Below are 144,179 nucleotides of genomic sequence, written 5' to 3' on the forward strand. Positions count from 1 at the left end.
CTGGGTATTTGTTCTGTTGTGTTTATGTTGTGTTACGGTGCGGTGTGTTCTCCCAAAATGTGTTTGTTTGGTGTGGGTTCACAGTGTGGCGCATATTTGTAACAGTGTTAAAGTTGTTTATACGGCCACCTTCAGTGTGACCTGTATGGCTGTTGATCAAGTATGCCTTGCAATCACTTATGTGTGTGTAGAAGCCGCATATATTATGTGACTGGGCCGGCACGCTATAGGCAGTGCCTTTAAGGCACGCCTAGGGATGATGTTTGATAAGAAATTATTGAGTTCGAGCCCATTATCGAATCCGCTTATCGAACCGATTCCTAATCGATTTTCTTATCGAATCCAGATAGGTTGTTGTATATGGAAAAAAACACAATATTTGGTTTAACAAAAGCTCACTTTTATTTGATTAGAAAAAAATAAAATAAATAAATAAATATTGACTCTTACCCCCCTAAAAAAAAATTGAAAAAATAAATATTGACTGTTGTTACCCAAAGTGTATTAAGTGGGATTTTTCAGAAAAACAAATATATACAGTAACACAAAAACTTAACCACTTTCCACCTTAATATTGAGTTACATAAACAAGTTAAACAGTTTACTTACAGACTTGTCTTTTCCAAGGCTTGTAAGAGCTAACACAACTTGTCTACTTCTCAATTGTCTCAACCCGGAAGTGCCCAAACTAATGACGCGTAGTATTTTCATATCGCCACAAGGTGTCAGCAAGAGTCTACAATCAAATAGTCATAACATTGCACGTCCCACAGGGCATTTTCTGTACGTGGGAAGGGATTCGAATAAAGAACCAACTCTTTTTCTCTACTATAGTGGTCTCGATAACGGGAACCGGTTCTCAAAAAGGGATTTGAGTCCATGGAATCGGTTCTTTTCTTATCGAACAACCGGGAGAACCGATTTCGAACATCATCCCTAAGCACGCCCCCTATATTGTTGTCCGGGTGGAAATCGGGAGAAATTCGGGAGAATGGTTGCCCCGGGAGATTCTCGGGAGGGGGCACTGAAATTCGGGAGTCTCCCGGGAAAATCGGGTGGGTTGGCAAGTATGGTGAGGACCAGGACAATAAAATAGATTGTGTGTTCACGCAGTGTGAGGATTCATACTTGCCAACCTTGAGACCTCCGAATTCGGGAGATGGGGCAGGGTTTGGTGTTAGCGGGGGTGTATATCGTAGCGTATTGTAGAGTTAGTGCTGGAAGGGATTCTGGGTATTTGTTCTGTTGTGTTTATGTTGTGTTACGATGCGGTGTGTTCTCCCGAAATGTGTTTGTTTGGTGTGGGTTCACAGTGTGGCGCATATCTGAACAGTGTTTAAGTTGTTTATACGGCCACCCTCAGTGTGACCTGTATGGCTGTTGATCAAGTATGCCTTGCAATCACTTATGTGTGTGTAGAAGCCGCATATATTATGTGACTGGGCCGGCACGCTATAGGCAGTGCCTTTAAGGCACGCCTAGGGATGATGTTTGATAAGAAATTATCGAGTTCAAGGCCATTAGGGGGCACTGAAATTCGTGAATCTCCCGGGAAAATCGGGAAGGTTGGCAAGTATGGTGAGGACCAGGACAATAAAATAGATTGCAGGTTCTTTCCTTTGGTCAACAAGCCCGTGATGGTGAATTGATGTCATTCTTGTGTAGCCACCCTATGACACCTTGACCAAAGTCTGTATTTGCCACCAAGGACTAAAGCTACTTGTTATTGCCAGTGGGTCTCACCCTCCTTTCCTCTCTCCCTTCCAACACACGCAGGGCTGCCGGAGGACCTGAGGTTGCCATGGGAACCGGCCCCTGGCCCCAACCCCCAACTGAAGCGGAGCAGCTCCAAGCCCTGATGGCCGCGGCAAACGGTGAGTCCGGACACCTCGCTGTGGTCATCGATAAACACGCACAGTGTTGTGTCACAAACAGGACGTTACATGTTCCTGTTCCTGCACACGCATGTGACTCATTTCTGGAATGACTTGGAAAAAAGAAGTATAATGCGAAGCACAGGAGTTTCAAATTAAAATACCAGTGCCTTCCTTCCACGTATGTTGGAGACACACTCCTCCACGTCAGCAGGGAGGAAAGGACAGTGATGGAAAATGAAGCGCGTCTCTAAAGGCCAGACACGGGAAGGAGGAGTGATGGTGTGCAAAAGTGTTTGTTTTTTTTAAACCGTGAAAGCGAGCGAGCTTCTTTGCATGTTCACACAGAGTGACATGGAGGAGCTGCTGAGGGGCGGGGGGTGAGGAGGGTGAGGGGGGGGGGGGGGGGGGGGTTGTTCTCTGCATTGCAGAGGCTGAGGAAGAATTCTCAGCAAAGCAGCGATGCACTCGAAGCAAGAGGACAAAGCAGCACGTATTTGTTTGGATACATAAACAAATGCCGATAAATGCTTTACAAATGTAATATCGAAAATGATCGGTATCGGTTTCTTAAAGTAAAATGTATGACGTTTTAAAACGCCGCTGTGCACACGGACGTAGGGAGTAGTACAAAGCGCCAATAAACCTTAAAGCCATTTCCTCTGCGTGCGTGCCGTCCGAGTAACATAATATCTGCAAGGCATACTTGGTCACCAGCCATACAGGTCACACTGAGGGTGGCCGTATAAACAACTCTAACACTGTTGCAAATATGCGCCACACTGTGAACCCACAACAAACAAGAATGACAAACACATTTCGGGAGAACATCCGCACCGTAGCACAACATAAACACAACAGAACAAATACCCAGAATCCCTTGCAGTACTAACTCTTCCGGGACGCTACAATATAAGCCCCCCCGCTACCGCTATAGTCTCTCTCAGGGAGAGCATGTCCCAAATTCCAAGCTTCTGTTTGGATAGATAGATAGATAGTACTTTATTGATTCCTTCCTACATTGAATGAGTTTAAAGTTTCTGTGAAAGGACTGCAGTCTACCTTGTCTGTATGCACATGTGTCATGTGAGCAAGTTTTAATGTTGTAAATGTGATGTTTTATGTGTTGTTTACTGTTTTTTTAATGTAACCTTGCTGTTGCCCTCTTGGCCAGGTCTCCCTTGGAAAAGAGATCCTTGATCTCAATGGGATTTTTACCTGGTTAAATAAAGGCTAAATAAAAAAATAAAATTCAGGAGAGTTCCCTCAGGAAAATTACAATTCCAGCAGCAGTGTACAGAATTGAGATGGAATTTAAAAAGCAAAAAGTAAATAATAAAAAATATTACAATAAGAATAAAAATAAAGAGCAATGAGAATAAAAATATAACAGTAAAATAAGAATATAACGAGAGAAACTAGGCAGTAGTGAGCGTGTTATGAAAAAGTATTGCACTGTTATTGTTTTGAGGCATGTTAAAAAAAATAATGCACTTTGTGACTTCAATAATAAATATGGCAGTGCCATGTTGGCATTTTTTTTCCATAACTTGAGTTGATTTATTTTGGAAAACCTTGTTACATTGTTTAATGCATCCAGCGGGGCATCACAACATAATTAGGCATAATAATGTGTTAATTCCATGACTGTATATATCGGTATCGGTTGATATAGGTATCGGTAATTAAGAGTTGGACAATATCGGAATATCGGATATCGGTAAAAAAGCCATTATCGGACATCTCTAGTAATTAGACATGTGTATCACGTGGTTTTAGTTGTTTGTGTAAGCTAACGGCTGCACACACGCACAAGGGTGACAATTTGTCAAAAACATGCACCTCCTGTCTCGCCTGTGCTATCATTTTTCTGACAAATGCTGTTAATAAACCCCCAAAGTTTGGCCTCATAATTGGATTTCAATATTGAAAATTCTCACACACCTCAGTGCTCTCTACTGTGACTTTAGGGCAGGGCTCCGTGTACCAATTCCGGCCCAGGAATGACATCATATTGGCCCCCCGAGTTCAGTTCCAAACTCATTGGGGTGTCAAACTAATTTTAGCTCAGGGGCCGCATGGGGGGAAATCTGTGCACACGCGGGCCGGACTATTAAAATCATGGCATTAAAACAAAAAAAAATAAAGACAACTTCAGATTGTTTTCTTAGTCTTACTTTGGCCAAAAATAGAACAAACACATTCTGAAAATATTACAATAAAAGTATAGAACAAAACTACCGGCAGTGGTAAAGTTTAGATCCATGAAAGGGAATAAATGTTTATAACTGAATAAATGTACATATGCATAAACATTTGTTTTCTTTTGTATTATTATTTTAATGAATTAAGTAACGTTTATGACAACCTTTTTCCAAAACACAATATACCGTATTTTTCGGAGTATAAGTCGCACCGGCCGAAAATGCATAATAAAGAAGGAAAAAAAACATATATAAGTCGCACTGGAGTATAAGTCGCATTTTTGGGGGGAAATGTATTTGATAAAACCAACACCGAGCGGTAACAGCCAATCAGCAGTGCGTATTCAGAGCGCATTGTGTCAGTGCTCAACCGTCAATGAGCAGGTAGGTGTTCAGCAGGTAATCATCAGGCTGCGGACTCTCTCCAAATTATAATAAACACCTCCCAGTCAACTACTAGTAACATCACAGCAGCACAGCTCACTTGCAGTCCTGGCTTGAGGTGAAGGCTAATTAGCTTTTAACATAACGTTAGCTCATTATGCATTGTGTGTGTGTGTGTGTGTTACGGACAGCAAAGCCCTGTCTGTCTGTTATTTCACTTTACCTTTTTCTGTGTAGATTGAGCTGTGTTGAAGCAGCAAAAAAGGACTTTATGTTAAATGAAGAGTTTCTGTCTCTGATAGTTGATATAATAATGTAACTGCATCATTAAGCCTACATGAACTCCATGGTGTTCAGGGATGAATAGTCTCTCCTATTGCTATTGTACTATTTTTTCAGCTATAGTTACATTAATCATTAGTAATGGAGCAGCCTAGTTTTGAATGGCAGGGTCCCTGCTATCACATGTTGATAAAAATATAACATTTACATAATAAAAATCAACTACAGGCTTCCCAAATGCTGTAATAAACTAAGCATGATGAGTTGACTTGAAACTGTTTAATGTTGCACTTTTTTGTCATTTTATTTAATCTGAGCAACAACTTGAGGCAGTTTAATGTTGATTAACGTGGGCAGAATTATTATAGTGTTCCCTGTGTTAAAAGGATAAAGCCATTGTTTACAAATTTGGTAAATAAATAACCAAAAAATGTATATTTTGTTGTTTTCTTACTGTACCAAAAATGAACCGAACCGTGACCTCTAAACCGAATTTTTGTGTACCGTTACACCCCTACATAATACAGAAAAACATGTGCCGTGTTTTTTTTTTTTCTAATAAGATTTCTTCTTCTCATCCAAAAGTGGGCGAGGCGACCGGCACCCTGGGACCGGGCACCATGGGCCTGACCACCCGCTACAGCCCCCAGTTCACCCTGCAGCACGTGCCCGACTACCGGCAGAACGTCTACATCCCGGGCAGCACGGCCACCCTCACCTCCAACCCCCAGCAGCAGCAGCAGCAGCAGCAGCAGCAGCAGCAGCAGGCCATGGCCCAGCAGGCCGGCCAGCAGGCGCTGCCCCCGCCCCAGTCCGGCCAGCCCGAGCCCCCCAAGGCCGCCCAGACCCCGGCCTCCAAGAAGAAGTCCACCAAGAAGGAGAAGAAGTAGGCGGAGGAATGCTTAAGGCGACCCCCCCACACCCCGCCATGAAGTATCTTATCTCGCTGAGGTCCGGGTGGACCACATGGACGGTTCTGAGGGTTCTTTTGGAAGTGTCTGGAGGGTCTTTGAGGAGTGGCAACACACTTGTAATCAATAGATCTAGTTTGGCTGGGTATGGGGGGTTATTGTGATTATTTGTCGCTTTGGCTCGGACAAGAAACCTTGCAAGTGATGTATCCTGAGAAATGTTAGTCCGATTTATTGTGCTCTTTCCCCCTGCCCCAAACTGGGAAGTTGTAAGTACGCTTCGTCGCCATCTTATTTCCACGTAGGCTCCGCACGAGCAGGATCTCCCACTCTGTGGTGATAAGTTTGTTTTTACCGCTCTTACAAACTCGTCTGCATGCTCTTTAAAAGGTTCAAACATACTAGTTTAGAGTTGAACTATGCATTGCAAAAGAGGAGGACGTCCCCCCCCGCCCCCAAACCTTCCCCCGGGCGCCCCTTCGACACCCCCCCTGCCAAATCAACAGAATGCACATGGAGCATTTACCCCAAAAAATGAAATTTGTAACCATGGTTTTGAGTAGGGCTGCAACAACTATTCGATTAAATCGATTAAAATCGATTATAAAAATAGTTGGCGATTAATTTAGTCATCGATTCGTTAGATCTATTCGCAGAGGCTATTTTCTATTTTTATTTTTTTTTAATCTTTTTTTTTTTTTATAAACCTTTATTTATAAACTGCAACATTTACAAACTACTGAGCCCCTAAAGGGACATGGGGGGAAACAACATTTTTTTTTTTTTTTTTTTTTTTTTAGACATGTATCTTTGCGCATGAAAAACTTTTTATAAAATTATAAAAAAAAAAATTAAAAAAAATAGAATTTTAATTTTTTTAATTTTATTTAGACATGTATCTCGTGCGCACGAGAAACTATCTTGTGTGCATGAGATACATGTCTAAAAAAATAAATAAATAAATACAATTTAAATAAAAAAATTGTATAATTTTATAAAACAAAACTATCTCATGCGCACGAGAAAGTTTCTCGTGCGCACAAGATACATGTCTAAAAAAATAAAATTAAAATTAAAATATTATACTTTTTTTTTCTTCTTTTTTTTTACAATTTTATAAAAAGTTTCTTGTGCGCACAAAATACATGTCTAAAAAATAAAAATTAAAAATTAAAAATTATAAAAAATGTTTTCCCCCCATGTCCCTTTAGGGGCTCCGTAACAAACAGCTGAGAAACAATAATCAAAATAAGTATGGTGCCAGTACGCTGTTTTTTTTTCAATAAAATACTGGAAAGGATAGAAATGCAGTTAGTCTCTTTTATCCGATTATTAATCGATTAATCAAAGTATTAATCGACAGATTAATCGATTACCAAATTAGTTGTTTTTTTGTTTTTTTATAAACCTTTATTTATAAACTGCAACATTTACAAACTACAAAGCCCCTAAAGGGACATGGGGAAAAACATTTTTTCAAATTTTTTTTTTTTTTTTTTTAGACATGTATCTTTTTTATAAAATTATAAAAAAAATATTTTTAAAAAAATTATAATTTTCATTTTTTGTAATTTTTTTTAGACATGTATCTTGTGCGCGCGAGAAACTATCTCGTGCGCACGAGATACATGTCTAAAAAAATAAAATAAAATTAAAAAAAAAAAATTTTTTTTAATTTTTTTTTTTATAATTTTATAAAAAGAAACTATCGTGCGCACAAGATACATGTCTAAAAAAAAAAAATTTAAAAATATAAACAATTTTTTTTTTTATAATTTTATAAAAAGTTGCTCGTGCGCACGAGATACATGTCTAAAAAAAAAAATTATTAAAAAAATTATTTAAAAAAACCAAAAAAAATTCCCCCATGTCCCTTTAGGGGCTCCGTAACAAACAGTTGAGAAACAATAATCAAAATAAGTATGGTGCCAGTATGCTGGGTTTTTTTCAGTAAAATACTGGAAAGGATTGAAATGCAGTTTGTCTCTTTTATCCGATTATTAATCGATTAATCGAAGTAATAATCGACAGATTAATCGATTATCAAATTAGTTGTGAGTTGCAGCCCTAGTTTTCAGCATGCGTCCACTTGGAGCTGCCCCCTGAACCCGAGCCCCCGCATTGAGAGCCAGACCTGAAGAAACGCACTGATGTCGGGGTGGAAGTATTTGCCATGGTTATTTTTTCTAGCGGGGAGCGGACGGGTGGGGTGGCGCCTGGCAAGGGGGTGGGGACCCAACCCTGGCTCCACCCACTGAATGTACAGAGCGACCACCACTCGTTTTAAACCCGCACTGACCCAGGTCGGGGGTCACTCCACCTCCCCCGCCCCCGTGTGTAAATAAACCCGAGTCCCGTCGACGGTATGAGCCAGGGGTTTTTGTGTCGTAGGGACCTGCCGTCCAGCCCTTTCAAAATAAAAGTCCCTCTCCACAAAGCGTGGCTCACTACTGGAATGTGTTGCATTTTTTGTTTTACAAGAAAAATGAAGGAGTAAAAAAGATTTGAAAAAAAATACAGTTATGACTTAAAAAATGTGTTTGTGTTGCAATGTAGTAACTAAGCACCATGGAAGCCAACTAACTCGTCAAGGTGTAAATAAAAAAAAAAAAGATAACTTTAGATAAGGTGACACATGTAGACTAGTTAACTCGTGGTTTGTGTTGCGCATATTTTTGTGTTCATTTTCTCTCTCTCTCTCTATCTTTTATCACCCTCTGAAGAAACAAACAAAAAAAAAAAAGATTTCTATCCTTCCGTAACCTCTTAATGTTCTTTTTTGCGGTGGTTTGATCTCGTGCATTTGTGAACGAATGCCTTTCATTCTCTTTCTGTCCATATGAACAAATGACTATAAATATTATATATGTGTGTCCGTCCGCTGCTGAATTAATATTCTATCCTGCTGTATTATCTTTCTTATCAGACGCTTAAACCCCCCACGCTTTATCCCTGTGTTACTATTATTTTCATGCTAATATTTATATTGCTGTTTTATTTTCTTCTTGAACACTGACATTTCAAATAAAAAGATTCTGAATTTAATCCTCTTTCTGTATCATTTTTGTTTCTCCCTGTAACAAACAGAGTGTCAACTTTTGAGTTTGTTAATGTTTTATTCCTGCAGCTAATAAAGGCATTAATTATTAATAACATCCCAAGAAGCCTCGCTGTGACCCCAGTCTGATCAATTTGCTCTAACTGCTTCTTTGAAATAAAGGGACAATATAAAAGGCTACTAAATTGGACTAAAAACTAAATTATTGTTTTCATTAATGTGAGTAAAGATTAAAAAATAGCACTATTAATACTAACAATAGTAACTAAAAAATGTTTAATTGGGCCTTTGGCGACATCGGGGTGTCTCTTGCTTCACTAGACAGTTGCTAAAGTGCTAAATGTGAATTTATTATTATTATTATTTTGCTTTAATAGATCGTGCTAAAGTGATAACTGTGAACTTGTTTTGCTTTAAAAACAGACAGTTGTTAAGTGCTAGATGTGATTTTATGTTTGCTTTAATAGATAGTGCTAAAGTGATAAGTGTAAAATTGTTTTGCTTTTAAAACAGACAGTTGTTAAGTGCTAAATGTGAATTTATTTTGCTTTAATAGATAGTGCTAAAGTGATAACTGTGAACTTGTTTTGCTTTTAAAACAGACAGTTGTTAAGTGCTAAATGTGAATTTATTTTGCTTTAATAGATAGTGCTAAAGTGATAACTGTGAACTTGTTTTGCTTTTAAAACAGACAGTTGTTAAGTGCTAAATGTGAATTTATTTTTGCTTTAATAGATAGTGCTAAAGTGATAACTGTGAACTTCTTTTGCTTTTAAAACAGAGTTGTTAAGTGCTAAATGTGAATTTATTTTGCCTTAATAGATAGTGCTAAAGTGATGACTGTGAACTTCTTTTGCTTTTAAAATAGACAGTTGTTAAGTACTAAATGTGAATTTATTTTGCTTTATTCGATAGTGCTAAAGTGATAACTGTAAACTTGTTTTGCTTTTAAAACAGACAGTTTTTAAGTGCTAAATGTGAATTTATTTTTGCTTTATTCGATAGTGCTAAAGTGATAACTGTAAACTTGTTTTGCTTTTAAAACAGACAGTTGTTAAGTGCTAAATGTGAATTTATTTTGCTTCAATAGATCGTGCTAAAGTGATAACTGTAAACTTGTTTTGTTTTTAAAATAGACAGTTTTTAAGTGCTAAATGTGAATTTATTTTTGCTTTATTCGATAGTGCTAAAGTGATAACTGTGAACTTGTTTTGCTTTAAAAACAGACAGTTGTTAAGTGCTAAATGTGAATTTATTTTGCTTTAATAGATAGTGCTAAAGTGATAACTGTAAACTTGTTTTGCTTTTAAAACAGAGTTGTTAGGTGCTAAATGTGAATTTATTTTCGCTTTAATAGATCGTGCTAAAGTGATAACAGTGAACTTGTTTTGCTTTTAAAACAGACAGTTGTTAAGTGCTAAATGTGAATTTATTTTGCTTTAATAAATCGTGCTAAAGTGATAACTGTGAACTTGTTTTGCTTTTAAAACAGACAGTTTTTAAGTGCTAAATGTGAATTTATTTTGCTTTAATAGATCGTGCTAAAGTGATAACTGTGAACTTGTTTTGCTTTTAAAATAGACAGGTGTTAAGTGCTAAATGTGAATTTATTTTGCTTTAATAGATAGTTCTAAAGTGATAACTGTGAACTTGTTTTGCTTTTAAAATAGACAGTTTTTAAGTGCTAAATGTGAATTTATTTTGCTTTAATAGATCGTGCTAAAGTGATAACTGTAAACTTGTTTTGCTTTTAAAACAGACAGTTGTTAAGTACTAAATGTGAATTTATTTTGCTTTATTCGATAGTGCTAAAGTGATAACTGTGAACTTGTTTTGCTTTAAAAACACACAGTTAAGTTCTAAATGTGAATTTATTTTGCTTTGAGTGATAGTGCTAAAGTGATAACTGTAAACTTGTTTTGCTTTTAAAATAGACAGTTTTTAAGTGCTAAATGTGAATTTATTTTGCTTTAATAGATCGTGCTAAAGTGATAACTGTGAACTTGTTTTGCTTTTAAAACAGACAGTTGTTAAGTGCTAAATGTTAGCTTGTTTTGCTTTTTAAAATAGACAGTTGCTTAAGTGCTAAATGTGAATTTATTTTGCTTTATTCGATAGTGCTAAAGTGATAACTGTGAACTTGTTTTGCTTTTAAAACAGACAGTTGTTAAGTGCTAAATGTGAATTTATTTTGCTTTAATAGATAGTGCTAAAGTGATAACTGTGAACTTGTTTTGCTTTTAAAACAGACAGTTGTTAAGTGCTAAATGTGAATTTATTTTGGTTTAATAGATAGTGCTAAAGAGATAACTGTGAACTTGTTTTGCTTTTAAAACAGACAGTTAAGTGCTAAATGTGAATTTATTTTGCTGTAAGCAATAGTGCTAAAGTGATAATTGTAGACTTGTTTTGCTTTAAAAAGAGACAGTTGTTAAGTGCTAAATGTGAATTTATTTTTGCTTTATTCGATAGTGCTAAAGTGATAACTGTAAACTTGTTTTGCTTTTAAAACAGACAGTTGTTAAGTGCTAAATGTGAATTTATTTTGCTTTAATAGATAGTGTAAAGAGATAACTGTGAACTTTTTTGCTTTTAAAATAGACAGTTGTTAAGTGCTAAATGTGAGCTTATTTAGACTTGCTAAAGTGCTAAATGAAACCTTTTTTCTCTTTAATAGGTGAGCTTCTTTTGCTCTAAAAGACAGTTGCTAAAGTGCTAAATGAAACTGTATCTTGCTTTAATAGGTGAGCTTCTTTTGCTTTAAAGGTGCTAAATGACAATTTATTTTGCTTTAAAAGACAGTTGCTTAAGTGCTAAATGAGAACATTTGTTGCTTTAATAGACAGTATCTTGAGTGATCAATGTAAGCTTCTTTAGACAGTTGCTAAAGTGCTAAATGCGAACATATGTTGCGTTATTAGACAGTTGCTTGAGTGCTAAATGTGAGGTTCTTTAGACAATTGCCAATGTGCCTAATGAGAACTTATTTTGCTTTAAAAAGAAAGTGCTCAATGTGAGCTTCTCTAGACAGTTGCTAAAGTGCTAAATGTGAACACATGTTGAATTAATAGACCGTTGCTTAAGTGCTCAAAGTGGGCTTCTTGAGACAATTGCTTATGTGTTAATTCAATGCTTTATTAGAGTTGCTAAAGTGCTAAATGTGACCATATCTTCATTGAATAGTTGCTAAAGAGCTGCAATGTGATACTATTTTCATTTTGGTATAGTCGCAACAAAATGTAAGCGCTAACAATGCTAATAGCTAGCCACTTTTGCCTTTTACGTCACCATGGTTACACAGTGAACTGTACTGACCTTTCCTAAAGTGATGTACAATCATTTTTAGTACATGCGGGGTGTACTTGCACACTTACCAAAAATAACGCTGGCGGAATAAGATATTAATATGACATAATAGGTTTGTGCAGTTAGCAGCCCTCGTTGCTCACATACTTACATCATTACTAAGGATGGAAAGGATAAGGATGGAAAGGATAATGCACACAAGGGCACAAAAAGAGGGTGGAAACAAAAGGTACAAAGTAGACTTAAAATGTACCATAGTAGCAATATAAAATATAACATACAGTATATGTAATATTTACATATTATATATACAGTATATAATATATACTGATATATTATCTTACTATATTATATTTTTATATAATATATACAATATATAACAAATCCCAATTACCATGTACAATATTACGGTATATGTAAGAGCTGTATACAACGGAATATCATAATAATGCAACTTAACAATAACATTAAAACATAATATAAAATAATTATTGAAACGGATCTTGATCAAATTAGCCTCCATGAGGGAGAAACAGCTACAACATGATTCATGTTATTGTCCACATGTTAAAAACAATGCCCTTAAATGTCCAAATACTGCATTGCCTATACAGTAAGTGAATAAAGTACACACACTTATTCTTTTTTGAAGAAATTGGTGTATCTCCGTGTGTTCAGGGGCCACTGCAGGGTCACATAAATGCCTTCCAGACGCCATCTTAAACACAATAACATAGTGCGGCTATAAATAGCCTCCTGAGGTGGTGCCGAGCAGAAGGAAATGGTGCGGAACTTTGACTTACTGCCTGCTAGATGGATATGTAAAGGATGACATCATTAGTTAGTTAGTTAGTTAGTTAGATAGATAGATAGTGTCATGACTTGGTCCGGGGTGTTTGCTTTTCCAGGATGCAACGGAAAGTTGGCACGGGCGAGACGGGAATTAAGGTACATGGCGGGTTTTAATATATCAATTTAATATATCAAAAAAGGGATAAATGAAAGCGCGCACAGTGGCGGATAATAAACTATGAAAAAACAAAAAGACTATAAACATGGAACCAAAACTTACTGTGACAAGGGACATGAAGCAGGATCATAGAGGAATGGGCATGAACAGAGCATAAATGTGTTGTGTAGAAGCATACATGGGGTGAGGTCGTCAGGCCGAACAACAGAAAATGAATTAACTTAAATACTATGGACATGATTAGTGAAAGCAGGTGCGTGACTCAAAACGTGAAACAGGTGCGTGACGTGACAGGTGAAAACTAATGGTTGCTATGGTGACCAGACAAGGGAGTGAAAAGACAGAAACTAAACAGAACATGACTTAAAACAAAACATGATAATACAGACATGACAGAGCCCCTCCCTTAAGGACAGATACCAGATGTCCAAGAAAAAAAACTTAACAAAAGTCATGGGAGGGCGGGAGGGGGACATGGCGGTGGGTCGCCAGACCACGTGTCCCCGTATCCACCGGGGCAGAGTTAGGTGGCGGCGGCGAGTGGAACGCCGCTGCAGCAGGCGAAGCAGGCGCCCAGGGAATGGCCACATTTGTGGCCGACTGGGAGGTGGGCGCACTTGGCGTGGCGGGCGACCAGGTAGCGGCCATATCCGTGGTCGACGAGGAGGCAGGCGCGTCGTCATCGTGGCAGGCGTGGCTTGGCGTGGTGAGTCAGGCGGCGAAGCTCGGCGTGGCGCGTCAGGCGGCGAAGCTCGGCGTGTCAGGCGGTGAAGCTCGGCGTGGGTCTTGGTCTTGGCGTGGGTCTTGGTCTTGGCATGGCGGGTCTTGGTCTTGGCATGGCGGGTCTTGGTCTTGGCATGGCGGGTCTTGGTCTTGGTCTTGGCATGGCGGGTCTTGGTCTTGGTCTAGGTCTTGGCATGGCGGGTCTTGGTCTTGGTCTTGGCATGGCGGATCTTGGTCTTGGTCTTGGCATGGCGGGTCTTGGTCTTGGTCTTGGCATGGCGGGTCTTGGTCTTGGTCTTGGCATGGCGGGTCTTGGTCTTGGTCTTGGCATGGCGGGTCTTGGTCTTGGTCTTGGCATCGCGGGTCTTGGTCTTGGCATGGCGGGTCTTGGCGTCGTGAAGCTGCGACTGGTGGCACTTGGCGTCGTGAAGCTGCGACTGGCGGCACTTGGCGTCGTGAAGCTGCGACTGGCGGCACTTGGCGTCGTGGAGCTGCGACTGGCGGCACTTGGCGTCGTGGAGCTGCGACTGGCGGCACTTGGCGTCGTGGAGCTGCGACTGGCGGCACTTGGCGTCGTGGAGCTGCGACTGGCGGCACTTGGCGTCGTGGAGCTGCGACTGGCGGCACTTGGCGTCGTGGAGCTGCGACTGGCGGCACTTGGCGTGGAGGGTCTTGGTCTTGGACTTGGCGTGGAGGGTCTTGGTCTTGGACTTGGCGTGGAGGGTCTTGGTCTTGGCTAGGCAGTGCTTGGCGGCGTGGAGCTGGTACCGGAGCTTGGCATGATGCGGCTAGGCGTGGTGCGGGTACTGGAGTCTGCCGTGGAACTTGGTGTGGTGGAGCTGGTGCTAGCCTTGGTGCGGCAACAGGTGCAGCGACTGGTGCTAGCTGAGGAGCTAGCCTTGGAGCAGGTGGAGGTGGCCTAGCTGGGGGTTGCGGCTTGGCAGGTCGGAAGACTCGTGAGGGCGGTCGTGCTGGAGGCTGTGGCTTGACGGGTCGGTAGACTGGTGAGGGCGGTCGTGCTGGAGGCTGTGGCTTGACAGGTCGGTAGACTGGTGGTGGCGGCCGTGAGGGAGGCTGTGGCTTGGCATGGTGATGCCGAGCCACCCCACCAACACAGCTCCCGACCCCATCCCCCCCCTCAAGGGGCGGATACCAGACGCGCTCCCTGCGGTCTGGAACTCTCTGTAGGGGTGGGCGGAGGAGGGCAGAAACTTCCCCATTAAATTGTCCAAATTGTCTTTCTTGTATCTGGGATTGAGTGGGTGAAAAAAAATTGTTTTGTGTCTTGGGTGTGGCTTGAGTCCTGGGGAGCGGGGAATCAAAAGAAAAAGAATTTAGAAAAAAAAAATCCTGGTCTTTGACGTCATCCGGGCGAAGCCGGGCTGGCTGCTGCTTGCTTCCGCCCGGAGGGGGAGGGGCATGTGGGAGCGGCGTGTCCTGCAGGCTCGCGGAAGTTCTACCTGACGTCCTTCGTCGGGAGCGGCGCTTCCGCGGCTGAGGTGACGCTGTGTCGTCCTGGGACCAAATGAAGTCTCTATACTCCATGGAGGAGTAGCGCCGCGTTTCCTCCTCCATCGCGCACAGGACCGCCCAAGAAGCCTCGTCGAACATGTCCAACTCAGGTGCGGAAAAGCGGGTCTGCTGACGACCTACTGTCATAACTTGGACTATGGTGTGGTTTGTTCTCCCGAGGTGCAAGTGAATTGGACTGGTCACGGCATGAAGGTAAATACATAATTTAATAATAACACTCAAACGAACAAAAGGCGCGCTCAAGGCGGATGTACAAACTTGTCTAATGAAAACAAAAGACTTGCACGGGGGCAAAAAACTATGAACAATTAAACAAAACACTAACTGTGGCATGAATCGAAACAAAACTTACTTGGCATGGACATGAAGTACGCAGCGGAGGATCATAGAGGAATGGGCATGAACAGAGCATAAATGTGTTGTGTAGAAGCATACATGGGGTGAGGTCGTCAGGCCGAACAACAGAAAATGAATTAACATAAATACTATGGACATGATTAGTGAAAGCAGGTGCGTGACTCAAAACGTGAAACAGGTGCGTGACGTGACAGGTGAAAACTAATGGTTGCTATGGTGACCAGACAAGGGAGTGAAAAGACAGAAACTAAACAAAACATGACTTAAAACAAAACATGATAATACAGACATGACAGACATGACAGATAGATAGATAGATAGATAGATAGATAGATAGATAGATAGATAGACAGATAGATAGATAGATAGATAGATAGATAGATAGATAGATAGATAGATAGATAGATAGATAGATAGATAGATAGATAGATAGATAGATAGATGGATGGATGGATAAAAAGATAGATGGATGGATGGATGGATGGATGGATGGATGGATGGATGGATAAAAAGATAGATGGATGGATGGTTGGATGGATGGATGGATAAAAAGATAGATGGATGGATGGATGGATAAAAAGATGGATGGACAGATGGACAGATGGACGGACGGATGGATGGATGGATGGACGGACGGACGGATGGACGGACGGACGGATGGATGGATAAAAAGATGGATAGATAGATAGATGGATGGATGGATGGATGGATGGATGGATGGATGGATGGATGGATGGATGGATGGATGGATGGATGGATGGATGGATGGATGGATGGATGGATGGATGGATGGATGGATGGATGGATGGATGGATGGATGGATGGATGGATAGATAGATAGATAGATAGATAGATAGATAGATAGATAGATAGATAGATAGATAGATAGATAGATAGATAGATAGATAGATAGATAGATAGATAGATAGATAGATATAGATAGATAGATAGATAGAATATACATCACAATACAGCAAGAGTAACTCCCCTTTTTAAAAAAGGAAGCAAATTAGAACCTGGCAACTACCGACCTGTTTCTATTCTCAGTTCCATTTCCAAAGTAATGGAAAAAATAGTTTATGAACAGGTCAATCAGATTTGACAAAACCTCATCATGCTGGTTGCAATCTTACTTGGAGGGGAGGGAACATGTGGTAGAGGTGAACGGTACCGTGTCCCCCCCTCTCAGTAAGCTGTGGAGCCCCCCAAGGCAGTATATTAGGACCTTTACTGTTCCTAATATACAAACCCTGTTTCCATATGAGTTGGGAAATTGTGTTAGATGTAAATATAAACGGAATACAATGATTTGCAAATCATTTTCAACCCATATTCAATTGAATGCACTACAAAGACAACATATTTGATGTTCAAACATTTTTTTTTTTTTTGCAAATAATCATTACTTTAGAATTTGATGCCAGCAACACGTGACAAAGATGTTGGGAAAGGTGGCAATAAATACTGATAAAGTTGAGGAATGCTCATCAAACACTTATTTGGAACATCCCACAGGTGTGCAGGCTAATTGGGAACAGGTGGGTGCCATGATTGGGTATAAAAGTAGATTCCATGAAATGCTCAGTCTTTCACAAGAAAGGATGGGGCGAGGTACACCCCTTTGTCCACAACTGCGTGAGCAAATAGTCAAACAGTTTAAGAACAACGTTTCTCAAAGTGCAATTGCAAGAAATTTAGGGATTTCAACATCTACGGTCCATAATATCATCAAAAGGTTCAGAGAATCTGGAGAAATCACTCCACGTAAGCAGCATGGCCGGAAACCAACATTGAATGGCCCTGACCTTCCATCCCTCAGACGGCACTGTATCAAAAACCGACATAAATCTCTAAAGGATATCACCACATGGGCTCAGGAACACTTCAGAAAACCACTGTCACTAAATACAGTTCGTTGCTACATCTGTAAGTGCAAGTTAAAACTCTACTATGCAAAGTGAAAGCCATTTATCAACAACATCCAGAAACGCCGGCGGCTTCTCTGGGCCCGAGATCATCTAAGATGTACTCATGCAAAGTGGAAAAGTGTTCTGTGGTTTGACGAGTCCACATTTCAAATTGTTTTTGGAAATATTCGACAAGGGGAAGCGAACCATCCAGACTGTTATCGACGCAAAGTTGAAAAGCCAGCATCTGTGATGGTATAGGGGTGCATTAGTGCCCAAGACATGGGTAACTTACACATCTGTGAAGGCACCATTAATGCTGAAAGGTACATACAGGTTTTGGAACAACATATGCTGCCATCTAAGCGCCGTCTTTTTCATAGACGCCCCTGCTTATTTCAGCAAGACAATGCCAAGCCACATTCAGCACGTGTTACAACAGCGTGGGTTCGTAAAAAAAAAGAGTGCGGGTACTTTCCTGGCCCGCCTGCAGTCCAGACCTGTCTCCCATCGAAAATGTGTGAAGCGTAAAATACGACAGCGGAGACCCCGGACTGTTGAACGACTGAAGCTCTACATAAAACAAGAATGGGAAAAAATTCCACTTTCAAAGCTTCAACAATTAGTTTCCTCAGTTCCCAATCGTTTATTGAGTGTTGTTAAAAGAAAAGGTGATGTAACACAGTGGTGAACATACCCTTTCCCAACTACTTTGGCACATGTTGCAGCCATAAAATTCTAAGTTAATTATTATTTGCACAAAAAAAAATAAAGTTTATGAGTTTGAACATCAAATATGTTGTCTTTGTAGCATATTCAATTGAATATGGGTTGAAAAGGATTTGCAAATCATTGTATTCCGTTTATATTTATTTACATTTAACACAATTTCCCAACTCATAAGGAAACGGGGTTTGCAATTTGCATAACCAAAATGGCTCTCTGTCATTGTATTACGTGGTTACCATGACAACTGTCAACCCCAGTGGGCTTGCACAAATCTCAGAGGCGGCCACGGTGGCACGGTCCTGGCTCCCGACTGAGCTGCGGGAAGACAAACACATTGAACCATTAGTCAGAATGGCAGGAAACATGCCAGTTTACACACACACACACACACACACACACACACACACACACACACACACACACACACACACACACACACATGAGTCAAACGTAGTGAAACACTTTGGCCCAGTTTGGTTCACTTGGGCTGGACAGTAGAACCTCTGAGGTAAAATACAATCCATTCTGGAATGCGTCAGAGTCTTTCCCACAGATAGACTATAATGGACTTGGGAATAATCTGTTCCAGGGTCAAACTGTCACCCCCATGGAGCATCTATTACATTTAAAGCAACATTTCACCAGGCTAACTTGTTACTGGGAGGCTTGATGTCGTCAAAGACAATCGAGCACTAATGAATCTCCACTTGAAGTCAATTGCGTACCACATGCAGTGACGAAAGGACCGTGAATCCAGGCCCACGAAAAAAATATGGAGAAAATCCAATGAGCTGGATGAATGAGAACATCCATACACACGGAGAAAATCCGTTCGTGTGAAAGGGTGAAACATTACGGACTGGCAAGATAAGGCGGGGTCGTCGAAACTAGTCAGCAAAATCATAACAGAATCATAACTGTCACATGACCAGGAGACAGAGGGACGCTTCAAGCTGACCACTCCAAAAAAAAAACATACTTGAAAATGTCAGAGGAATTCTCTCCTGCAGATTACAAAACCCCCAAAAGCAGTGAAGTTGTCACGTTGTGTAAATGGTAAATAAAAACAATACAATTATTTGCAAATCCTTTTCAACTTATATTCACTTGAAGGACAAGCTACTTAATGTTCCAACTGGAAAACATCGTTTTTGCAAATATTAGCTCATTTGGAATTTGATGCCTGCAACATGTTTCAAAAAAGCTGGCACAAGTGACAAAGTTGAGGAATGCTCATCAAACACTTATTTGGAACATCCCACAGGTGAACAGGCTAATTGGGAACAGGTGGGTGCCATGATTGGGTATAAAAGCAGCTTCCACGAAATGCTCAGTCATTCACAAGCAAGGATGGGGTCGAGGGTCACCGCTTTGTCAACAAATGCGTGAGCAAATTGTTTAAGAAAAACCTTTCTCAACCAGCTATTGCAAGGAATTTAGGGATTTCACCATCTAAGGTCCGTAATATCATCAAAAGGTTCAGAGAATCTGGAGAAATCACTGCACGTAAGCGATGATATTACGGACCTTTGATCCCTCAGGCGGTATTGCATCAAAAAGCGACATTAGTGTGTAAAGGATATCACCACATGGGCTCAGGAACACTTCAGGAAACCAGTCAGTAACAACAGTTGGTCGCTACATCTGTAAGTGCAAGTTAAAACTCTACTATGCAAAGAGAAAGTTTATCAACAACACCCAGAAGCGCCGCCGGCTTCGCTGGGCCCGAGCTCATCTAAGATGGACTGATGCAAAGTGGAAAAGTGTTCTGTGGCCTGACAAGTCCACATTTCAAATTGTTTTTGGAAACTGTGGACATGGTGTCTTTCGGACAAAAGAGGAAAAGAACCATCCGGATTGTTATAGGCGCAAAGTTGAAAAGCCAGTATTTGTGATGGTATGGGAGTGTATTAGTGCCCAAGACATGGGTAACTTACACATCTGTGAAGGCGCCATTAATGCTGAAAGGTACAAACCCTGTTTCCATATGAGTTGGGAAATTGTGTTAGATGTAAATATAAACGGAATACAATGATTTGCAAATCCTTTTCAACCCATATTCAGTTGAATATGCTACAAAGACAACATATTTCATGTTCAAACTGATAAACATTTTTTTTTTTTGCTAATAATCATTAACTTTAGAATTTGATGCCAGCAACACGTGACAAAGAAGTTGGGAAAGGTGGCAATAAATACTGATAAAGTTGAGGAATGCTCATCAAACACTTATTTGGAACATCCCACAGGTGTGCAGGCTAATTGGGAACAGGTGGGTGCCATGATTGGGTATAAAAGTAGATTCCATGAAATGCTCAGTCATTCACAAACAAGGATGGGGCGAGGGTCACCACTTTGTCAACAAATGCGTGAGCAAATTGTTGAACAGTTTAAGAAAAACCTTTCTCAACCAGCTATTGCAAGGAATTAAAGGATTTCACCATCTACGGTCCATAATATCATCAAAGGGTTCAGAGAATCTGGAGAAATCACTGCACGTAAGCAGCTAAGCCCGTGACCTTCGATCCCTCAGGCTGTACTGCATCAACAAGCGACATCAGTGTGTAAAGGATATCACCACATGGGCTCAGGATCACTTCAGAAAACCACTGTCAGTAACTACAGTTGGTTGCTACATCTGTAAGTGCAAGTTAAAACTCTCCTATGCAAGGCGAAAACCGTTTATCAACAACACCCAGAAACGCCGTCGGCTTCGCTGGGCCTGAGCTCATCTAAGATGGACTGATGCAAAGTGGAAAAGTGTTCTGTGGTCTGACGAGTCCACATTTCAAATTGTTTTTGGAAACTGTGGACGTCGTGTCCTCCGGACCAAAGAGGAAAAGAACCATCCGGATTGTTATAGGCGCAAAGTTGAAAAGCCAGCATCTGTGATGGTATGGCGGTGTATTAGTGCCCAAGACATGGGTAACTTACACATCTGTGAAGGCACCATTAATGCTGAAAGGTACATACAGGTTTTGGAGCAACATATGTTGCCATCATGGACGCCCCTGCTTATTTCAGCAAGACAATGCCAAGCCACGTGTTACATCAACGTGGCTTCATAGTAAAAGAGTGCGGGTACTAGACTGGCCTGCCTGTAGTCCAGACCTGTCTCCCATTGAAAATGTGTGGCGCATTATGAAGCCTAAAATAGCACAACGGAGACCCCCGGACTGTTGAACATCTTAAGCTGTACATCAAGCAAGAATGGGAAAGAATTCCACCTGAGAAGCTTCAAAAATGTGTCTCCTCAGTTCCCAAACGTTTACTGAGTGTTGTTAAAAGGAAAGGCCATGTAACACAGTAGTGAACATGCCCCTGCTGCCATTAAACTCTAAGTTAATGATTATTTACAAAAAAAAATAGGTTTCTCAGTGTGAACATTAAATATCTTGTCTTTGCAGTCCATTCAATTGAATATAAGTTGAAAAGGATTTGCAAATCATTGTATTGTTTTTATTTACCATTTACACAACGTGACAACTTCACTGGTTTTGGGGTTTGTAAATGTGGTCCCATGGATAGAAATGTCCTTTTATCACATTTTGATCACATGACCGCTGCAGGGTGAGGGGTGTTTGAGGGGAGTTAAGGGGGGAAAAAATAGGCTCTTTGTTGCGGCGCATCTTTAATGTATAGCTTTTAAGTTGGAGTCACTTCATCAGCTGACGACTCACAGGGACCGCCTGTGTCCTCCCCCGTCTCTGAATGTGTCCTCCCAGTAAGAATAGCAGGCTTGTTCCCTTGTGCACCCCCGCTCTATCTCCCCTAATTAGACACATTCCCACTCATTAGACACACTCGGACAATACCGGAACACATTTTCAGTCACACAGTGGGAAATAAACTTGTGATGTACATTAGAAAACATCCATGTCTTTGTGGGACGAGTGTATGAAGAAATATTATGTTGTTGTTTTTTTATGGACTGGACTCTCACACTATTATGTTAGATCCACTATGGACTGGACTCTCACACTATTATGTTAGATCCACTATGGACTGGACTCTCACAATATTATGTTAGATCCACTATGGACTGGACTCTCACTATTATGTTAGATCCACTATGGACTGGACTCTTACTATTATGTTAGATCCACTATGGACTAGACTCTCACACTATTATGTTAGATCCACTATGGACTGGACTCTCACACTATTATATTAGATCCACTATGGACTGGACTCTCACACTATTATGTTAGATCCACTATGGACTGGACTCTCACACTATTATGTTAGATCCACTATGGACTGGACTCTCACACTATTATATTAGATCCACTTTGGACTGGACTCTCACACTATTATGTTAGATCCACTATGGACTGGACTCTCACTATTATGTTAGATCCACTATGGACTGGACTCTCACACTATTATGTTAGATCCACTATGGACTGGACTCTCACTATTATGTTAGATCCACTATGGACTGGACTCTCACACTATTATGTTAGATCCACTATGGACTGGACTCTCACACTATTATGTTAGATCCACTATGGACTGGACTCTCACACTATTATGTTAGATCCACTATGGACTGGACTCTCACACTATTATGTTAGATCCACTATGGACTGGACTCTCACACTATTATGTTAGATCCACTATGGACTGGACTGTCACACTATTATGTTAGATCCACTATGGACCGGACTCTCACAATATTATGTTAGATCCACTATGGACTGGACTCTCACACTATTATGTTAGATCCACTATGGACCGGACTCTCACACTATTATGTTAGATCCACTATGGACCGGACTCTCACACTATTATGTTAGATCCACTATGGACTGGACTCTCACACTATTATGTTAGATCCACTATGGACCGGACTCTCACAATATTATGTTAGATCCACTATGGACTGGACTCTCACACTATTATGTTAGATCCACTATGGACCGGACTCTCACACTATTATGTTAGATCCACTATGGACCGGACTCTCACACTATTATGTTAGATCCACTATGGACTGGACTCTCACACTATTAACTAGATCCACTCGACGTCCATTTTCATGATGTCATGAAAACCCAACTTGTCTTTACAGTGGAACAAACCAGGGAGAAAAATGCATAAAAGGGGCATTTAAAAAACATTATTTTTTTCTTTCCTTGTGCATGCAGAATGTGAGGCAACACATGCACGGTAATAAAAGTAGTGAGCTAACAATGAGGTCTAAAAAAAAAAAAAAAAAAAAAGCTTCCTTCCCGCCACTGAAGGTCACATGTGATCCTTATTAGGACAGCAGGATGTGATGCCATGGCTGCTTGTGGCGGGACAGGAAGTGACTCTGCGCGCCTCTTTTACTCGCCCTCGCTCCCTCACATCCCCACCTACCCCCCGTCAAGTGAAAAGGAAGAACAGACAAACTTCCTCTGGTTCCCCCCCCCTCTCTGCAGATGTGTCAGCATGGCGGCTCCACACAGAGCTGCTGTGTGCAGGACAATGTGCCGCTTTGACCAACGCCACACCACAACGTCTTCTGGATTTATGACGTGTGTGAGCATATGTTTATGATTGATCGGCCACGCCGCCGTGGACTGAAGATGACACTTTGGGAGGAGATGGCGTGTGGAGCCTTCAAAGTGACTCAGTATAATTATTCTCCTGCATCCCACAGAAAGAAGGAAAAGTGCCACTTCTTTTTTTAATTTTTTTTTTTTAGTATGAATGTGCTCTATAAAAAATGAATAAAGCAAAGATGCAATTTTTTTTCATGACTCACTCTGCAGAAATAAACTACGTCGACCCTGCATGACCTCAACTTTAAGGTTTATGGACTGATACAATACTAGTTAGGCCGATAAGTTACTGATATTGTGCGGAAGTCTTTATATTTATTTTAGTGAATACACTACACTGTAAAAAAAAAAAAACAGTCATCTACTGGCAGCTACGGCTGCCAAACGAAAACCATAAAATTAAAGTAAAAAAAAATTGTAAACCAAATAATGATCAAAAAAATTATATTTACAGAAATTTTCATGAAACGTTTTGCGGAAAAATATCGTAATTTTACAGATTTTTACTAAATTATTAAGATCAACCACTTTTAATAAAGTGACGATGCAAACTCTGCAGAAAAATACCTTTATTCTACAGATTGTTAGTATGGACATAGACTTTTATACAACAAGCTACATATTTAATGAAATATAATTACTGTCATTTTACATAAATTTGAAAGTAATTTAAGAAAACAGAAAATGCTATGTATAATTAATTTGTTATTTTTCTGTAAAAAAAAAAAAAAGGAAATATACCGTATTTTTCGGAGTATAAGTCGCACCTGCCGAAAATGCATAATAAAGAAGGAAAAAAAACATATAAAAATCGCACTGGAGCCCGGCCAAACTATGAAAAAAAACTGCGACTTATAGTCCGAAAAATACGGTACATAATTTGTCATTACTGGCATATTACTTAAAATAACAGGCGGATTGTTTATTTACAGATAATGTCTTCAATTCTACAGTTTTATAAACTATTTTTAAAAAATGGAAAAATTACAGTAGAAATTTAGAGTAAATTAACCATAAAAATAGGATTTTTTTTTTTTTTACAGTGTATATTTTTTTATTGAACAAAAAATGTTGTTTTATTAGTAGCCATGACATTAGGTACACCTACAACAAGGTCCCTGTAACCACTAACAATATTGTTATTAAATAAATAAATCAATAATCCATTCACCTGAGATGGGTAGGTTGTGAGTTCAAAACCCCGGCCGAGTCATACCAAAGACTATAAAAATGGGAGCCATTACCTCCCTGCTTGGCACTCAGCATCAAGGGTTGGAATTGGGGGTTAAATCACCAAAAAATTATTCCCGGGCGCGGTCACCGCTGCTGCTCACGGCTCCCCTCATCTCCCGGGGGGTGATCAAGGGTGATGGGTCAAATGCAGAGAATAATTCCGCAATCATTGGCACTTTAACTTTAATAATAATAATAATAATAATAATAATAATAATAATAATTAATTCAATAATAATAATAATAATAATAAAATTCATATTTATATTTTAATTTTCCTGAGGGAACTCTCCTGAAGGAATCAATAAAGTACTATCTATCTATCTAATCATCCATCCATTCACAATCATAATAATAATAACAATAATAATAAAAAATAATAATAATAATAATAATTTGTAATGAATATAAGTAAGGCAAATATTGTATATATAATATAATATATTTAAAATATATTATGTAATAATATTGATCATGCCTAACCAAGATAAGCGAGGCAAATATTGATATTGCTTTTTCTTGATCAATATGTTTGATGTAAAAATATGTTATGTTTGTATAATAACAATAATAATACAAATTATAATGATAATAATTGATTAATTTTTTTTAAATTAAGCTATCATAATTACCTTTATTGTGAATCCACATAAAGCCTAATAATGAAACTATAATATTGTCAGTGGCTGTGTGTTGCAGCCGCCATCAAGATATGACGGTTTAATCGATAATTATTATTTTTAATATTGTATTTTAATTATATAATCAATTATATATATAACCTATGTCATAATATAGTGTTAAGTTCAAGTTCAAGTACCAATGATTGTCACACACACACGAGGTGTGGCGAAAATATTCTCTGCATTTGACCCATCACCCTTGATCACCCCCTGGGAGGTGAGGGGAGCAGTGAGCAGCAGTGGTGGCCACACCCAGGAATAATTTTTTTGGTGATTTAACCCCCAATTCCAACCCTTGATGCTGAGTGCCAAGCAGGGAGGTAATGAATCCCATTTTTACAGTCTTTGGTATGACTCGGCAGGGGTTTGAACTCCCGAAGGTGGGGATTGAACCAGGAACCCTCAGTGTTGCTGGCACGGCCACTCTCCCAACCGCACCATGCCGTCCCCTAATAGTAGAAGTGTTAAATAAATGATAACATAACAATAACAAACATTTAGGAAGTAATCATGATAGTGTCGAGGGGAGAAGGGGTTCCTAATGTTGTGGCCAGTGCATGTTAAAATGTAAAATTATGGCATTAATAAAACAAATATATATATATATATATATATATATATATATATACTGTGTATATATATATATATAAATATATATATATATATATATATATATATATATATATACTGTGTATATATATATATATACTGTATATATATATATATATATATATATATATATAAATATATATATATATATATATATATATATATATATATATATGTATATATATATATATACATATATATATATATACATATATATATATATATACAAACCTCGTTTCCATATGAGTTGGGAAAATGTGCTAGATGTAAATATAAACGGAATACAATGATTTGCAAATCCTTTTCAACCCATATTCAGTTGAATATGCTACAAAGACAACATATTTGATGTTCAAACTGATAAAAAAATGTTTTTTTTGCAAATAATCATTAACTTTAGAATTTGATGCCAGCAACACGTGACAAAGAAGTTGGGAAAGGTGGCAATAAATACTGATAAAGTTGAGGAATGCTCATCAAACACTTATTTGGAACATCCCACAGGTGAACAGGCTAATTGGGAACAGGTGGGTGCCATGATTGGGTATAAAAGTAGATTCCATGAAATGTCATTCACAAACAAGGATGGGGCGAGGGTCACCACTTTGTCAACAAATGCGTGAGCAAATTGTTGAACAGTTTAAGAAAAACCTTTCTCAACCAGCTATTGCAAAGCATTTCGGGATTTCACCATCTACGGTCCGTAATATCATCAAAGGGTTCAGAGAATCTGGAGAAATCACTGCACGTAAGCAGCTAAGCCCGTGACCTTCGATCCCTCAGGCTGTACTGCATCAACAAGCGACATCAGTGTGTAAAGGATATCACCACATGGGCTCAGGAACACTTCAGAAACCCACTGTCAGTAACTACAGTTGTTCGCTACATCTGTAAGTGCAAGTTAAAACTCTCCAATGCAAGGCGAAAACCGTTTATCAACAACACCCAGAAACGCAGTCGGCTTTGCTGGGCCTGAGCTCATCTAAGATGGACTGATACAAAGTGGAAAAGTGTTCTGTGGTCTGACGAGTCCACATTTCAAATTGTTTTTGGAAACTGTGGACGTCGTGTCCTCCGGACCAAAGAGGAAAAGAACCATCCGGATTGTTTTAGACGCAAAGTTGAAAAGCCAGCATCTGTGATGGTATGGGGGTGTATTAGTGCCCAAGACATGGGTAACTTACACATCTGTGAAGGCACCATTAATGCTGAAAGGTACATACAGGTTTTGGAGCAACATATGTTGCCATCCAAGCAACGTTACCATGGACGCCCCTGCTTATTTCAGCAAGACAATGCCAAGCCACGTGGCTTCATAGTAAAAGAGTGCGGGTACTAGACTGGCCTGCCTGTAGTCCAGACCTGTCTCCCATTGAAAATGTGTGGCGCATTATGAAGCCTAAAATAGCACAACGGAGACCCCCGGACTGTTGAACAACTTAAGCTGTACATCAAGCAAGAATGGGAAAGAATTCCACCTGAGAAACTTCAAAAATGTGTCTCCTCAGTTCCCAAACGTTTACTGAGTGTTGTTAAAAGGAAAGGCCATGTAACACAGTGGTGAACATGCCCTTTCCCAACTACTTTGGCACGTGTTGCAGCCATGAAATTCTAAGTTAATTATTCTTTGCCAAAAAAAAATTAAGTTTATGAGTTTGAACATCAAATATGTTGTCTTTGTAGCATATTCAATTGAAAATGATTTGCAAATCATTGTATTCCGTTTATATTTACATCTAACACAATTTCCCAACTCATATGGAAACGGGGTTTGTATATTTAAATGAGTCTAATAAATAATTTCCCTCAGTTTTGAGCTAATTAAGAGAACCAACATATTGGAAAGAGCTGCCCTTAGAATATATGCAATGCAGTTATTTTAGGATTTGAAGTTATTCCAGTCAAAAACAGCAAAGAATTGAGCAAGTTAGTCAGTCGGGTGTGTGTAGCTGGAAGAAAAGGAGCGATGGCTAACTCAGGGCTGATTTAGAGACACAGTAAGTGTGGCTGCAGACTGAATCATGGAGTTGAGGAACACAAAGCCGCCTTTCTAAGCTCCCTTTTTTTTTGTCTCTCCCCGTGAAAGGAATCCTCTCTAGTCTGCTCCTTCTTATCCTGCAGTCGTCTTCTCGCCGCTGCCAACAACTCTCGCCTCGCTTCTCTCAGCTGGGAGGATGGGGAACAGACGGGGGGAGGAGGGGCTGTGGGAGTGCACAGTGTCAAACGCTGGAGGGTGTGCGTCACATGACCAGGTGTGCACTGCACAGGTCACATGATCAGATCAGGTGTGCACTGCACAGGTCATTATAACACGTATATAAGACTTTTTAAGTCATTTTGATAGTAGGCTAATATAGACACTTACTGCACATCATATATTGCCTTCATTATAACACTTAAATAAGACTTTTAAAGTCATTTTGATAGTAGGCTAATATAGACACATCATGTGTTGCCTTCATTATAACACTTATATAAGACTTTTTAAGTCATTTTGATAGTAGGCTAATATAGCTAATATAGACACTTACATCATGTGTTGCCTTCATTATAACACTTATATAAGACTTTTTAAGTCATTTTGATAGTAGGCTAATATAGACACATCATGTGTTGCCTTCATTATAACATTTATATAAGACTTTTAAAGTCACTTTGATAGTAGGCTAATATAGCTAATATAGACACTTACATCATGTGCTGCCTTCATTATAACACTTATATAAGACGTTTTAAGTCATTTTGATAGTAGGCCAATATAGCGAATATAGCCACTTACATCATGTGTTGCCTTCATTATAACGCGTATACAAGACTTTTTAAGTCATTTTGATAGTAGGCTAATACAGCTAATATAGACACTTACATCATGTGTTGCCTTCATTATAATACTTATATAAGACTATTAAAGTCATTTTGATAGTAGGCTAATATAGACACTTACATCATGTGTTGCCTTCATTATAACACTTATATAAGACTTTTAAAGACATTTTGATAGTAGGCTAATGTAGCTAATATAGACACTTACATCATGTGTTGCCTTCATTATAACACTTATATAAGACTTTTAAAGTCATTTTGATAGTAGGCTAATATAGCTAATATAGACACTTACATCATGTGTTGCCTTCATTATAACACTTATACAAGACCTTTAAAGTCATTTTGATAGTAGGCTAATATAGACACTTACATCATGTGTTGCCTTCATTATAACACTTATATAAGACTTTTTAAGTAATTTTGATAGTAGGCTAATGTAGACACTTACATCATGTGTTGTCTTCATTATAACACTTATATAAGACTTTTTAAGTAAATTTGATAGTAGGCTAAAATAGAGACTTACATCATGTGTTGCCTTCATTATAACACTTATATAAGACTTTTTAAGTCATTTTGATTGTAGGCTAATATAGCTATTATAGACACTTACATCATGTGTTCCCTTCATTATAACACTTATGTAAGACTTTTAAAGTCATTTTGATAGTAGGCTAATATAGACTCTTACATCATGTGTTGCCTTCATTATAACACTTATATAAGACTTTTTAAGTCATTTTGATAGTAGGCTAAAGTAGACACTTACATCATGTGTTGCCTTCATTATAACACTTATATAAGACTTCTTAAGTCATTTTGATAGTAGGCTAATATAGACACTTACATCATGTGTTGCCTTCATTATAACGCGTATACAAGACTTTTTAAGTCATTTTGATAGTAGGCTAATACAGCTAATATAGACACTTACATCATGTGTTGCCTTCATTATAACACTTATATAAGACTTTTAAAGTCATTGTGATAGTAGGCTAATATAGACACTTACATCATATGTTGCCTTCATTATAACACTTATATAAGACTTTTAAAGTCATTTTGATAGAAGCCTAATATAGACACTTACATCATGTGTTTCCTTCATTATAACACTTTTTAAGTCATTTTGATAGTAGGCTAATATGGACACTTACATCATGTGTTGCCTTCATTATAACACTTATATAAGACTTTTTAAGTAAATTTGATAGTAGGCTAATATAGCTAATAGACACTTACATCATGTGTTGCCTTCATTATAACACTTATATAAGACTTTTAAAGTCATTTTGATAGAAGCCTAATATAGACACTTACATCATGTGTTGCCTTCATTATAACACTTATATAAGACTTTTTAAGTCATTTTGATAGTAGGCTAATATAGACACTTACATCATATGTTGCCTTCATTATAACACTTATATAAGACTTCTTAAGTCATTTTGATAGTAGGCTAATATAGCTAATATAAACACTTACATCATGTGTTGCCTTCATTAGAACACTTATATAAGACTTTTGAAGTCATTTTGATAGTAGGCTAATATAGACACTTACATCATGTGTTGCCTTCATTATAACACTTATATAAGACTTTTTAAGTCATTTTGATAGTAGGCTAATATAGACACTTACATCATATGTTGCCTTCATTATAACACTTATATAAGACTTTTGAAGTCATTTTGATAGTAGGCTAATATAGACACTTACATCATGTGTTGCCTTCATTATAACACTTATATAAGACTTTTTAAGTCATTTTGATAGTAGGCTAATATAGACACTTACATCATATGTTGCCTTCATTATAACACTTATATAAGACTTCTTAAGTCATTTTGATAGTAGGCTAATATAGATAATATAAACACTTACATCATGTGTTGCCTTCATTATAACACTTATATAAGACTTTTTAAGTCATTTTGATAGTAGGCTAATATAGACACATCATGTGTTGCCTTCATTATAACACTTATATAAGACTTTTGAAGTCATTTTGATAGTAGGCTAATATAGACACTTACATCATGTGTTGTCTTCATTATAACACTTATATAAGACTTTTAAAGTCATTTTGATAGTAGGCTAATATAGACACTTACATCATGTGTTGCCTTCATTATAACACTTATATAAGACTTTTAAAGTCATTTTGATAGTAGGCTAATATAGACACTTACATCATGTGTTGCCTTCATTATAACACTTATATAAGACTTTTTAAGTCATTTTGATAGTAGGCTAATATAGCTAATATAGACACTTACATCATGTGTTGCCTTCATTATAACACTTATATAAGACTTTTAAAGTCATTTTGATAGAAGCCTAATATAGACACTTACATCATGTGTTGCCTTCATTATAACACTTATATAAGACTTTTAAAGTCATTTTGATAGTAGGCTAATATAGACACTTACATCATGTGTTGTCTTCATTATAACACTTATATAAGACTTTTAAAGTCATTTTGATAGTAGGCTAATATAGACACTTACATCATGTGTTGCCTTCATTATAACACTTATATAAGACTTTTAAAGTCATTTTGATAGTAGGCTAATATAGACACTTACATCATGTGTTGCCTTCATTATAACACTTATATAAGACTTTTTAAGTCATTTTGATAGTAGGCTAATATAGCTAATATAGACACTTACATCATGTGTTGCCTTCATTATAACACTTATATAAGACTTTTAAAGTCATTTTGATAGAAGCCTAATATAGACACTTACATCATGTGTTGCCTTCATTATAACACTTATATAAGACTTTTAAAGTCATTTTGATAGTAGGCTAATATAGACACTTACATCATGTGTTGCCTTCATTATAACACTTATATAAGACTTTTAAAGTCATTTTGATAGAAGCCTAATATAGACACTTACATCATGTGTTGCCTTCATTATAACACTTATATAAGACTTTTAAAGTCATTTTGATAGAAGCCTAATATAGACACTTACATCATGTGTTGCCTTCATTATAACACTTATATAAGACTTTTAAAGTCATTTTGATAGTAGGCTAATATAGACACTTACATCATGTGTTGTCTTCATTATAACACTTATATAAGACTTTTAAAGTCATTTTGATAGTAGGCTAATATAGCATCATGTGTTGCCTTCATTATAACACTTATATAAGACTTTTAAAGTCATTTTGACAGTAGGCTAATATAGACACTTACATCACGTGTTGCCTTCATTATAACACTTATATAAGACTTTTTAAGTCATTTTGATAGTAGGCTAATATAGCTAATATAGACACTTACATCATGTGTTGCCTTCATTATAACACTTATATAAGACTTTTAAAGTCATTTTGATAGAAGCCTAATATAGACACTTACATCATGTGTTGCCTTCATTATAACACTTTTTTGCGGCTCCAGAGAGATTTTTACGTTTTTATTTTTGGTCCAATGTGGCTCTTTCAACATTTTGGGTTGCCGACCCCTGCTTGAGGCCATCTGGTGCAGTGAGGTTTAAAGTCATCCTCTATCCCTAACCCTGTACACACAAACACACACACACACACACACACACACACACACACACACACACACACACGACCCCAATCCTTTTTTTGCAAACCCTAAACCCCCTTCTACATAATCAGCCCCCACACCCACTTTACAGTGCTCAGTCTCCCTTCACCACTGCGGTCGTCATGGCAACACTAAATTCCCCATGTGAGCGATGAACACACGCGACAGGTGTGTTGCCAGGGAAACGGCGCAGCTGTTGCATGGATATTTCCGGCTAACAAGCGTGCCTAAGACCTTCTCTGTGCTCAAACAACGACTCTGGACAAAAGTATTGGGACACCCGTTGAACAAACCAACAGGAAGTGAAGTGTTGGATTTAGAGTAAGTTAACTTGGTGTTGGTAAAAGTGTGAGATTGAGGTTAGTTTAGTTTAGTCTCCAGAGGAGCCCTGGCCCACGCAAATATGTACACCTAATTAGTCATCTTACTCCTGAATACGTTCAAACGAAAATGCAAATTCATATTTTTTGAACTAAACTTTAGTCATATTTTTTGCGCAAACTTCTCTATGACTTTAGCTCCAGACTTCTTCTGTTTGTTTGAGATTGTCATTACTGCCACCAGTGGTGGAAAAGTGTATTTACAACCGAATACGGACCAAAGCTGACAAACAGATATTTTTTTTCTAGGGAACACTCACAGAAACAATTGGCCCCCGGCCCTATGGTTAAGAAACACTGGCGTACTTGAACCTGGTATTTGGAAAACCAAGCAACGGACGCAGTACCTCTTGAATGCTACACATGTGTGCTCTGATTTTGGTTAGGGTTTCAGGAAAGGGTTAGTGTTTTTTTTGTTTGGGTTGGCTTTTCACGATATTTGAATCATTGAATATGACATATTAGGGTCCCAAGCCAAGACCGAGGTTTTAAAGAGCCAGACTTTTGCAAGCTAGGGTTGGGGTTTTACATTCGAGTTTCATGTTAGAGTTCTAAGCCAGGACTTGGATTTCAATCAAAGGTCACAGGTTGTTTTTGTTATATATACGGTTTCAAGCTAAAGCTGGGGTTTCAAGCTTGGGTTTAAAACTTGGTTTAGAGGTTTAAGTTAGGGTTAAGATTTTATTATTTCCAGCAAGGGTTGGGATTCCACATTAGAGTTTTATATCAAGGGTTCAAACTAGGGTTTGAGTTTTACTCTGGGATTTTATAGTAGAGTTTCAAGTCAGGACTTGGGTTTCAAACTAAGTTCAGAAGTTTAAACTGGGGTTAAGTTCAAGCCAGGGTTGAAGTTTCACATTAGGGTTCCAAGCCAGGACTTGGATTTCAATCTAAGGTCACAGGTTCAAACTAGAGTTGTTTTTTTATATATGGTTTCAAGCTCAGGCTGGGGTTTCAATCTTGGGTTTCAAACTTGGTTTAGAGGTTTAAGTTAGGGTTAAGTTTTTAACATTTTTTTCCCCAGCAAGTGTTGGAATTCCACATTAGAGTTTTATACCAGGGCTTCAAACTAGGGTTTGGGTTTTACTCTGGGATTTTCTAGTAGAGTTTCAAATCAGAATTTGTAAATTTAAACTGGGGTTAAGTTCAAGCCAGGGTTGTGGTTTCACATTAGGGTTCTAAGCCAGGACTTGGATTTCAATATAAGGTCACATGTTCAAACTAGTGTTGTTTTTTTATATAAGGTTTCAAGCTAAGGTTGGGGTTTCAAGCTTGGGTTTTAAACTTGGTTAAGAGGTTTAAATTAGGGTTAAGTTTTTAGCATTTTTTTTCCAGCAAGTGTTGGGATTCCACATTAGAGTTTTATACCAGGGATTCAAACTAGGGTTTGGGTTTTACTCTGGGATTGTATAGTAGAGTTTCAAGTCAGGATTTGGGTTTCAAACTAAGTTCAGAAGTTTAAACTGGGGTTAAGTTCAAGCCAGGGTTGGGGTTTCACATTAGGGTTCTAAGCCAGGACTTGGATTTCAATATAAGGTCACAGGTTCAAACTAGAGTTGTTTTTTTATATAAGGTTTCAAGCTAAAGCTGGGGTTTCAAGCTTGGGTTTCAAACTTGGTTTAGAGGTTTAAGTTAGGGTTAAGTTTTTAGCAATTTCTTTCCAGCAAGGGTTGGGATTCCACATTAGAGTTTTATATCAAGGGTTCAAACTAGGGTTTGAGTTTTACTCTGGGATTTTATAGTAGAGTTTCAAGTCAGGACTTGGGTTTCAAACTAAGTTCAGAAGTTCAAACCGGGGTTAAGTTTTTATAATAAGATTTCAAGCCAGGGTTGGGGTTTCACATTAGAGTTTTATACCAGGGCTTCAAACTAGGGTTTGGGTTTTACTCTGGGATTTTATAGTTGAGTTTCAAGTCAGGACTTGGGTTTCAAACTAAGTTCAGAAGTTTAAACTGGGGTTAAGTTCAAGCCAGGGTTGGGGTTTCACATTAGGGTTCTAAACCAGGACTTGGATTTCAATCTAAGGTCACAGGTTCAAACTAGTATTAATTTTTTTACATACGGTTTCAAGCTATGGTTGGGGTTTCAAGCTTGGGTTTCAAACTAAGTTTAGAGGTTTAATTTAGGGTTAAGTTTTAGCAATTTCTTTCCAGCAAGGATTGGGATTCCACATTAGAGTTTTACACCAGGGCTTCAAACTAGGGTTTGGGTTTTACTCTGGGATTTTATAGTAGAGTTTCAAGTCAGGATTTGGAAATTTAAACTGGGGTTAACTTCAAGCCAGGGTTGGGGTTTCACATTCGGGTTCTAAGCCAGGACTTGATTTCAATATAAGGTCACAGGTTCAAACTAGTGTTGTTTTTTTATATAAGGTTTCAAGCTAAGGTTGGGGTTTCAAGCTTGGGTTTCAAACTTGGTTTAGAGGTTTAAGTTAGGGTTAAGTTTTTAGCAATTTTTTCCCAGCCAGGGTTGGGATTCCACATTAGAGTTTTATATCAAGGCTTCAAACTAGGGTTTGGGATTTACTCTGGGATTTTATAGTTGAGTTTCAAGTCAGGACTTGGGTTTCAAACTAAGTTCAGAATTTTAAACTGGGGTTAAGTTCAAGCCAGGGTTGGGGTTTCACATTAGGGTTCTAAGCCAGGACTTGGATTTCAATCTAAGGTCACAGGTTCAAACTAGTGTTGTTGTTTTTTTTTGTATAAGGTTTCAAGCTAAGGCTGGGGTTTCAATCCTGGGTTTCAAACTTGGTTTAGAGGTTTAAGTTAGGGTTAAGTTTTTAGCATTTTTTTTCCCAGCAAGTGTTGGAATTCCACATTAGAGTTTTATACCAGGGCTTCAAACTAGGGTTTGGGTTTTACTCTGGGATTTTATAGTAGAGTTTCAAGTCAGGACTTGGGTTTCAAACTAAGTTCAGAAGTTCAAACCGGGGTTAAGTTTTTAAATAAGATTTCAAGCCAGGGTTGGGGTTTCACATTAGGGTTTCAAACTCGGGTTAGGGTTTTACATAAGATTTCAAACTTAGGTTGGGTTTTGTAGTCGGGTTTCAAACTAGGACTTTGGTTTCAAACTAGGGTGTGAGGTTTCAAGTTTAGGCTGGATTCAGCGTTTTAAACTAGACCGAGTGTTTTATTTAGGTTAGGGTTCTTGATTCTGCAGCATGTTTGTCCGTTCAAGTAATGTCGAGCATATGGATTGGTCACTGGAACTTTCCATGCAGAAATATTTGTGAACACGAGGGAATAGTAAAACACAGAAAGTGTTTCAGAGCAAAACCATGAGGTCCTGGTGGAGGTCTTGGAAGATGTTGGATGGAGGATTTTTATTTTTATGAACCACCTGTGTCACATTCTGTATGTACAGATCAGGCGCGAAAACCAATAAACTTCACACCGCCCATTTTGAGCTGAGTCCCACTAAATAGTTTACACCAACGATTTTTAAACTGTGGTACTGTGAGAAGGAAAACAACCTCCAGTGTGTAAGTGGGACAGTATTGACAGTCAAAGAGATGACGTCAGGTGTGTAAGTGGGAAAGTATTGACAGTCAAAGAGATGACATCAAGTGTGTAAGTGGGACAGTATTGACAGTCAAAGACATGACATCAGGTGTGTAAGTGGGACAGTATTGACAGTCAAAGAGATGACATCAGGTGTGTAAGTGGGACAGTATTGACAGTCAAAGAGATGACATCAGGTGTGTAAGTATTGACAGTCAAAGACATGACATCAGGTGTGTAAGTGGGACAGTATTGACAGTCAAAGAGATGACATTAGGTGTGTAAGTGGGACGGTATTGTCAGTCAAAGTTGCATCAGATGTGAGAAATGATATCAGGTGTGTAAGTGGGACAGTATTGACAGACAAAGAGATGACATTAGGTGTGTAAGTGGGAAAGTATTGACAGTCAAAGACATGACATCAGGTGTGTAAGTGGGACAGTATTGACCGTCAAAGAGATGAAGTCAGGTGTGTAAGTGGGACCGTATTGACAGTCAAAGACATGACGTCAGGTGTGTAAGTGGGACAGTATTGACAGTCAAAGAGATGACATCAGTTTTGTAAGTATTGACAGTCAAAGACATGACATCAGGTGTGTAAGTGGGACATTATTGACAGTCAAAGAGATGACATCAGGTGTGTAAGTGGGACAGTATTGACAGTCAAAGTTGCATCAGATGTGAGAGATGACATCAGGTGTGTAAGTGGGACAGTATTGACAGTCAAATAGATTACATCAGGTGTGTAAGTGGGACAGTATTGACAGTCAAAAATATGACGTCAGGTGTGTAAGTGGGACAGTATTGACAGTCAAAGAGATGACATCAAGTGTGTAATTGGGACAGTATTGACGGTCAAAAATATTACGTCAGGTGTGTAAGTGGGACAGTATTGACAGACAAAGAGATGACATCAGGTATGTAATTGGGACAGTATTGACAGTCAAAGAGATGACATCAGGTGTGTAAATTGGACAGTCTTGACAGTCAAAGAGATGACGTCAGGTGTGTAAGTGGGACAGTATTGACAGACAAAGAGATGACATTAGGTGTGTAAGTGGGACAGTATTGACAGTCAAAGAGATGACGTTAGGTGTATAAGTTGGACAGTATTGACCATCAAACAGATGACATCATGTGTAAGTGGGACAGTATTGACAGTCAAAGAAATGAAGTCAGGTGTGTAAGTGGGGCAGTATTGACAGACAAAGAGATGACATCAGGTGTGTAAGTGGGACAGTATTGACAGACAAAGAGATGACATCAGGTATGTAATTGGGACAGTATTGACAGTCAAAGAGATGACATCAGGTGTGTAAATTGGACAGTCTTGACAGTCAAAGAGATGACGTCAGGTGTGTAAGTGGGACAGTATTGACAGACAAAGAGATGACATTAGGTGTGTAAGTGGGACAGTATTGACAGTCAAAGAGATGACGTTAGGTGTATAAGTTGGACAGTATTGACCATCAAACAGATGACATCATGTGTAAGTGGGACAGTATTGACAGTCAAAGAAATGAAGTCAGGTGTGTAAGTGGGGCAGTATTGACAGACAAAGAGATGACATCAGGTGTGTAAGTGGGACAGTATTGACAGTCAAAGAGATGACATCAGGTGTGTAAGTGGGAAGGTGTGTAAGTGGGACAGTATTGGCAGTCAAAGTTGCATCAGATGTGAGAGATGACATCAGGTGTGTAAGTGGGACAGTATTGACAGTCAAATAGATTACATCAGGTGTGTAAGTGGAACAGTCTTGACAGTCAAAGAGATGACATCAGGTGAGTAAGTGGGACAGTATTGACAGTAAAAAAAGATGACATCAGGTGTGTAAGTGGGACAGTATTGATAGTCAAAGAGATGACATCAAGTGTGTAATTGGGACAGTATTGACAGTCAAAGAGATGACGTTAGGTGTGTAAGTTGGACAGTATTGACCATCAAACAGATGACATCATTTGTAAGTGGGACAGTATTGACAGTCAAAGAGATGAAGTCAGGTGTGTAAGTGGGACAGTATTGACAGTCAAAGAGATGACATCAGGTGTGTAAGTGGGAAGGTGTGTAAGTGGAACAGTATTGACAGTCAAAGTTGCATCAGATGTGAGAGATGACATCAGGTGTGTAAGTGGGACAGTATTGACAGTCAAAGAGATGACATCGGGTGTGTAAGTGGGACAGTATTGACAGTCAAAGAGATGACATCAGGTGTGTAAGTGGGAAGGTGTGTAAGTGGGACAGTATTGACAGTCAAAGAGATGAAGTCAGGTGTGTAAGTGGGACAGTATTGACAGACAAAGAGATGACATTAGGTGTGTAAGTGGGACAGTCTTGACAGTCAAAAAGATGATTTCAGGTGAGTAAGTGGGACAGTATTGACGGTCAAAGAGATGACGTTAGGTGTGTAAGTTGGACAGTATTGACCATCAAACAGATGACATCATGTGTAAGTGGGACAGTATTGACAGTCAAAGAGATGAACTCAGGTGTGTAAGTGGGACAGTATTGACAGTCAAAGTTGCATCAGATGTAAGAGATGACATCAGGTGCGCAAGTGGGACAGTATTGACAGTCAAATAGATTACATCAGGTGTGTAAGTGGGACAGTATTGACAGACAAAGAGATGACATCAGGTATGTAATTGGGACAGTATTGACAGTCAAAGGTATGACATCATGTGTAAGTAGGACGGTCATATCTGCTAAGAATTAAAGGTCCATAGAAGATTCCATAGAAACTGCTTGAGGTCATTTTGGCCCTACTTGTGAAAGAGTGGCTATAGTGACACTAAAGGTACAATTTCTTAAAATTGATGAAAAAAAATTAAAAAATGCAAATGGTCTCATGTCACAAACATGTTTTATGAGGAATGTCTGGAACATGAAAATATTACAACCCTTGCTTGTAAAGAATACCAAACAGGCAGTGTGAGTATTCAAGGGTGATTATTTGAATGTTCCTGCACTTGAAATACATCTTTGTAGTAATAAATATGATTACATTACATTTGTAGTAATAAATATGATTACATTATCTTCAATTACACTAAGTGTGTTTATCCCAAACATTTCATTTTACACATTATGGCTTTTTTTTAAATTCATTATTGGCCTTAATATTGTGATAATATGTTATTTTGATATAGCGTAACATCTGTAGTGTATATGTATGTCTACTATGGAGTACATATGTAGATACATTCTGTATACAGTATGAGAGAACAGCTTTTAAAGAGAAGTGAAGATGAGAAGGAAAACATCCTCCAGTGTCATTTATTTATTTTCCTAATCTTCCTTCCTCCTCCTAAAAGTCATCCATGTTACATTTCCTTCAGTCCGTTGCAACCTCGCAACGTTTCCTGCTCGCTCTTCTCCGCCTAAGACCTGCAGATCCTCCTAAACACTGTCCCAGATCTAATGTCTCCATTCTTCTCCTCTTCAATCGGGAGGAGGCCGTGAATGTCAAATATTCATGTTGTCATCAGCCCCGCAACGAGAGATGATGTCTGCACCCAGGAAACGGCAGACTCCCAGTTTCCATGGCAACCTGCACCATCCCTGCCTCCCCATCCCCCGCCTCCTCGGACTCAGTTTGGGCAGCAGCGGCCCCTCCCTGATGATGCCAACTAAACAAAATAAAACCACGCTAGGTCAAATGATCAGCCCAAAAGTCTCCATCATGCTCATACGTCTCCATGACGACCACCGCCATGTGACACACTAACACACATCCGCATGTTTTTGATTCTTGAACATAATCAAGTATGCTTATGATGTTGAAGGGGGCAGGAAATATAAGATTTTTTTCATCCTGTTCCTTCCCAAGCATAGCTGTGTAAATATGTTTTGTTGCTAAAGTTTAATTGTCTTTTGATCAAAAATGCACATCAATGAAGGAGATAAATAAAAAAAGTCCTAACTTGGGGAAATGAAGAGAAAGGTGATGATGAAATAAAGAATAAAGATAAGCCGGTGTGAGTACCTTTTTTTTTTTTTCCTTCTCAACCCCTCCCTCCACACAGCATCTGGATGGTGGCGTAACCATGGTAACCAGCAAAGGAGCGACGTCATTGCCTCTGCCTTAACCCTTAGCATTTTTTATTGTCCCACATTTTTTTATTGTGCCACATCGGGAGGCAAATGGCGACTTTGTGGGTAAATAAAGCGATAAAGACGTCAAAAAATTGTAAAATTAAAAATAAATAAATAAAACAAATGACTGAGAAATGCAGCTTGCTCCTTTTCTTGAACTGCTCCCCTGCAGGTGTGAATATTTCCCAGAATATTTTTTGGTTTTAAAGAAGAGTCACGCACAGAATTGAATACCAGACACCAATTGAAATCCTTTTCATTGGAGCAGAAGCACTTTATGATCTTCAGATGTGGGCTGGAAGGAACCTCCAAATGTCACGTCTGAGACTTTAGTCTTCATCACATGGCTGCAGGCTGATCACCAAGTAGGTCAATAGACTGTTTACTGCCCGGCAGTCTGAGCTTGCAGACAGATAGGGGCCAACAGGGAGGGGACACACACCCACACCCACACACATATATATATATATATATATATATATATATATATATATATATATATATATATATACAAACCCCGTTTCCATATGAGTTGGGAAATTGTGTTAGATGTAAATATAAACGGAATACAATGATTTGCAAATCATTTTCAACCCATATTCAGTTGAATGCACTACAAAGACAACATATTTGATGTTCAAACTCATAACAATTTTTTTTTTTTTGCAAATAATAATTAACTTAGAATTTCCTGACTGCAACACATGCCAAAGTAGTTGGGAAAGGGCATGTTCACCACTGTGTTACATGGCCTTTCCTTTTAACAACACTCAATAAACGATTGGGAACTGAGGAAACTAATTGTTGAAGCTTTGAAAGTGGAATTCTTTCCCATTCTTGTTTTATGTAGAGCTTCAGTCGTTCAACAGTCCGGGGGTCTCCGTTGTGCTATTTTACACTTCACACATTTTCGATGGGAGACAGGTCTGGACTGCAGGCGGGCCAGGAAAGTACCAGCACTCTTTTTTTACGAAGCCACGCTGTTGTAACACTTGCTGAAAATGGCTTGGCATTGTCTTGCTGAAATGAAAAAGATGGCAACATATGTTGTTCCAAAACCTGTATGTACCTTTCAGCATTAATGGTGCCTTCACAGATGTGTAAGTTACCCATGCCTTGGGCACTAATACACCCCCATACCATCACACATGCTGGATTTTCAACTTTGCGCCTATAACAATCCGGATGGTTCTTTTCCTCTTTGGTCCGGAGGCCACGACATCCACAGTTTCCAAAAACAATTTGAAATGTGGACTCGTCAGACCACAGAACACTTTTCCACTTTGTATCAGTCCATCTTAGATGAGCTCAGGCCCAGCGAAGCCGGCGGCGTTTCTGGGTGTTGTTCATAAATGGCTTTCTCTTTGCATAGTAGAATTTTAACTTGCATTTACAGATGTAGCGACAAACTGTAGTTACTGACAGTGGGTTTCTGAAGTGTTCCTGAGCCCATGTGGTGATATCCTTTACACACTGATGTCGCTTTTTGATGCAGTGCCGCCTGAGGGATCGAAGGTCCGTAATATCATCGCTTACGTGCAGTGATTTCTCCAGATTTTCTGAAACTTTTGATGATATTACGGAGCGTAGATGGTGAAATCCCTAAATTCCTTGCAAAAGTTGGTTGAGAAATGTTGTTCTTAAACTGTTCAACAATTTACTCACGCATTTGTTGACAAAGTGGTGACCCTCGCCCCATCCTTGTTTGTGAATGACTGAGCATTTCATGGAAGCTGCTTTTATACCCAATCATGGCACCCACCTGTTCCCAATTAGCGTGCACACCTGTGGGATGTTCCAAATAAGTGTTTGATGAGCATTCTTCAACTTTCTCAGTCTTTTTTGCCACTTGTGCCAGCTTTTTTTTAAACATGTTGCAGGCATCAAATTCCAAATGAGCTAATATTTGCAAAAAATAACAAAGTTTAGCAGTTGGAATATTAAATATCTTGTCTTTGCAGTCTATTCAATTGAATATAAGTTGAAAAGGTTTTGCAAATCATTGTATTCAGTTTTTATTTACCATTTACACAACGTGCCATCTTCATTGGTGTTGGTTTTGTAAGTGTGTCAAGACTTGGTCCTGGGTGTTTGCTTTTCCGGAAGGCAACGGAAAGTTGGCTCGGGCGAGACGGGAATGTGAGTACATATTTTTATTTTTTTACACTAACAAAGGACAAAAAAAAAAAAAAAGTACAAATTAAAAGCGCGCACAGTGGCGGAGAACAAACTATGAAACCAAAAGACTATAGCATTAATAAACAAAAACTTACTTGGCTTGGACTAAAGTAGCAGCATGAAAGATGGACATGAAAACAAGTGTCAGGAATGTGAAGAGCATAAATGTGGGATGTCGCCAGGAAGACAAACTGAAAACAATGAACTTAAATACTACAGACATGATTAACGAAAACAGGTGCGTGACTCAAAACGTGAAACAGGTGCGTGACGTGACAGGTGAAAACTAATGGGTTGCTATGGTGACAAACAAGAGTGCACAATGAGTCCAAACGTGGAACAGGTGAAACTAATGGGTAACCATGGAAACAAGACAAGGGAGTGAAAAGCCAGAAACTAAAGAGTCCAATAACTAAACAAAACAAAACATGACTAAAACAAAACATGATTACACAGACATGACAAGTGACACCCAATGTCAATAAAAAAGTATCGATTTTGAATTGAGAATCGTTTTGAGACAAGATTGAAATTGAGTTGATTTGCATCAAAAAATTAGATTTTGTTTGAACATGATTTTTTTTTTTTAATTATTTTAAATTCATTTTTGTTTTGCAAATATTTCAATTTGTTGCACAAAAAGCCATTTCTGAGTGTGAGGCCCCTAAAGTGGCCTGACGGGTGTGCTGGAGCGCATGTAAACACACAAGCAGCCATGACAGTCCATGATCATTTGATTACCTTAAGGAGCAGGTGTGTCATAGGACACGTGCTAGCAAATCAACACGTGCTCTGGTCAGTGCAGGCCTGTTTGGTGGGCAGCCTCGTCTCTCTGAGTCCTGCTGCTGGAAGGTGAACAAACGAGAGCAGGCTGGGATCCAAACTCCTTGAAAAGAAGGAGAGAAAAAAATGAGAACAGCCCAGGAATGTTCGGCCAAGTTGAGAGTTAAAAAGAAACACTTTTTTATTCTAGTGCCAACACACACATTCTTGTATTTGTTACCTTCTTCAGACCTGAGAAAAATGCCTACCTCTTTAGGACCACCCTTTCTAGATATATAAAGATGTGTATTTACAACATTAATCATATATACATACTATGCAAATATAAAAAAGGTAAGCTTTTAGTTAATTGTAATTGTTTTTTAATATTCATTATTTACTCTAAAGTTACTTTAATTACAGTATGTCTCTATATACATATATATATATATTTTTTTCCATTAATTTTGGCCAAAGGGGGCGCATTTCAATTTCTTATACACTTGTTATTTCATAAGTTGACCAGAGGGGGAGCACTTTTAAAACCAACACACTATCAATTTGAAAAATCCCTAATTTTGATAAATTTCACCAACAAAGGAGACATTCTCTATTAGATGCAATGGTTTTCCGTATTGGGACCATGTTTTATGTCATTACTTGTTCACACCTCCTCATATGGAAGCTACTTTTCCTTGTTGATGTCTCAAGAAGGGTAGGAATGAAAACAATAAAAACACACACACACACACATTCATGTATTTGTTACCTTCTTGAGACCTCCGAAAAATGCCTACCTCTTTAGGACCACCAATAAAGATTTGTATTTACAACATTAATAATACATACATACTATGCAAATATAAAAAAGGTAAGCTTTAAGTTAATTGTAATTGTTTTTTAATCTTCATTATTTACTCTAAAGTTACATTACAGTATGTCTCTTTATACACATTTATTTTATTTTTTTAAAATAATTTTGGCCAAAGGGGGAGCACTTTAAATTCCGTACACACACTTGTTATTTCATATGTTGACCAGAGGGGGAGCGCTTTTAAAAGCGACACACAGTCAATTTGAAAAATCCCTCCTTTTTGGGACCACCCTCATTTTGATAGATTTCACCAGCAGGGGTGCAAATGAGACATTCTCCATTAGATGCAATCCCCGAAAGGGACAAGCGGTAGAAAACGGAGGGATGGATGGGTTTTCCTTATTGGGACCATGATTTATGTCCTAACTTGTTCACCGGTCCTCATATGGAAGGTACTTTTCCTTGTTGATGTCTCAAGAAGGATATAAATACAAGAACACACACACAAACACAAATTCTTGTATTTCTTGCATTCTTGAGACCTGAGAAAAATGCCTACCTCTTTAGCACCACCCTTTCTAGATATATAAAGATTTGTATTTACAACATTTATAATATATACATACTATGCAAATATAAAAAAGGTAAGCTTTTAGTTATTTATTTTAATTTTTTGTTTGTAATTGTTTTTATACTTCATTATTTACTTCGAGTTATTACATTATGTCTCTATATACATATTTATTTGTAATATTTTAATAAATGTTGGCCAAGGGGGCCGCATTTCCATTTCTTACACACACTTGTTATTTCATATGTTGACCAGAGGGGGAGCACTTTTAAAAGCGACACACAGTCAATTTGAAAAATCCCTCCTTTTTGGGACCACCCTCATTTTGATAGATTTCACCAGCAGGGGTACAAATGAGACATTCTCTATTAGATGCAATCCCCGAAAGGGACAAGCGGTAGAAAACGGAGGGATGGATGGGTTTTCCTTATTGGGACCATTATTTATGTCCTAACTTGTTCACCGGTCCTCATATGGAAGCTACTTTTCCTTGTTGTTGTCTCAAGAAGGGTAGAAATACAAGAACACACACACACACACACACACACACACACACACACACACACACACACACACACACACACACACACACACACACACACAAATTCTTGTATTTCTTACCTTTTTGAGACCTGAGAAAAATGCCTACCTCTTTAGGACCAGCCTTTCTAGATATATAAAGATTTGTATTTACAACATTAATAATATAACATACTATACAATATAAAAAAGGTAAGCTTTTAGTTAATTGTTTTTTAATCTTCATTATTTACTTCAAGTTATTACAGTATGTCTCTATATACACATTTATTTATTTTTTAGATAATTTTGGCCAGAGGGGGAGCACTTAACATTTTTACACACACTTGTTATATCATATGTTTACCAGAGGGGGAGCACTTTTAAAAGCGACACACAGTCAATTTGAAAAATCCCTCCTTTTTGGGACCACCCTCATTTTGATAGATTTCACCAGCAGGGGTGCAAATGACACATTCTCTATTAGATGCAATCCCCGAAAGGGACAAGCGGTAGAAAACGGAGGGATGGATGGGTTTTCCTTATTGGAACCATGATTTATATCCTAACTTGTTCACCGGTCCTCATATGGAAGGTACTTTTCCTTGTTGATGTCTCAAGAAGGGTAGAAATACAAGAACACACACACACACACACAAATTCTTGTATTTGTTACCTTCTTGAGACCTGAGAAAAAAGGACTACCTCTTTAGGACCACCCTTTCTAGATATATAAAGATGTGTATTTACAACATTAATAATATAACATACTATACAAATATAAAAAAGGTAAGCTTTTAGTTAATTGTTTTTTAATCTTCATTATTTACTTCAAGTTATTAGAGTATGTCTCTATATACACATTTATTTATTTTTTAGATAATTTTGGCCAGAGGGGGAGCACTTAACATTTCTTACACACACTTGTTATTTCATATGTTGACCAGAGGGGGAGCACTTTTAAAAGCGACACACAGTCAATTTGAAAAATCCCTCCTTTTTGGGACCAATCTCATTTTGATAGATTTCACCACCAGGGGTGCAAATGAGACATTCTCTATTAGATGCAATCCCCGAAAGGGACAAGCGGTAGAAAATGGAGGGATGGATGGGTTTTCCTTATTGGGACCATGATTTATATCCTAACTTGTTCACCGGTCCTCATATGGAAGGTACTTTTTCTTGTTGATGTCTCAAGAAGGGTAGAAATACAAGAACACACACACAAATTCTTGTATTTGTTACCTTTTTGAGACCTGAGAAAAATGCCTACCTCTTTAGGACCACCCTTTCTAGATATATAAAGATGTGTATTTACAACATTAATAATATAACATACTATACAAATATAAAAAAGGTAAGCTTTTAGTTAATTGTTTTTTAATCTTCATTATTTACTTCAAGTTATTACAGTATGTCTCTATATACACATTTATTTATTTTTTTAGATAATTTTGGCCAAAGGGGGAGCACTTAACATTTTTACACACACTTGTTATTTCATATGTTGACCAGAGGGGGAGCACTTTTAAAAGCGACACACAGTCAATTTGAAAAATCCCTCCTTTTCGGGACCACCCTCATTTTGATAGATTTCACCACCAATGAGCCATTCTCTATTAGATGCAATGTTATTGGAACCATGATTTGTTCACACCTCCTCATATGGAAGCTACTTTTCCTTGTTGATGTCTCAAGAAGGCTAGAAATACAAGAACACACACACACACATAAATGAAAATTAAAGAAAACATTAAAGTATTTTGATTGTTGTCATTCCCCCACCAGCTGAGCACATGTCCCCACTCCTCCCTCCCGCCAGACATGCTCACTTTGCTACCTGGAGACCGACAGACCGCCCGGGTGGGCCAATCAGAGGCCAACAAAAACATCCTGCTGGCCCTCCATTGGTCGCCTGCCTCTGTGATCACTGCTCATTTCTTTGGCACATCTACTGTCCTTCTTCTCGTCTCCTTGGCAGCCAGACTATTGGGTCACACACACACACACACACACACACACACACACACACACACACACACACACACACACACACAATAGAGTGAAGCATTGTGGGAAACCTAGCAGAGAGACATCGGATGGATTAAAGTGCTGTTAATCTTATTTTCTCAGCATGACACCACAATCACCATGAAAACAAAACTTAACTGCTTTAACTCCATTAAATACTACAAACCCCGTTTTTTTGCAAATCATTGTATTCCGTTTATATTTACATCTAACACATTTTCCCAACTCATATGGAAACGGGGTTTGTATAAGAAAACAACGACATGTGTTACGTTTTATTTATAAGTTATACATATATTTTTTTCCCCGCCAGTTGCCGTTATGTGAGCAAAAATAGTCAAAGTGCTGCTATGCAAACCCAGAAAGAACATTTTGAAAATCAAGACTACATTTCCTGCAATTGGGTGCATTTCTACACTAGTTTTTCCTTTAGATGTATTCTCATCTGCCAACCTCTTTTGGTTGGCTTTATTGACACGTACAGTACAGGCCAAAATATTGGACACACCTTCTCATTTCAATGTGTGTTCTTTATTTCCATGACTATTTACATTGTAGATTGTCACATCAAAACTATGAATGAACACATGTGGAGTTATGTACTTAACAAAAAAAAGGTGAAATGACTGAAAACATGTTTTATATTCTAGTTTCTTCAAAGTAGCCACCCTTTGCTCTGATTACTGCTTTGCACACTCTTGGCATTCTCTCCATGAGCTTCAAGCACATCTGTGAAGTGAAAACCATTTCAGGTGACTACCTCTTGTAGATTATCGGATCTCGGGTTTGGGGGAACCTGCTTGTCGTGACGGAGCGGTTGTTGCTGGACACATGACAGACTCTTGGGAGAAGAAGGACATCTGCTGATTGGAGTAAGCGTTGCTCTGGTTTGTCCACAAATTGGAAGATGCTGGCAGTCTTCAAAATACTCCAAAGCTGCCACAAAATGATTGGTGGAGGAGGGAAGAACTGTGGACACTCTTGTGATTTGGATAACATCCGACAGTCTGCCCTGCAGGATGAATTTGAGGACCAGTCATAGACAATTTAGAGTGAAAAGGACATTTTATTTTCACTCGCATACAAATCATTCTAACTTGGATTGTTTCCCTGAAGGACAGTGCAGCGAAGACACAACAAACTCCCTTCTTGTCTCTCATGGACACACGCCTGTTGTTGTTGACTTTGGACTGACTGGCCTCTGCACGACACGCTGCAGGCTTACACACACACATGCATCCACGAAAAGTATACGCCACACACACACCAATGCCCTCGACACAAATCCCTTAGGGGTGATGGATTGAAGAGATGCAGAATGTCTCCATAGCACCCCACTCCCTCCCCTCTATTGCAAGTCTCAAGTTGTATGTTGTAATATGTACATGTGTTTTGCTACGGAGGTTTTTTCCCACTCCAGGCTGGACTCCTCATCCTCCCCGTCTACCTTTTTCCCATCTTTTACGGGGCGCCTTGTGGCGACCCATCAGTGTTCCTGTTCTGTAACCCTGTACACTGTTTGTTTGTCCCATCTTGAACGGGTTTGTGCTGAAAACAAAGTTGTTGTACTTGTGCAATGACAATACACACACACACATACATATACACGCACATACATACATTATATATATATATATATATATATATATATATATATATATATATATATATATATATATATATATATATATATATATATATATATATATATATATATACACACATATACATATATATACACACACACACACATACATATATACACGTACATACATACATACATATATATATTCACATACATATATATATATATACACATACATATATATACACATAAATATATATACACATACATATATATATATACATACACATACATATACAGTCAAGAAAATAAGTATTTGAACACCCTGCTATTTTGCAAGTTCTACCACTTAGAAATCATGGAGGGGTCTGAAATTTTCACGGTAGGTGCATGTCCACTGTATGAGAGATAACCTAAAAAGAAAAATTCAGAAATCACAATCTATGATTTTTTAACAATTTATTCGTGTGATACACCAGCAGATGACATGGCACAACATGGGTTGGTTTGGTTTGCATTTCCTTTGGAAATCGAGGTCCCAGAGTCTGGAGGAAGACAGGAGAGGCACAGGATCCATGTTGCCTGAAGTCTAGTGTAAAGTTTCCACCATCAGTGATGGTTTGGGGTGCCATGTCATCTGCTGGTGTCGGTCCACTCTGTTTCCTGAGATTCAGGGTCAACGCAGCCGTCTACCAGCAAGTTTTAGAGCACTTCATGCTTCCTGCTGCTGACCTGCTCTATGGAGATGGAGATTTCAAGTTCCAACAGGACTTGGCGCCTGCACACAGCGCAAAATCTACCCGTGCCTGGTTTACGGACCATGGTATTTCTGTTCTAAATTGGCCCGCCAACTCCCCTGACCTTAGCCCCATAGAAAATCTGTGGGGTATTGTGAAAAGGAAGATGCAGAATGCCAGACCCAAAAACGCAGAAGAGTTGAAGGCCACTATCAGAGCAACCTGGGCTCTCATAACACCTGAGCAGTGCCAGAAACTCATCGACTCCATGCCACGCCGCATTAACGCAGTAATTGAGGCAAAAGGAGCTCCAACCAAGTATTGAGTATTGTACATGCTCATATTTTTCATTTTCATACTTTTCAGTTGGCCAACATTTCTAAAAATCCCTTTTTTGTATTAGCCTTAAGTAATATTCTAATTTTGTGACACACGGAATTTTGGATTTTCATTTGTTGCCACTTCAAATCATCAAAATTAAATGAAATAAACATTTGAATGCATCAGTCTGTGTGCAATGAATAAGTATAATGTACAAGTTACACCTTTTGAATGCAATTACTGAAATAAATCAAGTTTTTCAAAATATTCTAATTTACTGGCTTTTACCTGTATATACACATACATATATATATACACATATATATATATATACACACACATATATATATATATATATATACACACACAAACACACATATATATATATATATATATATATATATATATATTATATATATATATACATACACAAACAATTTTTTGTCTGGGGGCCAGGCTGAATGTATATATATATATATATATATATGTATATATGTGTATACATATATACACATACATGTATATATATGTATATGTGTATGTATGTATGTATATATATATATATATATAAATATATATATTCCTCGCGCACTAATTGACTGAAAGAGCACGCACTTGATGCGATGATGTCATGTTATCGATGGAAAAATGCATTTTTAGACAATATGATTTGCCTGAGCGGCTAGGAGACCCCGAGAGTAACAAGCGGTTGCCTTGTTGCCTTTCCATTAAAAACAATAAACTAGTTTTTAGTATAAGTTTGCTGGTTTCAAGAAATGTAATGCCGAGCGCATATCATTATGTCAAGATAATGGCACTAGCATTTACTTCATTTAAGAATATTTTTCAACATATTGAGCAAAAAGGTCTCTTTTTTTTTTCTACCAAGAAAAGTACACTTTTTATTAGTGAGAATATACTTATTTTAAGCTATTTTTGGGTTCATTGAGGTTAGCTAATTTGACTTGTTTTGGAAAGTCTTGACAAGCTGAATTTTCTTCTTCTATTGGCAGATAATTTTGCTTACTTCAAATAAAATACCCCTCATTTTTGTATTTTTTTTTCTTGTTTTTGAACACTGACTTTTTGCAATGTACAACAGAACTCATTAATTTTGAGTGACGTCACTGATGATGTAACTCGTTCTCACCTGCGTTAGTGGACACGTGGCGTTGGTGCGGCACAACCACAATCAGACATGGTTGTCTCACCAGAGCTCAGGTTAGTCCATAGCAAACATCTGGTTGTCCACACCCCTTTAAAAGAGTCAAATGAAGTGAACTTTAAGATGAAAGCAGACCCAACATGTGTTCTGAGACTGAGAATTGATGCTGGAAAATTCCTGCCTGGCGCTGCAGCAAAGAATGCATGTGTGAGAGTACGTCCTCTCCACTGTTTATGCATTCTTCTGCTGCTGTCTCCTGGCAGTGAAAGGATGGCTCTGCAGAGTGCAATGACTTTCTGCTGCAATGTGGCTTTATATAGTGCCTGCGGGGGGAATCATCCTGAAACAGACGCTGGACAACATGAGTTAGCACTTTGCAAATGCATCATGAATACATCACAACGCATACTTTTCCAAATGTTATTGTAATCAGACCATATTTTCGGTATATAAAATAGATTTTTTTTTTAACCAGACATGTTTCGACTGTCATCTGCAGTCTTCTTCACACTGCAAAAACTGAAGTCTAAGTAAGATGAAATATCTCAAATAAGGGTGATATGTTTATTTTCTGTCTGATAAGATAATTCTTCTCACTAAGCAGATTTGATGTTAGAGTGTTTTACTTGTTTTAAGTGTTTTGGTCCTAAATGATCTCAGTAAAATATTACAGCTTGTTGCTGAGATTTGATTACCTATATTGAGTAAAACATGCTTGAAACTAGAATATCAAGTGTTGCAAAGCTGTGTCATCAACACTCACAAGTATAAAACTACTTTTTTAAAGTAATAATTTCGTACTTCAAGCATGAAAAAAAAAATAGCATATCATTATGTCAAGATAAGGGCACTAGCATTTACTTCATTTACATATTGAGCAAAAAGGTCTCTTTTTTTTCTCTACCAAGAAAAGTGCACTTGTTATTAGTGAGAATATACTTATTTTAAAGGTATTTTTGGGTTCATTGAGGTTAGTTAATTAGGGACCGAGGACCCTATTGTATTTCTAGCGTTTTATTATTATACCGCCACCTCTTTGAGCTGTAATTTGACCCCCTTAACATGCTTCAAAACTCACCAAATTGGACACACACATAAGGACTGGCGAAAATTGCCATCAAATCAAAAAACCAAACCCCAAAACTCAAAATTGCGCTCTAACGCCCCCTAGGAAGAAAACACAAACAAAACTGCCTGTAACTCCCAGTAGGAATGTCATAGAGAAATGAAACAAAAACCTCTATGTAGGTCTCACTTAGACCTATATTTCATACACTGACATCCTTCAGCAAAAATAAACAGGAAGTTTGCAATTCCCCCTTCAAAACAAAAGTTTTGTAAAAACAGTAATAATAATTTGACCCCCTTAACATGCTTCAAAACTCACCATCCTGGACACACACATCAGGACTGGCAAAAATTGCGATCTAAAAAAACCAACCCCCAAAACTCAAAATTGCGCTCTAGCGCCCCCTAGGAAGAAAACACAGACAAAACTGCTCCTAGGAAGAAAACACAGACAAATCTGCCTGTAACTTCCAGTAGGAATGTCGTAGAGACATGAAACAAAAACCTCTATGTAGGTCTCACTTAGACGTATATTTCATACACTGACAACCACCAAGTAAAAATCAACATGAAGATAGCAATTCCCCCCTCAAAACAAAAGTTTAGTAAAAACAGTCACCTTTTTTTCAAACATTATCTCCTATGAGCGCGTTTGTCGTGTCGGCTTCAAACTAGCACAGGAGAGAGATTGAACCCTTCTGATTAAAAGTTGATGAAAGAGTTTTAATTACTGCTCCGGTTTGGATTTTATGAGCCCTCAAAGTCGGTCGTGTCCATCGCTGCTTGCAGCTTTAATTAGGGCCCGCCTGGCCCATGTCAAAGGACTCCCTTCTACAATGGGACAGAAGGACCTATTGTTATTGTAACGTTTTATTATTATTATTATACCGACCGCCTCTTTGAGCTGTAATTTGACCCACTTAACATGCTTCAAAACTCACCATATTTGACACACACATCAGGACCTGCGAAAATTGCCATCTAATAAAAAAACCTAGCCCCAAAATTTAAAATTGCGCTCTAGCGCCCCCTAGGAAAAGACACAGATAAAACTGCCTGTAACTCCCAGGAGGAATGTCGTAGAGACATGAAACAAAAACCTCTATGTAGGTCTCACTAAGACATAGATTTCATTCACTGACAACCCCCAACAAAAATCAACAGGAAGTTTGCAATTCCCCCTTCAAAACAAAAGTTGTGTAAAAACAGTCACCTTTTTTTCAAACATTATCACCTCTGAGCGCATTTGTCGTGTCGGCTTCAAATTAGCACAGGAGAGAGATTGAACCCTTCTGATTAAAAGTTGATGAAATTTAATTACTGCTCCGGTTTGGATTTTATGAGCCCTCAAAGTCGGTCCCGTCCATCGCTGCTTGCAGCTTTAATTTTACTAGTTTTGGAAAGTCTCTTGACAAGCCGAATTTTCTTGTTCTATTGGCAGATAATTTTGTTCAGTTCAAATAAAATACCCCTAATTTTTTTTTTTTTTTTTCTTGTTTTTGAACACTATCTTTTTGCAGCGCGGAAGGGTCACTTGACCCCATGTGACCAGGTAGACTTGACAGGTCTGAAGAGCTGACGGGCGACACGTCACAGTGGTCAGGTGACCCCTTCTGAAGAAGACTGCAGACGACAGACAAAACATGTCAGGTAAAAATTCCATAAACATACCGAAAATATGGTCTGATTACAAGAAAACTTGAAAAAGTGTATGAATAAGAAGACATAATGAACCTTTTTTTTTTTTTTTAGCAAGATCAAAAGACATATGAAGGTTGACCACATGATTAAAACAAAAACAAGTACCGTATTTTTGGAGTACTGTATTTTTCGGACTATAAGTCGCAGTTTTTTTTCATAGTTTGTGCCATTTATATATGTTTTTTTCCTTCTTTATTATGCATTTTCGACAGGTGCGACTTATACTCCGAAAAATACGGTATAAGTTGCACCGGCCGAAAATGCATAATAAAGAAGGAAAAAAACATATATAAGTCGCACTGGAGTATAAGTCGCATTTTTGGGGGAAAATTATTTGATAAAATTGAACACCAAGAATAGACATTTGAAAGGCAATTTAAAATAAAGAATAGTGAACAACAGGCTGAATAAGTGTACGTTATATGAGGCATAAATAACCAACTGGTATGTTAACGTAACATATTATGGTAAGAGTCATTCAAATAACTATAACTTATAGAACATGCTATACGTTTACCAAACAATCTGTCACTCCTAATCGCTAAATCCCATGAAATCTTATACGTCTAGTCCAGGGGTCGGCAACCTTTACCACTCAAAGAGCCATTTTGACCCGTTTCACAAAATAAAGAAAACAATGGGAGCCACAAAACTCTTTTGAAATTTATAATGAAAAAATAACACTGCATGCAAAGTTTTTTTTTTTGCTTTGTGCTATGTATAAACCAGGGGTCTCAGACACGCGGCCCGCACCTTAATATGAAAATTTAATGTTACCACTACCACCAACTCCCCCTCCGTGCGTCGGTTGAGGTGGGCGGGGTTTGGTGGTAGCGTGGGTGTATAATGTAGCCCGGAAGAGTTAGGGATGCATGGGATTCTGGGTATTTGTTCTGTTGTGTTTATGTTGTGTTAAGGTGCGGATGTTCTCCCGAAATGTGTTTGTCATTCTTGTTTGGTCAATATTGTTGTCCGGGTGAAAATCGGAGAATGTTTGCGCCGGGAGAGGCACTGAAATCCGGAAACCTCCCGGGAAAATCGGGGGGGTCGGCAAGTATGCAGCTGAGCCGCATCAGAGTGATCAAAGAGCCGCGGGTTGCAGACCCCTGGTCTAGTCTCTTACGTGAATGAGATAAATAATATTATTTGATATTTTACGCTAATGTGTTAATAATTTCACACATAAGTCGCTCCTGAGTATAAGTCGCACCCCCGGCCAAACTATAATAAAAACTGCGTCTTATAGTCCGAAAAATACAGTACATTAATTAAAGACACCCACGTGATTAAAACAAAACAAAATAAGTACATTAATTAAAGACATTTTAATAGATCTGCGTGGCAAACAGAGACATTATGTGCATTACTCTGTACACGCACAGCGATCTCTGGAGAAAAGAAAAGAAAAAATCAAAATCACATCCATTCAAATGAGATTTAAAAAAAACAATCAACTGTAAAAATGGACAATAGAAAATCTCTTAAAAAAAAAAAAAAAAAAAAAAAAAATAGTCAAATTAAAGGTTGTCTTCCAATGATGCTGATATCGTCCCTCTTGTTATTGACTGATGACCTGTTAGGTGTTGCTCCTGTGTAATTATCAATAAATGTGCAAAAATAAAGGTGATTACAACTTGATGAAAACGACTTCCTCCACGACTGAAAATATGTTAACTCAGCTAGTTTAAGGACAGATTACAGTATGCTTGCATAGGAATATCAATTGCATAAGTAAGTGTGTTCATAATGTGTGTGTTTTCAGTCAGAACCGCCCATCCCCCACAACACACACACATATATGCACACTTTTGGCCAGTTTTTCCAGTGTGCTTTCCAGTGGTGGGTACAGCATAATTATAGGCACTAAAATAGACTATTATAAAAGCACACAGGCATGTAAACTGCTCTCTTAAAAGGGTGTTCCCAAACAGACAATCCTGTGGGCATTTCTGTAACGATGCTAGTGCTTGAAGTAAGTGTGTGTGTGTGTGCGCGCGAGCCCTCGTTCAAACCGAGGTTGTGAGCGTCAAAAGCCTGTGAAGTAAATATTTCACCCTGGTGAAAACTAGCTGTGACCGTGAAACGACGATCGGCACTTATAGTGCAGGCCAAGAGTTCGGACACGCCTTTTCTTTATTTCTTTATGATGTGACATTGTAGATTGTCACATCAAAACTACGAATGAACACACGTGGAGTTATGCACTTAACAAGAAGAGGTGAAATAACTGAAAACATTTCTTCAAAATAGCCACCCTTTTGCTCTGCACACTCTTGGCATTCTCTCCATGAGCTTCAAGCACACCTGTGGAGTGAAAACCATTTCAGGTGACTACCTCTTGAAGCTCATGGAGAGAATGCCAAGAGTGTGCAAAATAGGTGGCTATTTTGAAGAAACTGGAATATAAAACATGTTTTCAGTAAAGTACATAACTCCACATGTGTTCATTCGTAGTTTTGATGTGACAATCTACAATGTAAATAGTCATGAAAATAAAGAAAAGGCATTAAATGAGAAGGTGTGTCTAAACATTTGGCCTGTACTGTACAAACATGCAGTGTACAACACAAACTGTGAGTGGCTGACATTCCTAAAAAAAAAAGGGGAAATAAGCGCACAATAGAGGTGATGCCCTTTTGATTCATCATGTGACAACAAATCTAGTGAAGAAACAACATGTTAATAGTGGCAAATATGGCTGAGGGACATTTCCATCACAGAAAACAACACATTGCATATCAATATTGGCCCCAGCATTGAGAAGCAGTAACTATACATAAAAGAAAGAACAAAAAATGTGCCCTAATTGGAGCGAGCTTCCAGTAGCTCCTCTAATGAGTCTTCCTTCTTGGCGCCCTCCTCCAGCTTCACCTTCTTGGTGGGCACCTTGCTTGACGGAGGTGCGTCGTCCTGCATGAGTTCTTTGGCCAGGATGTTGGTCACTGCATGGCCAGCTCGCCTGTGGTTGGCTGAGAAGAGAGAGAGCGGCGGAGCATGTGAGAGAGTGACGTCAACATGATGTTGAAGGCATAACATGTCAATACAGGCGTCACACACTGCCTTCTACGCCACACACACACACACACACACACACACACACACACACGTGTTGTGCTCTTGCAGCTTACACTACACCAGGGGTGGCCACACGTCTTCTGCAGGCCAGCTACTTTTCAATTGACCAAGTGGAGGGGATCTGAATCATTCATGTACAAACCCCGTTTCCATATGAGTTGGGAAATTGTGTTAGATGTAAATATAAACGGAATACAATGATTTGCAAATCCTTTTCAACCCATATTCAATTGAATGCACTACAAAGACAACATATTTGATGTTCAAACTTTTTTGCAAATAATAATTAACTTACAATTTCATGGCTGCAACACGTGCCAAAGTAAGTGGGAAAGGGCATGTTCACCACTGTGTTTTTGTAACCTATTTTTATGGGCTTTCCTCTTTGTGATGTTAAGTTCCTGTTATGCGCTGTTATACAGTATATGCCCTGAGCTCTTATTTTGAAGGCGCTAAGAGCGGAAGTGACGACACGTTGGAGTGGAGCGGAAGTTTTTGAAAGAAGGTAAATAAAGTGGTCCTCGTGTAAACTGGAGCCTCCGTGTTTGTTATTTTGTAGTTTCATACAGTATAGGCGACATTTATAAACCCTTGGTTACACTTTTTTAAATAGATTCAATCTTGCACGTGGAAAGTTTAAATGAGGGCTTTAGTTGATATAACACTCTCGTCAGGGGTTGCATTAATCCAACACAATAGCGGCTCATGGATTTATTTAATAAGTAAAGGTAAGACCATAATAACGTTTTTTTTTATTAAATGTGCTTTTTTGTGTGCTACAGTTTGTATGTGTAAAGTTAAAGTTAAGTTAAAGTACCAATGATTGTCACACACACACTAGGTGTAATGAAATTTGTCCTCTGCATTTGACCCATCACCCCCTGGGAGGTGAGGGGAGCAGTGGGCAGCAGCGGCGCCACGCCCGGGAATAATTTTTGGTGATTTAACCCCCAATTCCAAGCCTTGATGCTGAGTGCCAAGCAGGGAAGAATGCTGGTATGAGCTTTTAAACATAACCCGTTAACTGCTGCCAATCAAATGGTGAATAAGATACTCTTTAGGGTTCATATGTTTGTAAATCTGACTGTGATGAAGTCAGTGCCTCACCAGCCATCAACCTCACCATTTGCCTTGGCACACATACCGCACGGCTTAACGGCACGCTCGTTTAAGTGTGGATTAGTGCCAAACATGGCAGCAAGACGGCGAGGCGGATAAAGTAAAATGAAGAAGAAGCAGCGTGGAGAGCTCTCGGATGACCGCGTTACGTCTGTCGAGAGCTGAGAGGAGGTGTGAGATGTGCAGAGAGAAGTTAAAACTGTCGTCTTTCCCTCCTACCTGCTCTCCCACACACTCTGTAGGCGGCTGTGCGGCAGCTGCAGCCATTTTGAATTAAATAGGTCAGGGGAGGGATCGCATTTGCGGTGTTTACACTTCTTTAATGCCGGGTAGTTCCACTGCAGGCACTTGTTGTTCCTCAGCAGTGTTGTGATGACGCAAACCACACATGCAGATGAACCATGCCAACAACAAGGCATGGTTCATAGGGGTTAAAAGACCAAGCACGTTACCCGTCAAGTCTCCAGAATAAGCTGCGACAATGACACTATGGAGTCTGGGGGGGGGGGGGGGGGGGTGACAAAGAAAAAGGATTTGCAAATATGAATGTGGTTTAGATACCAAACGGAAATCATGCAAAAGAGCCAAAAATAGAGAGTATACGTCAGTGTGGGTGGTGCTTTTTTTTTTGTTTTTTTTTTGCACACGTTCTATGCAGAAAAAAAAAAAAAAAAACTAAAAATAAATAAATGTGCTTAAAACATACTTGCCAACCCTCCCGGATTTTCCGGGAGACTCCCGAAATTCAGCGCCTCTCCCGAAAACCTCCCGGAAGAAATTTTCTCCCGAAAATCTCCCGGAATTCTGCCGGAGCTGGAGGCCACGCCCCCTCCAGCTCCATGCGGACCTGAGTTCAGTGTGCGCACACAAGGAGACGAAGCAGAAGAACGAGACCGTAGTCTAAGAGCGCAGGGGAGACACTTCTCCAGGGCCGATGTATGCTCGGGGCAACACCCTTCACTTTACCCGGCAGTGGGTCTCCACAGCGGACGACTTTAGGGTGAATGATGAGTCCAGCAATTAGTTGCAAATCTTGCTTAATTGATTACTTGCACACAGCCAATCCAACGCAAAACCAACTAGTCCCTCCCTGCATTTAGCTACCGCTCCCTCTCTTCTCTCGCCCACACACTCACTGACGTCACTCACCTCACATGCTGTCACCTATTAAAGGGCCACACACACACATACTCTACTCTCATAACACACAGTACAGTTAGTAGAACAACTGTGTTTTCATGACTGTGTATTTGATAGGTGCCATTGCCCCGGAATTGTATTGCATTGTACTTTCAAGTACAACAATGAGTAGATGAGTGTTATGTGTGTGTATATGTGTAAATAAATGAACACTGAAATTCAAGTATTTCTTTTATTTATATATATAATAAAATAAATAAATATATATATAGCTAGAATTCACTGAAAGTCAAGTATTTCATACACACATATATATATATATATATATATATATATATATATATATATATATATTGGTGAATTCTAGCTGTAAATATACTCCTCCCCTCTTAACCACGCCCCAACCACGCCCCCCGCCCTAACCACGCCCCGCCCCACCCCCCACCTCCCGAAATCGGAGGTCTCAAGGTTGGCAAGTATGGCTTAAAAGGCTGCCACAAGATGGGACCAGTAAGACATAGAAGGACAAGACTCAGAACACAAGGATGTGTGGAACAGAGAGGGATATTTTGACAGCCTCCTTTTCAGAATGACATTTACAAATGTTTTAAATGTCTACAGCAGCTGGATGTAAGCCAGTGGAGAGCCTGATAAGACAGGTTTTATGCAAATATGGTACAGCTATTTAAGTTGAAATAGAATAAAAACATACACCAGAAAGTTCTATATCAGTGGTTTTTAACCTTGTTTGAGGTACCGAACCCCACCAGTTTCATATGCGCATACACCGAACCCTTCTTTAGTGAAAAATTAAAAAAAATGTTTTTTTTGGTTTTTTTTCATATTCAAGACAAAGTTATATGTTTATGGTAACACTTTAGTATGGGGAACATATTCTAAGTAACAAAGACTTAATTTAGAGTTATTTGGAGACTAGGGGAACATATTCTAAGTAATAAAGAGTTATTTGGTTAGGGTTAGGGCAGGGGTCGGCAACCCAAAATGTTGAAAGAGCCATATAGGACCAAAAATACAAAAACAAATCTGTCTGGAGCCGCAAAAATAAAAAATATTAAAAAAATTAAAAGCCATATTACATACAGATAGTGTGTCTTGAGATATAAATTGAATTAATATGACTTAAAGGAAACTAAATGACCTCAAATATAGCTACAAATGAGGCATAATGATGCAATATGTACATATAGCTAGCCTAAATAGCATCGATTAGCTTGCAGTCATGCAGTGACCAAATATGTCTGATTAGCACTCCACACAAGTCAATAACGTCAACAAAACTCACCTTTCATGCACAACGTTAAAAGTTTGGTGGACAAAATGAGACAGAAAAATAAGTGGCATAAAACACGTGTTAGAAAGTCGGAGAAAGTTATACATGTAAACAAACTAAGGTGAGTTCAAGGACCGCCAAAATTAGTAGGACAAAACGGCGCTCGTCAAATACTCGAATCAGTGAAGCATGTTTAATATAAACAGTGTGCTTTGTAACAATTAGGGAGGTTTGTGTCATGTTTGTCCTCCTACAGAAACCATATTAAAATAAAAAATAAATGTTTTTTCCCTCATCTTTTTCCATTTTTCATACATTTTTTAAAAAGCTCCAGAGAGCCACTAGGGCGGCGCTAAAGAGCCGCATGCGGCTCTAGAGCCGCGGGTTGCCGACCCCTGGGTTAGGGGGATAGGACCAGGGTTAGAGGGTTAGGGTTATAATAAGGCCATGCCGAATAAGGCATTATTAAGTACTTAATAATGACTAGTTAAGAGCCAATATGTTATTAATTTGCATGTTAAGAAGCAACTAATTAATGGTGAATATGTTCCCCATACTAAAGTGTTACCATGTTTTATTACTGGTGCATAAAATGAAGCGTGCATGAACATCACCTTGTTCAAAGAACAAAACCAACACAGAGCATAAACTCACAACAAATTACACACCTGCAAATCAGTCAGCTGTTGCCGTATCCGTAATACGCCGATAGGGAGAAGTTTGTATTTACACGATGAGTTCGTTGTGTCTTGACCTCCGCCGCTTACATAGTGAAACCCACTATTTATGTTACCTTTCAGGTGGAATTCTTTCCCATTCTTGCTTGATGTACAGCTTAAGTTGTTCCAACAGTCCGGGGGTCTCCGTTGTGGTATTTTAGGCTTCATAATGCGCCACACATTTTCAATGGGAGACAGGTCTGGACCACAGGCAGGCCAGTCTAGTACCCGCACTCTTTTACTAAGAAGCCACGCTGTTATAACACGTGGCTTGGCATTGTCTTGCTGAAATAAGCAGGGGTGTCCATGATAACGTTGCTTGGATGGCAACATATGTTGCTCCAAAACCTGTATGGACCTTTCAGCATTAATGGTGAATTCACAGATGTGTAAGTTACCCATGTCTTGGGTACTAATACACCCCCATACCATCACACATGCTGGCTTTTCAACTTTGCGCCTATAACAATCTGGATGGTTATTTTCCTCTTTGGTCCGAAGGACACGATGTCCACAGTTTCCAAAAACAATTTGAAATGTAGACTCGTCAGACCACAGAACACTTTTCCACTTTGTATCAGTCCATCTTAGATGAGCTCGGGCCCAGCAAAGCCGGCGGCGTTTCTGGGTGTTGTTGATAAATGGCTTTCGCTTTGCATAGGAGAGTTTTAACTTGCACTTACAGATGTAGCAACGAACTGTAGTTACTGACAGTGGTTTCCTGAAGTGTTCCTGAGCCCATGTCGTGATATCCTTTACACACTGATGTCGCTTTTTGATGCATTACAGCCTGAGGGATTGAAGGTCACGGGCTTTCAATGTTACATGCAGTGATTTCTCCAGATTCTCTGAACCCTTTGATGATATTACAGACCTTAGATCAGGGGTGTCAAACTCAAATACAGAGTGGGCCAAAATTGAAAACTGAACAAAGCCGCGGGCCAAGGTTGAACAAATTAACCTTTAACATCTAGTTATCGTCACGTCCGCTTTTTATCCATTCTAACATCGTTCAGACCCAGTCACAAGATATGTGCGGCTTCTGTGCGCACACACGAGCGAATGCAACGCATACTTCATCAACAGCGATACAGGTTACACTGAGGGTGCCAGTATAAAAAACTTTAACACTGTTAGAAATATACTCCACACTGTGAATCCACACCAAACAAGAATGACAAAACACATTTCGGGAGAACATCCGCACCGTAACACAACATAAACCCAACAGAACAAATACCCAGAATCCCATGCATCCCTAACTCTTCCGGGCTACATTATACACCCACGCTACCACCAACCCCGCCGTGTTAAAGTTTTTTATTCGGCTACCCTCGGTGTAACCTGTATGGCTGTTGATGAAGTATGCGTTGCATTCTAATGTGTGTGTGTGCAGAAGCCGCGCATGTTATGTGACTGGGCCAGCACTAGTTGGGCTGGCTGGCTGGTGTTTGGAAGACTAACGGGAGGATCGGCGGGCCAGCTTTAGTGTTAATTTGATATCACCTCAAGGGCCAAATGAAATTACATGGCAGGCCAAATTTGGCCCGCGGGCCAGAGTTTGACACCCATGCCTTAGATGGTGAAATCCCTAATTTCTCGTTGAGAAATGTTGTTCTTTAACTGTTTGACAACTTGCTCACGCATTTGTTGACAAAGTGGTGACTCTCGCCCCATCCTTGTTTGTGAATGACTGAGCATTTCAAGGAAGCTGCTTTTATACCTAATCATGGCACCCACCTGTTCCCAATAAGCCTGTTCACCTGTGGGATGTTCCAAATAAGTGTTTGATGAGCATTCCTCAACTTTCCCTGTCTTTTTTGCCACTTGTGCCAGCTTTTTTGAAACATGCTGCAGGCATCAAATTCCAAATGAGCTAATATTTGCAAAAACAACGTTTCCAGTTTGAACATTAAGTATCTCGTCTTTGCAGTCAATTGAATATAGGTTAAAAGGGATTTGCAAATCATTGTATTCTGTTTTTATTTACCATTTACACAATGGGCCAACTTCACTGGTTTTGGGGTTTGTACAACAATCCCATTAGCAACATTATTAGACACCACTTACTAACGTTCATATACAATTTACACTGTGTGAAAAAAAGTGTTTTTGTCTCATAGGGATTGTGAATGATGGGCAAAATTCCAAAATAAGTGCAGTTCTCCAACAAAGCTAGGATTACTCTGTATACTTGTTTGATGTCTGTAGGTTGGTTGGTTGAACACATGTAGTATTGAATTGTTTCCAGAATCTTTTAACATGTGACAGGACAAAGTGAGGATGTCTGGCGACTACAAAGTAGCAGGGATGCTGGCTATATGATCCTGGGACGTGGCATGACGCCGGGCTGCACAGCGAGTGGGAAATGAGATGCGGAGACATCCCATCAAAAGGTTTGTTTAAAAACCGGGCATGGCGCTGAACGAGCGTATTTGAACGCCGAAGGGGAGCGATCATCTGTAACACATTATGTGTTAGCAGACTGCATGAAGAGGCGACGGAGGCTTGGCTGGTAGGAAAACACATTAGGAATGAGGTGTGGGCTAATAATTTGCAACCTGTGCAGAAAAAGTCTACCTTTTATCTGATCCTAACTACCAAGCAGCCTTTTGTTCACTTATTGAGCAGCCAAAATAAAACAGGAGACACATGGTCCCGCAGCATGAAGGTGCTCAATCACACTGCCTATTAGTTCCAGTGAAGCAGGGACCTATAGCGCCCTCATCTGGCAACACACAATGCTGGAGTGACATCATCAAACAATGCTAATTACCTTTTTGTGGTTTGAACCTTAGAAGTCAACGTGTGACGTCACTCTTTTGCTTCACTAACAAAGGCCCCTCCCTTTTATAGACCTCATTGTTCCCCTTGCCTGTGTGTGAGCATCTGTAGCACGGGGAGCTGTTCTATAGGAGCAGACGGCGTGCAGAGCCAGCGTGTGCCTCCATTGTTGCCATCCTCTTCATCTTTGCTGCTTTGTTGTGATTGGTGCTTTGTCAGCTGCTCGCTGTGGTGATTGGACGAGGGTGCTGGCTGAGCAGATGGGTCTGTTGTGAGTGATTAGGCACATTCCTCCACATACAAATTGATTGTGTTCACTAAAAAAGGTGCCAAGTCTGTATTTTACAACCTACTTTGAAGTAGCAATCTGAATAGGACGGTGATAAAAAAATACAAATGAAAATGCAAAGCTGTGTCCACTGCAAGGCTATGTGTGGATGTATTGGTATTAGGGTTGTACGGTATACCCATACTTGCCAACCTTGAGACCTCCGATTTCGGGAGGTGGGGGGTGGGGGCGTGGTCGGGGGTGGGGTGGGGCGTGGTTAAGAGGGGAGGAGTATATTGACAGCTAGAATTCACCAAGTCAAGTATTTCATACATATATATATATATATATATATATATATATATATATATATATATATCTACATCCTGAAAATATGCAAACAAAACTGTGTTTAGATAATTGATACTTCAAACTTGCATAAATAAATATTAAGGAATATAACATGATTTGGGGCTTCACGGTGGCAGAGGGGTTAGTGCATCTGCCTCACAATACGAAGGTCCTGAGTAGTCTTGGGTTCAATCCCGGGCTCGGGATCTTTCTGTGTGGAGTTTGCATGTTCTCCCCGTGACTGCGTGGGTTCCCTCCGGGTACTCCGGCTTCCTCCCACCTCCAAAGACATGCACCTGGGGATAAGTTGATTGGCAACACTAAATTGGCCCTAGTGTGTGAATGTGAGTGTGAATGTTGTCTGTCTATCTGTGTTGGCCCTGCGATGAGGTGGCGACTTGTCCAGGGTGTACCCCGCCTTCCGCCCGATTGTAGCTGAGATAGGCTCCAGCGCCCCCCGCGACCCCAAAGGGAATAAGCAGTAGAAAATGGATGGATGGATAACATAATTTGGCTTCTGAGAGTTTCAAAATGTAATCAATAAAATGCTAGAGTTGTTGATTAACAAGCAATTATTTTAATAATTAAATATGGTCATTTTAAATGATTATGATGATTTAAAATCAATTATTTCAAATATGTTTATTTTAATGTATAATTCTATGGCTGGATGTAATAAGGAGTCAGGAAAAAATACAAATAAAAATACAATTAATTTTGATGTTTTTAGCAAAATATAGTAAACATGTATTTAGTTTTTTTTTTTTAAATTAATAAATATATTTATTTTTAGGTAAGATAAACATAATAATACAATTTATCTCTAGTCTGGATGATTTAGTTCTTGTCACCCTGTTGTCCTCCCGTCATGAAAAAAGTCTGTCCTCACTCAGGTCCGCATGGAGCTGGAGGGGGCGTGGCTTCCAGCTCCGGCTGAAAATCGGGAGATTTTCGGGAGAATATTTGTCCCGGGAAGTTTTCGGGAGAGGCGCTGAATTTCGGGAGTCTCCCGGAAAATTCGGGAGAGTTGGCAAGTATGGGTATACCGTTACTAGTATAGTATCGCGGTCCTATTCTGTCCTGGGCATGGCGTTAAAGTGCATCTGGCAGTGGAGGCTCCTCTATTGGGTCTTGGGGCACTAGGAGGTTAACCCCTTTACTACTGTTACCCCAGGTGGCCCTTGGCAAAGGCCTAGTACCTGACTGCCCCCTAGCCAGGGATACGGTGAAGACCTCATCGGCGGAGCAGGCGGAAGACAGTATATTTAAGAACTACCACAACGGCGGAAGAAGGCTGCAGCAGAAAAGGGTCCCCAGTCGTCTTGGACTCCATGCCACTGGACCCTGACCCGATTTCTGGCAAGGATCGTGTGGTGACTGTCTGTGCACCAGTCTCCCCACGTTAAACTAAGTCACGCACAGGCATCCTCCATAAAGGGATACACCCCTACCAGGAGGATCGTCATACTTGTTCGAGTGACCGCCGATGATGAGTATCGCGGTACTAATGAATCAAAAAAGGTACTATACTCTGTTTAAAAGGTACCGGTTCGCCTTATATATACCGTATTTTTCGGACTATAAGTCGCAGTTTTTTTCATAGTTTGGGGTGCAACTTATACTCAGGATCGACTTATGTGTGAAATTATTAACACATTAGCGTAAAATATCAAATAATGTTATTTAGCTCATTCACGTAAGAGACTAGACCAGTGGTCGGCAACCCGCGGCTCCGGAGCCGCATGCGGCTCTTTGATCACTCTGATGCGGCTCAGCAGCTTACTTGCTGAACCCCCCAATTTTCCCGTGAGACTTCCGGATTTCAGTGCCTCTCGCAGAAAACTCTCGGGATTAATATTCACCGATTTTCACCCTTAAAGCTATAATAAGGGCTTGCCGTGATGGTACAACATTTGGCACCATCTACAATCTGCATTGACAGCGTGCCAGCCCAACATTTGTTATATAATATATATCTTCTGCTTGCACACGCACTAGACAGCAAGGCATACTTGGTCAACAGCCACACAGGTTACACTGACGGTGATCATATAAAACAACTTTAACACTCTTACTAATAATGCGCCACACTTTGAACCAAAACCAAACAATAATGACAAACACATTTCGGGAGAACATCTGCACCTTAACACAACATAAACACAACAGAACAAACACCCAGAATCCCATGCAGCCCTGACTCTTCCAGGCTACATTATACACCCCTGCTACCACCAACCCCCCCCCCCCCCCCCCGATCAGGCACGCTGGATGTAGTGGGCGCTATATGCTGTAATATCACGGCACGCATGACGCTGACAAGCGCTATTTGTTCAAAACCCGCGTGCCGCACCAGCTTAAAAATTTCATATAAAGGTGTGGGCAGCGTGTCTGAGACCCCTGGTTTATACATAGCACAAAGCAGAAAAAAATTTAATATGCAGTGTTATGTCATTTAAAATTTCAAAAGTTTTTGCGGCTCCCATTGTTTTCTATAATTTGTGAAACTGGTCAAAATGGCTCTTTGACTGGTAAAGGTTGCCGACCCCTGGCCTAGTACCTGACTGCCTGCCCCCTAGCCAGGGATACGGTGAAGACCTCAACGGCGGAGCAGGCGGAAGACGGTAGATGTAAGAACTACCACAACGGCGGAAGAAGGCTGCAGCAGAAAAGGGTCCCCAGTCGTCTTGGACTCCATGCCGCTGGACCCTGACCCGATTCTGGCAAGGATCGTGTGGTGACTGTCTGTGCACCAGTCTCCTCACGCTAAACAAAGTCACGCACAGGCATCCTCCATAAAGGGATACACCCCTAGCAGGAGGATCGTCATACCGCCAATGATGAGTATCGCGGTACTAATGAATCAAAAACGGTACTATACTCTGTTTAAAAGGTACCGGTTCGCCATATATACCGTATTTTTCGGACTATAAGTCGCAGTTTTTTTTTCATAGTTTGGCCGGGGGTGCGACTTATACTCAGGATCGACTTATGTGTGAAATTATTAACACATTAGCGTAAAATATCAAATAATATTATTGATCTCATTCACGTAAGAGACTAGACGTATAAGATTTCATGGGATTTAGCGATTAGGAGTGACAGATTGTTTGGTAAACGTATAGCATGTTCTATATGTTATAGTTATTTGAATGACTCTTACCATAATATGTTACGTTAACATACCAGTTGGTTATTTATGCCTCATATAACGTACACTTATTCAGCCTGTTGTTCACTATTCTTTATTTATTTTAAATTGCCTTTCAAATGTCTATTCTTGGTGTTGGCTTTTATCAAATACATTTCCCCCAAAAATGCGACTTATACCCCATTCCGACTTATATATGTTTTTTTCCTTCTTTATTATGCATTTTCGGCCAGTGTGACTTATACTCCGGAGCAACTTATACTCCGAAAAATGCGGTATGTATTTTTTTTAACAGGCTTGACGGCGCCTTGTCGTCACGTTGTGACTTTGCTGGTTTTACGATCAGGGGAGCATGTTCGGCAGCGCACAATCACGGAGTACTTACAAGCAGACACAGTGTGTAGACAGAAAAGGGAGAATGGACGCATTTTGGCTTAAAAAGTAAAGATAAAGGTGAAGTTATAACACTGAAACACCCTCAGGAAGAGGTGCTTTAAAACATGGCTCACTAGTTAGCGGCTAATGTCCATCCGCAATCAGCTGTGTTTTAGCTACTTCTAAATCACTAATCCTCGCCTCCATGGCGACAAATAAAGTAAGTTTCTTACAAGTATCATCCATGCAGGACGAGGAATAGCTAAACATGCTTCACTACACACCGTAGGAGGATACAATAGCTCACCGGCGTCACAATGTAAACAAATGCCATGGGTGGATCTACACCTGACATCCACTGTAATGATACCAAGTAATAATAATAAATAATATAAGTACCAATGATTGTCACACACACACTATGTGTGGCGAAATTATTCTCTGCGCATTTGACCCATCAACGTTGATCACCCTCTGGGAGGTGAGGGGAACAGTGAGCAGCAGCAGTGGCCACGCCCGGGAATCATTTTTGGTGATTTAACCCCCAATTCCAACCCTTGATGCTGAGTGCCAGGCAGGGAGGTAATGGCTCCCATTTTTATAGTCTTTGGTATGACTCGGCCGGGGTTTGAACTCACAACCTACCGATCTCAGGGTGGACACTCTAACCACTAGGCCACTGAGCAGACAGGTGCATATCTCGTCGATACTACTATCTATATTTTTTATCGTCAGAAAATCTTTTTTTTTTATTCATTTTATATTCATGAACTCTGGAAATACGTCCCTGGACACATAAGAACTTAAAGGCCTACTGAAAGCCACTACTACCGGCCACGCAGTCTGATAATTTATATATCAATGATGAAATCTTAACATTGCAACACATGCCAATACGGCCGGGTTAGCTTACTAAAGTGCAATTTTAAATTTTGCGCCGAAATATCCTGCTGAAAACGTCTCTGTATGATGACGTCAGCGCGTGACGTCACGGATTGTAGAGGACATTTTGGGACAGCATGGTGGCCAGCTATTAAGTCGTCTGTTTTCATCGCAAAATTCCACAGTATTCTGGACATCTGTGTTGGTGAATCTTTTGCAATTTGTTCAATGAACAATGGAGACAGCAAAGAAGAAAGCTGTAGGTGGGAAGCGGTGTATTGCGGCAGGTATTGTGCCGGATAACGTACCCCCGCCGTAGAATGCACCCCCTGACTGTTGTGCCGGATAACACAGCCGGTGTTTCATTGTTTACATTCCCGAAAGATGACAGTCAAGCTTTACCATTGGCCTGTGGAGAACTGGGACAACAGAGACTCTTACCAGGAGGACTTTGAGTTGGATACGCAGACACGGTACCGTGAGTACACATGCAGCTGCGGCTTCCAAACATTTGATCGCTTGCCCGTACGTGCGTGCTGCTATGTGCATGTCACGTATGTAACTTTGGGGGAATATATGTGTTATATGAACTTTGGGGAGGTGAACGGTACTTTGGGCTGTGGGATTGAGTGTGTTGTGCAGGTGTTTGAGTTGTATTGGCGGGTTATATGGACGAGAGGGAGGTTTGTTATGTGGGATTAATTTGTGGCATATTAAATATAAGCCTGGTTGTGTTGTGGCTAATTGAGTATATATATGTCATGTGTTTATTTACTGTTTTAGTCATTCCCAGCTGAATATCAGGTCCCACCCGCCTCTCACAGCATCTTCCCTATCTGAATCGCTCCCACTGCCCTCTAGTCCTTCACTCTCACTTTCCTCATCCACAAATCTTTCATCCTTGCTCAAATTAATGGGGAAATCGTCGCTTTCTCGGTACGAATCGCTCTCGCTGCTGGTGGCCATGATTGTAAACAATGTGCAGATGTGAGGAGCTCCACAACCTGTGACGTCACGCTACTCGTCTGCTACTTCCGGTACAGGCAAGGCTTTTTTATCAGCGACCAAAAGTTGCAAACTTTATCGTTGATGTTCTCTATTAAATCCTTTCAGCAAAAATATGGCAATATAAGTATGACACATAGAATGGACCTGCTATCCCCGTTTAAATTAGAAAATTGCATTTCAGTAGGCCTTTAAATTATGACCAATGTATGATCCTGTATCTACTTGGTATCGGACAGATACCTAAATGTGTGGTATCATCCAAAACTAATGTAAAGTATCAAACAACAGAAGAATAAGTGATTATTACATTTTAACAGAAGTGTAGATAGAACATGTTAAAACAGAAAATAAGCAGATATTAACAGCAAATGAACAAGTAGATTAATAATACATTTTTACAGCTTGTCCTTTATAATTTTGACAAAATAGAATGATAAATGACACAATATGTTACTGCATACGTCAGCAGACTAATTAGGAGTCTTTGTTTGTTTACTTACTACTAAAAGACAAGTTGTCTAGTATGTTCACTATTTTATTTAAGGACTAAATTGTTCTTTGATTGCAATAATAAATATATGTTTAATGTACCTTAATATTTTTTGTTAAAATAAATCCAATAATGCCATTTTTTGTGGTCCTCTTTATTTAGAAAAGTATCGTAGTACATTTTGGTACCAGTGCCAAAATATTGGTATGGAGACAACCCTAATAGGTATGCAAACACGGTGTGTGTCTTTGTGTCGGCATGCAGACATCTGCTGCGTGTGTTTTGTCTGCTCATGTTTGACATAGGGCCAATGGGGGGGGAGCGGGACAGCTGAGGGTCCCCAACTCATTCTATGCAACCAGCATAAACACCCAGAGTGAGCTGAGGTGCAGGTCAAAGGTGAAAACCATATAGCTGGCGTAGCCTCGTGGCTTCCCACTAAGTCACAGTGGCGTGACACAAAGAGCATGACAACACAGTCAATAGGCCTCGCTTAGCCTTTTGTTGGAATTGCCTCAACTATAAAAGGACAGGGGACACACTTTTGACGTCACAAAGACCATTAACATGAACAATAACACTATTTACACATTGTGTTCCCAAAGACATAACCTGCTCTTCCAATGAGTGAAACAGTATTGCTACAATATAAAGGTACATGTCAATATCGTTTCACTTTGAAGGCTCAGGGAAACTTGACATTTAATTTGTTAATTACAGGTTGACACGAGCATATCATTTTAACTTTTTGACAAAAACAATGTTCAGATATCAAATTACCGTATTTTCCGGACCAAAGGGCGCACCGGCTTATAAGGCGCATTAAAGGGGTCATATCAGGATTTTATTTCTACAAACCCCGTTTCCATGAGTTAGGAAATTGTGTTAGATGTAAATATAAATGGAATACAATGATCATTTTCAACCTATATTCAGTTGAATATGCTACAAAGACAACATATTTGATGTTCAAACTGATAAACATTTTTTTTTGTTGCAAATAATCATTAACTTTAGAATTTGATGCCAGCAACACGTGACAAAGAAGTTGGGAAAGGTGGCAATAAATACTGATAAAGTTGAGGAATGCTCATCAAACACTTATTTGGAACATCCCACAGGTGAACAGGTGGGTGCCATGATTGGGTATAAAAGTAGATTGCTCAGTCATTCACAAACAAGGATGGGGCGAGGGTCACCACTTTGTCAACAAATGCGTGAGCAAATTGTTGAACAGTTTAAGAAAAAACTTTCTCAACCAGCTATTGCAAGGAATTTAGGGATTTCACCATCTACGGTCCGTAATATCATCAAAGGGTTCAGAGAATCTGGAGAAATCACTGCACGTAAGCAGCTAAGCCCGTGACCTTCGATCCCTCAGGCTGTACTGCATCAACAAGCGACATCAGTGTGTAAAGGATATCACCACATGGGCTCAGGAACACTTCAGAAACCCACTGTCAGTAACTACAGTTGGTCGCTACATCTGTAAGTGCAAGTTAAAACTCTCCTATGCAAGGCGAAAATCGTTTATCAACAACACCCAAAAACGCCGTCGACTTCGCTGGGCCTGAGCTCATCTAAGATGGACTGATATAAAGTGGAAAAGTGTTCTGTGGTCTGACGAGTCCACATTTCAAATTGTTTTTGGAAACTGTGGATGTCGTGTCCTCCGGACCAAAGAGGAAATAAACCATCCGGATTGTTATAGGCGCAAAGTTGAAAAGCCAGCATGTGTGATGGTATGGGGGTGTATTAGTGCCCAAGACATGGGTAACTTACACATCTGTGAAGGCGCCATTAATGCTGAAAGGTACATACAGGTTTTGGAGCAACATATGTTGCCATCCAAGAAACGTTACCATGGACGCCCCTGCTTATTTCAGCAAGACAATGCCAAGCCACGTGTTACATCAACGAGGCTTCATAGTAAAAGAGTGCGGGTACTAGACTGGCCTGCCTGTAGTCCAGACCTGTCTCCCATTGAAAATGTGTGGCGCATTATGAAGCCTAAAATACCACAACGGAGACCCCCGGACTGTTGAACAACTTAAGCTGTACATCAAGCAAGAAAGGGAAAGAATTCCACCTGAGAAGCTTAAAAAATGTGTCTCCTCAGTTCCCAAACGTTTACTGAATGTTGTTAAAAGGAAAGGCCATGTAACACAGTGGTGAACAAGCCCTTTCCCAACTACTTTGGCACGTGTTGCAGCCATGAAATTCTAAGTTAATTATTATTTGCAAAAAAAAAAAGTTTATGAGTTTGAACATCAAATATTTTGTCTTTGTACCATATTCAATTGAATATGGGTTGAAAAGGTTTTGCAAATCATTGTATTCCGTTTATATTTACATCTAACACAATTTCCCAACTCATATGGAAATGGGGTTTGTAAATGTAAAAGACTTCCTTGTGATCTACATCAGTGTTTTTCAACCACTGTGCCGCGGTGTCGTGAGATATTGTCTGGTGTGCCGTGGGAATTTATGGTCCAAAAAATATTTGTTTGCAAATCAATAGTTATAATCTGCAAATAATGTGCCGTTACTTGGTGTCTTTGCTGTGTAGAGCTCGGCAGGGTAACCATGTAATACTCCATATCAGTAGGTGGCAGCAGGGAGTTAATTACTTTGTAAAAGTCGGAATGTGTCGGTTGAGACGAGGATGGTTTGTTGTGATCCCAATATGCGGACGACAGCGGGAGGCAGCGTGCAGGTAAAAAGGTATGTAATGCTTAAATCAAAAAATTAACAAAAGGAAAAGGCAATGAAGCATAGGGCTGGCTATGCAAAACAAAAGTAAAACTGAACTGGCTGCAAAGTAAACGGAAACAGAATGCTGGACGACAGCAAAAACTTACGGCATTCACATTGTACATCCGTACATGACATGACAATCAACAATGTCCACACAAAGAAGGATAGCAACAACTGAAATTACTAACACAAAGCAGGTGCGGGGAATAGCGCTCAAAGGAAGACGCCAACAAAACAGGAAGGGCCACCAAAATAACAGCGCAAGACAAAAACTAAAGCACTACACAGGAAAACACCAACAAACTCAAAATAACTACGACCTGGTGGAGTTTAATTTTTAACGTGTTCTGCTGGTGGCGTGCTTCCGGGATTTTTTAAATGAAAAAAAACGTGCCTTGCCTCAAAAAAGGTTGAAAAACACTGGTCTACATAACATGTAATGGTGGTTCTTTGGTCAAAATGTTGCATAGATGATGTTTTACACATCATCTTCAAGTCGCTTTCTGACAGTCGCTTCAGGATGCGTCGTTTTGTGGGCGGTCTTATTTCCGTGGCTCACCTTCGACAGCGTCTTCTCCCCGTCATCTTTGTTGTAGCGGTGTAGCGTGCAAGGACGGGTGTGGAAGAAGTGTCAAAAGATGGCGCTAACTGTTTTAATGACATTCAGACTTTACTTCAATCAATAACGGAGCAGCATCTCCTCATCCGTGGCTCACTAGTGCAACAACAACGCCGGAAATGTGTCCCGTGAAAAACCGTCCGACCGGAACTCTCTAATAACTAAAGTTCCTTGGGTGAATAATGTAAACTCACTACACCGGTATGTTTTAAAGTTTCCATAGCGAGTTTACTGATAAATATAAGTTAGAACTTTACACTACTTCATATTAGAAATGCCCCATAACAAGAAGATAGAGAAAAAGAAGAAGCTTAGCGACTACAATGGCAGACGTGCGCAAAGTTTTAGGACTTATGCAGATCCCAAAAATAGACCAGCAGGTACCAGAAGGTAAGAAAAGTTGGTTTTGCATAATATTGTGACACAAAACGCCAGATAATATGTTTGCTAATAGGTGCCATTTTGCGGTCCTTATACACAAACCATAATAATACTCGTACTTCTGACTATGGTAGCCGTAATGCGCACATCAAATCCATCAAACGCTGCGGGTTGAAAGTCGTACTAAAACATTTTTAAAGATTTTTGAGCGCTGTGTGTAATGTTCTTTATTTTCAATGGAACATTTGAAGTTTTGGTGTTGTTTACTGCCGTCATATTGCAGTCTACACATATCTCTTATGTGTGACTACCATCTACTGGTCACACTTATTATTACACCATGTACCAAATAAAATTGCTTCAAGGTCAGTAAGCACAACCAGAATTATTCCGTACATTAGGCTCGCCGGGTTATAAGGGGCACCGTCGATTTTTGAGAAATTATTAAGTGCGCCTTATAGTTCCAAAAATACGGTACTTAATTATTAAAATAATTTGCTTTGTCGGCAGTGGATCAACTTGACCACCCTTTTAATTACCTCACTAAACAAAGTTATTGTGTACTATTGACTATGTTTTGCTGTTTTGATTGTATGTAATTAGGGCTGCAACAACTAATCAATTAAAATCGATTATAAAAATAGTTGCCGATTAATTTAGTCATCGCTTCGTTGGATGTATGCTATGCGCAGAGGCTTTTTTTTTTAATACAAACCTTTATTTATAAACTGCAACATTTACAAACAGCTGAGAAACAATAATCAAAATAAGTATGGTGCCAGTATGCTGTATTTTTTCAATAAAATACCGGAAAGGAAATGTAGTTTGTCTCTTTTGTCCGATTATTAATCGAAGTAATAATCGACAGATTAATCGATTATAAAATTAATTGTTAGTTGCAGCCCTATATGTAATAAAAGAGAATAAGGAACAAGTTTAAATATTGTGTTTATAATGTTAAACTGTCAAGATAAATTGAAACATCTAAAGTTAATACATGTGATTGGTCTTGGTATCGGATATATGAAAAATCAGTATCGGAATCGACAGCATAAAAACCTGATCGGAACATCCCTACTTGATCAACTATCACAAAATCAATCAGGAGAGAGGCCAGATAAGTTTTCCCTGAATCTTATTTCAGGTATATTTAATCATACGGTATACTACTAACCTTATGGTGACAATTTGGGGAAGGCCATTTTCTGTTCTAGCATGACTGTGTCCCAGTGTACCAAGCAAGGTTTATTAGGACATTGCTGAATCTGCGGAGGAACTTGAGCCCTAAGATCCAGACTAAAGCTCCTCTGAATAGACTAAACCTGCCACACCCAAGTAGAAGCTCATACAAAGCCTGGCTAGATTTGTAAACTCTGAAGGAGGACCAACTCCATTCATTATTTTATATATTATAGATATTTGTCCTAAACATAATACTTGTGTCTACATGTGAATGCGAATGATTATCTTTCCGTGTTGGCCATGTGAAGAGGTGGCCTCTTGTCCAGCTGAGTGCAGCTGGGATATGCTCCAGCACCCCCGCGAAACCAAAAGGGATAAGCTGTAGAAAACGGCTAGATTGATGGATTGCATCTATTGTGTATGTAGAACACCGGAGATGACAATTTCACTGATGTTATAGGTATATAATGACAAAACTACTAACTAATCATCTCCATGGATACAAGGGTAAGTCAAAGTCTGCTGTGGCTCCGGTGGTGTCCCATGTGTATCAATTGAACCAAAGACTGAGTGAGCCTACCACTTTTGTTTTGCTAAATGAAGTACTCTGACTCACACACACATTGCCAAAACCAAAGAGAAGGCTTGCTCTTTTGTGGGTCAAAGGCCCAGCCCGCACGGTCTGAAAAGATGAGACATACTTATAAGCGGTTGCAAAATAGACGTTACAAACTCTGGACAAAGCTGACACACAACACCATGCGTGGAAAATACTGACCACTGCTTGGAATGACTTTACGGTCAAAACTAGGCGAAAGGGAGGAGCCATGGAGAAATGTGATCTCCGCAGACGTATTTCTCCTCTCCACCACAACTATGTATGCATACTCTCTCACACATGTTCTGCTATTTCCTGTTGGCAGGGGGAAGCAGCTAAACACTCTTATAGGGGGGCTGGCTAAACCTCAGAGTGGGCCCCAGTCTTCTTCAAAACATTATTCCTAATTGCCTCCATTTTTGTACTTTGGTTTCTTTAGTCAGACTCGCGGGGTAGCAAATAAAAGTAGTTGCTTATCTTAATTGTAAACAGAAGAAAAAGCAAAACACACAGAAAACAAAAAGGCAGAAAGATTTCAGTCTCTCTGACTGCGAGATATTTGACTCTGAAGCACCGCTTCACATCTGGCTTCTATTGATGGTGCTGGGATAGGGTTGCACACACTCTTACCCCACGTGTGAATACTCACACACACATTCATGCATTCACACACTTGGGCTGTCTCACTCAACACTGGACACTGACCAACTAACATTTCAAAGCACTTTGGCAAAGTCATACCTGCCAACTTTTGAAATCAGAAAAACCTAGTAGCCAGGGTCCAAAATGATTATTAGCATTCAGACAGGTTACAATGTTGCAAAAACCATCACTTTTCTATCAGTCACAGTGACTTTTCAAAACAAAAATATTACAGCAATTACATCTTTAAAATAAATTCAGTGAAAATATGCAGTTCACCATGCAAATGTGTTTTGGTAAATAAAGTTATGATTGTAAATGTATTCAAAATCTTTTGACATTAACTTTATATGTTGAAACTTTCAACAACTTCAAAGAATAAGATTTTTGAGAGTATTTGGTTCAAATTACACAATATAAATAAGACATGTCATTATTGATATTGCAGACATTATTGTAACAAGAAATTTCAGGTCGAAATTTTGGTTTATGAAAAAAATATAAATAAATATAAATATAAAACTTCATGACGACATTTTTCAAATTAATAAAGAGTAATAGAATAGTATGATAGTTATATGTTACTTGTTTTGAACATGTTATCGTTATCACAAATAAATAGATATACTGTACACAGAAATTATTTTTGATTTGATTTATTGTTTATGTAATAAAAGATTTACTTAAAATTTTATGTTTTGTGAGTTTTTTTATGCTACGAACTGTACTTACCGGCGATGTAAACCGAAGGAGACATTTCCGTAATGAAAGCTGCAACACCCTTTTTAGATCCCATCATCACTGCAGCATTATCGGCAGCAAAGCAAACCAAATTCTGCCAAGGAATTTCATTTGAGTCTATTTCTTCCGCGAGTATTTTGTAAATGTTTTCGCCTGTGGAAGCCGTATTGCATTCCCTCAAAGACAGAAGTACTGACAATACTTTTCCAATGTCGTCATCGAAATATCGAACACAAATGGGGTACAGTTTTACATCGTCATAATCGGTGCTGCCGTCAGTCGACATGCTAAATGGTTCCGTCTTCATGACATCGGCGATACTTTTTGAGGATTCTGTTCCAAGACACTGAATAATGTTTGATGTTTTGGTTCGACCACATCCATATTTTTTGGCGATTTTCGAGTCGGGAAACATTTTCCGAAATAACTGTCCCATGTGATCAGCCAGTGCGATTGGAAGTCCATGCTCAATTATTGCCTCCGTAAATAAAACTTCGGCATTTATCACATCCAAAGAATCTGGGCGACGAAAAACGTTGAAAGTTTTCCACTTGTATGGCTAGCAACGGCATTAGACTTGTGTTTTTTTGTCCCAACGTGGTCTTTTACATCGCTAATTCCTCCGTGTCCGATCGAAAAATCTTGTCTGCACAAGGTGCAATTCGCGTAGTTTTCACCCTTTTTGGAACGGATAATTAGGCTTTTGAATATTCTTCACGGAATGACTGCAGTTTTCTTTTCGGTTTAAGACTCGTTTGCGATTTTTCTCCGGCTGATTCCATGATCGTTCGCTCGTTTGGAAACAATGGCCTCGTGCTTGGCAGCAGTGCTATCAATAGCCTCGCGCATGGCATTCGGAATGGCTCGATAGGAAGTTACGGGAAGCAGTGTCGATTGTCATTGTTGTTACGCGATTTCGTGAATAAAACTTATAAAAAAACATTTTGTTTTTTAAATTAATGAAAAACCGTATTTTTTATTACTGCAACCGTAACCCGGAATAGGTTGATGAAAACCGTACTAATTACGGGAAAACCGGAGTAGTTGGCAGGTATGCAAAGTTACTAATCTATAAATATTCCTGAAATGCGCTGTTTAATATACAAAACCCAGAATCAGTGAAGTTGTCACGTTGTGTAAATGGTAAATAAAAACAGAATACAATGATTTGCAAATCCTTTTCAACTAATATTCAATTGAATACACAATGAATTGTGAAGGTCACAGCCTCAGATTCAGGAGGAGCAGTGTGGGTTTTGTACTGGTCATGTAACTCTTGGCAGGATTCTTGAGGGTGCATGGGAGTTTGCCCAACCAGTCCACATGTGCTTTGTGGACTTGGAGAAGGCATGCGACCTTGTCCCTCGGGAAGTCCTGTGGGGACTGCTCAGAGAGTATGGGGAATTGGACTGCCTGATTGCATATATCGGTTGATATCGGTATCGGTAATTAAAGAGTTGGACAATATCGGATATCGGCAAAAAGCCATTATCGGACATCCCTAGTTGAAATGTGAAATTGGGAATATGTGATGTACCATATTGTAACTGTATACATAGTAAACTGTTACCATTACCATGTTTCTGCTTGTAACTTCTCTACCCATACACCCACTCACAGCACCCTCCGTCTGCCTCCATGTCATTAGAGGTGGCCATAAAAGAACACATAAAGAAACCCAAGTGGAAGGAATACATCTGTTCTGAATTGAGAACGACAAGGTGACAAAAAGTAAGAGTGTTTTATGAGAAGATATGCTGCAGAAAAAAAGACATGGCTTGCGGACAGTAATTGTACCTGCTTGCCGTGGTCCTCTTTTCCTCCTGAAAGCAGCGCCGGACTGCAGTGCCTCCAAGAGGCCGTCCATGATGCCGGTCTCATCACCCTCTGCAACACATCAAAACATCACATAAGCAGTGCAACAACACACTAAGTACATTATCCTTCATCATTGTATTCATGTAATCAACACATGTATTCTATCTACCGTATTTTTCGGACGATAACTCGCAGTTTTTTTCATAGTTTGGCCGGTCTCCAGTGCGACTTATATATGTTTTTTTTCTTTTTTATTATGCATTTTCGGCAGGTGCGACTTATACTCCGAAAAATACGGTAATTAGGTGGAGTTCTTCTGTATGGCCTTCTTTCAGAAGCACAAGGAGTATTTATTAGCTGGGGAGCCATGTTGGAAGATTTGCCATATTAACCCAGATAGAATTTGACCTAGTTCAGCTGCTGTGACTACCAGAGGCTCGATGCTGTGTTTTTATTTAGAACAAACTTAAAAAAAAACACAGCCTTTATTAGAGATACACAATATAAACCCTTGAAAATGAACAGCTTTTGTTTACATTGATTATGATATCAGCAGGAAAGTGATTGATGGTGCAGTTTACTATTGTACTGTTTGTTTACATCCTTAGTGGAGGCGCAATGGGTGTTTTTGAAGGATCCTGTGTGTGTGTGTGTGTGTGTCAAGATTCAGTGGCACAGCTCAGCAGTCAGGCAGCTGTGTTTAATTATTTCTGAATAGGAAAACGGGGGTCTGAAAAAAGAGGCAGTGGGGTTAAAGGTTTATGTTGTCAACCCCCCCCCCCCATGCCCCACAGACGCACGTACACACACACACACACACACACACACAGCATTTAATCCTGCAATAAGCCATGTGGCAGATGGCCTGAGGACACGCCAGTAAACGCCTAACACTTTTTCCTTCCACGGCTCATGTGCACCCCTCGATGTCCACGTCTGGGAACTACAGTTCATTGATGCCGGCCGTTTTTAGTCTTTGACAGAAGCCCATTTGACACTAATCAGATGGTTGTGCAACTAAACAAGACACAAACCGGAAGGCAAGACACTGCACAGCAGTGTTAATATAGTTGTTTATCTTTGTGATTGGCCTTGGGCAGAAGTGCTTGACAAAAGACATCATTATTTCAGTTAATGGATGCTTTTCTTTGCTTTATTAGAGTTGCACAATAGAGCTAACTAGGCTTGTTAATTGTGCATTATAAAGTGAGGTCCAAAGTCAAATCTAAGCTTGTCACATGTTCACACGAGGACCAGCGGAACAAATCCAAGTTAAGGTCCTGCTTGAGGCTACTAAGAACATCAACACAGATTCTTTTCTGGAATAGCATTAAATCACGCCAGCTGTTAAAGATGTCTCTCTGGGTCTGATCTATTCACACACACACACTAGGGTAGCCTCTTGCGTGGAGCAATAGCACCCCCAGTGGACACTCAAATCCCATAAAAGGAATTCTTTGCAAATAAATCACAGCAGAGGGAATTAATGCAGCGACTGACTCTCTTCACTCCAGCCTCAAGTCTGATCGTGTGCTCTCTCACCCTCTGCCTACCTCCTCACTCACTGAGCGACAACAACACAGTCCACGCCCAAAGGCAGCATCTGCTGCCCTGCTTCTTCCTTACCCTCCCCCCATCGTGGTCACACACACAAGCTCTTGCGTGGAGCGTGAGCACTCCTAGTGGCGGTTCCCATACCAGCATCAGAGTGGGCGTGGAGGCCAGACATCCCCACTCCCCTTTTCTTCATGAAACAAGGAGCTCTTTTACAGATTCTACTGACACCTAGCTGTAGGAGTATGGAACATCCCTAGTAGTCAGAGATGAAGAGCAAGTGGGAAATAGAGGGTGAATGTGATCACACACACACCCACACCCACACAGTAATTGTATTATATGAAGTTTAACTGCATATTAATTACCATTGCTATTTTCAACATTGTATTTATACCTTTTAACACTGCATAAGCGATACAGTGTTATTTTTGTTAACTATCTTATATTTTTAAATGCATATTTTCTTGACACACGGGAAATGAACAACATTAAAAAGAGAAGATATAAGTAAACAAAATATTGCAAGAGTTTGTAGTAGCATAAATGATCAGTAACATGTGCACTAGAGATGCGCGGTTTGCGGACACGTCCGCGGATTATCCGCGGGTCGGGCGGTTGAAATAAAAAAAAATTAGATTTTATCCGCGGGTCGGGTCGGGCGGTTGAAATAAAAAAAAAAAGATTTTAAATAGATTCAGGCGGGTGGCAGTTAAACCAATTCGGAAATATATATACATAGTTAAATGTTGTTACCCACATACGAAAAACGAGCAGGCACCTGCAGCATGTCACAACAGAAGAAGAAAAAAAAAAGAGATGGCAACGCCGGCAGCAAACGTGGTACGCGACAAACTAAAAAAGGGAATACTAAAGACCAGGGGAAAAAAAGGCCAGAAAAGTTCAGCGTGGACTCGTTTTTATGAGGTTGTAAATCAGGATGATAGTAATGCTGGCTACGTGATTTGCAAGAGCTGCGACGCTGTTTATGTCTACGACAGTCACAAAACCGGGACATCTAACATGGTGCATCACATTTGTGCAAAACCCCGAACCTCCACAAACACCCTGAGCATGAGCAGTTTCGTCCGCCGTGATCCCAGAAGAGTGCCACAGGATGTTAAAACAAGATAGAACGCAGCTGCCTGCAGCAGTTTGAGTGGCGCGAGCGCGCTTGGAGGTGCGCTCAGCGCGGCTCCCAGATGATTGCGCACTGGTGTGCGTCTGGGCCGTGACAGTGTGGTACGTATTGAATGTCTCTGCTGCATTGGATCAGTCTCCTTTCTTTAACAGGCAAAAGCTTTAAAACCTCACTAATGCCTTGCATCGTCTATATTAGATATATAACAACGGGCGGGTGGCGGATGGCGGGCGGGTGCGGTTTTGATTAAATGTTAGTTCGGGTGGATGGCGGATGGTTGACGACTTTTGTGATGCGGTTGCGGATGAAATAATTGCCTATCCGCGCATCTCTAATGTGCACTGCAAAAACTCAAATCTAAGTAAGATTAAATATCTCAAATAAGGGTGATATTTGTTTATTTTCTGTCTGATAAGATAATTCTTCTCACAAAGCTAAACTAAAAAACTCCTTTGTCCCACACGCCATTAGACTGTACAACTCCACTCTGGGGGGAGGGGGGTACTAGGATGACAGGGGATGCAAAACAATAGTGCAATACTTTTTCATAACATGGTCACTACTGCCTAGTTTCTCTTGTTATATTCTTATTTTACTGTTATATTTTTATTCTCATTGTTGCTTTTTATTTTTTATTCTATTGTAATATTTTTCTATTTTGTTTCCATTTATACCCCCATTATTTACTATTTACTTTTTAATTCGATCTCAATTTTGTACACCGCTGCTGGAATTGTAATTTTTCTGAGGGAACTCTCCTGAAGGAATCAATAAAGTACTATCTATCTATCTATCTAAGCAGATTTTATGTTAGAGTGTTTTACTTGTTTTAAGTGTTTTGGTCCTAAATGACCTCAGTAAGATATTACAGCTTGCTGCTGAGATTTTATGAGTAAAACATGCCTAAAACTAGAATATCAAGTGTTGCAAAGCTGTGTCATCAACACTCACAAGTATAAAACTACTTTTTTAAAGTAATCATTTCTTACTTCAAGCATGAAAAAAACAAATCATGATGCCGAGCGCATATCATTATGTCAAGATAATGGCACTAGCATTTAATTAATTTAAAGAATATTTTTCAACATATTGAGCAAAAAGGTTGTTTTTTTCTACCAAGAAAAGTGCACTTGTTATTAGTGAGAATATACTTATTTTAAGGTATTTTTGGGTTCATTGAGGTTAGCTAATTTTACATGTTTTGGAAAGTCTGGACAAGCCAAATTTTCTTGTTCTATTGGCAGATAATTTAGCTTAGTTCAAATAAAATACCCCTCATTTTTGTATTTTTTTTCTTCTTATTTTTGAACACTGACTTTTTGCAGTGTGGAGAAGATAGATTGAATAGGCTCTGCTTTTTCGGACATGTTGAATTGCGCAAATTTAACCACCTGCTGTTCCTTAATGTAACTTGTCAAGTTTTTCTCTTTTTTAAAAAAAAATAATTAATCAGTCCAACAAAATAATACACAATAATAGTACAATTCCAACTACAAAACCAAACCAACAATCAGAATAACAACCAACAGAGCAATTGAGAGGACACAAACATGACAATCCAAAAGTAGTCAAACAAAAATGAATAATATCAACAACAGTATCAATATTAATAAGAATTCCAACATAGCAGTGATCAGAAATCCCTCATTTACATTAAAAAATAAAATCAAAACATTAAAAAAATGAACAATAGTGTCACAGTGGGTTACACTTGCGTCACATCTCATAAGCTTGACAACACACTGTGTCCAATATTTTCCACAAAGATAAAATAAGTCATATTTTAGGTTCATTTATTAGTTAAAACACATTTAAATAATGGATCCCATATTCCATTATATGACTCATTATCTAAACTAAATGCAGATTTTTCTACTGATATCATCTCCATTGCTTGTGTATACCAGTCAGTATTCAATATGTGTGTATACCAGTCAATATTATGTGTGTATACCAGTCAATATTAAGTATGCGTGTATACCAGTCAGTATTTAATATGTTTGTATACCAGTCAATATTTAATATGTTTGTATACCAGTCAATATTTAGTATGTGTGTATACCAGTCAGTATTTAATATGTTTGTATACCAGTCAATATTAAGTATGCGTGTATACCAGTCAGTATTTAATATGTTTGTATACCAGTCAATATTTAATATTTTTGTATAACAGTCAATATTTAATATGTTTGTATACCAGTCAATATTTAATATGTTTGTATACCAGTCAATATTTAGTATGTGTGTATACCAGTCAGTATTTAATATGTTTGTATACCAGTCAATATTAAGTATGTGTGTATACCAGTCAGTATTTGATATGTTTGTATACCAGTCAATATTTAGTATGTGTGTATACCAGTCAGTATTTAATATGTTTGTATACCAGTCAATATTTAGTATGTGTGTATACCAGTCAGTATTTAATATGTTTGTATACCAGTCAATATTTAGTATGTGTGTATACCAGTCAATATTTAATATGTTTGTATACCAGTCAATATTTAATATGTGTGTATACCAGTCAGTATTTAATATGTTTGTATACCAGTCAATATTTAGTATGTGTGTATACCAGTCAGTATTTAATGTGTGTGTATACCAGTCAATATTAAGTATGTGTGTATACCAGTCAGTATTTAATATGTTTGTATACCAGTCTATATTTAATATGTGTGTATACCAGTCAGTATTTAATGTTTGTATACCAGTCAGTATTTATTATGTGTGTATACCAGTCAGTATTTAATATGTTTGTATACCAGTTAGTATTTAATATGTTTGCATACCAGTCAATATTAAGTATGTGTGTATACCAGTCAGTATTTAATATTTTTGTATACCAGTTAGTATTTAATGTTTGTATACCAGTCAATATTTAATATGTTTGTATACCAGTCAATATTTAGTATGTGTGTATACCAGTCAGTATTTAATATGTTTGTATACCAGTCAATATTTAGTATGTGTGTATACCAGTCAATATTTAATATGTTTGTACACCAGTCAATATTTAATATGTTTGTATACCAGTCAATATTTAGTATGTGTGTATACCAGTCAGTATTTAATGTTTGTATACCAGTCAATATTTAGTATGTGTGTATACCAGTCAGTATTTAATATGTTTGTATACCAGTCAATATTTAGTATGTGTGTATACCAGTCAATATTTAATATGTTTGTATACCAGTCAATATTTAATGTGTGTATACCAGTCAGTATTTAATATGTTTGTATACCAGTCAATATTTAGTATGTGTGTATACCAGTCAGTATTCAATATGTGTGTATACCAGTCCATATTAAGTATGTGTGTATACCAGTCAGTATTTAATATGTTTGTATACCAGTCTATATTTAATGTGTGTATACCAGTCAGTATTTAATGTTTGTATACCAGTTAGTATTTATTATGTGTGTATACCAGTCAGTATTTAATATGTTTGTATACCAGTCAATATTTAATGTGTGTATACCAGTCAGTATTTAATATGTTTGTATACCAGTTAGTATTTAATATGTTTGCATACCAGTCAATATTTAATATGTTTGTATACCAGTCAGTATTTAATATGTTTGTATACCAGTTAGTATTTAATGTTTGTATACCAGTCAATATTGAATATGTTTGTATACCAGTCAATATTTAGTATGTGTGTATACCAGTCAGTATTTAATATGTTTGTATACCAGTCAATATTTAGTATGTTTGTATACCAGTCAATATTTAATATGTTTGTATACTAGTCAATATTTTGTATGTGTGTATACCAGTCAGTATTTAATATGTTTGTATACCAGTCAATATTTAGTATGTGTGTATACCAGTCAATATTTAATATGTTTGTATACCAGTCAATATTTAGTATGTGTGTATACCAGTCAGTATTTAATATGTTTGTATACCAGTCAATATTTAGTATGTGTGTATACCAGTCAGTATTTAATTGTTTGTATACCAGTCAATATTAAGTATGTGTGTATACCAGTCAGTATTTAATATGTGTGTATACCAGTCAATATTTAATATGTGTGTATACCAGTCAATATTTAGTATGTGTGTATACCAGTCAATATTTAGTATGTGTGTATACCAGTCAATATTTAGTATGTGTCAGTCAGTCTCGTCTTAAGACCCACTTTTATTCTTTGGCTTTTAACACTACGTGAGTTGTGTGGTCCTCTGTGGTTTTTTTTATTTTTTATACATTTTGATTTCTATTTACTGTTTTAATTGATTTGACCCTTTAAATCGTTTTTAATCATATTTATTCTTATATTTTTTTTATATTGGTTTTATATTTATTTATTTATTGTTTTTATTCAGTCATTGGTGGAGCTAAGGATAATATTTGAATATTGTTTTTAATATTGTTGTGCAGCACTTTGGAAACATTTTTGTTGTTTAAATGTGCTATATAAATAAAGTGGATTGGAGTATGAGTTGGACTTTCAACATCTATCCATTGTTTTAATATTACCCTTTTTGTTATGATGCATATTGAAAGAAATGCATTTTTACTCTTTGATGACACGTTACTAAAGTGAGGCAGATCACCAAGAATACAAGTTTGTAGTCATTGGGCTGTTTATATTTAGGAATGTGATTGCTTCTTTTGCCGTTTTCAACCATATCTCTTTTATTCTCTGACATTCCCACAATAAATGAACAAGAGTTCCCTCAGCTGCCCGACACTTCATACATAAATTGCTATCTACTGCAGCTGAGAAGATGTCAAATACAATCTACCGTATTTTTCGGAGTATAAGTCGCACCGGAGTATAAGTCGCACCTGCCGAAAATGCATAATAAAAAAGGAAAAAAACATATATAAATCGCACTGGAGCCCGGTCAAACTATGAAAAAAACTGTGACTTATATTCCGAAAAATACGGCACTCAAAATCTTAAATTGACTCAGTTTATTTTTAATGCTTCTAAGGGGCTTATTGGCATTTTTTCCAAATGTCATTCTGAAAGATAAACATACCATACCTCCAGAGCAGGGGTCGGCAACCCGCGGCCCCGGAGCCGCATGCGGCTCTTTGATCACTCTGATGCGGCTCAGCAGCTTACTTTCTGAACCCCCCAATTTTCCCGTGAGATTTCCGGATTTCAGTGCCTCTCGCAGAAAACTCCCGGGATTAATATTCACCGATTTTCACCCTTACGGCTATAATAAGGGCGTGCTATGATGGTACAACATTTGGCGCCATCTACAATCTGTATTAACAGCGTGCCAGCCCAGCACTTGTTGTACAATATACATCTTCTGCTTGCACACGTATGTGACAGCAAGGCATACTTGGTCAACAGCCACACAGGTTACACTGACGGTGGTCATATAAAACAACTTTAACACTCTTACTAATAATGCGCCACACTTTGAACCAAAACCAAACAAGAATGACAAACACATTTCGGGAGAACATCTGCACCTTAACACAACATAAACACAACAGAACAAACACCCAGAATCCCATGCAGCCCTGACTCTTTCGGGCTCCATTATACACCCCTGCTACCACCAGGTAGCAGGGGTGTATAATGCTACCATGCAGTGTTATTTCATTTAAAATTTCAAAAAAATTTTGCGGCTCCCATTGATTTCTATAATTTGTGAAACTTGTCAAAATGGCTCTTTGACTGGTAAAGGTTGCCGACCCCTGCTCCAGAGGAATGAAATAACTGGTACTATCATGACCTTGACTGTGCTCTGACTGGCACCGCTAATGGCAAAACCAACAACCCCTTGTGACCTTGGACAGTTTAATCAGCAACTGGGATGTCAGGGTAACAGAGATAACATGTGAAGTGAGAACATCCAGTAAGTTCATGAGATAAATGTGCATTATTCGGCTGCTGAGCAAAGGGAAGAAAGAGGAGACAAAAAAAGGAGTGTGTGAAAGGACATAAAACAGCCATTGTGTCGTATCCTTGAGAGTATGGGAGCATAAACAAATACAGTACAAATACCAGGTGTGTGGCTGAATTTAAATACGGGTTTTGAATAACCCCAGGCAAACAAATACACCACCTGTATGTAAACGATCTCTTTCCCTCATAAACACATCTTTGAAGTTCTATTATATTCCACTCAAACAAGCCTGAGTGGAAAATGTGAGTACTTTCAACAAGAAAGCCTCAGCTCCATATGCCAAACGCAGAGGCACTGTATTACATGTGGACTTTCTGTGCTACCTGTGAAGGACTTTCAATGGAAGGCACACAAAGGCAGAGAGAAAACTTTTGATAAAGCAAAAGCAAGAAAGAATAGAAGCCATATGGTACTTAGAGGAAGATATTGTTGACGAAAGATGTACACACAAAGAAAAACTATGTTGTAACTCGGGAAAGTCAATGCTTGAACTCACAATTAATCACAAAACAATAATGCATTAATCATATACAGTACAGGCCAAAAGTTTGGACACACCTTCTCATTCAATGTGTTTTCTTTATTTTTATGACTATTTACATTGTAGATTGTCACTGAAGGCATCAAAACTATGAATTATGTTTTTATGTTAGATCCACTATGGACTGGACTTTCACGATATTATGTTAGATCCACTATGGACTGGACTTTCACACTGTTATGTTAGACCCACCATGGACTGGACTCTCACACTATTATGTTAGATCCACTATGGACTGGACTTTCACGATATGTTAGATCCACTATGGACTGGACTCTCACACTATTATGTTAGATCCACTATGGACTGGACTCTCACTATTATGTTAGATCCACTATGGACTGGACTCTCACACTATTATGTTAGATCCACTATGGACTGGACTCTCACTATTATGTTAGATCCACTAGGGACTGGACTCTCACTATTATGTTAGATCCACTATGGACTGGACTCTCACACTATTATGTTAGATCCACTATGGACTGGACTCTCACACTATTATGTTAGATCCACTATGGACTGGACTCTCACACTATTATGTTAGATCCGCTATGGACTGGACTCTCACACTATTATGTTAGATCCACTATGGACTGGACTCTCACTATTATGTTAGATCCACTAGGGACTGGACTCTCACTATTATGTTAGATCCACTATGGACTGGACTCTCACACTATTATGTTAGATCCACTATGGACTGGACTCTCACACTATTATGTTAGATCCACTATGGACTGGACTCTCACACTATTATGTTAGATCCGCTATGGACTGGACTCTCACACTATTATGTTAGATCCACTATGGACTGGACTCTCACAATTATGTTAGATCCACTATGGACTGGTCGCGGGGGCAGCAGCCTAAGCAGGGAAGCCCAGACTTTCCTCTCCCCAGCCACTTCGTCCAGCTCCTCCCGGGGGATCCCGAGGCGTTCCCAGGCCAGCCGGGAGACATAGTCTTCCCAACGTGTCCTGGGTCTTCCCCGTGGCCTCCTACCGGTTGGACGTGCCTTAAACACCTCCCGAGGGAGGCGTTCGGGTGGCATCCTGACCAGATGCCCGAACCACCTCATCTGGCTCCTCTCCATGTGGAGGAGCAGCGGCTTTACTTTGAGCTCCTCCCGGATGGCAGAGCTTCTCACCCTATCTCTAAGGGAGAGGCCCGCCACCCGGCAGAGGAAACTCATTTCGGCCGCTTGTACCCGTGATCTTGTCCTTTCGGTCATAACCCAAAGCTCATGACCATAGGTGAGGATGGGAATGTAGATCGACCGGTAAATTGAGAGCTTTGACTTCCGGCTCAGCTCCTTCTTCACCACAACGGATCGATACAGCGTCCGCATTACTGAAGACGCCGCACCGATACGCCTGTCGATCTCACGATCCACTTTTCCCTCACTCGTGAACAAGACTCCTAGGTACCGTATTTTCCGCACTATTAGCCGCACCTAAAAACCACAAATTTACTCAAAAGCTGACAGTGCGGCTTATAACCCGGTGCGCTTTATATATGGATTAATATTAAGATTCATTTTCATAAAGTTTAGGTCTCGCAACTACGGTAAACAGCCGCCATCTTTTTTCCCCGTAGAAGCGGAAGCGCTTCTTCTTCTACGGCAAGCAACCGCCAAGGTAAGCACCCGCCCCCATAGAAGAGGAAGCGCTTCTTCTTCTACTGTAAGCAACCACCCGCCCCCGTACAAGAAGAAGAAGCGCGCGGATATTACGTTTCATTTCCTTTGTGTGTTTACATCTGTAAAGACCACAAAATGGCTCCTACTAAGCGACAGGTTTCCGGTTCATGAAAAGACGCAATCTCTCCATCCGCACACGGACTACTATTTCACAGCAACTGCCTAAAGACTTTCAAGAAAAGCTGGCTACTTTCCGTGCATATTGTAAAAACAAGATAGCTGAAAAAAAAGATCCGGCCAGAGAACATTATCAACATGGACGAGGTTCCACTGACTTTTGATATTCCTGTGAACCGCACTGTGGATACAACGGGAGCACGTACGGTGAATATTCGCACCACAGGGAATGAGAAGTCATCCTTCACTGTGGTTCTACCTTGCCATGCTAATGGCCAGAAACTTCCACCCATGGTGATATTCAAAAGGAAGACCTTGCCAAAAGATACCTTTCCAGCCGGCGTCATCATAAAAGCTAACTCGAAGGGATGGATGGATGAAGAAAAGATGAGCGAGTGGTTAAGGGAAGTTTACGCGAAGAGGCCGGGTGGCTTTTTTCACGCAGCTCCGTCCATGTTGATATACGACTCCATGCGCGCCCACATCACGCTGGTTTTTAATATATTATTAAAGTTTGACTGACCTATCTGACTGTTTTTTTGACATTCCCTTTAGCGCAGTTAGATGCGGCTTATAACACGGGGCGGCTTATAGGTGGACAAAGTTTTGAAATATGCCGTTCATTGAAGGCGCGGCTTATAACCCAGGGCGGCTTATGGTGCGGAAAATACGGTACTTGAACTCCTCCACTTGGGGCAAGGTCTCCTCCCCAACCCGGAGATGGCACGCCACCCTTTTCCGGGCGAGAACCATGGACTCGGACTTGGAGGTGCTGATTCTCATCCCAGTCGCTTCACACTCATATCATTTATGTATAAAATAAAAAGTTTGGGTCCTAAAATCGAACCTTGAGGAATTCCACATTCAATATTCATACATTCTGATCTATAACCATATATGAGTATAAGTCGCATATGAAAAAAACTGCGACTTATAGTCCAAAAAATACGGTATGCACGCAAGTAATTTACTGCGATTAATTGTAATTTGTCAAAATGCAAAATTCTGATTAATCTGTAGAAATAATGTAATCGTTAAACAGCTAGTTTTAAACTTTCATACACAGGGTGCTTGGTCTGTGGTCAATTTAGGATTTAAGACTCCTTGGAGATGCCAAAGTGGAGCCACAGAATGAAGGAATGTGCTAAAAGTAGGTCAGAGTCTTGGAAGGGAAGGAAAAGTATCTGTACATGATTAAGTCCGCTAAGAAGGACTGGATCATTTTCTTTGTGAATAAGGTGATGACTGTAAAGCAACAGGTTTATTGTATTGTAAAGGGGCGGCATAGCTCGGTTGGTAGAGCGGCCGTGCCAGCAACTTGAGGGTTGCAGGTTCGATCCCCACTTCCGCCATCCTAGTCACTGCCGTTGTGTCCTTGGGCAAGACACTTTACCCACCTGCTCCCAGTGCCACCCACACTGGTTTAAATGTAACTTAGATATTGGGTTTCACTATGTAAAGCGCTTTGAGTCACTTGAGAAAAAGCGCTATATAAATGTAATTCACTTCACTTCACTTCACTAAAGTACATGTTTGGTCATTAAATGTGTTCTTCTAACTTATTCTTCATGTGAAAGCCAAACTATTATTTATCCGAAGAGCTGGAAGGTGAGGAAGCAATCTCTTGATAGAGTGTCTTCTCTTCACTGCCTTTCAGAGGAGATTCTTTGTGACTTTTTAAAGGCAAGTCATCCACATTAGATTATCTCTGGTCTTTAAATGATGTCGTGCTTGTTTGTCTCAGTCACACACACACACACACACACACGGCAGAGAGACACACACACACACACACACACACACACACACACACACACACACACACACACACACACACACACACACACACACACACACACACACACACACACACACACACACACACACACACACACACACAAACTCCACTGACTGAAGTGTGGACTCTGACTGCCCCCAACTGGAGTATGAGGGGAACAACAACAAAAATAAGAGCATGTCTCCTCCAAAAATACCACATTTAAGAACAAAACAGTGACCTGCGTTGATGTCCAAGTGCTGATTCCTCTTCAGTTTCTCTTCCTTTTCCCTCTCCGCCTTTTCTCTGGCCAGTTTGGCCTTTCGGATCTTTTCTTCCGCCTCTCTCCTCTTCTGATTATCCTTCACTGCTTGCTGAAGAAAGGAAAAGAGAAATAAAATGAGCAATAAGAACAAAGAATAAACTTAATTGCTTGGTTGATATTATTCTAAAGAGAATGGTCGACAAGAGGAGGAAGTGTTTTGATAGATTGATGTGGAAACAACACTCCAGTACCAGGATGTCAGTAAATCACAATAGCTGGAAGAACAAGTCAGCTCTCTTCCAAACAAGTCTCAGTTGATGCATAAACAGACAATACATGAGTCACACTATTATGTCAATAGAAACAGCTGCAAAGTAGGTTTCTTCGGCCTGCAGGTTTGACAATTATCCTTCATCTGTAAAGTTTGTTTTGCAGGTAAAGGATGAGCATACACGTCCTGACACATACCTGGAACATGTTCTTAAAGGTGTTGAGGTCCCCGAAGAATTCCTCCACAGAAATCTTTCTGGGGTCAAAGACAAAATACTCTCCTAGGTCGTTATACTGCTTCTCCATGTTCTTATGCATCAGATCCAACTTCTCATACTGTTCATGGGCCAAGCCCACAAAAATGTGAAGCCATGATGTTAAGGAAAAAGTACATCTATACCTTTATATCTCACATGTACAAACCCCGTTTCCATATGAGTTGGGAAATTGTGTTAGATGTAAAAATAAACGGAATACAATGATTTGCAAATCCTTTTCAACCCATATTCAATTGAATGCACTACAAAGACAAGATATTTGATGTTCAAACTCATAAACTTTGTTTTTTTTTTGCAAATATTACCTTAGAATGTCATGGCTGCAACACGTGCCAAAGTAGTTGGAAAAGGGCATGTCCACCACTGTGTTACATCACCTTTTCTTTTAACAACACTCAATAAACGATTGGGAACTGAGGAAACTAATTGTTGAAGCCTTGAAAGTGGAATTCTTTCCCATTCTTGTTTTATGTAGAGCTTCAGTCGTTCAACATTTTACGCTTCATAATGCGCCACACATTTTCGATGGGAGACAGGTCTGGACTGCAGGCGGACCAGGATAGTACCCGCACTCTTTTTTTTACAAAGCCACGCTGTTGTAACACGTGCTGAATGTGGCTTGGCATTGTCTTGCTGAAATAAGAAAAAGACGGCGCTTAGATGGCAGCATATGTTGTTCCAAAACCTGTATGTACCTTTCAGCATTAATGGTGCCTTCACAGATGTGTAAGTTACCCATGCCTTGGGCACTAATGCACCCCCATACCATCACAGATGCTGGCTTTTGAACTTTGCGTCGATAACAGTCTGGATGGTTCGCTTCCCTTTTGGTCCGGATGACACGATGTCGAATATTTCCAAAAACAATTTGAAATGTGGACTTGTTAGACCACAGAACACTTTTCCACTTTGCATGAGTCCATCTTAGATGATCTCGGGCCCAGAGAAGCCGGCGGCGTTTCTGGATGTTGTTGATAAATGGCTTTCGCTTTGCATAGTAGAGTTTTAACTTGCACTTACAGATGTAGCAACCAACTGTATTTAGTGACAGTGGTTTTCTGAAGTGTTCCTGAGCCCATGTGGTGATATCCTTTAGAGATTGAGGTCGGTTTTTGATACAGTGCCGTCTGAGGGATCGAAGGTCACGGTCATTTAATTTTGGTTTCTGGCCATGCCGCTTACATGGAGTGATTTCTCCAGATTCTCTGAACCTTTTGATGATATTATGGACCGTAGATGTTGAAATCCTTAAATTTCTTGCAATTGCAATTTGAGAAACGTTGTTCTTAAACTGTTTGACTATTTGCTCACGCAGTTGTGGACAAAGGGGTGTACCTCGCCCCATCCTTTCTTGTGAAAGACTGAGCATTTTTTGGGAAGCTGTTTTTATACCCAATCATGGCACCCATCTGTTCCCAATTAGCCTGCACACCTGTGGGATGTTCCAAATAAGTGTTTGATGAGCATTTCTCAACTTTATTAGTATTTATTGCCACCTTTCCCAACTTCTTTGTCACGTGTTTCTGGCATCAAATTCTAAAGTTAATGATTATTTGCACAAAAAAAGATGTTTATCAGTATGTTGTCTTTGTAGCATATTCAACTGAATATGGGTTGAAAATGATTTGCAAATCATTGTATTCCGTTTATATTTACATCTAACACAATTTCCCAACTCATATGGAAACGGGGTTTGTATTATTACACAACATTCAAACTGCTCTAAGAGGATATGGACATCTTCTCCACAAACAGGTCCTTGTCGTTTTGTGCAGGCGGGAAGGTTTCAATGTCTTTCTTCAAGTTCTTGATCTGGCGACCCATCAGTTCTAGATTCTTCTGAAGTATCTCTGCAGGAACTGTAGGCAATATGAAGACAACATATGTTATTTTTTATATGCGTAATGGTCATTTCTTTGTGAATTGGTCAGTTTGATGTCAAGTGTACCTCTGCTGGCCTTCTCCACATGAATGAGCTCGTCTGTAAAGGTCATGACTTCAGGGTACTGTTCCAGGCACACGTCAGCCAGAAAGTGGAGCAGCGTCTGCTTCAGGTCAGCTGATTTGGTGTCACGTAACTGGTCGGATGCATATTGATAAAGCAATCGATTAAAAATCCATACGACGTCCAGTGGCTGCCACTGCGTTCCACATTTCAGTAAACTACTTATGCAGCATGTGATAAATAAGTGTGGGTCTGCAAGTGAGAACACGGTCTTTCAGGTGCCACAGTAACCATGCTCTAACCTCGGAAGAATTCCTGAAACAAAATCAGGTTGTATTTTGTTTCTTTTTAAAGCAGAACACTAACTTACAAACCCTGCAAAGCAAATAAAAGCAGTGAAGATAAAAAACATTTAACGATGCATGTTGAACATGTCCAGGAAGAGGCTAGCTAAGGTAAAGGCGCGACAGCTTAAGCATTTGTTTTTGTTATTTGGAAAATACAAGTGTTTTGTTTTAGTAGTAAAATGCTTCACAATCAACAATAATCAGAACAGCTCTAGGAAGGGTGATGTTTATACACTGCAAAAAGTCAGTGTTCAAAAACAAGGGAAAAAAAAAAAAGAGGGGTATTTTATTTGAACTAAGCAAAATTATCTGCCAATAGAACAAGAAAATTTGGCTTGTCAAGACTTTCCAAAACAAGTAAAATTAGTCAACCTCAATGAACCCAAAAATACCTTAAAATAAGTATATTCTCACTAATAACAACTGTAATACTATATGAGAACGTATTTTCTATTGTTTCATTGAAAATAAAACAGCAAAGCCCATTGGCTGTTATCTGTTTTAATATGAGACACAATTGTGTCAAAGTCATGATTTATTTTTTTTCATGCTTGAAATAAGAAATTATTACTTTAAAAAAGTAGTTCTATACTTGTGAGTAGGGATGTCCCGATCCAGGTTTTTGCACTTCCGATCGATACCGATACTGACCGATACCGATACTGACCGATACTGGCCTATCCGAGCATGTATTAAAGTTTAAAGTTATTTAGCCTACTTAGTTGTCAGAATCATGTTGAAAAGGGTTTTAGTACTCTTGATAACAACTAGCCAGCTGAATTAGGGGAGTTTGAATAATACACAATGGTTGGTAACAAGAAACTGACCTGTTTATTCAAGGATAAACACAAAATAGACAAAATTATACATGACAAACAGAAATGGCATCATTGAAACTAGGGCTGGGCGATATGGCCTTTTTTTAATATTGCGATATTTTAAGGCCATATTGCGATACACGATATATATCTCGATGTTTTGCCTTAGCCTTGAATGAACACTTGATGCATATAATCACAGCAGTATGATGATTCTATGTGTTTTGATTGATTGATTGAGACTTTTATTAGTAGGTTGCACAGTGAAGTACATATTCCGTACAATTGACCACTAAATGGTAACACCCCAATAAGTTTTTCAACTTGTTTAAGTCGGATTCATGATACAGATATATACTATCAGATATATACTATCATCATAATACAGTCATCACGCAAGATAATCACATTGAATTATTTACATTATTTATAATCCAGGGTGTAGAGGGGGGCGCCGGATGTAAGTGTCAAAAAGACAGCCAAAAGAGTTTGATATGAGAATAAATCTAAAGTTAAAATATAGGGTAGAAATGCACCCATTTGCAGGAAATGTAGTCTTGATTTTCAAAATGTTCTTTCAAGGCTTGCATGTCTACATTAAAACATTCTTCTTCATACTGCATTAATATATGCTACTTTTAAACTTTCATGCAGAGAAGGATATCACAACTAAATAGATCACTAATTTTTTCAGACGGTGTTGATCTGGAAATTTTTGCCTCAGCATTTTGATGGTGTGGACGTGTGGCACCGAACGGAGATAAGCGTCTCGACAGACGTCACAATATTTGAACAATGATGACGAAAACGGTTTTCTCTGTCGTGTCCGTGTGTCGAAAATTGTTATGCGCTTATTTTTTTATTTGATTTTGTGCGTGGCATAGATTTGCCGTGCGCAGAGGACGTTTGAGCAGGCGCGCACCTTAGCGGCTGCGCTAGCATCACAGCTAACGTTAGCCATGCTGCTACCCCTCTGCTTGGGGAGGACGTATACGTATGTGGCGTATGACGTGACAGTATGTGACGTGTGTAAGAAGGTGCGCTTGCTGTCTGTGAGAGGGAGACACAGGAAAGAGTGAGAAGACCCTGTCGTGTAATGCCAGCAGCTAAAAGCAACTGCGTGAGATTCCACAGACTTGTGGATGTGTTGAAGGTGTGCTGGAAAATGCGGAACGGAAATTACGGAGCAGCAGAAAAGTGGAATGTATTATTTAAATCGGTGCGTTGGAAAACACGGACCGGAGTTTGTTTTAAACTGGATCTGGATCGGCATTTTCCCATGCCTTGCCGATACGCATTTTTTGGCAAATATCGGATCGGGACATCCCTACTTGTGAGTGTTGATGACACAGCTTTGCAACAGTTGATATTCTAGTTTCAAGCATGTTTTACCCAATATAGGTCATCACATCTCAGCAACAAGCTGGAATATCTTACTGAGATCATTTAGGACCAAAACCCTTAAAACAAGTAAAACACTAACATAAAATCTGCTTAGTGAGAAGAATGATCTTATCAGACAGAAAATAAGCAAATATCAACCTTATTTGAGATATTTCATCTTACTTAGATTTCGGTTTTTGCAGTGTATGCCATTTAGTTGTGCTTGTGCACACCTGAGTGCCTTTTCGTTTTACCTTGCACAGGTACGATATGGAAAAGCCGAAGGCCTTGCCATTGCGCGAGCCTGCGTTCATGTAATTGCCCAGGAGAAGGATGATCTGTAGCAGCTTGGAGAAGGAGCTGCTTTTCCTGAGCTCCTCACAGGCCGCCGTCACAGACACCACGTCCGGTTTGATATTGTTGATCTGTTCCTCAAACTGGAGCTTGAAGAGGATGGCCTGAAGCCGCGGTTGCAGACGCTTTACACTGGACATCTGGGAAAAAGATATGGATATATACGGATGTGGGTGGGGTAATTTTACATGACTGATGGGAATATTTTCCACGTACTGTAAACATATTTGATTACTGAACAAAGTAGTATGTGTTTGCCTTCTTTAACAATTAGTGTGACAGATTTGTTGACCACAGAATACAGTGTCTCATTATGTCATTAGGCATCACGCGCTCATAGCTAGTGGTTTACAACTTCCAATGTATGACTGTGGGCCTTCTTACCACAACTCCAAACTGTTCAGCCTCTGCCAAGTCATCATATTCATCCTTCATCTCGCTCAGTGTGCTTAGCTGCTCTGGTGTCGGCAACTGCTTGATCAGGTTCTACATGGCAAGCAACGGAGAATTGACTGATACAGGTGTATATTCCTTACAGCCCTTTTGAAGTTCACTGAGGGGACTTTCCCAAAGGATTAATAAAGTTCCTGTCTATCTATCTGGACAAGACCTGGGAAAATTAAGGCCCGCCGGACATTCCCAAATATTTTTTTTGATCTTTAAGATGGAAACTGTAGCTGCCATTATGATGTGCAGTGATGTTTCCGTAAGTCTTGAACTATACAAAGTATTTCAATGGTTGGAATCTGCACTTTTGCATGATATACTAGTTACTATGGCATTCTAATTACCGTATTTTTCGGACTATAAGTCGCAGTTTTTTTCATAGTTTGGCCGGGCTCCAGTGCAACTTATATATGTTTTTTTCCTTCTTTATTATGCATTTTCGTCAGGTGCGACTTATACTCCGGTGCGACTTAAACTCCGAACCAAGCACTGTGGGCGTGGTTTGTTTCCACAGAGTGTTTCCAGAGCGGCCAGCCTGAAATGCGGGAGTCTGGGACAGACGCAAAAGGAGATTTTTACAGCAAAGTTCTAAAGTTTAGTAATATATCAGATATATCAGATTGTAGGTGGGTTTATTTTTACCCTTGCGTTCATATTTTGCTGTTTTTGTTGCGTTTTGCTCGATTGTAAAATATGTTGATCAAGAGGGGGGGTGATGTTCATGTATTGTCAATATTCAGTGTTTTATCGTTCATAGTTAATATAGAAAATCCCACATTCTTTGTTTTCATGTACCGTATTTATCGGAGTATAAGTCGCTCTGGAGTATAAGTCACACCGGCAGAAAATGCATAATAAAGAAACATATATAAGTCGCACTGGAGTATAAGTCGCATTTTTTGGGGAAATGTATTTGATAAAAGCCAACACCAAGAATAGACATTTGAAAGGCAATTTAAAATAAATAAAGAATAGTGAACAACAGGCTGAATAAGTGTACGTTATATGAGGCATAAATAACCAACTGGTATGTTAACGTAACATATTATGGTAAGAGTCATTCAAATAACTATAACATATAGAACATGCTATACGTTTACCAAACAATCTGTCACTCCTAATCGCTAAATCCCATGAAATCTTATACGTCTAGTCTCTTACCTGAATGAGATAATTAATATTATTTGATATTTTACGCTAATGTGTTAATAATTTCACACATAAGTCGCTCCTGAGTATAAGTCGCACCCCAGGCCAAACTATGAAAAAAAACTGTGACTTATAGTCTGAAAAATACGGTACATTCTGGGTGTCTCATTCAGTAAAAAAAGAAAAGAAAATTCAATTCTGTTTTTTAAGGCGCTTTGTCATAACAATTTTAGCATTCAGACATTATTGTGTTGTTTTGTATTAGTGTCCCTAAAAGTAGATATACCGGCCCCCAGACACATTTTATTCTCTAAATGTGGCCAGCCTGAAATGTGGGTGTCAGGGACAGACGCGGAAGGAGATTTTTACAGCAAAGTTCTAAAGCTTAGTGATATATCCGATTGTAGGCGTTTTTTTTTTTTTTTTACTCTTTGCGTTCATATTTCGCTGTGTTTGTTGCATTTTTGTTGCGTTTCGCATGATTGTAAAATATGTTGATCAAGAGGGGGTGTGACGTTCATATGTTGTCAATATTCAGTGTTTTATCCTTCATAGTTAATATTGAAAATCCAACATTCTTTGTTTTCATGTACTTTCTGGGTGTCTCATTCAGGCAAAAAAAAAAAAAAATGTATTCCTTTTTTTAAGGCGATCTGTCAAAATGTTTTTAGCATTCAGACATTATAGTGAGGTTTTGTATTAGTGTTCCTAAAAGCAGATATACCGGTACCCAGACACATTTTTTCTCTCTAAATTTGGCCAGCCTGAAATGCGGGTGTCAGGAACAGACGCGGAAGGAGATTTTTACAACAAAGTTCAAAAGCTTAGTGATATATAAGATATATCAGATTGTAGGTTTTTTTTTTTTACCCTTCGCGTTCATATTTTGCTGTTTTCGTTGCATTTTTGTTGCGTTTTGCTTGATTGTAAAATATGTTGATCAAGAGGGGGTGTGACGTTCATATACTGTCAATATTCAGTGTTTTATCCTTCATAGTTAATATAGAAAATCCCACATTCTTTGTTTTCATGTACCGTATTTATCGGAGTATAAGTCGCTCTGGAGTATAAGTCACACCGGCAGAAAATGCATAATAAAGAAACATATATAAGTCGCACTGGAGTATAAGTCGCATTTTTTGGGGAAATGTATTTGATAAAAGCCAACACCAAGAATAGACATTTGAAAGGCAATTTAAAATAAATAAAGAATAGTGAACAACAGGCTGAATAAGTGTACGTTATATGAGGCATAAATAACCAACTGGTATGTTAACGTAACATATTATGGTAAGAGTCATTCAAATAACTATAACATATAGAACATGCTATACGTTTACCAAACAATCTGTCACTCCTAATCGCTAAATCCCATGAAATCTTATACGTCTAGTCTCTCACGTGAATGAGATAAATAATATTATTTGATATTTTACGCTAATGTGTTAATAATTTCACACATAAGTCGCTCCTGAGTATAAGTCGCATTCCAGGCCAAACTATGAAAAAAAACTGTGACTTATAGTCCGAAAAATACAGTACATTCTGGGTGTCTCATTCAGTAAAAAAAATGAAAATTCAATTTAGTTTTTTAAGCGCTTTGTCATAACGATTTTAGCATTCAGACATTATTGTGTTGTTTTGTATTAGTGTCCCTAAAAGTAGATATACCGGCCCCCAGACACATTTTATTCTCTAAATGTGGCCAGCCTGAAATGTGGGTGTCAGGGACAGACGCGGAAGGAGATTTTTACAGCAAAGTTCTAAAGCTTAGTGATATATCAGATTGTAGGCGGGGTTTTTTTTTACTCTTCGCGTTCATATTTCGCTGTGTTTGTTGCATTTTTGTTGCGTTTCGCAAGATTGTAAAATATGTTGATCAAGAGGGGGTGTGACGTTCATATGTTGTCAATATTCAGTGTTTTATCCTTCATAGTTAATATTGAAAATCCCACATTCTTTGTTTTCATGTACATTCTTTGTGTCTCATTCAGGCAAAAAAAATAAAAATTCCATTCCGTTTTTTAAGGCGATCTGTCATAATGTTTTTAGCATCCAGACATTATTGTGAGGTTTTGTATTAGTGTTCCTAAAAGTAGATATACCGGCCCCCAGACTTTTTTTTCTCTAAATTTGGCCAGCCTGAAATGCGGGTGTCAGGAACAGACGCTGAAGGAGATTTTTACAACAACAACAAGCTTAGTGATGTATAAGATGTATCAGATTGTAGGTGTTTTTTTTTTTAACCCTTCGCGTTCATATTTTGCTGATTTTGTTGCATTTTTGTTGCGTTTTGCTTGATTATAAAATACGTTGATCAAGAGGGGGGGTGACGTTCATATATTGTCAATATTCAGTGTTTTATCATTCATAGTTAATATAGAAAATCCCACATTCTTTGTTTTCATGTACCGTATTTATCGGAGTATAAGTCGCTCCGGAGTATAAGTCGCGCCGGCCGAAAACGCATAATAAAGAAGAAAACAAACATATATAAGTCGCATTTTTTGGGGAAATGTATTTGATAAAAGCCAACACCGAGAATAGACATTTGAAAGGCAATTTAAAATAAATAAAGAATAGTGAACAACAGGCTGAATAAGTGTACGTTATATGAGGCATAAATAACCAACTGGTATGTTAACGTAACATATTATGGTAAGAGTCATTCAAATAACTATAACATATAGAACATGCTATACGTTTACCAAACAATCTGTCACTCCTAATCGCTAAATCCCATGAAATCTTATACGTCTAGTCTCTTACGTGAATGAGATAAATAATTTTGATATTTTACGCTAATGTGTTAATAATTTCACACATAAGTCGCTCCTGAGTATAAGTCGCACCCCAGGCCAAACTATGAAAAAAAACTGCGACTTAAAGTCCGAAAAATACGGTACATTCTGGGTGTCCCATTCAGTAAAAAAAATAAAAATTCAATTCCGTTTTTTAAACGCTTTGTCATAACGATTTTAGCATTCAGACATTATTGTGTTGTTTTGTATTAGTGTCCCTAAAAGTAGATATACCGGCCCCCAGACACATTTTATTCTCTAAATTTGGCCAGCCTGAAATGCGGGTGTCAGGGACAGACGCGGAAGGAGATTTTTACAACAAAGTTCTAAAGCTTAGTGATATATCCGATTGTAGGTGTTTTTTTGTTTTTTTTTACTCTTCGCGTTCATATTTCGCTGTGTTTGTTGCATTTTTGTTGCGCTTCGCATGATTGTAAAATATGTTGATCAAGAGGGGTTGTGATGTTCATATGTTGTCAATATTCAGTGTTTTATCCTTCATAGTTAATATTGAAAATCCCACATTCTTTGTTTTCATGTACATTCTGGGTGTCTCATTCAGGCAAAAAAAAAAAAAATTCCATTCCGTTTTTTAAGGCGATCTGTCAAAATGTTTTTAGCATCCAGACATTATTGTGAGGTTTTGTATTAGTGTTCCTAAAAGTAGATATACCGGCCCCCAGACACATTTTTTTCTCTAAATTTGGCCAGCCTGAAATGCGGGTGTCAGGAACAGACGCGGAAGGAGATTTTTACAACAAAGTTCAAAAGCTTAGTGATATATAAGATATATCAGATTGTAGGTGTTTTTTTTTTTTAACCCTTCGCGTTCATATTTTGCTGCTTTTGTTGCATTTTTGTTGCGTTTTGCTTGATTGTAAAATATGTTGATCAAGAGGGGGGGTGATGTTCATATATTGTCAATATTCAGTGTTTTATCGTTCATAGTTAATATTGAAAATCCCACATTCTTTGTTTTCATGTACCGTATTTATCGGAGTATAAGTCGCTCCGGAGTATAAGTCGCATTTTTTGGGGAAATGTATTTCATAAAATTGAACACCAAGAATAGACATTTGAAAGGCAATTTAAAATAAATAAAGAATAGTGAACAACAGGCTGAATAAGTGTACGTTATATGAGGCATAAATAACCAACTGGTATGTTAACGTTACATATTATGGTAAGAGTCATTCAAATAACTATAACATATAGAACATGCTATACGTTTACCAAACAATCTGTCACTCCTAATCGCTAAATCCCATGAAATCTTATACGTCTAGTCTCTTACGTGAATGAGCTAAATATTATTTGATATTTTACGGTAATGTGTTAATAATCTCACACATAAGTCGTTCCTGAGTATAAGTCGCAACCCAGGCCAAACTATAAAAAAAAAACTGCGACTTAAAGTCCGAAAAATACGGTACATTCTGTGTCTCATTCAGTAAAAAAAATAAAAATTAAATTCCGTTTTTTAAGCGCTTTGTCATAACGATTTTAGCATTCAGACATTATTGTGTTGTTTTGTATTAGTGTCCCTAAAAGTAGATATACCGGCCCCCAGACACATTTTATTCTCTAAATTTGGCCAGCCTGAAATGTGGGTGTCAGGGACAGACGCGGAAGGAGATTTTTACAGCAAAGTTCTAAAGCTTAGTGATATATCCGATTGTAGGTGGGTTTTTTTTTTTACTCTTCGCGTTCATATTTCGCTGTGTTTGTTGCATTTTTGTTGCGCTTCGCATGATTGTAAAATATGTTGATCAAGAGGGGGTATGACGTTCAAATGTTGTCAATATTCAGTGTTTTATCCTTCATAGTTAATATTGAAAATCCCACATTCTTTGTTTTCATGTACATTCTGGGTGTCTCATTCAGGCAAAAAAAATAAAAATTCCATTCTGTTTTTTAAGGCGATCTGTCATAATGTTTTTAGCATTCAGACATTATTGTGATGTTTTGTATTAGTGTTCCTAAAAGTAGATATACCGGCACCCAGACTTTTTTTTCTCTAAATTTGGCCAGCCTGAAATGCGGGTGTCAGGAACAGACGCGGAAGGAGATTTTTACAACAAAGTTCAAAAGCTTAGTGATATATAAGATATATCAGATTGTAGGTGGGTTTTTTTTACCCTTGGCGTTCATATTTTGCTGATTGTGTTGCATTTTTGTTGCGTTTTGCTTGATTGTAAAATATGTTGATCAAGAGGGGGGGTGACGTTCATATATTGTCAATATTCAGTGTTTTATCGTTCATAGTTAATATAGAAAATCCCACATTCTTTGTTTTCATGTACCGTATTTATCGGAGTATAAGTCGCGCCGGCCGAAAACGCATAATAAAGAAGGAAACAAACATATATAAGTCGCACTGGAGTATAAGTCGCATTTTTTGGGGAAATGTATTTGATAAAAGCCAACACCAAGAATAGACATTTGAAAGGCAATTTAAAATAAATAAAGAATAGTGAACAACAGGCTGAATAAGTGTACGTTATATGAGGCATAAATAACCAACTGGTATGTTAACGTAACATATTATGGTAAGAGTCATTCAAATAACTATAACATATAGAACATGCTATACGTTTACCAAACAATCTGTCACTCCTAATCGCTAAATCCCATGAAATCTTATACGTCTAGTCTCTTACCTGAATGAGATAAATAATATTATTTGATATTTTACGGTAATGTGTTAATAATTTCACACATAAGTCGCTCCTGAGTATAAGTCGCACCCCAGGCCAAACTATGAAAAAAAACTGCGACTTAAAGTCCGAAAAATACGGTACATTCTGGGTGTCCCATTCAGTAAAAAAAAAAGAAAATTCAATTCCGTTTTTTAAGGCGCTTTGGCATAACGATTTTAGCATTCAGACATTATTGTGATGTTTTGTATTAGTGTCCCTAAAAGTAGATATACCTTCCCCAAGACACATTTTATTCTCTAAATTTGGCCAGCCTGAAATGCGGCTGTCTGGGACAGACGCGGAAGGAGATTTTTACAGCAAAGTTCAAAAGCTTAGTGATATATAAGATATATCAGATTGTAGGCGGGGTTTTTTTTTTACTCTTCGCGTTCATATTTCGCTGTGTTTGTTGCATTTTTGTTGCGTTTCGCATGATTGTAAAATATGTTGATCAAGAGGGGGGGTGAAGTTCATATGTTGTCAATATTCAGTGTTTTATCGTTTATAGTTAATATTGAAAATACCACATTCTTTGTTTTCATGTACCGTATTTTTCGGACTATAAGTCGCAGTTTTTTTCATAGTTTGGCCGGGCTCCAGTGCGACTTATATATGTTTTTTTCTTTTTTTATTATGCATTTTCGGCAGGTGCGACTTAAACTCCGAAAAATACGGTACATTCTGGGTGTCTCATTCAGTAAAAAAAATAAAAATTCCATTCCGTTTTTGTCTGTGATAACGTTTTTAGCATTCAGACATTATAGTGAGGTTTTGTATTAGTGTTCCTAAAAGTAGATATACTGGCCCCCAGACACATTTTTTTCTCTAAATTTGGCCCCCAAAGTCAAAATAATTTCCCAGGCCTGATCTAGACTGTGTATATACAGTATGAGCTTTTAAAGTCAGATGAATCACACCAGCGGGATGACAATCAGCTTGAAGAATGTGGACATAACATGAAAACAACTGTTAAAGGTGAACCTGTACCTGGACCATGGATTCTCTAAGGATGTTCTCGTTGATTTCCAGAATGGCGGTCTTGATCTCTTCATATGGGATACGGAAAGATCCCAGAAAAATGGCTACATGTACAAAACAGAGTTTCAGGTCAGACTTGAATTGGTCATGCATTTTTACACAATGTTATCAAACTTACAAAGGTTTTGTGAGGACTTTGAGTCAATAACCTTCAGCTCCTTGACCTTCTTTTTCTGCAGATGCTTGTCATCTCCACCGTCAAGCTCCTTTTTGGCTGGACAAATAAAGACAGAGAAGAGATGCATGTTAGGAACATCTTTATATCGACAGTTGAATGTATGACAACTGTGAACATAGTTAAGTTGGTATGCACACTATAAAGGGGATGATAGAATAATGGGGGAGTGTTGATGATGAGGATGATGATATTAGGGCCTGGCTCTGTTTGTGCTCGGGTTTATTCCAAGGATGTTTGACGGGGTTTGTCATGGCTCTGTGTGGACGAGTCACGTTCTTACACATCTTACACAAGTGGGTCATTTGGTAGACCATACAAGCCTTCCCCACGCTGTCATCCTGATGCTGAAAGCATAGAAATGCCCAACATTTGTGGGCTGAAGTGGTACAGTTCAGTGAGGGCTCCTGGAAATACGATACAAACCTACCAAGATGAACTCTTACTTCCTTTAAAGGGGAACATTATCACAATTTCAGAAGGGTTAAAACCATTAAAAATCAGTTCCCAGTGGCTTATTTTATTTTTCGAAGTTTTTTTCAAAATTTTACCCATCACGCAATATCCCTAAAAAAAGCTTCAAAGTGCCTGATTTTAACCATCGTTATATACACCCGTCCATTTTCCTGTGACGTCACATAGTGAAGCCAACACAAACAAACATGGCGGAAAGAACAGCAAGCTATAGCGACATTAGCTCGGATTCAGACTCGGATTTCAGCGGCTTAAGCGATTCAACAGATTACGCATGTATTGAAACGGATGGTTGTAGTGTGGAGGCAGGTAGCGAAAATGAAATTGAAGAAGAAACTGAAGCTATTGAGCCATATCGGTTTGAACCGTATGCAAGCGAAACCGACGAAAACGACACGACAGCCAGCGACACGGGAGAAAGCGAGGACGAATTTGGCGATCGCCTTCTAACCAACGATTGGTATGTGTTTGTTTGGCATTAAAGGAAACTAACAACTATGAACTAGGTTATGAAATACATTTGGCAACAACATGCACTTTGAGAGTGCAGACAGCCCAGCTTTCATCAATTAATATATTCTGTAGACATACCCTCATTCGCTCTCTTTTCCTGGGGGTCTGGCGGCAGATTTCTTTGACTTTATCGTTGGAAATACATCTGCTTTGAGTGTCGCAGGATATCCACACATTCTTGCCATCTCTGTCGTAGCATAGCTTTCGTCGGTAAAGTGTGCGGAACAAACGTCCAATTTCTTGCCACTTTCGCATCTTTGGGCCACTGGTGCAACTTGAGTCCGTCCCTGTTCGTGTTGTTACACCCTTCGACAACACACCGACGAGGCATGATGTCTCCAAGGTACGGAAAACAGTCGAAAAAACGGAAAATAACAGAGCTGATTTGACTCGGTGTTTGTAATGTGTTTGAGAAAATGGCGGACTGCTTCCCTAGAGCGAATAATAGAAAGGCGTTTAATTCGCCAAAATTCACCCATTTAGAGTTCGAAAATCGGTTAATAAAATATATGGTCTTTTTTCTGCAACATCAAGGTATATATTGACGCTTACATAGGTCTGGTGATAATGTTCCCCTTTAATCCAGCCCAACAAGCCATCCAATATGCACCTAAGTAAACATCACCCTGTTATTTCAACAGCCCTGGACACGGAAAACTGACACCTATGTGCGAGACCACGGTGTGAGATGAAAGAAGTCCTGGCGGCCTGCTAAATGTCCTCTGACATTTGTTAGCTGTGAGGCATGTTAACTTTTGCAATAGGCTTGCAGATACAGTACGTTTTATGACACACTCGCACTTGACTAACACTTTAGTGTTAACCTGCTCTGACAAGGTCAGATTTGTGACTATAAGGGCGTGTCATTGTGTGTGAGGGGGAATGTGAACCGGACAAGAATTAGGGCTGAAAGATGAACAAGCACATGAATTTGGCCACATTACACTGTACTGAGGCAAGGTCAATTTGATTTAAGGTCGACAGAAAAGTGAATGTCACTGCTGGTCAGCTAGGGGAAAATACTTAGGAAACTTCCAACAAAAAATAAAAAAAACTCCAATTGTCATTGGGGAGACATGACATCATTTCACTACAACAGAACACGGTACGCAGGACATATGCACAGGGCTCTAAATTCATATACAAACACTTCAAGAGCTTCTCTTATGATCAGTTTCAAAATGTTTTACCTCATTCATTTAAAGGGGAACATTATCAGCAGACCTATGTAAGCGTCAATATATACCTTGATGTTGAAGAAAAAAGACCATATATTTTTTTAACCGATTTCCGAACTCTAAATGGGTGAATTTTGGCGAATTAAACGCCTTTCTATTATTCGCTCTCGGAGCGATGACGTCACATCGGGAAGCAATCCGCCATTTTCTCAAACACCGAGTCAAATCAGCTCTGTTATTTTCCGTTTTTTCGACTGTTTTCCGTACTTTGGAGACATCATGCCTCGTCGGTGTGTTGTCGGAGGGTGTAACAACACGAACAGGGACGGATTCAAGTTGCACCAGTGGACCAAAGATGCGAAAGTGGCAAGAAATTGGACGTTTGTTCCGCACACTTTACCGACGAAAGCTATGCTACGACAGAGATGGCAAGAATGTGTGGATATCCTGCGACACTCAAAGCAGATGCATTTCCAACGATAAAGTCAAAGAAATCTGCCGCCAGACATCCATTGAATCCGCCGGAGTGTGTGAGCAATTCAGGGACAAAGGACCTCGTTAGCACGGCAAGCAATGGCGGCAGTTTGTTCCCGCAGACCAGCGAGCTAAACCCCCTATGGACCCTAGCTTCCCTGGCCTGCTGACATCAACTCCAAAACTGGACAGATCAGCTTTCAGGAAAAGAGCCCGGATGAGGGTATGTCTACAGAATATATTAATTGATGAAAACTGGGCTGTCTGCACTTTCAAAGTGCATGTTGTTGCCAAATGTATTTCATATGCTGTAAACCTAGTTCATAGTTGTTAGTTTCCTTTAATGCCAAACAAACACATACCAATCGTTGGTTAGAAGGCGATCGCCGAATTCGTCCTCGCTTTCTCCCGTGTCGCTGGCTGTGGTGTCGTTTTTGTCGGTTTCGCTTGCATACGGTTCAAACCGATATGGCTCAATAGCTTCAGTTTCTTCTTCAATTTCGTTTTCGCTACCTGCCTCCACACTACAACCATCCGTTTCAATACATGCGTAATCTGTTGAATCGCTTAAGCCGCTGAAATCCGAGTCTGAATCCGAGCTAATGTCGCTATCGCTTGGTGTTCTTTCCGCCGTGTTTGTTTGTGTTGGCATCACTATGTGACGTCACAGGAAAATGGACGGGTGGTTAAAATCAGGCACTTTGAAGCTTTTTTTAGGGATATTGCGTGATGGGTAACATTTTGAAAAAAACTTCGAAAAATATAATAAGCCACTGGGAACTGATTTTTAATGGTTTTAACCATTCTGAAATTGTGATAATGTTCCCCTTTAAGAGAAAATAATACGACGCAAAATCGTCAGACACCAGAGGAAAACACTCACAATAAAAGTGTAGCACTTTTCAAGCCCGAAAACAGTACTGCAGAAAAGATCACTCAGAATAATACATAAGGCTGCATATAGAGAAGACACAAATCCTGTGTTTATTCATTCTAAAGTATTGAAATTAACTGATCTTGTACATTTTTAAACTGCAAAAATCATGTACAAAGCAAATAGCGGACTGCGCAGGGATAGCAATCTCAAGAATAAACAGAACCAAAAGCATTTATATACAGTACAGGCCAAACGTTTGGACACACCTTCTCATTCAATGCCTTTTCTTTTTTTTCCACGACTATTTACATTGTAGATTGTCACTGAAGGCATCAAAACTATGAATGAACACATGTGGAGTTATGTACTTCACAAAATAACTGAAAACATGTTTTATATTCTAGTTCAGTGGTTCTTAACCTGGGTTCGATCGAACCCTAGGGGTTCGGCGGAGCCTCCGCCACGGATGTAAAGAGACATCCGACTTATCGTGTAAATAAAAACTTCTCCCTATCAGCGTATTATGGGTACCCCCAAACAATGTTCCCTCTAATTTTCCATCTGATTTGCAGGTTTTTTGATTGATTGATTGATTGAAAGTTTTACTAGCAGATTGCAAAGAAAGAGAATACACAGTACAGAATTACACACTACAGTAAATATTCCGTACAATTGACCACTAAATGGTAACACCCCAATAAGTTTTTCAACTTGTTTAAGTCGGCGTCCACGTTAATCAATTCATGGTAATGTGTGTAAGGTGTGTAATTTGTTGTGAGTCTATGCACTGTGTTGGTTTTGTTCTTTGAACAAGGTGATGTTCATGCATGCTTCATTTTGTGCACCAGTAAAAAAAAACATACGACTTTTTCTTATATTTGAAATAAAAAAAATAAAAATAAAAAATAAAAAATAAAATATATATATATATATATATATATATATATATATATATATATATATATATATATATATATATATATATATATATAAATATATATATATATATATAAATGATAAATGGGTTATACTTGTATAGCGCTTTTCTACCTTCAAGGTACTCAAAGCGCTTTGACACTATTTCCACATTCACCCATTCACACACACATTCACACACTGATGGCGGGAGCTGCCATGCAAGGCGCTAACCAGCAGCCATCAGGAGCAAGGGGTGAAGTGTCTTGCCCAAGGACACAACGGACGTGACTAGGATGGTAGAAGGTGGGGATTGAACCCCAGTAACCAGCAACCCTGCGATTGCTGGCACGGCCACTCTACCAACTTCGCCACGCCGTCCCCTTAATATATATATATATATATATATATATATATATAGTTCACTAAAGAAGTGTTTGGTGAATGTGCATATGAAACTGGTGGGGTTCGGTACCTCCAACAAGGTTAAGAACCACTGTTCTAGTTTCTTAAAAATAGCCACCATTTGCTCTGATTACTGCTTTGCACACTCTTGGCATTCTCTCGATGAGCTTTTAAGAGGTACCTGAAATGGTTTTCACTTCACAGGTGTCCTAGTTTTGATGCCTTCAGTGACAATCTACAAGGTAAATAGTCATGAAAATAAAGAAAACACATTGACATGAGAAGGTGTGTCCAAACTTTTGGCTTGTACTGTATACACACAACTTTGAAAACATTTAATGTATCTGTACGTGGGATTAAACTATAGAATGGATTGAGTAAATAACTTGATGTACTAGCATAAGCCAGTTTAAGATATAGTACAAGCAGGTGGTGTTTACAAAGTATACTAAAGAACTGTTGAAGTAAAGTGATTGGTATGTACTCACTGTGGGACTGGGGAAGAATATTCTTCTTTACACTAATGTACTCATAAATTAAATTATATTGCTTCTTATCTCTCGCTACTATTTATGTTTTATATTTTTGCTGCTTAGAGCACAAGGGTGGGATCAGACAAGCTCTGCTTCTTTCTATGCCTTTTGGACGGTTGAACACTTGAGCAAAATGTGTGCTTGTGAATAAATTAAATAGAAAAAAATAAAAAAAAGAATACAAACACATTATTGTTTCAAACAACCCTGAAAGCCTTGTAGGATCAGACATTTCAACATTAGCAGCATAACCTATATCTATTGTATAGATGTATACTACTTTGGGTACTTATACATGGTTTCAACACTGTGAAATCTACACATTCCATATCAAGACATTCATCATGGGTCCTGGGAATGGACCAGAACACTGCACGATTCATATACGCTGACGACCTCTGTGTAACATCTCAAGAGAGTACGTTTGAAGCGGTAGAAGCAAACCTCACCTCAGCTCTAGATGAGCTACTCCTCTACTACGAGCAAAACCATCTACTCGCAAACCCTGTGAAGACCCAAGTCTGCTCGTTCCATCTCAGGAACCGGGATGCAAACCGACCTCTTAACATCAAATGGTCTGGAACACCACTTGAGAATTGTACCAACCCTGTCTACCTTGTCGTAACCCTGGACCGCACACTCTCCTTCAAGGAACACATCAAAAACACCAAACTGAAAGTCAGCTCCCGAAACAACATCTTACAGAAACTGACAAATTCCAAATGGGGAGCCACAGCACATACACTAAGATGTACTGCTTTGGCCCTGTGCTATTCCTCGGCGGAGTATGCATGTCCTGTCTGGGAGAGATCAACCCATGCCAAGAAACTCGACCCAGCACTGAACAACACCTGCCGCTTGATCACTGGTTGCTTGAAGCCTACCAACCTGAACAACCTACATCTCCTCGCATGTATCGCCCCTGCAGACGTGAGACGGGAAGTTGCCAGCCGAGTAGAGTTCACAAAAGCTACCAGTGATGAACGCCACCTCCTCTATGGACGTAAACCCTCAGCCCAACGTCTGAAGTCAAGGAGAAGCTTCCTCAGCAATGTCCAGCCCCTAACAACATCTCGGGAAGAAACCTGACTCCAGCTATGGACACAAAAATTAGAGAAAGACCCCCCTCCTATTGACATGGGAATCCCCCCTTTTGAAGATCTGCCCCCCGGGTCAGAAACACCATGGGTCCAGTGGAAGACACTAAACCGCCTGAGAACAGGAACAGGGCGATCAAAAGCTGCTATGGCCAGATGGGGCTACAAAACCGGCCCAATCACCTGCGAATGCGGAGAAGAGGACCACACGATGCAGCACTGCCTTGTCTGTCCTCTGCTACTCAACCAGTGCAGCTTAAAAGATCTCGCAGAGTTCAACAACAATGCAAAAGACTGTATAAAGAAATGGGAAACTGTCATATAACCACATGCTTCAAAGACACGAAAAGAAGAAGGTCATGGGTCCTTAATGTGTCTTGATGATATCACAAATCAACACTGTAAGGACTGTAAGGCCTTTACAGCACAAAATGGTATCCACGTGGCCATCCCGTTACATGTCTGGTCAAACGATGCTTTGTCTCCAGGGAGGTCAAACATGCTGATCATTTGTTTGCCAGTCCAGGCCTCCTAATGAGCCCTTCGACTCATCTTTGGCCCCTTCAGCTTGGAGCGCACAGATAGAGGACTGTAGCCTCAATAAGTATCTTTGTTTTCCTGGGTATCCGCTGTAGATTTTGTCAATCTGTTACAGTAAATGCCCATGATTGTATTACACACAGTGGAACCTCACCTCTATTTGTGTCCTTTTCGGTTAACGAACGTCAACATCGCGCCAAATATGCCTTAAAAACTAGATTTTGACCCACTTCTATGGTGGAAGAACAATATATCCTCTTACTGCCAAGTTAGCCAGGCTGGGGGGAAATAAAGGTTAATCTGAGGCTGAGTTGACTTGAAACTGTTTAATGTTGCACTTTTTATATGTAGAAGAAAAGTTTTGTCATTTTATTTAATCTGACCAACAACTTGAGGCAGTTAATCTTAATTAATGTGGACCCTGACTTAAACAAGTTGACAAACTTATTGGGGTGTTACCCTTTAGTGGTCAATTGTACGGAATATGTACTGTACTGTGCAATCTACTAATACAAGTTTCAATTAATCAATCAAAAAAAGCACTTTATATGTAGAAAGGTTTTGTTAAGAAACCATTCTAAGCCTTAACTTATTTAGTTTTTATTTTATATATGTTGACCATATTAACCCTGGCAATGGACCCTGTGTGTATATGTATGTTATGCCATTGTTTACAAATTTGGTAATTAAATAACCAAAACATTTATATTTTGTTGTTTTCTTACTGTACCGAAAATGAACCGAACCGTGACCTCTAAACCGAGGTACGTACCAAACCGAAATTTTTGTGTACCGTTACACCTTTAATATATATATACAAACCTCAATTCCATATGAGTTGGTAAATTGTGTTAGATGTAAATATAAACGGAATACAATGATTTGCAAATCATTTTCAACCCATATTCAGTTGAATATGCTATAAAGACAACATATTTGATGTTCAAACTGATAAACATTTTTTTTGTGTGCAAATAATCCTTAACTTTAGAATTTGATGCCAGCAACACATGACAAAGAAGTTGGGAAAGGTGGCAATAAATACTGATAAAGTTGAGGAATGTTCATCAAACACTTATTTGGAACATCCCACAGGTGTGCAGGCTAATTGGGAACAGGTGGGTGCCATGATTGGGTATAAAAGTAGATTCCATGAAATGCTCAGTCATTCACAAACAAGGATGGGGCGAGGGTCACCACTTTGTCAACAAATGCGTGAGCAAATTGTTGAACAGTTTAAGAAAAACCTTTCTCAACCAGCTATTGCAAAGAATTTAGGGATTTCACCATCTACGGTCCGTAATATCATCAAAGGGTTCAGAGAATCTGGAGAAATCACTGCACGTAAGCAGCTAAGCCCGTGACCTTCGATCCCTCAGGCTGTACTGCATCAACAAGCAACATCAGTGTGTAAAGGATATCACCACATGGGCTCAGGAACACTTCAGAAACCCACTGTCAGTAACTACAGTTGGTCGCTACATCTGTAAGTGCAAGTTAAAACTCTCCTATGCAAGGCAAAAACCGTTTATCAACAACACCCAGAAATGCCGTCGGCTTCGCTGGGCCTGAGCTCATCTAAGATGGACTGATGCAAAGTGGAAAAGTGTTCTGTGGTCTGACGAGTCCACATTTCAAATTGTTTTTGGAAACTGTGAACGTTGTGTCCTCCGGACTAAAGCGGAAAAGAACCATCCCGGATTGTTATAGGCGCAAAGTGTAAAAGCCAGCATCTGTGATGGTATGGGGGTGTATTAGTGGCTAAGACATGGGTAACTTACACATCTGTGAAGGCGCCATTAATGCTGAAAGGTACATACAGGTTTTGGAGCAACATATGTTGCCATCCAAGCAACGTTATCATGGCGCCCCTGCTTATTTCAGCAAGACAATGACAAGCCACGTGTTACATGAACGTGGCTTCATAGTAAAAGAGTGCGGGTACTAGACTGGCCTGCCTGTAGTCCAGACCTGTCTCCCATTGAAAATGTGTGGCGCATTATGAAGCCTAAAATACCACAACAGAGACCCCCGGACTGTTGAACAACTTAAGCTGTACATCAAGCAAGAATGGGAAAGAATTCCACCTGAGAAGCTTCAAAAATTTGTCTCCTCAGTTCCCAAACGTTGTTAAAAGGAAAGGCCATGTAACACAGTGGTGAACAGGCCCTTTCCCAACTACTTTGTTACGTGTTGCAGCCATGAAATTCTTAGTCAATTATTATTTGCAAAAAAAATAAATAAAGTTTATGAGTTTGAACATCAAATATGTTATCTTTGTAGCATATTCAATTGAATCTGGGTTGACAAGGATTTGCAAATCATTGTATTCCGTTTATATTTACATCTAACACAATTTCCCAACTCATATGGAAACGGGGTTTGTATATACAGTATATATATAGATATACACAATCAGATTGCCCCCCCCCCCTGCCTGTTGGGCATCCTGGAACCAAAAGGAGGAAGAACATGCGTAGGCACATACTAAATATATATCCCGACATCATAACAGAGAAAAAACAAACCTCAAATAGAGTACATACAAAGGAAGTGTGCATAAATCACTCTTGGACACAAACACAATGTTGTTCATGGGAATAAATCCCACTTCATCATAGTAATGACATGGACATATGATAATATTCATCACATTATATACTACAGAACAAAAGGGGGGTAAGAGGGTCTAATCAGGGTGACATATAACCTTTGAGACCTTTGCATCATGTCACTAGGTCAGCATGTGAGAACTGGTGTGTGTATGTGTGTGTGTGTGTGTGTGTGTGTGTGTGTGTGTGTGTGTGCTCCACAGCATCATCTTCTCCCCAGCCAATGAAATCAGAGCGAGAGCTGCTGACATCATGGCTGATTCATGAAATGGGGGGTCTGGTAGTAGTACAGATTGTAAAATGGCTGCTCGGTGCTTTCCATCCACATGTACACCCTCGCTTCCATTTGTGAGCCGATGGCACCCCTAGTGGCGGCCGGGGAGCACTGCGCCACATTGCACATGGTCATGGTGGGGGAGGAAAGGCGCCCGGGAGCATATTTTGGGATGACACACACACACACACACACACACAAACGTATTAAAGTGGTGGATCGTACAGAACTAGGACTCTTTTGAAAACATTGAAACTTTGAAAGGCTACCCACATAAACCCCCACCAAGTCTGTTCAACAGCTGCCTGGCATCGAGTGAGGAGGAGGAAAAAAGGGGAGGCGGGGTCATAAAACACACCGAATTCTTCATTTCTGACTTCCACTTTTATCAGGGCTTAAAAAAGTAGACATGTGGAGGGGGGTCCACAGGAAGATCATGAGGGGACGAGTCATCCAGAGGTCCCTGTCAATATGTAACTGTGTGTCTGCACAAAGAGGAGTCTGTTAGTCAGTGTGTGTGTGTGTGTGTGTGTGTGTGTGTGTGTGTGTGTGTGTGTGTGTGTCCTTCACCCCCTCCCTTTCTATTCTCTCTTTATCCTTAAAAGGAGAAAACATGTGTTGGAGACGGTAGCTGTGAACAAAGAAGGGAAAAAGTGGGCAGATGGAAACAAAGAAAAAAGTTGGATAAACACTGTCTAAGTTTTATTCTTTTTCCCCCCCAATCCCTTCTATTAGTTCGCCTATTTTTAACCCAATAAAAGCTTTCAGATGATGTGCTTTATTGTGTGTTTCCATCAGCCCTCTGGAGGCACGATGAGGTAAAAAACAAAAAAAGAAACAACATAACTTCAACACTTATATAACTTCTTTCCTGTCAGAATTCCAGCACTGGAGATTGTCGTAACTGGGACGGAGGAGAGGGTTTTAAGTTTCAACATAATGTGTGCGTGCGTGTGGACATTCTTTGGAAAAATCTGCTCGGCAAAAAAACAAGACACAAACAAATGTTTTGCCAACTTTTTTTTTTGGAAGAAAGAAGATGGAGGCTTTTGTTTCTAAAGTGTGAGAAGTTAACTTTAGAGTTGCTGGAAAGTACGGAGAATAGCATTTAATCCAAAGTATCAACAGAAGGCCGACGGACCAACAGCTGTAGTCTCGGTCCCTTTAAAGTTTAAATGTCCAAGGTGCTGTCACTCTATACAAGTGTGTGCTAGGATTTGACAGGAGAATAAAAGGGGGTTTCCACGGTAACTGCTGGTCTGAAAGAGCCCCTTCATCCTGTTTTTCTCCGTGAAAGGAAACGGGGAGCAAAGGCTGTGTACGTGTGTGTGTGTGTGTGTGTGTGTGTGTGTGTGTGTGTGTGTGTGTGTGTGTGTGTGTGTGTGTGTGTGTGTGTGTGTGTGTGTGAAAAGGACCAGATGGCAGGGTGGGGCAGTGGGGAGGGGGAGCGGGGGCAGGATGTGGGAGGGCCAGGAAGCAGGGGGAGGGTTTATGGGAGGGGCTAGGACTGTGCTCACTTGCGCACCCCTGGTGCATGTAGCGTGTAACTGCAGTTGAAATGTAATTTAATATAAACTATTTTATTTTAACTAATTTGCCTTTAGAAAAAATAAAATAAAAAATATATATAGAATAAAGATACCTCGGGGAAAAGGTATACTATATTGTTTTTATTACAGGTCCTTTACCTTTTAATATGGCCTGTTGGTGCTAATAAACAATTTGGATGTTATAGTTTGTTTTTGTTATTAGACCTAAAAACATTGAAAGAAAAATGAAAAACTAACTTTTCTATGGGCTCTGAAATACATAATTTTAATCTACTGTGAACATGTTGAACTATCCAGATCTAATCTATAACCTATCCTATGTGTAGTTCTGTTAGGTACCAATTGTATGTATGGAAACACCGGTGTTTGTGCCTTTTATAGAATATGTATACACATGTTTAAAGTATATATATATATATATATATATATATATATATATATATATATATATATATATATATATATATATATATATATATATATATATATATATATATATATTATATATTAAAAAAAATAAAATATAAAATTTTATTTTATTTTATATATATATTATATATTAAAAACAGTGCTTGTACATATTCAATCAAAGGCATCTACTAAATAAAATAAAAATAAATTAAATAAGTAATATATATATATATATATATATATATATATATATATATATATATTACTTATTTAATTTATTATTATATATTATTATTATTATTATTATTATAAATTAAATAAGTAATATATATATATATATATATATATATATATATATATTACTTATTTAATTTATTTTTATTTTATTTAGTAGATGCCTTTGATTGAATATGTACAAGCACTGTTTTTAATATATAATATATATATAAAATAAAATAAAATTTTATATTTTATTTTTTTATTTTATTTATTTTTATTCTGTTTTTAATATATAATATAATGCCTTTTATACTGTATTTTGTTTGTTTTATGTACTGCAGTGGTTCTCAACCTTTTTTCAGTGATGTACCCCCTGTGAACATTTTTTTAATTCAAGTACCCCCTAATCAGAGCAAAGCATTTTTGGTTGAAAAAAAAAGAGATAAAGAAGTAAAATACAGCACTATGTCATCAGTTTCTGATTTATTAAATTGTATAACAGTGCAAAATATTGCTAATTTGTAGTGGTCTTTCTTGAACTATTTGGAAAAAAAAGATACAAATAACTAAAAACTTGTTGAAAAATAAACAAGTGATTCAATTATAAATAAAGATTTCTACACATAGAAGTAATCATCAACTTAAAGTGCCCTATTTGGGGATTGTAATAGAGATCCATCTGGATTCATGAACTTAATTCTAAACATTTCAAAAAAAAAAAAAATCTTTAACATCAATATTTATGTCCACAAAAAACCTAGCTGTCAACACTGAATATTGCATTGTTGCATTGTAATGAATGGAATAGCCTACTTGATTTGATGTTCAGTTTATGAACTTACATTCATATTTTGTTGAAGTATTATCCAATGAATATATTTATGAAGGATTTTTGAATTGTTGCTATTTTTAGAATATTAAAAAAAAAATTCTCACGTACCCCTTGGCATACCTTCAAGTACCCCCATTTGAGAACCACTGATGTACTGTATGTGATTGCATGTCTACTTGGACGTTGGAGCCTGCAATAAAGCTTGATTGATTGATTGATTAATTAATCTCTGAAGTATTAGACTTAGACAAACATTAATGATCCACAAGGAAAATTGTTCAACATAGTAGCTCAGTTACAATGATGGAAAGTGTAAGGATGGAAAGGACAATGCAGGTATAAATGGACTAAATATAGCAATATATATATATATATCATATAATGTGTACAGTATATTATATATACAGATATATTATATTATGTCTATAACATATATACAATATATAACAATTACCATGTACAATATTACAGTATATGTGACAGCAGCAGCATAAAATAGAGAGTAGAAGTATTGAAGCCCATACTATTGTTTAAAGCTTTTGTAATTAACGTTTCAAACAGTCAATGTTGAAAAAATAATGTTGATATATAAATTATAAATATATTTAGATACACATGTAATCAAATGTCATTTGCAATCCCATCCATTTTCTACCACCTGTCCCTTGGAATGCATTCAGAATTTTAAGAAAGAGGTAGAGAACATGTTGCTTATATTTTTAAAATATATTTGATACACTCTGCCTTCTATTAAATCCCTAAATGTGCATGTATTCTATACAAAATAAGTTAAAAGAAGATAAAAAGTGTGAAGGCATCTGTGAATAGCTAGTTATTGGTGGAGTCACAGTGCCCTCAAGTGGACAAGTTGGTGTACTGCTGTAAATCTGCCTCCCAAACACATACCAAGATAGTGTTTATCACCCTCACTCTTAATCTCTGCTATCATCTAAGTTGTGTGGAAGTGAAAAAGGGAGCGGGAAAGGCATGTGAGGCCAAAAAAAGATAATATGGCGTCCACATTATGGGGATTAAAGGACACAGAAGTATAGACAGCGAGGAGTGTTTGGTTCTCTCAGGGCCATTTTGACCTCTGTGTTCTTCTGGCCATGAAGGTCCTGGGCAATGACGTACACAACAGAATTACTGATGACACACACATGCACAAGAACGCACACACCGGTACGATACGCAGGCTGCATTTCTGATAAGGTTAACTACAGTGGACGTAGAGCAATACGGCACCACCTTGAACTTGAGTCCGCACTTGCTGAAACCACACAAAAAGCCCATAAATCTCTACAACAAATAACCAAACACGCACATACACACCCCCGCGCAAAGTCCTCACACACACACAAGGTGAGGTGAGTTGCAAGGGTGTCCTTATTAAATCAGTCCTATATCAGCCAGTCTCATTGGGAAAGCAAAAAAAGATTTACTGCCGCAATTACAGCGGCTAATTACAAGGAGGGAAGATAGAGAGCACAGAGGAGAAGGACGGAGTGCTGGAGTGCGAGGAGGAGACGGAAATCAAATCAAGGAACAAGAGGAAAATAAAGAATGGTGGGGGCAGCAGATACAGAGAACTAAGTTTAAAGGACAAAGATGATGAGGAAGTGACCTTGAGTGATTTACAGCACCGCAGCACGCCACGAGCAGAGTAAACACAAAAAGTTTAACCTCGTCTGGCTGCAAATGTGTGACAGGGTGACTCACTGTAGGGGTAGAGGGGGTGAGGACATGTTTTATAGTCATGTTGTTGTAGCCTGATAGTCGCTGTGGCACTTTTGTGTTTATTGTTCCGAAGAGCCATTGTCCTTGATGCTCTTGGCTTCATAGGGGAGGGCTCCCTCTAGCGGGAGGAAAGGGAATTACTACTGCTTGGAACGCTGACTGGATAATAATAATACCTGGGATTTATATAGCGCTTTTCTAAATATCCAAAGCCTAATGGCTAATGTGAAGAGGTGAGTTTTTAGGGTGGCTTTGAAGGTAGGTAGGGAGGGAAGGGGCATCTCTGATGTGACTGGGGAGAGCGTTCCAGAGAGAGGGGGCAGGTGTGATGTGCTCTCTGGAGCGGGTTCCGGTGAGCAGGCGGGCAGCAGAGTTCTGGACATATTGCAGTGTGTTGAGGGTTTTGGAGGTGATGCCGTAGAGGATGCTGTTGCAGTAGTCTAGCCGGGATGAGATGAAGGCGTGGATGAGGGTTTCGGCAGCAGAGGATGTGAGGGAGGGCCGGAGACGGGCAATGTTTCTGAGGTGGAAGAATGCAGTTTTGGTGATGTGGTTTACGTGGGGGAGGAGTGAAAGGGTAGGGTCGAAAATTACACCTAGATTGCGGATGTGGGTGGAGGTAGTGACAAGGGAGCCGTCGATGTTTAATGAAAAGTCCTGAGTGGAGCGAGTGAGGGAGTCGGGGCCAATGATAATTATTTCAGATTTGTTGCAGTTGAGTTTTAGAAAGTTTTTTTGCATCCAGGATTTTAAGTCTGTGAGGCAGGTGGTGAGGGTGGCTGTGGTGATGGTCGTGGTGGAAATGTATAGTTGTGTGTCGTCGGCATAGCAGTGAAATTGAAGGCCGTGGTGTCGGAGGATCTGACCGAGGGGTAGGAGGTAGATGGTGAAGAGTAGGGGGCCTGGTACTGAGCCCTGGGGGACGCCGTGGGTGACTGGGGAAGTTGTTGGTTGAGATGAATTGCTGACGGTCAGAGAGGTAGGATTTCATCCAGGAGAGGGCAGTGCCGGATAAACCAAGGGAGGAGTGGAGGCGTGTTAGGAGGATGGAGTGGTTAATGGTGTCGAAGGCAGCACTGAGGTCGAGGAGGATGAGGATGGAGAGGGAACCAGAGTCGGCGGAGAGGAGGATGTCGTTGGTGACCTTGAGGAGGACAGTTTCTGTGCTGTGGAGTGAGCGGAAGCCGGATTGGAACGTTTCGTATAGGTTATTGTGGTGGAGGTGGGATTTGATTTGGGAGGCAACTGCATGTTCGAGAATTTTAGAGAGGAAGGGGAGGTTGGAGATGGGCCTGTAGTTGTTGGGGGAGTTGGGGTCGAGACCAGGTTTCTTGAGAATGGGGGTGATGGCAGCCAGCTTGAGGGCAGGAGGGACAGAGCCAGTGGATAGGGAGGAGTTAATTATAGTGGTGATGAGAGGTGAGAGAGAGGGGAGGCAGGCTATGGATGCTGTGCTATTTGACTTTTACGTTTGGATGTGGTTACTAAACTCTTATTGCGGACACTGGCAGGACATGAGATGTCAGATGAGCTATCTACCATTCACATAAGCACAGTGGAGGGAGTGATAACCTTCAAACTGAGTGAAAATCTCAATTAAAAAGTGAGACGACCTGCAAGACATACGCCCCGTGAGGATCATTTTTGCCCTGAACAAAAAGGATTAGGTGTTCTGCTCCTGTCAGCTCTCAAATATTCATTATGTCACCACAAGGGGAAAGAACGCAGACAAGAGAGGAGCTGGGGGGGCGAGAAGGAGCAAGAGAATGGAAGAGCCGCAGAAAAAAATGGCCCACTTTTTCTAATGCAAGGAGTTGGGATTTATGCAAAGCAAACTAGATGAAAGGCGGACAGAGAAAAGTGGACGTCACAGTGTCATGCCATAGAGGACAGTTAAAAGCCCGTTGTCGAACAGGCGGATACACTCATCCTCTGCTAATCCCTCAGTTTCTGTCCTCTCGGCTCCAACCATCCACCCCGTTAGCCGTCTTTATCTCTGCTTCAGTGATGAGGACAAAGAAAAGCACTCACTCATTTGCTACCTCCTCCTTGGTCTCTCCAGGCAAAGGCTTCCAGGCCTGATTAGCAATTGTGACTTGACCACATGGTGGAAGGATTGGCACTCATGCACAAACACACAAACGTGGCAAAGATGACGACAGGAGCCAGTTTTGGTCTAATTAACCCTCCAGCGAGCCCAAGAGACAAGAGCAACTAGAGAGGAGGTCATTTTGCCTCTCCTAATGTCAGCCATTGCTTGCGGGACAAACACAAGACACTTGGGGAAAAGTGCATGTGTCCACGGGTAGACAGATCAGGATGATTTCTGGTGCTTGCCGTGATGTCCTGCTTCCAGGCAACATGTTAACACGAGCAAGTTAAATCAAATGAAATGCAGAAACAGGAAGGCAAGAAATGTGATGAGGGATGCTTGAGGACAGGGGTCGGCAACCTTTACCAGTCAAAGAGCCATTTCACAAATTTAAGATAACAATGGGAGCCACAAAAAAATTTTGAAATCTAAAATGAAACAACACTGCATAATAAGTATTTTTTTTGCTTTGTGCTATGTATAAACTAGGGGTCTCATACACGCTGCCCATGCCTTAAAATGGAATATGAATGCTGGTGCGGCACGCGGATTTTATATGAATGGCGCTTGTCAACGTCATGCGTGCCGTGACGGTACAGCATATACAGTAGCACCCACTACAACCAGCGTGCCTGATCAGCCAAACGTTGTATGGGACTTTTGCTTGCTCACGTAGGTGACAGCAAGGCATACTTAGTCAACAACCACACAGGTTACACTGACGGTGTCGGTATAAAAAAAAAACTTTAACACTCTTACTAATAATGCGCCACACTGTGAACCCACACCAAACAAGAATGACAAACACATTTCGGGAGAACATCTGCACCGTAACACAACATAAACACAACAGGACTAATACCCAGAATCCCATGCAGCCCTAACTCTTCCGGGCTACATTATACACCCCGCTACCAAACCCCGCCCAACTCAACCGATGCATAGAGGAGGGGTGTATAATGTAGCCCGGAAGAGTCAGGGCTGCATGGGATTCTGGGTATTTGTTCTGTTGTGTTAAGGTGCAGATGTTCTCCCGAAATGTGTTTGTCATTCTTGTTTGGTTTTGGTTCAAAGTGTGGCGCATTATTAGTAAGAGTGTTAAAGTTGTTTTATATGGTCACCGTCAGTGTAACTTGTCTGGCTGTTGACCAAGTATGCATTGCTGTCACTTGCGTGTGCAAGTAGGAGTTGCATATATCAAGAAATTGTGCTGGCACGCTGTTAATACAAATTGTAGAGGGTAGTAAATGCTCTACCACAGGGGTGCTCACACTTTTTCTGCAGGCGAGCTACTTTTCAATTGATCAAGTCGTGGGGATCTACCTCATTCATATATATATATAATTTATAGGTGTTTAATGATAATGCAAGCATGTTTAACACATATAGTTAATATTGTTAATAAATTAAAGGTGTTTAATGATAATGCAATCATGTTTAACACATAGTTAATATTGTTAATAAATTAAAGGTGTTTAATGATAATACAAGAGTGTTTAATACATATAGTTAATATTGTTAATAAATTAAAGGTGTTTAATGATAATACAAGTATGTTTAATACATATAGTTAATATTGTTAACAAGTTCAAGGTGTTTAAAGATAATGCAAGCATGTTTAATACATATAGTTAATATTGTTAACAAGTTGAAGGTGTTTAATGATAATACAAGCATGTTTAATACATATAGTTAATATTATTAATAAGTTAAAGGTGTTTAAAGATAATACAAGCATGTTTAACACATAGTTAATATTGTTAACAAGTTAAAGGTGTTTAATGATAATACAAGCATGTTTAACACATATAGTTAATATTGTTAATAAGTTAAAGGTGTTTAAAGACAATGCAAGCATGTTTAACACATATAGTTAATATTGTTAACAAGTTAAGGTGTTTAAAGATAATACAGACATGTTTAACACATATAGACTCCTTTCTTTCATGAAGACAAGAATATAAGTTGGTGTATTACCTGATTCTGATGACTTGCATTGATTGGAATCAGACAGTGGTGCTAAAAACGTCCGCATTTTCGAATGGAGGAGAAAAAAGTCCTCCTTTCTGTCCAATACCACATGAAAGTGGTTGGTTTTTGGCATCTTATTTGTCCAGCTTCCGTACTCCTTTGTATACACTTTACAAGAAATACATCGTCGGCAAACTCCGTAGCTTGCTAGCTTGTGCACGCCAGCTTTCTGAGACTCTTGTTTTGTTAGCGCAACTATGCAACTGTGCAGTCGGTCTTTGGAGTTTTGACGACAGGTACGACGCCAGAGTCTGTTGAAATAAAGTGTTTCTCGCCTTCCAGTCGGTAATTTTAATGAGCTGGCAGCAGCCAGCGTCATCTCAGAAGACCCTTGGGTGCCGTGAATGTCAATCAAGTGACGAAAGTGACGTCATAGTGAAGATTTATGATCGCTCATTTTTAGGACTATTTTTTTAATGCCTGGCTGGTGATCGACTGACACACCCTCCGAGATCGACCGGTAGCTCGCGATCGACGTAATGAGCACCCCTGCTCTACCATCATGATACGCCCTTATTATTATTGTAAGGGTGAAAATCGGAGAATATTAATCCCGAGAGTTATCTGCTAGAGGCACTGAAATCCGGAAGTCTCCCGGGAAAATTGCGGGGGTCGGCAAGTAAACTGCTGAGCCGCATCAGAGTGATCAAAGAGCCGCATGCGGCTCCGGAGCCGCGGGTTGCCGACCCCTGCTTTAGGATAACGGATGAAGATTTGTGTTTGAGGAGCAAAGAGGATCAGAGGCAAGGTGAAAGATGAGGTCAATAAAGAGAGAATAAAAAGTGCCTCTGTTGTGATTTACACAGACACTCAAACCAGTAAAGTACACAAATGCAAATCAAATACCTTGAACAACATGGCTGCATGTTTTATTTAGTACTTTGAATAAAAACAAAACTACAAGAGTTATAAATCGACAATCAATATCGCACACAACACATTGAAGCCTTATTTGCATTGGTGAACTTCACATTTTGAAAGTGCTGGAGGGGAAACTTCTGCAGGTGTTTGAACTACATCAATAACACTGGATCATAGCCAAACTAAGTAGCTGGAGGGGCGGATGACAACTGTGATCTGACAACCTCCACCACTGCGTGGGAACCTGGGGAAAAGTCTCTCTCATCAAAGACTTTCTGGGGTGCTGCAGGGTTTCCAGGTTGTGAAATTGGTTTCACCCCATCCCCGAGAGGGGAGGAAAAAGCCCCCAAACCCCCAAAAATAAATTAAACAAGAGACTCGGATATTTAAAGAGAGAGACAAACATGCAAATCCTCTCCGAGAACATCTGTCTGCCGGCCTCTCCCAGGAATCGGCTGTGGTCGGTGCTCGACGAGAGGATGCACACCCGTGCACACGGAGACACAAACAAAAGTGCGCCATGAACACAAACACACACCTAATTCCGCCATGTGCTTAGCGAGCTATCGAGGGATGTGTTGCCAATCAGACAGCTATGTGAGGCTGGGCAAATGAAAACAATCAAGGAACGCACAATATGGCTCAGAGTGGTGTGTATGTGTGGTGCTTGCGCCTGATTGAGTTCACCGATTCATAATGCCAACTAGACAAGCAGAGTCTGCCCAATGCATTCCTACAGGGACCGCATGAGTAAAGACTTTTTAGGTCTTCTGTAACTAAAAATGATTGATGTCAGAAGTGGCACAGCCAGAGAAAAATCTAAGTTTTAGTATGAGCTGGTTTATATCCTCTCCTTCAAACGCATCTCCAAGATTTAAAAAGCTACGTGCTCAGAATGAATACGGCATCAGCGATGAGCACAATGCTGTGATGCAGAGACAATGGAAAAGTCTAAAATCGAGAAGTCTACAGTTCTCCATTTTAGTCTGTTAAATAATCACATTGGCCATTGCCGATGCCAAGGGTATTTTGGATATGTATTAGAGATGCGCGGATAGGCAATTATTTCATCCGCAACCGCATCACAAAAGTCGTCAACCATCCGCCATTCACCCGAACCAACATTTTATCAAAACCACACCCGCCCGTTGTTATATATCTAATATAGACGATGCAAGGCATTAGTGAGGTTATAAAGCTTTTGCCAGTTAAAGAAAGGAGACTGGTCCAATGCAGCAGAGACATTCAATGCGTGCCACGCATTAATATATCTTGGCCACGCATTAGTGGCTAAGAGATATTAATGCGTGAAAGTATTATTTATCATTATTATAATATTATTGTCATTTCCATTAAGAAAGTGTTGACTATTGTTGCCAATGCCCTCAGATCAGGAGTGTGTTCCTCACACTTTGTGTGCGCAGTTGCAGAAAGCAGAACAAGGCTTTTAAGAAGTTAAAAAAATGTTTTAGAAAGACTAGGCCTATATTTTCGTTAGGTAAAAAAAATGTTCTGAATTTATTTCAATGAATATTAACTTGTTAACGTTATAATGCTCAAATAGGGACGAGGGCGGGGTGCACAGTGAAATAGTGAACAATTTCGCGACAAAGATGAACCTTTATTGATTGATCTGCAGCCATGACAAAATATCAGACAATCTCCATTGTCAACGACAGGCAGGAAAATAAAGATAAACACATAGCCTATGTTCTAGGCTCATACGTTTTTAAGTTGAAATAAAAAAATAAATAAAAAATGTGCCTCATAAGCCTTAGGCTGTCAATCACGCACACAAACTTAAATTATACAATAACATATGTATGTCATCCCTATTTAAACAAAAATAAATAAAATAAATAATAATAATAAATTACCTGCAACTTATTGGCCAAGGCAAATAGTTGAAGGGGGGAAATCAAACCCATCAGACTGCACTTTATCATCAAACTTGAATTATAATGAAAATAGACGGTCGCGGCAAACAAAGCAGGCTAAATAGCCTTACATTGTCGCCAATCGGAGATGCGCTTCACTTGAAAGCGAGGCCAAATAATTATTCATATAGTAGTATATCTCAAATAGAAAAAAACCACAATAAATTCCCTTAATTCCTTTGCATTGAAGTGCGCCCAAACAACACGTAACCATCAAAATTATTTAGCTGACCGAACTCAATATAGCATACCTGCCAACTTTTGCAACGCAAAATAATTGATTGCATTCAGACAGGTTAAAATGTTGCTAAAACCATCACTTTTCTATCAGTCACAGTGACTTTTCAAAACAAAAACATTACAGCAAAAATCATATGGGTTGATTGACATGTTTATTCTGTAAGCTAACTTCAATAGTTTGAAATTATTTTGACAGTTAATGCCAGTTATCCTGTCAACCTTTCACAAGACTTAAATTTGTTAATTGAAAGTATAAACAGTATAAACACTTTTTACAGTAAACAAATGGTAAAACAGTACTAAACAATTCCATTAAAAAAAAATTGGTGTCATTATTAACTTTCTGTCCAAGCTTGTATAATCTACTGCCTTGTTCAATTGTAAAAAATATTCTGTGCCTAAAATTCACATTTCTATCACAATTATCATACTGTAAACATGGTAAGCTAACTTCATTAAAATTAATAGTCCTGTCAATAGCATGGAATTACAATTCAAATGTAGTTTTTTTGTAAGCCTTTCAAAAGAATTCAAAATATGAAAAATTAATGAAAATTAATTTAAGCCATCAGACACTTGAAAAGTGGCACATCACATCTCTAATGTAATCATTTTAACTTTTCAACAGAAATAGCACTGCAAAAATATTAAGGACATACTTCTGTATTTTGGTAGTTATGCTGTCAACATTTAACAAGATTTCTTCAACTTGGACTTGAAAGCATAAATAGTATAAACACTTTTAACAGTATAACAGTACTAAACCATTCCAATAGATAACATTGGTGTCATTACCTTTTTGTGGCTAAAATCCAAATTTATTCTATCAGATTGATCATACTGCAAAAATGATATGGTAACTTTATGATAAGGGCGACGAAAAACGTTGAAAGTTTTCCACTTGTATCGCTAGCAACGGCATTAGACTTGTGTTTTTTTGTCCCAACGTGGTCTTTTACATCGCTAATTCCTCCGTGTCCGATCGAAAAATCTTGTCTGCACAAGGTGCAATTCGCGTAGTTTTCACCCTTTTTGGAACGGATAATTATTCCCGGATAGGCTTTTGAATATTCTTCACGGAATGACCGCAGTTTTCTTTTCGGTTTAAGACTCGTTTGCGATTTTTCTCCGGCTGATTCCATGATTGTTCGCTCGTTTGGAAACAATGGGCAACAGGTGCCTCGTGCTTGGCAGCGGTGCTATAAATAGCCTCGCGCATGGCATTCGGAATGGCTCGATAGGAAGTTACGGGAAGCAGTGTCGATTGTGATTGTTGTTACGCGATTTCGTGAATAAAACTTTTAAAAAATAATAATAATTTAATTAATGAAAAAACGTATTTTTTATCACTGCAACCGTAACCCGGAATAGGTTGATGAAAACCGTACTAATTACGGGAAAACCGGAGTAGTTGGCAGGTATGATATAGGTTAGACATGGGCTTATTTGGTATAGCATATAGGTAACGTAGACTAATTCGTTTAATATATCCAACCGTATGTCTACTTCCTTTTTTTTTTGTTAGCACTATGCAGGAATAAAATGGCATCTACAGTGCCAGGATTCATGCGAGAGCGCCTGGCCTCTAAAATGCGCCCTGCTGCGCTGAAGGAGCGCTCACTTGCGGCACTTGTTACTGGGACGCGGTGCCTGATGAATAATTGACTGTTTCAAATAGTGCTGCTCGTTTTTCGTATGTGGGTAACAACATTTAACTATGTATATACATTTCCGAATTGGTTCAACCGCCAACCGCCCGCATCGATTTAAAATCTATTTTTACCCGCCCGACCCGCGGTTTATACGCGGTTGTGTCCGCAAACCGCGCATCTCTAATATGTATACAATCTAACAAAAGTGAGTACAAATCACATTTCAGCAACCCGTTTTATCACCGTATATGTTATCAACATACAATATAACAGAAATAAATCGTGGGATGGGATATACTTCAGATTCGTATAGCTTTACTATAGTCACTGATAGGGATGATGCTCGAACCCGGTTTTCCCGGTTGTTCGATAAGAAAAGAACCGAGTCCTTGGACTCGAATCCCTTTTTGAGAACCGGTACCCGTTATTGAGACCACTATAGTAAAGAAAAAGAGTTGGTTCTTTATTCGAATCCCTGGGAACGAATCCCTTCCCGACAAGAAATGCCCCGTGGGACATCACAAGAAATGACATCAGTCATTTGTCACAATGGGGTGCAGCGTTCTGTGGTTCGTTCCCGGGACGCAAAACTGACGGCGCCGGACGAAAGCGTACAGGTAGGAGATGATTTATTTCTCATAAATCATACACATTACAACAGACAGGAACGAAACAAAAGGAAAGTGTGCCGTTCGCACGAGAAGCTAAAGCAAAAACTTACGTAGCACAGGAATACTAGAAGCTAAGGTAACTTTAGCACAGGAATCATGAGCTCGAAAACCAGAATGCCAACGTAACTGTTGCAAACAATGAAGCCATGACGAGTGACCGGAAAAGGCAGGCTTAAATGGAGTCTCTGATGAGCAACAGGTGCGCGTACAAGGCAGGTGAAAATCATAAGTAACCATGGTGACTAAAACAAACCCCCAAAGTGCACAAAACAACTAAGGAAGTCCAAAACTAACAGAACATAACTAAACAAAACATGATTTGACCACATCATAATACATCACAGTTTCATATCATTTCACTTTACAGGAGTAGGAAAAAGTAAAGCTTATTTAATCCTACCCCTTTCCCACTTCATAGCGTTTACAAATATATACATCATTTACTGACCTTGTTATAATAAAATATCTGTGAATTAGTATATACAACAGTTTTGTAATATGTAATTAATTAATTCAGTCATTATTAATATACTGAGATGAAGAATATCTTATTTTCAAGAAGGTTGAAAGTATTTCTCATAATTCTTCTTCTTTGTACTTTGTAAGCACTATTCAATTGAACTGGATCATATCAGTACAATGTTTCACTTCTTTACTTAATCCATTCCATCATTTAATTCCACATCATTTTAGCTGTTTGCAATTTTACCAAATCATCGAACTTTAATATTTTTGACTCAATAAATAAAGTGTTTGTATGTTCTCTATATCCAACATTATGTATCAGTCTAATTGATCTTGTTTGTAACACGGTTAACGAATGTAGCGCACATTTGTAGTTATTTCCCCACATTTCTGCACAATAACTCAGATATGGTAATACTATAGTACTGAGCAGTAGAGAATGTGAAGTGATTTAAACCAAATATTGTGTTTTTTTCCATATACAACAACCTATCTGGACTCGATAAGAGAATCAATAAAGAATCTGTTCGATGATAGGCTCGAACTCGATAATTTCTTATCAAACATCATCCCTAGTCACTGAAAAGGTGTCATTATTGCCAGAATAGCTGGCAACAAAAGTGAGTACCAATATATTTGTGATTATATTGGTAATAGTGTCATCGTGCCTGCACTGGTTACAGTTTGAGGTAAACATGAATTCCACTGTGTACTTATTTGTATTTATTTATTTGACAGGGACAGTACAATTAAACATTGCTACCCATAGGTAACTGATGTCAAAGTACATACGACTTCTAGCCACAGGCTAATTTACAACCCTCGTCCCTGGTTAGGCTTATAAAAAAACGTTGCGAAAAGTGAAAAACACATACAAAAAGATTAAGACAAGTACAAAATAAAAATACATGAAAAATAATTGGCTCCATTTGTGCGTACTACATCCAGTTCTAGTGCTCACACTTCAGATTTTCCTTATGCCACTTTTTCTGACATGATGAAAGAGAGCACGGTCCCCATGTTTTTGGAAACCGGATGAGCAGTTCGGTGACAGTTTTGCATGACAACAAGCTCAAATCCATCTCCAAGATGATCAGGTACCGAGTTGAAAAAGCTGAAGGTGATTTCCTGACCAAGTATGACTCCAGACCTGAACCCAATTACTCGACTTCTTCTAAAATTGAGCCCCTGTGTACAGTGCATCCAGAAAGTAATCACAGGGCTTCACTTTTTTCCACATTTCTTATGCTACAGCCTCATTCCAAAATAGAATACATTCATTTTTGTCCTCATAATTCTATACACAATACTCCAAAACGATACATTAATTGTGATAATGTATTATTTTAAAAACAACTAATAAATCACATGTACATAAGTATTCACAGACTTTGCCATTAAGCTCAAGAGAGAGATCTGTGGCATCCTGTTTCAACTGATCATTCTACAGCTTAATTGGAGTCCACCTGTGGTAAATTCAGTTGGTTGGACATGATTTGTAAAGGCACACACCTGTCTATATGTAAGGTCCCGCACTTGACAGTGCACGGCAGAACCCAAACAAAGAATGAAGTCAAATTAATTGTCTGCAGACCTTCGAGATAGGATTGTCTTGAGGCACAAATCTGCGGAAAGGTACAGAAAAATATCTGGTGCCATGAAGGCTCCAATATACATATTAGTGAGCGATATGTAGTATTCATGACTATTTTGTTGTTTTTCATTATGCTTTACTTCTATTACTGTGATTTCCCCATTGTGAGATAAATACAAGTACATCCTAACTTATCCTATGAGCACAGTAACCTTCATCATCCATAAATGGAAGAAGTTTGGAACCACCAGGACTCTTCCTAGAGCTGGCCGGCTGTCTAAACTGAGCAATCAGGGAAGAAGGGCTTTGTCAGGGAGGGGACCGACAATCCGAAAGTCAGTCTGCCAGAACTACAGCATTCCTCTGTGGAGAGAGGAGAACCTTACAGAAAGACAACAGTCCACTGATCAGGCCTGTATGGTAGAGTGGCCAAACACAAGCCATTCCAAATTGTCCCAGACCATGAGAAACAATATGATCTGGTCTGATGAGTAAAAATGTATACTGAGTACCGGTGTTTTTAGGTACTGGTTTCTAATTGGGCCGGTCCAAGCTTGGACCGTGAAAATTCTGGACTAATGATACTGCTATTGGTACTTTTTCATCCGTAATTATTAGAGATGTCCGATAATATCGAACTGCCGATATTATCGGCCGATAAATTCTTTAAAATGTAATATCGGAAATTATCGGTATCGGTTTCAATAAGTAAAATTAATTCCTTTTTAAAACGCCGCTGTGTACACGGACGTAGGGAGAAGTACAGAGCGGCAATAAACCTTAAAGGCACTGCCTTTGCGTGCCGGCCCAGTCACATAATATCTACGGCTATTCAACAGCCATACAGGTCACACTGAGGGTGGCCGTATAAACAACTTTAACACTGTTACAAATATGCGCCACACTGTGAACCCACACCAAACAAGAATGACATACACATTTCGGGAGAACATCCGCACCGTAACACAACATAAACACAACAGAACAAATACCCAGAAGCCCTTGCAGCACTAACTCTTCCGGGACGCTACAATATACACCCCCCCCCCCCCCCCCCGCCCCGCCCCCCCAACCCCGCCCACCTTAACTTCCTCATGCTCTCTCAGGGAGAGAGTTTTGCTTAATAAAGTGATTGATGGAATTCCTGTCCGTAAAGTGTCTCGACAGACGATAATTGAACTGTGTTGACAAAGATTGTTTTATTCATTGGGGCCACTCTTGTTGTCACCTGTCTCTCACAGAGTTGCATTGCAAAATCATACAGAATACATTGTAATGTGTTTATTTTGTTTAAAGTTCAGATGGGATTTTTGATTTTCTGCGCGGCATTAATTTGCTGTGCGCAGAGGGCGCGTGAGCAGTGCGCAATTGCGCAGGCGCGCACCTTAGAGGGAACGTTGCATGTGACGCATGTAAGAAGGTGCGCTTGTTTTATGTCTCTGTGAGAAGGAGACAAGAAAGAGTGAGAAACGCCTGTAGTGTAATGCCCGCAGCTAAAGGCAACTGCGTGAGAACGTATACTCAAATATCATGATATAGTCATTTTCTATATCGCACAGAGACAAACCCGCGATATATCGAGTATATTCCATATATCGCCCAGCAGGGGCGTCACTAGCTTTTAAGGACAGGGGGGGCTTAGCCCCCAGGAGATGCACAGGACGCGAGCGAACGTAGCGCACGAGCACAAAACTTCACAAACGGCTAACAAAGACTTATTATTTAAAAAAATGCACGGGACGAAATGAAATGCTCCCGGGACGATGGCTTTTAACCATTTTTTTTCTTTTTCTTTTTATGTATTTATTCATTTTACATTTTATATTAAATTTCTTGGTTTTTCCTCCCTCTGAAAATCCTATGAAATGTTTAACAAGCCATCCTATAATAATACAACAGCTATTAATGTAACAATACAATAAAACAAATATATTTAATGTTTTTTCATTGTTTTAACATTAGACTAATGTCTATTACTTTATATAGATTCTACAAGAGTGATGTGGGCATTTTCTATATGAACAAGTCCAAGGACCGCAGGCAAGGTCGCAGAGAAAATGCGGACTGGATTTTGAGGGATGTGGGCATTTTCCATATGAACAAGTGGAATGGATTGGATACCGACACACTAAAGGGGCTCTCTCCCTTAAAGTACCAATGATTGTCACACACACACACTAGGTGTGGTGAAATGTGTCCTCTGCATTTGACCCATCCCCTTGTTCACCCCCTGGGAGGTGAGAGGTGAGGGGAGCAATGGGCAGCAGCGTTGCCGCGCCCAGGAATAATTTTTGGTGATTTACGCTATGAAGTGAGGGGAAACTGAGTGAATAATGACAGGTTATATGATTAATTTATTTAAACTCATATTCGGGCCACTTTATAATGAATATGTCAGCATGTATTTGTTAAAAATAAAAATAAAAAATAAAATAATATATATATATATATATATATATATATATATATATATGTATATATATATATATATATATATATATATATATAACACCAAATTATTTAGGGGGCCTTAAGAACATTTTAGGGGGGCTTGAGCCCCCCTAAAATAGGCCTAACAACGCCAATGTCGCCCAGCCCTAATCCGGGGTTAAAAGGATCTCTATCCACACAAGTGTAGTTTCAAAACTGTCTACTCACAAACATATACACATTTTTTCCCGATCAGAAGCCTGGAAAAGAAGCCACAGCTGACTTAGTGGCATTACACCTCTGATTATGTTTATGTTCATATACTAGATGCACAATGACATGTATACTATCTTTAAAACCAACCTGCAATTACACATAGCCTGGGGAATTATGAATCTTTTTTTTAGTGTTCAGAGCGCGTATTCTGAAAGCCAACACTGATGGAATTATAACATGTTTAATCAGCAACATAGTCATATATGACATGTACAGTGAAGTGTACATTATTTCTACAATCAGCACGCACTAACGAGCCAAGGAAAATCTTTTGCATGTTTGAGTGCCTAAAGTGCACGACGGACGTGCGTGCCCCGCTGCAAAGCTCTCATGGAATTATAACGCATTTAATGATCAATATAGAGATACATGTGCAATGTGTATATTGTAGGGTTGTCCAGATACCAATATTTTGGTACCTGTACCGATGCCAAAATGTATTTTGATACTTTTCTAAATAAAGAGGACCACAAAATGTCATTATTGGCTTTATTTTAACAAAAAATATTAGAGTACATTAAACATGTTTCTTATTGCAATGGAAGAACAATTTAGTCCTTAAATAAAATAGTGAACATACAAGACAACTTGTCTTTTAGTAGTAGGTAAACAAACAAAGACTCCTAATTAGTCTGCTGACGTATGCAGTAACATATTGTGTCATTTATACACCTATTATTTTGTCAACATTATAAAGGACAAGCTGTAAAAATTGATTATTAATCTACTTGTTCATTTACTGTTAATATCTGATTAGTTTATGTTTCAACATGTTCTATCTGCACTTCTGTTAAAATGTAATAATCAGTTATTCTTCTGTTGTTTGATACTTTACATTAGTTTTGGATGATACCACAAATTAGGTATCGATCCGATACCAAGTAGTTACAGGATCATACATTGGTCGTAATTTAAGTTCTCATGTGTCCAGGGACGTATTTCCTGAGTTTATAAACATTTTTAAAAAAGGAAAAAATTATTATGACGATAAAAAATATTGAAGTAATCATAGCAGTATCGACTAGATACGCTCTTGTACTTGATATCATTACAGTGGATGTTGGTGTAGATTCACCCATGGCATTTGTTTACATTCAGGAACGGTGTGTAGTGAAGCATGTTTAGCTATTCCTCGTCCTGCAGTGATAATGATACTTGTAAGAAACTTACTTTATTTGTCACCATGGAAACAAGGATTAGTGATTTAGAAGTAGCTGAAACACTGCCGACTGCGGATGGATGTTAGCTGCTAGCTAGCCATGTCTTAAAGTCATCTGGTGACATTGCTGGTTTACGAGCAGAGGAGCATGTTCGGCACCTTTAAGTTGTTAACAATATTAACAATATGTGTTAAACATGCTTGTATTATCTTTAACCACCTTTAAGTTGTTAACAATATTAACTATATGTGTTAAACATGCTTGTTTTATCTTTAACCACCTTTAAGTTGTTAACAATATTAACTATTTGTGTTAAACATGCTTGTATTATTTTTAACCACCTTTAACTTGTTAACAATATTAACTATATGTGTTAAACATGCTTGCATTATCTTTAAACACCTTTAACTTGTTAACAATATTAACTATATGTATTAAACATTCTTGCATTATCTTTAAACACCTTTAATGTATTAACAATATTAACTATATGTGTTAAACATGCTTGTATTATTTTTAACCACCTTTAACTTGTTAACAATATTAACTATATGTGTTAAACATGCTTGCATTATCTTTAAACACCTTTAACTTGTTAACAATATTAACTATATGTGTTAAACATGCTTGCATTATCTTTAAACACCTTTAACTTGTTAACAATATTAACTATATGTATTAAACATACTTGTATTATCATTAAACACCTTTAATGTACTAACAATATTAACTATATGTGTTAAACATGCTTGCATTATCATTAAACACCTTTAACTTGTTAACAAAAACATATATTTCATAAATAAGTAAATATAAATTATATATATGAATGAGGTAGATCCCCACGACTTGATCAATTGAAAAGTAGCTCGCCTGCAGAAAAAGTGTGAGCACCCCTGCCGTATACTTTGTGGGAACATTTTAGCCTGACCGGTCTTCCCTTTGTAATGCTATTCATAGAGTTTAAATAAGACCTAACAACAACAACAACAGCATTTCCCCTTAAGGGTTTACAAGTAAAGTTACCCCTGGAAAATTGTCAACGCTAGACCGGATGAATAAATCCTTTATCTCACCTGTTGTGTATGCTTAGCACTTGTGAGAAAGGATGTGTGTGTGTGTGTGTGTGTGTGTGTGTGTGTGTGTGTGTGTGTGTGTGTGTGTGTGTGTGTGTGTGTGTGTGTGTGTGTGTGTGTGTGTGTGTGTGTCAAGATGGCTATCGCTCTGTTGGCTGTCTTGTCTCTTCTCATGGCTCACTGAGTGTGTCAGCCTGCATTGGCCCTCGTTCAGCAGCAAGCGAGAGATGGCAGCACCATTAAAATTTAACCCACCCGCTCGCCACTCACTGTCAAGAACAGGGGTAGTGGGAGAGGGGACGGTAGGGGACAGAGGTACACTGGCATGTATGCGACCGCACAAACCAACTCGTTCCCTCAGAGCCAGTCAGATGTGATTGTGAGAGATGGGGAGCGACGGAGCGAAAGATCCCATACAGATGGAAAGTAAAGAACAAGATGGAACAGATTACCGCTCGGAAAGCCGCACACACCTGATGCATGGATGGCTATGGAAATGAGTGACATCAATTTAGCAGCGGAAATGGAGAATGTGAATAAGCCTGGTGTCACATCAGCCGAGTCCATCCCCCACCTCCTTTCCAAAGCCATACTTTCTATAACTAGAACCCATCAGATTCGGCTTCTCACTTCTCCAAAAGCAATCATTCTTTTGCTTTCTCCCGCTCTCCTTTCCAAATCCATCCTCCTTTTTGTTGAATACTTTTTGACGCCTCACTTTTTCATTTCTCTCTGCCCTCGTACTCTGCCCGTCTCCATCTCTCTGCCGCTGTTACTGTCATTTTCCCGCCCAGTGGAGTGTGGGAAAGCAGGCGGCGTTTTATTTATTCTTTTGGCGGGGAGAAGCGACGGGTTCTTAATTAGGAAGCAGGACGGAACAAGGCCAGTTAACAAGGACACGTACACATTTGTGAGGACGCCTCGCGTTAGATCACACGTCTCAAACCCAAGGCCCGGGGGCCAGATCCGGCCCGGCACCTCATTTAATGTGGCCCGCGAAAGCCTGGGAATAATGTGGATACTTCATCCTTCTTACTAGCGTATTTTTCAGACTATAAGTCTCAGTTTTTTTCATAGTTTGGCCGGGGGTGCGACTTATACTCAGGAGCAACTTGTGTGTTAAATTATTAACACATTAGCGTAAAATATTAAATTATATTATTTATGTCATTCACGTAAGAGACTAGACGTATAAGATTTCATGGGATTTAGCGATTAGGAGTGACAGATTGTTTGGTAAACGTATAGCATGTTCTATATGTTATAGTTATTTGAATGACTCTTACCATAATATGTTACGTTAACATACCAGTTGGTTATTTATGCCTCATATAACGTACACTTATTCAGCCTGTTGTTCACTATTCTTTATTTATTTTAAATTGCCTTTCAAATGTCTATTCTTGGTGTTAGCTTTTATCAAATACATTTCCCCAAAAAATGCCAGTGCGACTTATGTTTTTTTCCTTTTTTATTATGCATTTTCGGCCGGTGCGACTTATACTCCGGAGCGATTTATACTCCGAAAAAAACGGTAAATGTTTTCACTGTTCCCATTTTCCATCCATCCATTTTCTACCCGCGGGGGGTGCTGGAGCCTATCTCAGCTGCATTCGGGCGGAAGGCGGTGTACACCCTGAACAAGTCGCCACCTCATCACAGGGCAAAAACAATAGACAGACAACACTCACATTCACACACTAGGGCCAATTTTAGTGTTGCCAATCATTGGCGTTGTTAGGCATATTTTAGGGGGGCTCAAGCCCCCCTAAAGTATTCTTAAGTCCCCTTAAATAATTTGGTGGGTGGGGTTGGGGGGAGGAAGCGGGGGGTGTATGTTGTAGCGTCCCGGAAGAGTTAGTGCTGCAAGGGCTTCTGGGTATTTGTTCTGTTGTGTTTATGTTGTGTTACGGTGCGGATGTTCTCCCGAAATGTGTTTGTCATTGTTGTTTGGTGTGGGTTCACAGTGTGGCGCATATTTGGAACAGTGTTAAAGTTGTTTATACGGCCACCCTCAGTGTGACCTGTATGGCTGTTGACCAGGTATGCCTTGCATTCACTTGTGTGTGTGAGAAAAGCCGTAGATATTATGTGACTGGGCCGGCAGGCCAAGGCAGTGCCTTTAAGGTTTATTGGCGCTCTGTACTTCTCCCTACGTCCGTGTACACAGTTGCGTTTTAAAAAGTCATACATTTTACTTTTTGAAACCGATACCGATAATTTTTGATTTTACATTTTAAAGCATTTATCAGCCGATAATATCGGCAGCCCGATATTATCGGACATCTCTAGCAATAATGTAATGAGGCGATTATACCTTTATATTCTTACATTCACTGTTACAAGCGGCCCTCTGAGAGCATGACTGCGACATGGCCCTCCATGAAAACACGTAAGATACTCTCCTTCGCTCGTTTTCACCATCCCGACCTGAACCTTGCTATGCACTTCAAATATTACAAGCAATCCAATTATAACATGAACCCAATTCCTCTTCATTACATCTCTCCACCAAACCAAAATAATCAGCATAGACACGCGCACATTTAAGGTCCTCCAGGCCTAAAACGTCAATTCTGCACCTAATCAGAGGCTGAGACTGGGTGGAAATCAGCGGGACTTTTACACAATCAGCAATCAGACACAAGAAGGAGAAAAAAAATACACGGATAATTTGACCTGCTCTGAAAGAAAAGACCATGATATTATTGTGTTTACCTCATCACACACACGAGAGGCAGGAAGAAGGGAGCTATTTCTAGAGTGTGCGTACATTCTCCACCAAGGTGACTTTGGGCTGGCTTAAGTGGTAATTGGGAACACATACAAATGCTTTTTTCTTACTTATCCCCCCCCTATGTTCACGTCAAACTCTCTTTCTGCCCACCTTGTGCTTTTCCACCCACCTTACCCCTCCTCAGCCCTGAACGCGATTGCATTTCTGACATGAGTGAAGGGTGAATTGAAAGAAAGTGGAATGGGGGTGGGTGGGGGGTGGGAGGGTGAATGATTGACTCGAAGAACAAAGTGAATCGAGGTTTTGCGCTAGACAGAAATATAACTCACATATTTTCATTTAATCCCTATCCATTAAGGGTGTAACGGGACACAAAAATTTCGGTTCGGTACGTACCTCGGTTTAGAGGTCACGATTCGGTTCATTTTCGGTACAGTAAGAAAACAACAAAATATAAATGTTTTGGTTATTTATTTACCAAATTTGTAAACAATGGCTTTATCCTTTTAACATTGGGAACACTATAATAATTCTGCCCACGTTAATCAACATTAAACTGCCTCAAGTTGTTGCTCAGATTAAATAAAATGACAAAACTTTTTCTCTACATATAAAAAGTGCAACATTAAACAGTTTCAAGTCAACTTATCATGCTTAATTTATTACAGCATTTGGGAAGCCTTTTTATTATGTAAATGTTATATTTTTATCAAAATGTGATAGCAGGGACCCTGCCATTCAAAACTAGGCTGCTGCATTACTAATGATTAATGTAACTATAGCTGAAAAAAATAGTACAATAGCAATAGGAGAGACTATTCATTCCTGAACACCATGGAGTTCATGTAGGCTTAATGATGTACTTACATTATTATATCAACTATCAGAGACAAGAAACTCTTCATTTAACATAAAGTCCTTTTTTGCTGCTTCAACACAGCTCAATCAACACAGAAAAAGGTAAAGTGAAATAACAGACAGACAGGGCTTTGCTGTCCGTAACACACACACACCGCAAAATGAGCTAACGTTACGCTAAATGCGAATTAGCCTTCACCTCAAGCCAGGACTGCGAGCGAGCTGAGCTGCAGTTTAAATTTCTAGAAGGTCAACAGGCTCGTAGTGATGTTACTAGTAGTTGACTGGGAGGTGTTTATTATAATTTGGGGAGAGTCCGCTGCTTGATGCTTACCTGCTAAACGCTAAGCACTGGCTAAAAGCGCTCTGAATACGCACTGATTATTGGCTGTTACCGCTCTGAATATGCACTGCTGATTGGCTGTTACCGCTCTGTTTGTAACCAATCAGATCTGAATACGCACTGCTGATTGGCTGTTACTGCTCTGTTTGTAACCAATCAGATGGTTGTGTGGGCGGGACAATGCTGGGTGCTGTGTAGAGTACTGACAGAAACAGAGGCAGAAGAAGCGGAGCAGCTTGTTAAGACTTTAGCTTAGGCGGCTACTTAATATGTCCGTGTGGAAACTCGTTCGGTACACCTCCGAACCGAACCGCCCCCCCCCGTACCGAAACGGTTCAATACAAATACACGTACAGTTACACCGCTACTATCCGTTCATCCATTTTCTACCGCTTGTCCCTTTCGGGGTCGCAGGGGGTGCTGGAGCCTATCTCAGCTGCATAGGGGCGGAAGGCGGGGTACGCCCTGGACAAGTCGCCACCTCATCGCAGGGCCAACGCAGATAGACAGACAACATTCACACACTAGGGCCAAAACTCGACAGTGCGCCTTATACCTAATGTACGGCATAATTTTGGTTGTGCTTACCGACCTCGAAGCTGTTTTATTTGGTACATGGTGAAATGATAAGTGTGACCAGTAGATGGCAGTCGCACATAAGAGATACGTGCAGACTGCAATATGATGGCAGTCACACATAAGATATACGTGTAGATACGTGTAGACTGCAATATGACTCAAGTAAACACCAAAATGTTATATGTTCCATTGAAAATACAGAACATTACACACGGCGCTCAAAAATCTATTAAAATGTTTTAGTAGGACTTTGGTAAGCCATGAAGCCGCACCGCTTGATGGATTGTACTGTGCTTCAACATAGGAGTATTATTATGGTGTGTGTATAAGGTAAGACATATCTGCCGTTTTGTTTCGTATTCGTAAAGCAACTTTTCTTACCTTCTGGTACCTGCTAATCTGTACTTGGGATCTGGAAAAATCCTAAAAAGTTGCGCGCTTCCGCCTTTGTAGTCCGTGGTGACACCGTAGTCGATAAGCTTCTTCTTCTTTTTTTCTATCTTCTTGTTATGTGACATTTATCCTTCACTGTAGACATTTCCAATATAAAGTAGTGTAAAGTTCTAACTAGAGATGTCGGATAATGGCTTTTTTGCCGATATCCGATATTGTCCAACTCTTAATTACCAATACCAATATCAACCGATACCGATATATACAGTCGTGGAATTAACACATTACTATGCCTCATTTTGTTGTGATGCCCCGCTGGATGCATTAAACAATGTAACAAGGTTTTCCAAAATAAATCAACTCAAGTTATGGAAAAAAAATGCCAACATGGCACTGCCATATTTATTATTGAAGTCACAAAGTGCATTATTTTTTTTTAACATGCCTCAAAACTGCAGCTTGGAATTTGGGACATGCTCTCCCTGAGAGAGCATGAGGAGGTTGAGGTGGGCGGGGTCTGGGGGGCGGGGGTGTATATTGTAGCGTCCCGGAAGAGTTAGTGCTGCAAGGGCTTCTGGGTATTTGTTCTGTTGTGTTTATGTTGTGTTACGGTGCGGATGTTCTCCCGAAATGTGTTTGTCATTCTTGTTTGGTGTGGGTTCACAGTGTGGCGCATATTTGTGACAGTGTTAAACTTGTTTATAATGCCACCCTCAGTGTGACCTGTATGGCTGTTGACCAAGTATGCCTTGCATTCACTTGTGTGTGTGAAAAGCCGTAGATATTATGTGAATGGGCCGGCACGCAAAGGCAGTGCCTTTAAGGCACGCCCCCTATATTGTTGTCTGGGTGGAAATCGGGAGAATAGTTGTCCCGGGAGATTTTTGGGAGGGGCACTGAAATTCGGGAGTCTCCCGGGAAAATCGGGAGGGTTGGCAAGTATGACTGGGAGACGCAACTGCTCTGTACTTCTCCCTACGTCCGTGTACCACTCCGTACAGCGGCGTTTTAAAAAGTCATCAATTTTACTTTTTGAAACAGATACCGATAATTTCCGATATTACATTTTAAAGCATTTATCGGCCGATAATATCGGCAGTCCGATATTATCGGACATCTCTAGTTCTTACTTATATCTCAGTAAACTCGCCATGAAAGCGCTAAAACATACCGGTGTAGTAAGTTAACATTATTCACCCAAGGAACTTTAGTTATTAGACACATTTCTTCACAGGACACATTTCTGGGCGTTGTTGTTGCACTAGTGCAGGGGTCGGCAACCCGCGGCTCCGGAGCCGCATGCGGCTCTTTGATCACTCTGATGCGGCTCAGCAGCTTACTTGCTGAAGCCCCCAATTTTCCCGTGAGACTTCCGGATTTCAGTGTCTCTCGCAGAAAACTATCGGGATTAATATTCACTCATTTTCACCCTTAAAGCTATAATAAGGGCGTGCCATGATGGTACAACATTTGACGCCCTCTACAATCTGTATTGACAGCGTTCCAGCCCAACACTTGTTATACAATATACATTTTCTGCTTGCACACGTACGTGACAGCAAGGCATACTTGGTCAACAGCCACACAGGTTACACTGACGGTGATCATATAAAACAACTTTAACACTCTTACTAATAATGCGCCACACTTTGAACCAAAACCAAACAAGAATGACAAACACATTTCGGGAGAACATCTGCACCTTAACACAACAGAACAAACACCCAGAATCCCATGCAGCCATGACTCTTCCGGGCTACATTATACACCCCTGCTACCACCAAACCCCGCCCCCACCCCAAGCCTGCTCCCTCACACATCAACCCTCCCCCCTCTGTGCGTCGGTTGAGGTGGGCGGGGTTTGGTAGCGGGGGTGTATAATGTAGCCCGGAAGAGTTAGGGCTGCATGGGATTCTGGGTATTTGTCC

The 144,179-nt window shown here is 39.3% G+C and overlaps 2 protein-coding genes and 1 long non-coding RNA gene across 26 annotated transcripts in view; 1 reads left to right on the forward strand and 2 right to left on the reverse strand.

The window, feature by feature from the left end:
* The window catches only part of LOC133583004 (protocadherin gamma-C5-like), a 212,622-nt gene extending 206,267 nt beyond the window's left edge, over positions 1-6,355 (forward strand). For all 24 annotated transcript variants that reach the window (XM_072912445.1, XM_072912454.1, XM_072912444.1 and 21 more), the window contains 2 exons: positions 1,777-1,874; positions 5,330-6,355. In XM_072912445.1, coding sequence (XP_072768546.1) covers positions 1,777-1,874; positions 5,330-5,634 — 403 coding nt within the window. In that variant the 3' untranslated portion in view covers positions 5,635-6,355. The remainder of the gene's footprint in view (positions 1-1,776; positions 1,875-5,329) is intronic.
* A 40,963-nt stretch (positions 6,356-47,318) lies between these two features.
* Positions 47,319-54,304, reverse strand: LOC140677569 (uncharacterized). The gene is made up of 3 exons (XR_012049349.1): positions 51,359-54,304; positions 48,326-48,577; positions 47,319-47,520 (listed from the first exon to the last, which is right to left on the reverse strand). It is a non-coding gene; the product is annotated as an uncharacterized lncRNA (long non-coding RNA).
* Positions 54,305-55,448: 1,144 nt separating this feature from the next.
* LOC133577054 (protein diaphanous homolog 1) lies at positions 55,449-106,516 on the reverse strand. The gene is made up of 10 exons (XM_072912474.1): positions 106,159-106,516; positions 105,990-106,084; positions 98,291-98,392; positions 97,807-98,046; positions 95,008-95,137; positions 94,792-94,918; positions 92,980-93,142; positions 92,488-92,620; positions 79,513-79,602; positions 55,449-57,111 (listed from the first exon to the last, which is right to left on the reverse strand). Exons 1-10 carry the CDS (start codon positions 106,283-106,285, stop codon positions 56,945-56,947), a joined length of 1,374 nt encoding a protein of 457 aa, XP_072768575.1. The 5' UTR covers positions 106,286-106,516; the 3' UTR covers positions 55,449-56,944.
* Positions 106,517-144,179: the final 37,663 nt, after the last annotated feature.

This window comes from Nerophis lumbriciformis, linkage group LG36, assembly GCF_033978685.3.
Source record: "Nerophis lumbriciformis linkage group LG36, RoL_Nlum_v2.1, whole genome shotgun sequence".
Classification (NCBI taxonomy): Eukaryota; Metazoa; Chordata; class Actinopteri; order Syngnathiformes; family Syngnathidae; genus Nerophis; species Nerophis lumbriciformis.

What these genes read in the sequence shown, in the direction of transcription:
- LOC133577054 (XM_072912474.1), bottom strand. Translation starts at nt 106,285, where the DNA reads ATGCATCTCTTCTCTGTCTTTATTTGTCCAGCCAAAAAGGAGCTTGAC. An exon ending in TTAGAGAATCCATGGTCCAG is followed by an intron (nt 98,393 to 105,989) that starts GTACAGGTTCAC and finishes CTTGCCATGTAG; the next exon opens with AACCTGATCAAGCAGTTGCC. An exon ending in TTTGTGGAGAAGATGTCCAT is followed by an intron (nt 93,143 to 94,791) that starts ATCCTCTTAGAG and finishes ATGGCTTCACAT; the next exon opens with TTTTGTGGGCTTGGCCCATG.